Consider the following 123,771-nt stretch of genomic DNA (forward strand, 5'->3'; position numbering starts at 1 on the left):
CAGTATCTACCAAACACATAAATCTTATAGCGATCAAATCAAGCGGAACCATTTGAATGGCAAATTGTCTTGCTATTTTAGCATAAAATGAAACCAGAAATTATATAAATATTTTTATGATCTGTCATCGTTATTGACAATTTTAAAGTGAATTTATTTCTAGAAGTTACAAATTCAAGATTTTCAACACTTTAGAGGATCAAAAATGTATCTTTGGTAGATGCATTTTAAGTTTTAATATCTTATTATTTTGCCATGAAAGATTGTTTGCCTATGTTTTTATTTTCAATACAGCTACTGTACGATGAATAAAGTTACCCTAAGTCTGTATTTATTTTCTTTTTTATGTTAGTCCACCAATCAGCATCTCAATTTTGTCTGAAAATACGAGCTCATGTATTATACGTATGAAACGCCATATGTGCCAAAATATTTATCATTTTTTAATCTTATCGACGTTAAGATTGAGTACTGTACAGGTTGTCTCCTATTCAAATTGTGTTTAAATTTAGTTTTAAAAAATTGGTTTTTCAAACATTTCTAGGTAAATCTCAAAAACGGTAAATAATACAAAATAAAAGAATTACAATTCACTCATCTTCTTTATTTTTTCTCAGGAAAATCAACTGTACAAAATATATTACAAGAATCAATAATACAGTACATACAAAGTCTTCAGCATCCTCTCACTACAATTCTCTTCAGTTACAAATAAAATTTATACTTTAATATCTTTTAAATATTTCTCTTGCAAAGCTGAAAACGTTTGCAAATATCATTTTAAATCGGTTTCATTAAAAATAAATTATTTCTGAGCATGTTATGTAACAAGGGTGGTATAAACAAGACAATGTTTAAATATACTGGATTATTAAAATTTAACAAGAGTTTTCCCCACAAATGAAAAAAAGATTAATATATTCGTGAAATATCAGTGGCTTTACTACAGCAAATACAGAAGGAAATGAATTCAAAAGAAGAGGCTAATTATGCAAATATGCATACATGTGACCCAGTTATGCATGTTGACCTTTGACCCACCTCATTCCAAGTTGAAGACAGTGAGTTAAAAATCGTAAGTACATGTGTTTGGAGTACACATAATTTCAGTATCAAATGTCAAATTGTTCTCATATAAAACGTTGTATAAATGGAATCCCTTATTATAAAACCCCCTAGCTATTTGCATACTGCTTACATTCTCTATAATGAGTTGTTTATCTTTTAATTTCACAATCAGTCCAACGAGAAACTCAATTCTTTTGCTCGAGAGAAAGATATCAAGTAAACCTACAAAATAAAATCATGGGCCAATTACATTGTATGGTGGGATGATCTGTTAAAAACCGATTAAATTCAAATTAATTTATTAAAAAATCTACTTTTAAACTTCATAAAATTTAACAAAATATCATCTTTAAGATGCAAAATTACATAACAATTCAACAAAGAGTATCAGTCCTATTCATTACAAAATCAGCACCAATTATATATATATTATATATATATATTAAATATTAGAATATTTTTGTATCTGAGGGAAAATAAAACAGGTCTCACGACGACAGGTACGGGGGGAAATCGAATTCAGATGGCGATGAACACTCTGTGCTACTTGGCGTGGTGGGGCAATTATCCGTAAAATGCATTTCTTCTGTGTACTGATTCAAGATTTTCGGGCTGTAGCATTTGCGTCCTTCCGCAGCACAATGACACGTTCCTTTTCGACACGGACTGTTTATTAATCGTCGTTCAAAGTCTAATAATTGTCCCATAAAGTTGAAGTTTGGCGAGATGTTCGACTTCTTAAGCTTCACATAATCGTAGGCTTCGTTTAACGATAACGACATTTTGTGCATCAAATACGCTACGGTCACCGTTACAGATCTGCTGATGCCGGCTAAACAATGTACTAATACTCCGCACTTGGCTTCCCTGGCTTCCTCTGTAAAAACAAACAATAATGAAATGTTACGCATGAATGACTTTATGACCTATTAAGGTCATAGATGAAATTAGTAAATGAGATAGATTTTTCCAGTCAACGATCGAGGCATTGTCTGAGTGCATATGCATAATACATTTTCGTTGAATTCAATAAGGTTGAATATATGAATATTTATAAGCCAAATTGTTCCAAAATAAATGTTAATTTGGGGCAAAATTTAATTTACAGGTGAAGAAATCTGGATTAAAATTATCCATATCCTGTGAATTCATTGTCATTTCCTATGTCATTATAAAACCAAAACAAATAGTGAACTTCCGGAAGAACACAAGCTTAACTTATTTAATTTAATGAGATTTCCTTGTTAACTGTTCAGTTATTTCCGTGATTAACAGATTTGGCAACACGCCAACTTTTCAATATAAATAAACCAATATTATTGCGAAATTGAAATTTAAACATTCTGTCAAAATTTAATTTTAGATGAAAATATTGTAGTTTTTTTTTATTTATCTGTAAATTTAACGATTTCTTATTTTGTGATTTTTAAAAATACTTACCAATAAATGATATTGCTTCTGGAAAAAATGCAGCTAGGTTTTGGCTCCAATGATCAGATATTGGAATTTGTTTGTACTTTATAAGTCCATTTTTCTCAAAGCTATTGGGAATATTTGGCGTAACGTTCAAAATATATTTAATATTGAGTTCTTGGAGCATAGACAGATTTTCAGAGTCTTTCTTAGATCCCAGGAATAATGCTGGTAAAATTTCAACCGGTAAAAGATTGTCTAATGGTGGTTCTTGCTCAGACTCGCTGCCACTGCCGCCACAATTTATTCGTAATCGACCGATTCCTTCAACCATCGGCTCGTCATCCGACTCACTTTCTCCTTGTCTGTCCAACAAATTCGGGAATTGTGAAGCAAAGGAAGCAAATCCTCCTAAAAAAAAATAAAAATTATTTTAATTTATCATACAACTTTAAAAAAAAAACACTTCAAAACAAGTAGATTAAAATTAAAATAAATATAGACAGATCAGTTGGTCCTTAATTAGAGGTTACACATAATTCATTGTATTATTCAATACTTTTTAAATTGATCATATTTCATTGACAAAATAAATAGGCAAGCTGTAATAACGAACAGTTCAAATGTGAAACTTCCGAAATAGTTTCGACTACCCCCTGCTGAGAAAGGATTGTCGTGGTTTGGTGTTTGGTTACACCATTAAAACGGAAGTAAATTTTTTCGAGTAAATCAAAATACCATCTGTTAAGACGCTTTAAAGTGGCCGTCCAAGAAAATTTGGTTACAGAAATTCAATTGCTTTTCTATTCAATTAACCCCTACGATCAATAGTTTAAAAAGGCGCGAGAAAATCGAAACTGCACTCGCCCAATTGAAACAAATTCTAAACATTTGTTAACGACTGTGGTTTTTAAGCATTACACTGTTTTAAACACAATCGATTCTCGTATAACAATTTGAACGTGTAATTATGCCTAGCTACAAATAAGCCGCTCGGATAAACTTCACACTTAACTGATAACAGTCTAAAACAATGAACAAAAGATACACATAGCATAAATTAGCATTTGTAAATAGCCGTTAAACTATGATGATGAGATCACTTACCTTCGAGATAGTAAGATCGGAAGCCATCTTTGGCTAACTTCTTTAACAGCAGCAAGAATGTTGAGTCCGTGTTTGCGTTGAAATCTGTGGTATTCGTATCGTACAATATAATAGGAACATTCTTTGATCTTTTTGCAAATGTTTCTTTGCCTTCATCGCCAGCTATAAAGCATTTGAAAGACACTGTACCCTTCTGAAGTCGCCGTAATAGAATACCCCCGCTACCGGGCAAAGATAGATGGATCGCTCCATCGATGTGCGATTGACCAAATTCATCTGCAGACCGGAGGTCTAAAACAAGCAAGTCGTTGGCAGCCAAATGCTCCCTAACCCACTTTGGCGACCGACCCTGCGCCAAAAAATCCTGTTGATCTAGGCTGCTTTGAGTTGGCATTTTCATCTTACAAGTGTTGTAAAAAATATGAGTTCAACTTGAATAGATTCCCGGTAAAATTCCAAACAAAATTCGAAAACTGAAATATAAAAAGTTCGACAAAACCACACTCAGCTTGCAGAAATCATAGGTATGTCCGTGCAATGCAAACACAAGCTAAGAGCATATAAATCCTAAATGCTGTAATTTAAGTACTTTGAGTGGAAAAACTCAAAATAACTTCCTTTTATTGCTGCAAACAGCCATGAAATCTAGCAGTAAATACTGAATGCATGGCCTCGCTTTGCTTTTATTCTTACAACATGATTGACAAACAGCGGAAGTCACCTAAGTCACTGCCAATAGCCAATCAGCATAGCGTATTATGAAACGTCACAGACTTATTCTTTCAATCGTTATGGAAACCTTCCATTCAATAGATAAGGAATAGGAAGGAATTACTTGTTTACCAAATCATATACATAACTCCGCCTACTTTAAAAAAAAATCTGAATGGGAAATAAAGAGTGAACTTCCGTTCTGCTTCCACATAGGTGGCGCTATACCGAAGTTTGTGAACGAGATTTAGTTAAACCCCTATATTAAACACTAGTTTTTTTCTTAATTTTTAAAATATCGAATTAATTTATCAGATATTTATTAGTCATAATTACTTGTAGGCCTAGGTCTCTCCGTTCATAACTATTCCTGATTGAAATATGCATATTTAGGCCTACTATCGGTCGGTACTCATTGTAGGCTAATAACGTGACTATAATGTGTTACGTAATAGTTTCCGTTTTGTTGTTGACTGTTTTTATGGCGCCCTACCAAGAATAACAATGCTTGAACCATGGAGGAAGTATTTAATTCTTCCATGCCCAAACTAATGTTAATTAATGAGATGCTGGCCTTCGGTGGTATATTAAATTAAAACATTATATTATATAAAATTATTATATACAATTCGCATCACTTGCTATTTATCATTTATAATAAATAGTTCATATACTCTACTTTAAATTTTCAATTATTTGTTCCGTCTCTTATAATTGGCCGTTATTCTTGTTTGTATTGACGAAATGTAAAAGCAGCACATGAGTTTGAATATAATAATAACCGGAATTATACTAACAAATGAGTCACATATTTACTCATCCTCACTTTTCTCCGGAATAGGCCTAATATAAATGGGCAGAAACAATGATGTAATCAGGTTTACACAATGTTCTACACGTAATGTCAGCAATCATCAATGATTTCAAATTGCTAACATAATCACTGTATCTATCATTTACACCTTACTTTAAAGTGACATTTTGTTAATCACTTTAATTGTTGTGTCTTCACGTGACTGTCATGTCGGCGCCTTTGATGCTATAGCCGTGAAAACTGTATTGTTTTGTAAGAATAGATTAGACAATTACAATCATCAGTGTTAATAAAGGTATACAGTCTAGTAACCCGGACAAATAGACGTTACCCGGTCCCATAAAACCAAACATAGAAAATAGACACATTCCGGTCCGACCAAATCAAACATGGACAAATAGACATTCATCGGTACGGTCCCATAAAACTAAACACAATCCAATGTGTTCATCCAATAATACTAATAGAAAGACGGAAACCGAGATGTCGACTAATTACCTTTATATTCTATAACCCCTGTCTATCTATCCATAGATATATAATAATATCTCTATGGTCTCTCGTACGTTGTATAGTATAGTAGTATTGGAGTATTGTAATCCATGGCTATTGTTATTATAGGCGGAAATAGTAAACATGGCGCGCGCGTCTAAATTGTTACAATTCATTTCCTATCGGAAATGCATTTTTACGCGCGAATATTACAACAAATTAATCAAAACACTTACCTTACAAATAAGACTGATTTACCGACCTTGGCATTACAACTTCCATTCCATGGTGTTTATACTTACTTCTCTAGCGTTGTTGTCCATAAATTATATTCAAAATGCGAGCCTATTCCTGTTTGCAGCACATGCCGATTGTTTTATAATTAAACGACAATACATGTTTTTTACAAGTTCGAGGCAGCACCTGTTTTTGCATGCTAAGTATTTAGAGCACTGGCGTCAACGATGAAAAACAATTGTGCGAAAAAAACAATGGTAAAAATAACAATGCTATGGAATAATTGTATGCTATCCCAGATTATGAACAAATTAACAGACAGAAGAAAGTACGATATAATATAATAACCGCTATATCTATTATATTTACAGTTCATAAATAGGACCATGGGCTTAATCGCAGTTGGTCTGTTTCACAATAATTATAATGATAGGGTATGGCGCGTATATACCAATACTTATGATATTAACATAAATTATTATCATTAATAGAGTTATTTGATAATGGAAATAATACGTAATGATAATGATCGATATATATATGTTGCATGAGCTGCCAGTAATCTATGGTTGGGATAAGAGAAACCGCATCGAAACACAACGTTGCGAAACGGGAGCCTACAATCGATAAATCGATTTTAATTTATATTAAGAGTATGGAGCTATAAAATTAATTTTATAGCTCCATGTTAAGAGCTTGTAAAGTTACTTCCTGTACTTAAAACCATTAAATGTATTCGATTATCCTCTTTTATCCGTCTGTAGTCCTCTGTAACATGTATTACTATTATCACTATTTGTCAAAACCATTGTGGTCTCAATGTAATGAAGCCTTGAAGATCCTTTTACAATATACGCAGCACACATTTTGAATTAAAAGTAACATTAAAAAATGCCTATTGTAGGCGTATACTTTTAGTGACTTCCTCTTTTATCATTAATATTATGTAATTTAATTTAAACAATATATATTTAAGGATATAGTTAAGGCCTATAGTATCGTATACAGTTAAAACTAAGATGAGTAAAAATATCATAAAAATTAGGCCCGAATGGGGTTTGAACCCATGATCTTCTGTTTACGAGACAGACGCCTTACCACTTGGCCACCGAGCCAACTGAGGTTATGTAACTATAGATGTAGGATGTAGGATCAAGCCTCATATGAAGCATATCAACCATGAATAACCACGAAATTTGTATGCGTGCGTCAATGAACAATATGTCATGAATAACCATGAGCGTCAATATACGCGCGCGTGCATTTGAGTGCGCGTACATTGACGAGCGCGTGCGAATCTCGTTGTCAAATGTACGCGTACTCCAATGTACGCGCACGACAATTTCTTGATGGTTTTAGCCGAAAGTTTCTTATCCATGGAGTTTGTCTAGAGATTCACTGATTAAATATTCTGTACTGTAAATATTCAATATTTCGATACTTCTGGCATCGCTAGGAATAGTCAGTCATTTGGATTAATTACATCGATATTTAGGCCCATAAACCTATACACATATATTGGATACAGTTTTGTACTATTTTTAGCACAAAATGAAATGCAACACAAATGCGCGTGCTTATTTATCAATATCATAACAATAGATTTGAAATCTAAAGTGACGTCACGGTTACTTTTGCATTAGACCTAAACTCGAGACATACAATTGTATTTACAGCATATATTTAATGAAAGATTGTATTATTATGGTTCTAAAAAAATAAGTTGACACAAGCGCGTAAAAAAGGCAATGAACATCAAAATGTGTACGCGCTTTAAGTTTGTGTTTTTTTTATTGTTTGTTTCTCTGTAACTATCCGCCGTCAATGGTTCAATTGATTTAGCATCATGATTTTTTTTGTCAAATCCATTAATAATGTCGAATCAATCAACTTGACTAATAATAGTACAACCATTCATATTTGTACAATTATTTCTAAACATTTTAAACATGGTACATTGACAGACATCGAACTTATGACATTCCCTTTCTAGTTGCTATGGTGATGAAACGCTATAATGAATTAACCGAACAAACTTCCTGGTTATATTAAAGAGAACAATAGCAACAACAATCAAACGCATCGACCGGATTGTTTGGATCGAATGTTTTAAAAAAGGAACAATTGATTCTTTAGTGTCTACTACAAGGTCGATACTATAGCTTTAAGATATTATATCCGTTAACAGTCATTCATCCAAACTAAATCCACCTTCAAGATAAACATAGGCCTTTTTATGTGTCACATTTGTTAAAATGAATGTTGATATTAGGCTACCGTACAGCTAGGTACTTGAGTTATTTTTAGCATAGAGCATGAAACAATACTACGCGTACACAAGTTGACGCGCGCGTCGTGATTATCAGTATCACTACGCGCGCGTCGTGATTATCAGTATCAGTACACGCGCGTCGTGATTATCAATAGCAGTACGCGCGCGTCGTTATATACGGTAGTCCTCACCTCTTGCCGAAGAATTGGATTACAAAAAAAAATGACATTAAAATGATGTTATAAAAACATGACAATACAATGTATTAAACGGTATGCATTAACCAAGGGTATCGTCACGTATCTGACACGCCTCCCCCTCCCCCTGTACGATGAGTATAGTCCTATAGGGCCGTTTTAAAATTACTAGATTTATGTAGGCCTACTCCACACTAAAGCGACCTATATTGTGAAGTGCCACATAAAGTACAGTATATCATGATTTTCACTAGAGACTTATTTACAATGTTTTCACAACGAAACGACCTATGTACAGTCCTTGTTAGTTATCCGCTTGGTATACCAAGCGGATAACTCCTTGTAATTGTATGAGATCAATATTTTTTTTCTGTATTATTAGTTATCCGCTTAGTAGCGGATAACTCCTTGTAATCGTCCTGTTACTTTTTTTTTTTCTTATTTCTTTCTCCCTCATTTTTGTGTCTCACGTATCTCAAAAACTTGTAAACATAACATTTCATAACTTTGTCAACATATGGGCATTTACGTGAAGTTGTGCACCTCCTATTTTTGAATGACGTCAGAGTTGCGCAACGTGACTTACGCGCGATTTTATGATTTTTAATGATTGATCATAGCTTAAAAACCAAGCGTAATTTTTTTTTTACCCTTTATGAAAATTTAAGTCATATTAAGGGCAAACTTTTAGTTAACTAAAAATGGCGTGTTTTACAAGAAGTTACGCGCGCACGCGCATTTACAATTTTAAAATGCGCAAAATTAATTTCTAATCAACTTTTTATGCCATTCATGACATTTTGCGCATGTCAAAATTTCCCGCGCGCGCGAACAATTTTACGCGTGCAGTGCGCACGCAGCATGAAAATCATGTTTTTTTCTATTAAATTGTGATTTTCCAGCCTTTCCTAGTCATTTTTAAAAAGATTGACATCATTTCAAATTAAAATGACGTCATACGTACACGTTGATTTAGATCATTTGCATGCGTTTTAGTTGCAAAAGTTACAAAATATTGTCAAAATTATGCCTATTTTGAATCTATTATAGCTCCTCAGGATCAACCGTTACCCCCGAATTTTTTAACTTAATATGTAAGCAGATAAGTTGTAGATATGAATTCATGCAGAATTTTTTCCTTACGGATGTTGTGACGTCATCGTATCGCTACACAAATGTAAAAAATAGGATTTTTGTCTCTTTCGTTATTGCTCATCACATTCAATGGAGCGCATCAAACTTATCCGTCTTCCATTTTCTATGAGATTTTAATATTATCTAGGTCAATCAACTATCTTTCGCATGAGTTAAAAATATTTTAATTTTTATAACGACATCATGCCTAAAATTTTAAATTACGTGGGTCATTAATTTTATCTTTACAGTAAATTTTAATCTGTTATAGTTCGTAAGAATAAAATGTGATAATCACGATTAAAACGTTTTCTGGAAGCTATTGGATTGTAGATACGAATTCATGTGAACATTTTGCCAATCAGATGTAGTGACGTCATCATATGGCCAGTTGAATAAAAAAAGTCGTATTTTCATATTTTGCATCATAGTTCATCACATTTAAAAGAGCGCGCATCTATATTTTACGTATCCAAATTTCTTCTACACGCTAATATGTTGTTGCTGAGATAATATCCTTCCGAAATTGTTATTTTAGTGTTTCATTTTGATACCGTCGTCATGTTAAAAAATGGAATAAATGGCGGGTCCCGTGATTTCACCTATTTTACACTGTATGTAGTATGTATACAGTATATAGTATACTGTATATAATTACACATATACAACACAATATTCTATTCTTTGGGTCATAATGGCGTAGTCTTTTTCTGATGCGCTTTTTTTTAACGTATGTTGTGCATTTGGCGTTTGTTGTGCGGAGAGGCAATGCTATATACGGTGTATATGTGATATCAACATTTGTAATGCATTTTGATATAATAGAGGGCGGCAAAGAATAATTTGTCCCTATCAGAGCCATTTCACCTCTGTTACATTTAAAATAGCGTGCATCAATATTTCACGTATTCAAATATCTTCTAAACGTTAATATGTTGTTGCTGAGATAATTTCCTTCCGAAATTACTACCTTCGCATTTCACTTTGAAACCGTCAACATGTTAAAAATTGGAATAAAATACGGATCCCGTAATTTCACCTATTTTACACTGTATGCAGTATGTATACTGTATATACTTTATATATACTTGGACACAAAACACACTGGTGTTATTGCATATATGACACAAAACAGAGAGCACACCAACACATATTCTATTCTTTAGGTCACAATGGCGTAGTCTTTTTCTGTGCGCTATTTCTAACGTATGTCGTGCACAAGGCGTTTGTTGATCCAATGCTATATACTATGTATTAAAATAAACACAATTCATCGCCAGTGCATGGAGCTATGTAGTATGATGATAATTTTCTTGCATCAGAGCCTATGCTATATAGTGTGTATATTATAATATACAAAATATACATAGCTCATCACTAGCGCATGGAGCTACGCAGTATAGTAGTTGAATTACACTCGGATTAAACCTACATAAATGAAAGGTCGATGACTCTCTAGATTAATTACATTATAATTTTATTTACTAGTTTCCACAAAAAAGGATTGTATATTTTTGGCCATTATGTATTATACATTGTCAAATAAATAAAATAAATACAAACAGTATTTTAACATTGCCTTTTGCAATTTGATGCATTTTGTTGTTATTGTTTTTATTGTCTTAATAATGTCAATTAAGCACCGCCGATACCAACACGATTAAACAAAGCATTTCTTTGTGAAGTATATTATCGTCACCATTTCTCTTGCTGTATCAGTGTCATGCCTTTAATTCCTGTACCTGTAAGTGTACCGAATTTTATTTTACCCGGAACACGTGTCTGAACGTCTCAACTTGTGTTGAATTTTTTGAAATGTCATCTGAATAATATAAAGAAAAAAAAAAAACTGAAAATGTCCAAAAGCATGCAGTGGCGGATCCAAGATTTTGAAATAGGGGACACAGGGCATAACATGGCAAATTTTAGGTGTCAAACTGAAATTACTGTCCTACCTTTAGCATTACAATTTACAAAATATAATGGGTGGGCTGAAACCTTTTCAAAACAAGGCAGTGTGATTTTGAAACACGGGACCACCAGGGCCTGAAAATGGCAAATTTTAGATGTCCTATCTTTTGCATTACAATTACACCCCCCCCCCCCCCAACCCCCACCGCTATGCCTATGACAGGTGGAGTAAATATTAATTCTAATAATCCCTCACCTGAGGATTTACTCACCTGATGATAATAATTTTGTCTTCGATACAGAGGAGGAGGACAAAGTTTTAAAGTTAGTTTTTCCTATGAAATAAGATTTTTAGTTTGTTTTATTAATAGGCCTAGTTGCTTTTGTAAAAAATCACTCAACCTTTTTTCTTTTACCTAATAATCTGATTATCTAAAGATAATAATCAAAGGTTTTTTAAATGGCCAAATGGTAACTATAATTACCTCACTTGCATAAAATCGAACCTTGCTATACATAGGTCAATAAATATATTATTTTTGTTATACAACTTGTAAGATTTTCTGGATCTGGCATTATATTACAGCGTATTTCAATTACTTATTTAACTCCTGCTTTAAAAATCACCTCATTTTACTTTTACTGATTATGTATTTCTACAAATAATTCTTTTGTAAGTTTATTTTTATCTAGTTCTAATATTTTTATTTCTTTTATTTTTTTTTGTTGTCAATTTAAAAAAATAAAAACATGAACACTGTCCTCGAATTATGGAATAACTTTTAAATTATGACATTGTTTGTTATATCAGTTTTATTTTCTAAATTGTATTCTCATTCACTTGACCAATAATAAATTAGATGTTTTTAAAATATTATATTTAATTCTAATTGATTCTTAAACGAATTGTTTGTATAATGTCCCTTAAATGTATCACCTTATATCTATCAAATAATCAACAATTACATTATACTAAAAAATTACAGAATGAATATAAAAATTAGAATCAAAATGTAATTTTAATGGCCTCATGGTAACTATAATAAATTGGAATCACTTCTGCCTGAATTGAATCTAGACCTTTGCTATAAACATGATCAATCAATGTATTACTTTCAGTAGTAGCACTTGTAACATGTTGTTGATAACCACTCTCTGTCATTAAATTATTCACTCTGGAAGGTTGTTTGAAAAGATTTTCATTAAAGTCACCCATTATGATACATTTTGTACTTACTTTATTTAACTGTTCTACCAATTTCCTTAAATTGTAACAAAATTGATCAATATCATAGCTCGGAGGTCTATATATTACTGACACAGCAACTGAAATTGGACATGTTATTAAAAATGAAATTAACTCTATATCGTTAATACCAATATCTAACCTGCTTGAAAATTTGTTCTTGGTATAGACTCCAACACCACCATGAGACATATTTTTTAATTTCAATGTCAAATCATTTCTATTAGAATATGAGTTATACCTTTCTTGGTGATACAATTTATACGGCTCTATACTTAAGTCAAAAAAATCATCATCCTTATTCAGCCATGTTTCAGTTAGACATATGATACTAGAATTCATAAACAAATCATTACATTGAAGATCAGCAAAATGATGTTTAAGTCCTTGAATGTTATGTAACATTATAGAAAATTTAGATTCCGACTCATTAACTGCTTTTTCACATTGTATGTATGAATTCATCTGGTTTAAATATTCCTTTATATTTGGATCACAATAAATCAACTTAGGATTAACATGTTCAATGGTAAGTCCAGATATTGAAGTAACACGACTGAGAGCTACATAGGCTTGTCCAGGCGCAAAAGTATCTTTAAGGCAAACTACTGCTTTATCCATTGTCATCCCTTGCACTTTATGAACTGTGCATGCATATGCTAATTTGATTGGGAATTGCTTTCGACTGTATTTTTTTGAAATAGATTCTTGAAACATTTCAATTGCCTGAATACCAATGTCATTGTTATCAAATTTCACTTTAATTGATATTGGTTTAGCGTTTTGACTGGGCTTAATTATTTCTGTAACATGCCCCATACATCCATTTGTTAAGCCTTTTTTAACATCTACATTTTTAATTAACATTACTCTGGCATTAACTGCAATCCACAAATAATTTAATAAACTAGTTTGACATGATTTCCGCGGTTTATCACAATGTTTTTCTTGTTTCTTGCTGTTTACTATAGTATCTTCTGCTTTAATGCATATAATATCTGTACAGATTTTATGCAACATTTTTTTATTCCATTCATTAACCTGCTTATTACATGGGTATATATGCACAGCATCTTCACATTGTTCACCTGTTTCACGTGATTTTAAAACTGATAAATCTTTGTCAGACAAGCAATCATTTTTTTCTTTTGTACGCAATTTGTTTAACAATAGAGCAAATTCTTTATCTTCCTTTTGCCGCATGATTTCATCTAACTGCACTTTTTTAAAGTTATCTACCCACAATGCGTTTTCCACTTTGTCTTTATATAATGAAGTACCCCTCACAGGCGGTAACTGATAAAAATCACCAACTGCAATTATTGAAATATTACCAAATGCACTATCATTACGTACTTGCTTTATTTGGCGTAGTCGTCCGTGAATATACCAAAGTAACTTTTGATTAACCATTGATATTTCATCTATAATAACAATTTGCAATTGACCCAACTGATTGCGAAGTGCACTTATTTTTTCTTCTCCAAGTGGTTGATATGGAAGTGAAATATGAATAGGAATAGACAACGCGCTATGAATTGTATGACCTTTAATATTATATGCTGCGATTCCTGTAGGAGCTAGTTTCAATATTGACATATCATCTGGATTTTCCATAATTTTCCCGAGAATACGTGTTGATTCATTATAAATACAATTAACCAAATGACTTTTCCCAGTGCCAGCGCCTCCAGTTATAAAAGTGTGAAACGGTTCAGGTTCTTTTCCGTTAACTTTATCTAAGCACCATTGCCTTGTTTTATAAAATATTTGTTTTTGTTTTTCATTTAAAGACCGAATCATTTTATTTAATTCTGGTCTTGAAATATTAAATGAGTTACACTCTATTGTAGATGTTTCGTTTTTTTTAAGCCCAAAATCTGGAACGAAAAATTCACTTTCTTTATCATCAACGTCTACAATTGGCGTTGGATTCTCTAACCTTTCAATTTCACTTTCTGGACATAAGAGGCCCCATGCATCTTCTTGTGGTCCAAATTTTGCTAAAACACTTTCTGCATGTTCAATGTCATCAGCACTTTTGTCATACTTTTCCATGTTTTTATCAACTATAACATTTACTTTTTGTAATTTACTGTCACATATTTTGACAGATCCTAGCTCATAAAATTCTTGATACGATTGAAATTTCGGTGGTTTTAACTGTTTATCTGTTCGGAATGGCAGAAATAACTGCAATATACTCATAAAATATTTTTCAGATGCTGTATTCATTGGAAACCGAGGGTACCTTATTATAGCATTGTCCGTCCGTGTTCTTTTTTGAATAAATCCTAATTGTTTTTTTAACTGGAATACGTTTTTTCTTTGCACGTTTTCTTTCATTGCTGATGTACTTAATATTCTATAATTAGAACAGAATGTTGCGAGACACATTGTGTTAAATTCAAAATTGTCTGGTCGAGCTTTATATTTGTCGAGCTTATTTGGCAACCATGCACTTTGATGATCATCAAATTTGTTTTTAATTACACTTAGTGGTAAGCTCATTCTAACAGGATTAGGTCCTACTGGAATAAATTCTACTTTCCTTGAACATTCTTTCAATTTCAATCCACAGACACGATAAACACTTTCTTGCGCAGATACTTCTCGATTGTTCATATAAACATGACCAAGTTTACTTAAGCTTTGTCTAGCATTTTCATTTCCTTCTTTCACTTCTGATGCTGCATGAGATAAAAGTAAGCCCATTTCCCGTTCAGATTTTGACATATATCCTATAACATACGTAACGCATGCATATACACTTGTAATATACTGAATATCCATATTAGCATTCCATGCTCTAAGTAAGGAAGGATTGTATTGGTTTACCCACACATCTTTAGGGTTTCTCTTTAAAACAATCTTTTCTTCAGTAGTTATACAATTATTTGCATCCTCATATGCACTCTGAGTAATATTTAAACTTTGAAAAAGTTCCTTGGCACTTTCATACGTTTCTTCAGTAGCCAAAGCATTTTTTACTGAGGTTAATAATTCTTGCGCTTGTTTATTGGCATCACCATCATCATTATCATCACTATTTTTATCCACAATTGTAGGTCTCATAACAAATGTTTTTTCAGAAGGCTGTCTGGGGAAGTTAAATCTGCAATTTGTTCCTTTTTTCTTACACGATTTTGAATGTCTTTTACTGTGAATCTGCACACTGGTAACAATTTCATTCATTTCAGGATCTACAATTTGACATGGCACAGCACAAGAAATATACTTGTCAATAAAATCAATAACATTTTTATCTTCATCTTCATCAAACACAGGAGCATTTTCAACCCATACTAACATATGAACATGTGGACTTCCTCTCATTTGAAATTCGATTCTGTAAAAATAATCTGTGACTTTACCAATAGGGTTTGCTTTAGACAAAATAACATTTTTCAAAAAAGTATGAAAGCGTTTGTCAAACATTCTGGCAACAGTCACTGGATTTGATTTTAGCAAATTACATTTTTCTGCCCATTCCAAATCATCAATGTTTCTTTTATCACCTGTTTGACTTAACAATGTCGTCATTATTTCTTTCCAACGTAAGTCAGCACTTGAGAATGAAAGAAAGAATGTTGGTTTTCCAATCTGTCTAACCATTGCTAATACATCTTTTTGTGTTGTTTGCCAGTAAGGTGGAGTTCCACGTATATGTTTCAAAAATTTGAAACCTTTATCAGATTTTAAAATCTCCTCAATTTTGTTCATGTTTTTCAAATCAGATACAGTTACTTTACTAAAATCATCCTTTTTACTTGACCCTTTTCGCAATGCAATGGAAATACTTGATAATATTTGTTGAAGTTCATATATAGATTGAGCATAAAATATGAATTCTGTATTTTTTGCAAACCTGTTATCTACATGCATTAATCTATTGTGTAAATATCGTCCAAGTGTTATTTTAACATCTCTCGTATCATGGAATGTTGGCTGACCTGTTGGAAATAGTACCGGAAATGATTTTGCTTCATTACTTGTATTACTCAACAATGCAATAGGACTATTATTTTCACATGGCGCACAACAAATTATATCACGGAAATATTCATCAACTAAATTTTGTCGCCTGTCAACAGGTTGTAGACTTGTGTCAAATGCAACACCACACAATCGATCTTCTATTTCTTCTTCATTGTTTTCTGCACACGTTTGTTGATCATCTACATTAGTAGTTGCGCTTTCAATGTTTTCTTTAGATAAATAATTGTGCCACTTTTCATCAATTGCTACATCAAAATACCATTTGTTATGATCTTGTAAATATTCAAGAGCTTGAATAACATTGGCTGTGTTAACAAATTTATATTTATAATAACCTTTGTACGACAATTTTCGTTTCAATTTTACGGATATTAACTGATCATCAGCCTCTGGTCTAGGCAGAAGTTTTACAGTTTCAATAGTATTTGATGGTACGCATACAACTGGTCCATGTATTCCATGCTGCCCACCTTTGGGTAAATTCATCAATTTCATAAAAGGGATATTTAATCCAATCAAGTGCTGTTCTAAATTATTTAAACACTTTAGCTCAGGAGGAATATCATGTAGTTCTAAATTGTTTGAATTGGCTTCTGCAGGGACTTTTCCATTTAATAATTTCTTGTGACACGTAAAACAAATCCATAAACGGCATCTTGGTGATTTTGAAAATTGACAAGGTTTATTACATTTATTGTTGCAAATATGCAAATATTTTTCATCTATACATGACCTGTTCTCGTACTTAGCTTTCGTGCATTTTACAACTTGATTTCTGAATAACATTTTAAAACATACACAACAAACATATTCGGGACCACAAGAAATTGTTTCCCTGAAGTTTTGTAAAACAAATTCAAAATTACGTTTCTCTGCTTTCCTTATTTTACGATGTTTTGTAGTCTTTTTCGAAACCTTTTTCCGGAACAGTGAATCGTCATGATACCTCTCTATAAATCTTTGCTTACAACTTTCACGAAATTCTGAATTATTGCGATACTTTGCTGCTAATTTTGTACACAGGTTTTGTCTGAATGTTGAATTATTGCGATATTTTGTTGCCAATTTTGTACACAGGTTTTGTCTGAATGTTGAATTATTGCGATACTTTTGCAGACTTTTTGCTTTTTTGGTTGTTTGGTAATCCAAATTGTTGTGATAATTTTGTCTCAACTTACGTCGTACTTTCAGATTATACATTGGTTCGCATCTATACGCTTTCTGTTGTCTTTTTCTGTTCTCCTTTCTTTTTCGAAATTTATAATCGTTATCATCAGCATATCTCATCTTGTGTGCCTCTTTAGCTATCCGTTTCTTTTCTTCTCTGTATACATAGTCATTTTGATATTTGTATTTCTTTCGTTGGGCATCTGCTTTCACTTGTCTATTTTCTACCTTCTCTTTAGTTTCATTTGAACGTTCCATCCTCATTCGATTTCTTTTATTTTGTCTTTTATTTCTTTCAGATGTTTTTTTATTGTTTCGTAATTTCTTTACTTCGTTATTAGAACAAAGTCTTCCAACATTTCTACTTCGTTTTTGTTTGGGTCCTACAGCATCTCCAAATACTTCCTTATTTATTTCGTTTCTTTTTCTTTTATTGTTATGTTTTGTCAAATTATCGTTCATAACAATATTATCTACATTCATTTCTGATGAGATAACCACATCATCACTATCCTGAATTATTATTGCTTCCTGAATATGGCTTAAATTGACATCAACAGATTCCACTACATTAAAATGTACATTGCTGGTGTACAAAATATATATACCGTTGTCAGTTGTAACGTAATTTATTATTCCGGGTTTTTTTGCAGAAAACAATTGCCATGTCAAAAGTTGATCATTGAAAGAATAAATATCTGTGTAAAGCAAGTTTGCCATTGCACTTATTTCAGTATTAGAGGCCCACGTTCCATTATCCATTACTCTCTTTTTAATCACATATTCCTTAACTGTTTTATATTCATCACTTAATGTATTACTAAACAAGTCATTTGTTTCCAATAAATGGTTACCAATTGCTTTTCTTAAAATTAAATGATTATCTTCAGTTCCAGAAATAATGTATGAAATTGCTCGATAAAAACAATTACCATCACCTGTAATATTCCTAATTTGACAAGGATGTCCAATATGTCTTGCTCGATTAATACCACAATTTATACCGGTATGTTCACAATTAATGCCAACTTTATGACACATACTTTTTCTTTGTGCTTTTAAAAGTGGAACAAATTTAAAATTCTTGTCAGGTCTTTCTCTATACTGAACATTAACAATTTCAATTTCATCATCACTTTGACATTCATTACTTGTTAAAACATCCTCTTTTTCATTCCTATACTTGTGGTCTTTCATTGTAGAATCAAAATTGTTGTCAAATACTGTTTTGCTACATTTAAACTGGGAAGATGTACCTGGTGCATCAACATCGTAATTGTCAGAGTTGTTTTGTTCACAATTATCATCTAACGTAACCGAAGACGAACATAAAACCATAGACTTGTTTTGCACATTTACACCAGTCAATTCAAATTCTGTTACATGTAAATTACAATTCATTGATCTTGCTAGTCTTAAACAATGACTGTACACACCTTGCCAAGATGTACTGAAAATTAGAATGCTCTTTCCATGTTCACTAACACAACCTACACGATCTCTTGCATGTGGATCAAATATAAGAAAACCATTTACACGTTTAATAACAGCAAATGTACTTCTGTTAAAATTTATAAAACAAGCATCATGATGGTGTAATTCTTGTTCAACAGCTTGTTTTAATGACAACCCTCCATATTCAGCCATAAATTCAAGATTACCATCTATTAAGCCAAACACTGATTCTTTGGGAGATATTACAAATATGCTATCCAAAATATCCAACTCTTTCGGCAATTCAGATATCATTAAAAGATCCTCATCCATAGTGGAATCCTTCTGAATATAGTAGTACAACTCATTCCCAAGTGTCAATATTGTGTCAAGATCTTTTCTGTTAAATTCATTTCCATTTACCTTTGTTGTATAAAGAATAGCTACAAGACTATTAGCAACACATTGTTTACCACGTGCATAGCCAAATCTAAAATCTCCTTGATTAAAACTACCCTGTGCTATAGTTACATTGTTATCACTACTATTATACCCTATAAGTACATTTCTCGGTTGAATTTTCTTCCTTGTACTGGATGATCCCTCATCGATTATCAATACCTCTGAAAATGTATCATTTTGTGTTGAAATATCCACATCAATATTATATTGGTCAAATTTAGTTTCAGTTATAGTGTTGGACCACATTTTCTCAGTGGATGCTTGATTTGGTTCGTCATCAATTAGCATTACTTCTTCAAATACTTCATATTCCTTACAATCACAACCTGCTGCACATTCTTCATTTTCATGATCTGTAACATTACATCGAGTATCAAATATACTACTAGTGTCATTCATTTTGCTAGTATTTGGTATTTTACTCACATCGTCGGCTGTTGTGTTACCGTTGTCTTTACATGTCTTAAAATTATCATTTATTGTCATGTCCTTTGAAATAATATTTTCACCAATTCTCTCTGTTTTATAGTATTCATTCTTGTGGCGTTTCAAATTCAAATCCGCATTATCTTGTGATTTTTGGATATCTGGCTTCTTACCTTTAACAAAACGACCCTTGCTGTTTCGTGACTGTTTCGAATTAGAACCACCGCCTGAAAGGTGTTGTATTTTCACTTCTTTATTTTTCAAAATATCACATTTCATACATACATCTGCACTTCCGTCGAAAATTGTTTGTAAACTGCGCACTACATTCGTTTCAACACATTCATTGTATTCTCTGTAACCATTTGCATTTGCTTTATTATTTCGTCTTTCATAGAAATCCTTTACACCTTTACCAATATATTTTACACCTGGTTCTATACCTATACCATTTATAACACAGTTTCTCCTTTTCTTATTTCCTCTAATTCCATTTGTTCTCTTTTTGCGATTAACAGTCTTTTTGCGATTAACAGTCTTTTTCCTTGATTTTACTCTTACCCATTCATTATCAAACAAATCTTCATTTTCTGTTTGTTGATATTTTAATTTGACATTATCCTTTGGCTTACATTGATTTTCATTTTTTGATAATTCTTGGAAATCAGTGGAACACTCATCATGTTCTAAAATCATATACCTATTGGAATGACAACAAATACCTATCTCACCCAACATATTATCAGCATAATTACTTTTTCCACACATTGAACAAATCCAAATGAATCTAGAATCACATTTGTTTTCAAAAATATCTCTTAAACATGTCGCATGAAAATGTTTACTACAACAGTCACATATTACGTAATTGTCATCTCTTTTCACTTTAATATCACATACATCACATTTATCAAACTCTAAAACGAACGCTGTGCCATCAGATATTTTCAGATTATCATTAACTATTGCTTTAAATTCAGTTGTATCACAATCATCTGCATCACTACCACCTTCATTTTTATTAGTGCTTATATTGTTGGCATTCTCAGATGAACAACATTGATCAAGTAGTTCCAAAATGTCGTCAATTACAGCTTTAAATTCACTTGTATCTATAATTTCACAATCAACATTATCAGTGGCGTCAACAAAATTGCACTCTATACTTTTAATTTCTTTATTCACATCTTGACATAAATAACTTATTAAAATTATTAAAAACAAGATACCATTAACGATTGCTACTAATTGGGCATCCATTATACACAATGTGTATAACATATTCTACAATTGAATTGTCTTCTGCAATTTTAATAAATGAAATAGTTATGTTCTACTTGATATTTGATTTGGCAAATTGTTTTAATCAATTAAAAATTTTATAAAATTTAATCAATATTACAATTAGGTTCTATTTAATATTGCAAATTATCAATCAAAACAAAATTTTAAGTATAAATTGTTTTCTGATTTTACAAATTTCGCCTTAATTTGTATATTAAGATATCTACATACAATTATTTTTTCATCAAATTATTCTCTTTGGTTTACACTTCTATTTGCTTCTTAACAACACTATTGCTTTATTTGTTACACCTATTGGATTCTAAAAAATATTTGACTGCTTGTTTATACAAAATATTTAGATTTCTTTGAAACTTTGTCTTTTACAATATCTTTCAAAACACCTATATAAAAATATCTGTCAATTATATTTTGTATTTGATGTTATAAATCGTTTGTTATGATCAACTTCTGTTGATATTTGTTTATACAAATCGTTTCTGTTGTTTTCAGCTTCTGCTGATATTTGTTTATACAAATTGTTTCTGCTGTTTTCAGCTTCTGCTGATATTTGTTTGTACAAATAATAAATTTTATTTTAAACTTCTGTTTAAAATGTTGCTTATGCAAAGTTTTCAATAGAACACCTATAAAAAATTTACGTATACACTTATATGATTATTACTTTACGGCTAACCCTCGTTGGCACTCTCTTATGAGAGCAGGACCTCTTATGAGAATCCAGATCTTTCTAAGACCTAGCGGGTTAAATAATACAATACTGTCAGGTACCTGCAACGAAAGATAAAGAAAAATTAATCATTAATGTTATTCAAACTGAAGACATAGATACACTGAAAAATTGTAATTGACAAAATTAATGCATTTACAAGTACTTCAATGTACTTCAAACACATAATTTTCTTGTGGAACTAGTCTACCAACCTAATTAAAACCACCACCAAATTCAGGATGATAGGACCATACATCTGACAAACATCATGGAAAAGTCAGTGGTTTGAGGTTCAAGACCTATTTTAGACTGAGCTAACTAAAAATGTAAGGAAGCTAGACAGATAAATTGTACCTATTTAAATGTAACGATTGCTTTTTTTAACACATTGGATTATTTAATATTGCAACTATTATGGTTAATTTTAATGTGTAAACTGTGTAATTTAGAAATCATAGCAACTGCTTTGAATATTAATTAGTGTTTTTCAACATACATGTTTTTTACAATATACAAATTTATCTAACATAAATATATAATTTCAACTTCTTTCAGCCCTAATCATACATAATCAAACTAAACAAAATTATAAAGCAAAATTATTTTCCTACAATAATATATACAATACTAACACTTACATAAATAATATTGCTGACAAGTTACGGAATTACTTCCCTTCCACACTTTATCTTCAATAACAAAACAACAATCTATAAAATACAAACATACACAAACTTTAAATCAATACAAATCCTGCACAACTTAAAAACACATTAATTGGAATAACAATACAGTTAAAAAATGTTTATTATCCAACCAAAATGACTACTGTACTAGATAATCCTCCAATAATATTTAAAGAAGTTTAAAATGAATTTCCTAAAAATGACAGACAAAATTAAAAAACTATCAACTAATTAGGGCCTACATTTTCCCCATGTTTTAATTATGTCTAAACAAAACAATATAACAATCTCTTTCTCAAGTGAATGTAATAGAACTGATTAATGAACTTGTAAATTGTATGACCCAAGGAGAGGTGCGTCACTTGACCGATTACCCACTCGTGCAAAAAAAATATGACTTACCTTTAGTTAACCATGACGCACCTATTTTGAAGCACTAAGATCATCTTGTTTATAATATAATGGGTGGTAAAATTACAGAAATTTACACACATTATTCATTTGATCTAGGTTTTTTGAAACACCACTGCTTCAAAAATTATTTATAAATGACACACACATAATGGCAATGCACCTCTCCTAGGGGCCATATAGTGCATAACATAGAAGACACCACTTCACACTTCCTTTTTACTTACAGTATTTCAAAAGTTATTGCATTAAAAATTAATCCTTGTCTGCTATTACTAACACAAATTAACAGGCAACAACTGATGTCAAGCACTAACAAATACTTCAATTGAACAACCTCAAAGAAAAAAAAAGAAAAATGTTATACATTAGATAACTGATTGGTAATAACAATTGGTATCAAATCACAAACAAAATTTAGAAACTTGAATATTTAGAGTAAATAATTACCGACATAAGAGCAGATTTAAAGAACCATAATGGTAGCTGCAGTCATTTGTACCTTACACATTTTAATTTTCATATTTCAGACAGGTGCTAAAAAACAACAAAGGCTAGCAAATACATATACATCATTAACACACTAAACATATTGTAATACACAAGACATTTGACGTCAACAACAACGGCATAGATGACAAAAATCATGTTCAATAATATTCAATATAACACAATTTCCGAAAATTCAAAAACATAGATATATACTATAGGCTATTATTATATGCTACTAAAAAGTATAGGCCTATTGATTGTTGTTTACCCTTCGACACGAACGAATATTACTACTACTAAGCCTGAGTCTAGGCTAAGCGTATAAAAGAGTGTCACATCAACTTTTTTCCAGGGCCTAAATCAGTCCGGGCTGACCAGTTTTTGCTCTAAATTTGTGGCCAAAGGCATTCCACCACTTCCAAAATTTGTTGATTTTAATTGAATTACTAGGCCTACAATAAGTTTTTTTATGGCTACAAAAACATCCCATGATATATATAAATAAGAATAAATAAAAACTATAACTTCAGTCAGAAATTGGCCTGCCACACACTCACATGATACTCGTATGAGATGCTAATATTGCCAGCTAAATTTTATTTTATGATTGAGGTCTTTTTTTTTTCCTCGGCCTAATAATAACTAGTAAAAAATATTGATGAGTGGCTACTAAATAATAATAAAAACAGTTAATAAAAAACAGATTTAATTAATAATATTAAAATAACAAATAAAACCTATAATTGCCAATATATTGCATAATCATGGCCGTTTTTTACTACTTTGGCGTATAATATATTTGTAAGATCGAACCATGTTTGGCGGCCAAAAACAGTCCTACTGCCCGGACTAATTTTATCCAGGCCGGACCAACATTGGCAGAAAAATTGGTCCAGCCGAACAGGTTTTGGCAGCCATAAATTGTCCGCCCAACCAATTAAGGCCCAAACTGATATTGGTATAACGGAGCTACCCTAGTAAGTAGCTCGACTATATCATTCCCTGCTCAGTACGGCTATCCTAAACCGATACCATACAGCCAAGTTACTACTATTACTACTAGCCTAATTGCCTAGCCTATAACTGTACGACTAACCTAGCTAGCTACAATAGCAGGACCAAAATTCTTATTAGCCTACCTACACCTAGCCTAACTACACTACTACTAGCTAGGCTAGAGTAGAGAGTACCTGACAAGTTCCAGTACCCACACACCTGATACTGTTTACTTATGAAAATGTATAAAATATTCACCAATCAAATAATTTTTACCTATAGTATAGGCTAGGCCCCTAGCTAGCTAGGCCTACTACCAAATGTCACATCACTACTGGGTGGGGGAAAAAATACAATTTTCCATGAACATCGCTTCTAAAAAGTAAAACCAGTAAAATGTGAGGTCAAGTTCAAAGTATAAAAAATCTACACTAAAATGAATCAAAATATGTAAAAGTAACCCAAAATTTGACTTTAATAGTTAGTTCTTAACTCTTACTTCGTTGTTTAAAAAAATGGCCGCTGCACATGGATATATGGCTAACTGCTGATATGATATGATAAAAGGACTACAAATACCAAAGAACCAAAATGGTACCCTGTTTTAGAAGTCAGACAATAGGTGGCGCAGTATATAAAAACATATTATTAATCATTGCAAATTAGTTAATTAATCGCATTTTTTCAAGTAATGCAATATCTCTTCAAAAATCAGATGTTATAAATAATTGTTTGTAGACATAAAGAAGAAAATGAATATATTAATATATTTAAAAAAAATTTGTTTTTTAATTGACAAAATTAGTACCGCACACCGCGCCCTACTTCTTCTACTAAACTAGCCTAGATGGCCTAGGCCTAGCTAGGGCCTAACCAATTAATACTAAACAGTATAATTATTGACTTAAATACACAACAATTCACATTAAATCTTTGCCTCTTACCTATTTCAATTCTTATCGGCCAATTATAGTTCAAGCAATTTAATTCCAATTTCTGGACACATTGAATTGATAACTTTGTTACCAAACATAAACAAAACGTGTACAAACAACTACGGCACGCTAACATTCTCCTGTTCCTCAATTTGCATTTAAAACACTGTATCGGAAGTACAGGGTTAAAAATAAAACTTGGCGAAGCTATATAATTTCACAGCAGAGCCATATAATGGCTCTATTTCACAGCATGGGACAGAGCCCTCTTCAAACAGCCCTATTCTACACTGTATGTAATATGTATACAGATTATACTGTTTGCATCGTATATACTATATGACACAAATTGACAGAATTCAGCACTAACAGCATATCATATTCTTCAGTTCTTGTCATAATGCCATAATCTTTATCTGTGTGCAATATTCCAACGTATGACGTGCACGTGGCGTTTGTCGTTGTGCGGATAACTAACTCGTCAAAGTGACGAGTTTCATGTCTAGTTCTTCTTTCCTTCCTTCCTTTTTGTGAGTCGTGTTCCTCTAAAATGTGTAAACATAACATTTCATAACTTTGACAACATATGGGCATTTACGTGAAGTTGTGCACCTCCTATTTTTGAATGACGTCATAGTTGCGCAACGTGACTTATGCGCAATTTTATGAATTTCAATGATTGATCATAGATTAAAAACCAAAAGTCATTTAGTATTGACACTTTGACAAAATTTAAGTCATATCAGGGGCAAACTTTCTACGGATTAAAAATGGCATGTTTGACAAGAAGTTACGCGCGCACGCGCATTTAAAATTTCAAAATGCGCAAAATTAATTTCTGATCAACTTTTTACGCGTTTCTTGTCATTTTGAGCATGCCAAAAATTCCCACGGGCGCGCAATTTTTTATGCGCGCGGTGCGCACATAGCGTTAAAAACATATTTTTTTCTCTTGAATTATATTTTTCAAGCCTTTCCCAGTGATTTTGAAAACAATTTAGACCTTTTCCAGTTTAAATAACGCCATACGAACACGTTGAATTAGACAATTCGTGCGCGTTTTTTATGAAAAAGCTTAAAAAATCGTCAAAATTATGTCTTTTTTTAAACAGTCATAGTTTCTAAAGTAAACCGTTAACCGTTTATTTTTATTACAAAATCTAGAAGTTGATGAGTTGTAGATATCGGATCATGCATCAATAAGGCTAAAAAAACATTGTGACGTCATCGTATGGCCACACGAATGTAAAATATAGGATTTTTGTCTCTTTCGTTATTGCTCATCACATTCAATGGAGCGCATCGCGCTTATCTGTATTCCTTTTTCTCCTACATTTATATATTGTGTAGGTCAATCAACTTTCTTTAGCATGAGATAAAAATATTTTAATTTTTATGACGTCATCATGCCTAAAAATTTTAATTACGTGGGTCATTAATTTCATCTTTACAGTAAATTTTAATCTGTAATACCTCGTAAGAATAAAATGTGATAATCACGATTAAAACGTTTTCTGGAAGCTATTGGATTGTAGATACGAATTCATGTAAACATTTTGCCAATCGGATGTTGTGACGTCATCATATGGCCAGTTGAATAAAAAAAGTTGTATTTTCATATTTTGCGTAATAGTTCATCACATTTAAAAGGGTGCGCATCTATATTTTACGTATTCAAATTTCTTCTACACGTTAATATGTTGTTCCTGAGATAATTTCCTTCTGAAATTGCTATCTAAGTGTTTCATTTTGATACCGTCGCCATGTTAAAAATTGGAATAAATGGCGGGTCCCGTAATTTCACCTATTCTACACTGTATGTAATATGTATCTTATACTGTTTGCATGTATATACTATATGACACAAAATTCAGCACTAACAGCATGTCATATTCTTCAGTTCTTGTCATAATGCCATAATCTTTATCTGTGTGCAATATTCCAACATATGACGTGCACGTGGCGTTTGTCGTGGTGCGGATAACTAACTCGTCAAAGTGACGAGTTTCATGTCTAGTTTACCGTTGGTTTTAATTTGTTGAGTCTGTGAGTTGAGTCAATATTTGTCAGGAAGTAGATTTGATGAACGTAGTCTGATATAAAGATGATTTCGATCAATTGTTGGTTTATTGTTTGCTGGTATTAAACGAACGACAATGGTTGAGATTGTGACAAAAGAGCCAAGCTACAATACTTAAGTTTGGTAACAATGTGCTCGATCACCGTGACAGTTTGTTCAACTGTCATTCAAATTTCGATATTGGCCATCAATAATGTTATGTACTAAAAATACACTACAGTGTACTATATATACTATATAAATATGTATAGGGTTATGTTTCATAACTATAATATTGTACTATACAATGTGCGGCTTTTATTTTAAAATAAGTACTTATATAACTGTTACTCTCTGACTTATTAAAGTTGAAGTATTACGCTATATCATAAGACCAGTCCTTACCGCAGTAAAACATTATTTTACCGCGGTATGCAATCGGTATTCTGTACATATACGCGGTATATAAGGTAATTAACTGCAGAATATTAGTTGTGTCTACCTCCACAAAAATTACCTTAAATAGGGGTGTTCCCTATAAGGGTTGGTCGTAGCGTTAAAAGAGTACTCTGCTGTCCCTCCATTTACGGGAATTAAGTGTCTCCTTGAATCCACTGTAGTGTTAAGCGAGTTTTTGCTCGCGTTAACAAATATTTCCCTTCATTCATTGTGCACTTAATATGGGTGTCTCCTCAATAGAGGCTCTATTGAGTTTGTATAACAAGTGATGACTCTTTCCTCCCTGTACAAAGTTCCTAAAAATGAATAGCAACGCATTGCGTGCAAAATAACGTACTAACTTAATTCTTCATTAGTTTCGGTTTCATTAATTATGGATGTAAAATACATTTAAAAACTCTTTGGTACATAATTCATGTATATATAAATCAATAACATGGTTCTTAGGCTAGCAATTAATATACCGGACCAGCCTTTAAAAAAACCAACTCAGCACGGTTGAGATGCTGAATAGGCCTGGCGGTGCACGGTAAGTAGTAGGCCTACAGTACAGTACACACCATCCTAACTCATACCCCCGGATGAGCAACTATGCCGCCGCCGAAGATGATTCATAGATATGATGAAATGCATGAGTATATTGATCCCTTCAATTTAACCAACTGTATCATTTCCATAAAGGAACTATTGACTACGAAGAAGTCAAAGACCGATTTAGAATCATTTCCATCCTGGGTGGTGTCATTCGACTTCCATTAAAAAAAATAATTTCCCAAAACGAATTTAATTCTCTCAATTCAACTCTCAATGATTAGTGTTGGTATGTATTTAGACGTCATATTTCGTCACCCCACACACATGCTCACAATAAATTTCTTCATTTGTCTGTATGCTATAAATGTTTACATTTTTGTAAAAAGATTATTTCGATGCATCATTGATCAGTTACAACCGGAACAACTGAGGAGTCACACCTGAGTTAATATTTATCAAATTTAGTTTAAGTAATTCTAAAATAAGTAATTGTCCATGGTCTCTAGTCAATTACAGATTAATATATCATCAATGACGGTTAATCAACTTCCGGTCTAAATTAATAAGGTTGTTTTGGCTGATTATACTGGTCATTCCGATGACCAATGTACCGCAACGAAATATTGATATTTGGTTTTTTGACGTTTGGATTCGGAAGTAAAGTAAATCGATCGGTATTGATGGACTACTGTGATAATTGTGTTAGCTTATACCACGGGAAGCCCTTCATTTATCTGAGACATATAATTCACGCGCGCGTCCAAACGTTTCTTGTACGCGCGCGTTCAAACGTTTATGGTACACGCGCGTTCAAACGTTTCTTGTACGCGCGCGTGAAAATGTTAACGACGAAGCCTTGTTATTTGTGGCTTTATTGTTTTTAATATTGGGCTTTGAACATCAACAAAATAAATAAATAAACAAATAAACCGGAAGATCTTGTCTTTCGCTCAACATAGCGAAAGGAACAAAAAACACAGATTATTCTTAATCTCTAAAATAAATTAATTTCATCCTTTAAATAGAAAATTGGCCAATTCGTGTGTCGGATTAATGTTAAATGATGAATTTAATGAAAACACTACAAAACATCCGTTGAATCATACAATTTCAGTCACATGACTTCCGTTTTAGCATAATCTAAAATTAAAAATGATGATCAATTGTTGAGACAACGATCAAGAATGCATATAGTTTAGACAGATAGGCCTAAAAAACAAGAGTTATATTATACCGTCAATTTAAAATTATTGATGATGATGAGAGAGAGCAATGACGCAATCACACAATTTAATCTTTTTCTAAAAGAATATGTGAAATATTGGCAAAATATATTTTAAATTTAACTTGCTTATGGCAGATAGACCTAAGAGGTATACACAAAATACTAAATTTAAAATTGATGAGAGAACATGACAAAATCACGCTATTTTATTTATGTATATTTTTTTGCAAAAACAATATCTGAACATTGGCAATAGATTGATTCAATTCCATTGAATGGTTTATATTGTTTTAATAATTAATACTTGTTTAAAAGGCATCTGAAATCATATTTATTCCAACAAATTTACGAGTGCTAGCGGTTCTGGCATTGCTTGCGCCTTAGAACTTATCTTTTTGGAAATAATTCGGCGCATTATAAATACGAATTGATTGATTGATTGATATAATCAAACAATATATAAAAGAACTAGACATGAAACTCGTCACTTTGACGAGTTAGTTATCCGCACAACGACAAACGCCACGTGCACGTCATACGTTGGAATATTGCACACAGATAAAGATTATGGCATTATGACAAGAACTGAAGAATATGATATGCTGTTAGTGCTGAATTCTGTCAATTTGTGTCATATAGTATATACATGCAAAGAGTATAATCTGTATACATATTACATACAGTGTAGAATAGGTGAAATTACGGGACCCGCCATTTATTCCAATTTTTAACATGGCGACGGTATCAAAATGAAACACTTAAATAGCAATTTCTGGAGGAGGAGGAACAACATATTAACGTGTAGAAGAAATTTGAATACGTAAAATATAGATGCGCACCCTTTTAAATGTGATGAACTATTACGCAAAATATGAAAATACAACTTTTTTTATTCAACTGGCCATATGATGACGTCACAACATCCGATTGGCAAAATGTTTACATGAATTCGTATCTACAATCCAATAGCTTCCAGAAAACGTTTTAATCGTGATTATCACATTTTATTCTTACGAGCTATTACAGATTAAAATTTACTGTAAAGATGAAATTAATGACCCACGTAATTAAAATTTTTAGGCATGATGACGTCATAAAAATTAAAATATTTTTATCTCATGCTAAAGAAAGTTGATTGACCTACACAATATATAAATTTAGGAGAAAAAGGAATACAGATAAGCGTGATGCGCTCCATTGAATGTGATGAGCAATAACGAAAGAGACAAAAATCCTAATTTTTACATTCGTGTGGCCATACGATGACGTCACAATGTTTTTTTAGCCTTATCGATGCATGATCCGATATCTACAACTCATCAACTTCTAGATTTTGTAATAAAAATAAACGGTTCACGGTTTACTTTAGAAACTATGACTGTTTAAAAAAAGACATAATTTTGACGATTTTTTAAGCTTTTTCATAAAAAACGCGCACGAATTGTCTAATTCAACGTGTTCGTATGGCGTTATTTAAACTGGAAAAGGTCTAAATTGTTTTCAAAATTACTAGGAAAGACTTGAAAAATATAATTCAAGAGAAAAAAATATGTTTTTAACGCTACGTGCGCACCGCGTGCGTAAAAAATTGCGCGCCCGTGGGAATTTTTGACATGCTCAAAATGACAAGAAACGCATAAAAAGTTGATTAGAAATTAATTTTGCGCATTTTGAAATTTTAAATGCGCGTGCGCGCGTAACTTCTTGTGAAACATGCCATTTTTAATCCGTAGAAAGTTTGCCCCTGATATGACTTAAATTTTGTCAAAGTGTCAATACTAAATGACTTTTGGTTTTTAATCTATAATCAATCATTGAAATTCATAAAATTGCGCGTAAGTCACGTTGCGCAACTATGACGTCATTCAAAAATAGGAGGTGCACAACTTCACGTAAATGCCCATATGTTGTCAAAGTTATGAAATGTTATGTTTACACATTTTAGAGAAACGCGACTCACAAAAAGGAAGGAAGGATCCAAGAATAATACAGAAACTAGACATGAAACTCGTCACTTTGACGAGTTAGTTATCCGCACCACGACAAACGCCACATGCACGTCATACGTTGGAATATTGCACACAGATAAAGATTATGGCATTATGACAAGAACTGAAGAATATGATATGCTGTTAGTGCTGAATTCTGTCAATTTTGTGTCATATAGTATATACATGCAAACAGTATAAGCTGTATACATATTACATACAGTGTAGAATAGGTGAAATTACGGGACCCGCCATTTATTCCAATTTTTAACATGGCGACGGTATCAAAATGAAACACTTAGATAGCAATTTCAGAAGGAAATTATCTCAGGAACAACATATTAACGTGTAGAAGAAATTTGAATACGTAAAATATAGATGCGCACCCTTTTAAATGTGATGAACTATTACGCAAAATATGAAAATACGACTTTTTTTATTCAACTGGCCATATGATGACGTCACAACATCCGATTGGCAAAATGTTTACATGAATTCGTATCTACAATCCAATAGCTTCCAGAAAACGTTTTAATCGTGATTATCACATTTTATTCTTACGAGCTATTACAGATTAAAATTTACTGTAAAGATGAAATTAATGACCCACGTAATTAAAATTTTTAGGCATGATGACGTCATAAAAATTAAAATATTTTTATCTCATGCAAAAGAAAGTTGATTGACCTACACAATATATAAATGTAGGTGAAAAAGGAATACAGATAAGCGTGATGCGCTCCATTGAATGTGATGAGCAATAACGAAAGAGACAAAAATCCTATATTTTACATTCGTGTGGCCATACGATGACGTCACAAGGTTTTTTTAGCCTTATTGATGCATGATCCGATATCTACAACTCATCAACTTCTAGATTTTGTAATAAAAATAAACGGTTAACGGTTTACTTTAGAAACTATGACTGTTTAAAAAAAGACATAATTTTGACGATTTTTTAAGCTTTTTCATAAAAAACGCGCACGAATTGTCTAATTCAACGTGTTCGTATGGCATTATTTAAACTGGAAAAGGTCTAAATTGTTTTCAAAATTACTAGGAAAGGCTTGAAAAATATAATTCAAGAGAAAAAAATATGTTTTTAACGCTACGTGCGCACCGCGCGGGTAAAAAATTGCGCGCCCGTGGGAATTTTTGACATGCTCAAAATGACAAGAAACGCGTAAAAAGTTGATCAGAAATTAATTTTGCGCATTTTGAAATTTTAAATGCGCGTGCGCGCGTAACTTCTTGTGAAACATGCCATTTTTAATCCGTAGAAAGTTTGCCCCTGATATGACTTAAATTTTGTCAAAGTGTCAATACTAAATGACTTTTGGTTTTTAATCTATGATCAATCATTGAAATTCATAAAATTGCGCGTAAGTCACGTTGCGCAACTATGACGTCATTCAAAAATAGGAGGTGCACAACTTCACGTAAATGCCCATATGTTGTCAAAGATATGAAATGTTATGTTTACACATTTTAGAGGAACACGACTCACAAAAAGGAAGGAAGGAAAGAAGAATAATACAGAAAAAAAATATTGATCTCATACAATAACAAGGAGTTATCCGCTTGGTATACCAAGCGGATAACTAAAAAACTATTGATCCCATACAATAACAAGGAGTTATCCGCTTGGTATACCAAGCGGATAACTAATAAAGAGCACATATCACACATAAAAGTGCTCAAATACACATGTGTAATAATCAAGGAAGTGTGAAATCACAATGTATTGTCACTCTTCCTTGTAATAATAATATTTAGTTGGAACTTAAGTAATCAATGCCAATTATTGTAAATTAATCACAAAGAATAACTGAGACAATTTTTTTTCTTTCGCGCCTTTTTAGCCGTGCATTCCCGCCTTTTTTATTATAAACAAATTTCCTGTGGAAATTGAAGGATATAAACCATCGCGGGATATGGCTTCCAAAGTATGGCTTCTTGATTTCAAACAATCTAAATTATTAAAAGGCCATTTCCGGAAACGTGCTGATTAAAAAAATATTCCGAAGAATTAATTTGTTTTTGTCATTAGGTCTAGCATTGTTATCGGTAAGGCGATGACGAATCAGAAGACCATTTTTAATTACAATTACTTATTCCGTGCAGGAGGTATTACATTTGTTACCCCCTGTTCGGATAAACTTCTATTAAATGGGATCACGAGATCTTTTATTAGTTATTATAATAACTTCGTGTGAATAGGAGTTTAATTGTTTTGCTATCATATTCATTTTAGTAATTATTGTTCATAGAAACTAAACTAAATTCAATAGAATATAAAGAAATGACGTCATTTATTTTGTTTCATTCTCGAAATCGGATAAAGTTCGATTGAAATGAAATGTATGGTTTCGACTCATTTCATCATTTCTTTGTATGATCAAAACTTCAAAATTAGGCCTATGGACTTTCTATTTCTATGTCGTCTGTTACGTTTTATAAAGAGACCCTACTATTATACATATTGATAAATCATAGGGCTTTTTATGGCCTAAACTTTTGTGTCACTTTTTACTAATTTAACCCGGCCAACTAGTTAAAGTACCGTATATCTTACAGTATCACAGTCATTATAATGAAAATAGCAGTCTACAGGTTCATAGAAATATAACATTCATATAAACATAATAACATTATCAGATAAAATAAAATATAAAAAATAAATACATTTATCTGCTAACTTTTCTGGCTGTTTTACTTTATCGTTTTGATTTAGCTTTTCGCTTTTTTTTTTGTATCTCCATTGAGATCCAGCCACTGATACCCACAGCATTGTCATTTTTTCAGTAATTTGCCTTGGATTTATCGAATATTTAAAATATAATACAGTTGAAAAAGTTTAAAATCCAATTCGAAAAGTCGATACAATGTTTATATTTAAACTATAACTTATTTATTTTAATTAAGCTCTTTGAACGATGAAGAGTACATTATGTGGTCATTCTCACGATGTTAAAGGATTATGCTGCTGTACTATTCAAAACCATAGGCCTATTATTATACGATATTGGTTGGTTTTCAGTGAGGCTATACGTGCCTTATACAGCGTTAGCACATGTATGGTAGAACAACCGGAAATATGGTATATAATTCAAGATCGGATGTGCGGATGTAATTATTTCCTTTTAAACAGAGATGCTTATATAACATGTGTTTAATTAGTAATAGGAATAAACTATTAATTTGAAGTTGTAAAAAACAGTCGTCGGGTTACAATCTTTCTGACAATTTAAGGCTGATGATTTAATGTGTAACTTACATAGTGATTCACTGTAGGCCTACTGCACATTATACATTTAATATTGACAAATTAAAAAAATTGGTTAATAGTTATTGAACGCACACATAAGTTTATTTTATTGTTTATATTGATGTATTCGGGCCTATGTATAATAAATGGCTCCTAGGAAAGAAAGTATTGCTATTAAGCTATACTACAGAGGAACCCCTATTATAAAGGGGAACCACTTAATAGGGGTGTCATCTGAGGATTGGATGCCGTGCTATACTAAAAGAAGAACACCCATTATAAAGGGACACCATTTAAGAGTGACAGGATTAATTATTTACTCCATGAGGGGCCGTCCTCTCAATAGAGAGGTTGTGTGTTTGACCCTCGTTCGTTTTGAAAGGAAAGTGACCCAAAGGAGGGGTTCCACTAATAAAATAAGGGCCAAGGCAGACCTCCCAACTTTCCCGATATTGGCGGGAGACCCCGATATTTCAATTCATCAGTTGGTATGTCTGCTAAGGAAGCCATACAGTGAGTTTTCACGCATCAAATATTTTCTCTGTGAGGCTCAGTCTCAGAAATTTCTAAATTATGAAAAACCATTTTACTAGACGCCATATCATGGACTTAAGACACACCGTGCCCTAATATACACTTAACAATAGTGCAGCGCTAGCTCAGCGATATCGACACAATTGGCATTTATCTACAGCAAACATTATTAATCAAGCTTTTAGATATTGACTTATTAAATGTACAAGTCACGGCTTGCAGTCTGCTTGCTGAACACTAAGGGTTATCTTGTTTTTCTACTGCTACTTGATGATCGCAAATATTTGATTATGAGCAATGATGTTTACAGTTAATTTTAGTGGACTTTGCTCAATATTGCGAAAGTTGATGGAGTGAGTAATTGAGGTTGTGATTGGCACAATACAATAGACTGATAAATATTGTACTTACGTTATAAATAAATAAATATCGCTATTTTTGTCATTTTTAACAGATAATAATCAATTGGACATCTCGACGTAACATATTTTACGTGCGTGTTATCGGTGCTTCCACGCGCGCGCACAAAACCGTCCAATGTAACTAGTTTTTTGTGGGCCTCCTATCACAAGTCCCTTCCTTTTATGTTCTTTACATTTGTTTTACTTCTTTTTGTTATGTGTATTGTTTTTGATGAGATGAATAAAGAGATTGATTTGCTGTAAATAAAAGTTAAATTTGTCGGGTATCCTCAGTGTAGGATTTGACGTGCGAATACCGCCAGCACATACTATCAGTGTTTCCACGCGCGCGCACAAAATCGTACTTTTAAAGGGCGAATCGAAATGATGCGAGTCTCTCCACGGAAGGACTAATAATCCTCCATGAAGTTAGTTGCCAATTAATAAATGCAGTTGGCATTTATTATAAGGAAATTATTACTTCTTGGCATAAATTAGTGTAAACCACAGACACTAACAGACCACAGAAAATAAACATTAATTTTGGCAATTACAATATACATATTGGTTTTGGTTTGGCAGAGTGACAGAACAACAGCCTCTCATTAGTCACACGATTATGAAATAAATTATTAATATGATTAATCTTAATATATAATAATGGCATTGCCGCTTGGTAGGAAGCAACTGGTACTGGTGACTGAACATTTTTTTTTAATTTTTTTTATTTCAGTCGAGTAGAGAATAACACGATTATGAAATAAATTATTAATATGAATAATCTTAATATATAATATTGGCATTGCCGCTTGATAGGAAGCAACTGGTACTGGTGACTGCATGAAAACCGTTTTTTTATTTTTTTATTTTAGTAACATGATTTATTTTAGAATGGTCAGGCCTACTATTTTTCAGAATACAGATTAAAACCCGAACGTTATATTACTAGTATCCCCTAAAGCTTTTTTCCCACTAGGACGTAACGCAAGGACGTAAATGCAGCGCGAACGTGTTGACCAATGACAAGCTACAGTTCAACGCTTGTGATAACGTACGTTGCGTTACGTCCTTGTGTTGCGTCTCTAGTAAACAAGCTTTAATAGGGTTCCTCTGAAAGGTGGGTGGGGATAGTGTTCACTGAATAGGCGTTCTGTGGCCCCAAGGGTTTAAATGTATTGTGTAGCCAAAGACACGTTACGTAACCTTAACATGTAACAAATGTTCAATCTATAAAAAAAAAATGAAGAGAGTGGAGTTATGATGTGACAAAAATATAATTTAAAATCATGCTAAATCGATGACAAATGAAAAATCGAATCTGGGATAAATGTTAATATTAAAATATTAAGAACAATTATTACTACTACATTTCATTCATTTGTTTAACATATGAAAAACAGATCAAATAACTCGTAAATATTAATGTATTTCCGGAGTTGCTTCTTACTCGAAATCTGAAATAAAAGCTGATAAAACAATTTGAAATATTACACAATTCAACAAAGAAAATAATATTCTCGAAATTCTGCGATATTAATTTGCTCGATCGTTATTACTCAAACCCTATACGTAGTATATCCTGGTTGTTTATTCCTACTATATCCGTAAGCCTCAAAAGAGGCCATGCAATACCAACTCCCACACAAACACTTGCCGACATCCGAAATAATATTAATCAAGGAACACAGGTAGTGAAGACCATTTCCGATAATTAGATCAATGGTACCAATTCCGAGTCTTACGGTATGCCAACCCACGCGTAACAAGGTAATACGGGAACGTGTTTAGCGATGATACGATATTTAGGTTTACGTAACCTATTTTATTGAAAACCTTTCCACCAAAGTGCGTAAGAAAATATTGGTATAACCATAGAGATATTATAGTACACTATACTATCTCTATGGTATAACGTACAGTAGTAGAACCATAGAGATATTATAGAACCATGGACATAGATTAGTAATAATTTATAGGTCCACGGTAGAACAATAGTGAGTGACCAAGTAAAAAGTTATCTTTTCGACAGAATCGAAGATAGTGTGATGTGGTGGGGATTCAGGTGTTACTATTAATTATGACGAAAGAGACATGATTACAAAAAGTATTATTTTAATATTTGAGCGACAAACCGACAAACCCGAAGGTATTTTTCGACAAAATCGAAGATATTTTTCGACAATATGTAATTAAAGTGATGGGGTAGAGTTGAAGGCTTACTATTGTGGCTACGGCGGCCCTAGAAATAGACTCTTAAACAAGTTCATTTTAATTATGAATAAGCACCTTTCCAAAAAACGATTAAAAAGATTTATCTAACAAAAAAGGGACTTAAAAAACTCAACGAATTTGAACTCGAGGTTCTGTCTGAGTGCATAAAAATATTGCATTAAAAAACACTCTTCTGTCTGACCACAAATAGGTTCAGTGATTTCACGTTAATAATAAAAAGAAAAGATTAATAAGAAAAGATTAATAAGAAAAGATTAATAAGAAAAGATTATTTAAGAAAGGATTAATAAGAAAAGATTAATATATTATTACTGGAATTTTCATTTGTTTATGACATGGTGTTTCCTTGATCCTCATGAATGAGTTCCGAATATTATTTTCAATTCCCCCCAAAAAAAATGTAAACATTTTTTTTTAAATAAATACATAAAGATATTATATTTCTCTTTTTCCAAACAGGAAGGTAGGGCATCATAAGGTGTTGGGTTGCTTTTCGATATCATTCATGGATACATTTCTCTACCAATTTGTCAGGTTGTACTTCATCTCCAAATCAAAACAAGAACAGCTAGTACAATGTATCACTAGCCTGTATTCATTTCTTTTCTCATAATCGTTTTTTCAGTTCATTATATAAGACATTGAATGTAACTTCTTTTTAAGTTTCCTCATTAAATAAGATGTAGGCCAATTACATGTAACTTGTTTAATTAAATTTTCGTACAATTTGTTCTAGTCTTATTTTGATTTTGTTTTAAATGGTTGGTCACTTGGTCGCATATAGCTATGTATACACTATCAAACTTTATGTGACAACAAAACGTGATGTGCCCATATATGGACATGATGATGTCATATCACTACCATATTTGGGCACATCATACTTTTTTGTCAAACTAGTTTGATAGTGTAGACAGAGCTTTAAGTTTATCAAAGATTTCGTTCAAAATAAATAATTAATACGAAACTAAAAACAACGAATAGAAATTCTATCACAATTATTAACCAGTAGACTCTGTTTATACAAACAATTTGTTGACGTCTTGTTTGTGTGACCTGACCTGAGGTCAGACAATTGTGGTCTACTTGTGGTCGAATGTAAACATGTTAACGACACATATTGTAAACAAAGCAATCCGCAATATTCTGCTTAAAACTTTATACAAAACAACCAGGAAGATTACGGAATTTTTTTCTTGGTAAATTAAAAGAAAATTAAATTAAATATTGCGTATTTGTTTACAGCCATTATAAATACATTATGATTATCAACCAACAACTAATACTGATTTTCAACTACATCCAACAATAGCGACTTTTGTTAACGGGAGTGGTACTTGTCGTACATGGTATTTGTCATAAGCGGGTAATAATCCACAGGTTCAGATGGATACGTTTCAATAATGAAACTAGTGGAAGAGTTATTATAAACTAGTCTATATTGTGATAACAAGGATAAAATCATGATACGGTAATAGTTAAGACGAATTAAACAAAAATATTGTAAAATAGTATTGTAATTTATCAAGATGACAAAAGTATAGGCCAAATACGTGAAATTTGGATGACGAAAAATGAAGTAAAGACGAAATCTTTATGCCTATCGAATCCAAACAAAATAATTTGGGATCGACCGCCCGTACGTGCAAGGACGCGGCTAGTACGCACGACCATGAAAATGACCACCAATCAGTGACCAATAGCTGCTTGTCCATAAGGACAGAACGCGCGACCATGAAACGACCACAACCCCATCACATCATCCATAAAACTTTGAACTTATTAAGAAGATGGAAAATCAATAATAATACGAACAGATACAAAAACAAAAGGCTAAAAAAACATATGAAACATGGGAAAAATATTCTTAATATATATGTATTTTACTTCACTTTTGTACCATGCACGGTTTCAAATGATTTATTGGTTTATTTATTGGATGTTCTTCCTGATCGTAGTATAGTATGTTATTTGTAATCATGTCTTGTTTTCCGTAATGGTACCCTACTTAAAATAAATATACAGAGTTTCAATTGATTTCGAACGACTCTCGAATAGAACCGACTTTAAACTTGTGTAATGAAGAAAAACTCAAGTTCAATTAATAATTATATTGCTCTCCTTAAATCAAAGAATCTCCGAAATCTGCGATGCCACGGATGTGTAATCGTTAATTAGAATAATTAATTAAAGAAAATGTGACTAAAAACCACTTAACCAACGCACCGGAAGTGGTCTTTGGATGGAGGTTGACCCGGTCCGGTAGTATAATACCGTACTAACCAATTCCAAGGATTGATGTATCCAACAAGGACAGAGCAATGACCGACTCGTTTATCGGTAACAATTCTAGTATTATGAAGATCGCAAATCTTTGTTTAGTGATGCGGAACTAAACGAAACATGACGCGCGCGTACATATTTTGATGTCTTTTGTACGCCGCGAGTTTATTTTATACTCTTGGACAAAAGATGGCGCTGTTTACATAAATATTTCAGAACGTTTAATACACTGTACAGTATATACAGTATGAAACAGGAAAATTAGAATACAGTACACGGATATTACCGATAATAAATCAATATTTTTGATTAACTATTCTTTTAAAAAGCAATTATTTTTTCTTAACAAAAGTCTGTTCACACATTGGGAAAAACCTCAGTAAATAAAATGTCATTATAATTATATAGGCCTATAGACTATAAAGCTTGGTTCCCACTAGGACGTAACGTAAGCGTAACGCAAACGAGTTGACCAATGACAAGCGACAGTTCGAATAATCCATCGTTTGTGATTGGTCAAATTACTTGCGCTGTGCGCTTACGTCCTAGTGAAGCTTAAATACAGCCCAATTCACAGGCCTAGTTTTAAAATACGTTTGATAGGCATATATAGGCCCTTATTTAATATCACAGTTTGTTAATTTTGTGATATAATATAATAATTTCAAAATTTATTCTCAATTTAAGATTTTGTTCTTAAAGTTTGTGATTTGTTTACAAAATCATAATAGAGTCAATCTGATGAACTCGGACAAAAAGTACAACTTAACACTTGAGCGAATAACGCGAGTGATATATTGTGACCTTGTCTCTCACCGCAAATAGTATTCTGGCGCCAAAAAGATCATTAACAATTAATATCCGCCTAATTAATTCATTCATATTTTTCAATCTATCATCTTGTCGAGAAGAATTTAATCCGCCATGCGGCTGTGATTCAATATCTTAACTCAAAGGGTCTTTTCTGGGTTCTAAAACAATATGCGTACATTTTGTATATACAGCATTGTGGTGGTACTTTGTAGAAATAATTAATTAATTGTTAGGCCTATATATGACAGAATAATATATCGTGCCGCGCCACCGTTGGGACTCTCCCCACTCCAGGACAATTTCCTCATGTGACTCAACAATAAGGTCTTTCCTGGGTTGTAAAACAATGCGTACATTTTGCATTTATTATGGTGGTACTTGGTAGAAATTATTAATTGTTGTATGACAGAATAATCTATCAATGCCGCGCCGCCGATGGGACTTTCTCCACTCCATCATTTTAGGCCTTATTAAAAAAGCCAGTTTATGTGATTTGTATATCAAATATGACGTCATTTTTCGGTACGGAAACAAAGTTTTTTAAACATTCTGGATAAATAAACAACATAATTGTATCATGTTATCATTGTAAATATCTTTATAATTATAAACTTTCACACGAATTAATAGTTTAATAGATTATTAGCTGTAATCCGGTTCAACAACCTCTATAATTTGCGAAGGGTTTTTGAGAAAGCGAAATCGAAACACTTCCGGTTCCTTCAAAATATTCTAAATTAATTTAGACTCGGTGTGACGGTTATTGGACCTCTCTGAGAAATCATGAATAATTCATGATTAAACAAAATATAACAAACTTCGAAAAGAAGCCCATGGGTTAAATACGATGGCTCTCTATAGGAATTTGTTTTATGGACATAGGTCCAATTGTTTTACATTTAAGTATAGAAATTCGCAAAAAAGCGTCTTCATAAAATAAAGTTCTGTGGGGCACCGTACTAAATGGGTTTATTTCATGATTATGTATTTTCTAAACAAATAAGATTTCTTTAATGTACCTAATTTAAGTTATAATAAATATATAATAATTCTATATTATTGTTATTATTTTGTTGTTAAATTTTTACGCATGTTTTGTGGCGTTCTCTTCTTGTTTTGTAAATTTGTTTTATATTGTTATACATTTATATATATTTATAAAAAGAGCAATGAATTTCCGAAAGGATTAATAAAAGAGAATTTGAAGTTTTGAATTTTAGTTCATATATGAGAAACAGATACCGACAATGTAGGGTTTTTCTTCACAATATATCGAGAATTAGGACTGTTTAATCACAATTTAATTGACATAATTCAATTATGCTTTATTTGTCGTGAAAGCGCCAGCCACCACTTATGTCTGGTATAAGTTTTGTATAAGTATCGTGGCTTAATTTCTGGTATCACGAAAAAATACTTGACGATCTGTCAAGTTTTGTAACAATTCTGATAGAATAAAAGAAATGAATTTTTGCGGGGAAAAATGACACTTTGAATAAAGTAATAATATAGTGCGTTTGGAATTAGGGAAATTAGGGTAAGTGGTCTTTTGATAATAATTAGACGCTTCAGATAATGTAATTGTTATGAACAAACGTGTGTTGAATAAAGCTCTGTCTACACTATCAAACAATTTGACAAAAAAAAGTGTGATATACCCAAATATGTTAGTGATACACCCAAATATGGTAGTGATATGACATCATCATGTTCATATATGGGCACATCACATAGGCCTAAAGTTTGATAGTGTATTTATTTATTTATTTTCAATCTTTCTACATAACAAAAAAAAACAAACATATAAGTATAACAGGGGAGTAGCGAAAAAGCAAAAGTAATAAAACTGTCATCTTGTGATGTGTAGACAGAGCTTTACACATGATATGCCTCTACCGTTCGAATTGACATACAGTAGCCTATACTAATAGGAACAGAACACAAAATATCAGTAATACCAATAAAATAACTTATAATTTACATTATAGAATAGTTATAATACAAACAAAATAATGGTTAACATGAATTTGTACTAAGAATCAAGATTAAAATCAAATACGTGTTACAATTGAAAAATCGTCCAATAAAGTAAATAAACAGAAGATTAGGAAAACCTACAACATTTTAAATGTGGGTAAATGACGTCATACACAGGAAGCGAAAGCATTAAATGTTCACTACGTCACAACCACAAATAAACAAATGTATTTAATTTCGGTTTGTTTACGTTGATAAAGTATTTGTAAAATCCGTAAAATCTGGTTGAAATCCATGGGGGTTTTACAATTGTGTAAATAGAGCCTACACCATTCCTTATTCATTATAATTTAATAAAGGCCTTACTTTAAAATAAAGCCGCTTGTATAGAGGTGTAAGGCGGCGATAGGACTGTTAGTATTAAGGTAGATTAATTATTTGTTTTAATAAGAACCATTGGGCCTACATTTCTTTCTATCTCAGGGAGTCAAACTTAAACTTATTTGAACAACGCTTTTGGATCAGCGGCACACGTTCATAAAACGGTTCTAGGACACCTACCCCCTAGACAGTTACCCCCCGGATGTTTACCACCCGGACAACTACCCCCTTAGGACAACTACCCCCCGGACAACTACCCCCTTAGGATAACTACCCCCCGGACAACTACCCCCCGGACAACTACCCCCTTAGGACAACTACCCCCTTAGGATAACTACCCCCTTAGGATAACTACCCCCCGGTCAACTACCTATTATACACTGTTGCAGAGTCAGGTTGTTCCTAAGGGGTAATTGTCCGGGGGGTAGTTGTCCAGAGGGGGTTGTTGTCCTAAGAGGGTAGTTGTCCGGGGGGTATTTGTCCGGGGGGGCAGTTGTCCTAAAGGAGTAGTTGTCCTAAGGGGGTAGTTGTCCAGGTGGTGGTTGTCCGGGGGGTAGTTTTCCGGGGGGTAAATGTCCAGGGGGTGAATATCCGGATACGCATACAACGGTGCGTTCTAACAATAACAATACAAAAAGAAGTTACACAAAACAAAATTGAACTAAATAAAAACGGTAGATTTAAATAAGAATTAGGCTACAGCCAATACTTTTTTTATAATTTTTCTAGACTATCGGGTATTAAAAATATTTGAAAAAAACTACTATATACAAAGTAGATACTAAAACAAAAAAAGTAAAAGAAAATAAATAAACAAATAATTTAGTTATTAATTTACGTGGTGGGCAGTCAAATTAACAATGTTCTTGCGATTTCAGCTTGGAATTCAATTACCATAACTTTTGAGGTGGATATACTACAAAACGGTATGCTTTATGAAATTAAATAACATATCAATATGATAAACAGACATAAAAGGCAATGCATTATTTTCAGCAAGATATTGTTTTGATTTATGCAACTATTGCTTGACATTTTATCGTAGCCCACGTTTAATTTGCTTGCGGTTAAAGAACATGTACGTAGCCCAAATATCGCAATGTTTTTACCACAATCCGAACTAATTAACAAAACTTGGCAGGCCTATATCAATGCTGACGTAAGGTGACGGGATCTGCCTACGTATTCGGTTAAAATACATGTAAAATAGTAGTAGGCCGGCGGTGCGCACTTCTTTTTTGATAGGCCTACGATACGAAGCATAAACAAAATGTTAGGCCTATACATTTTTTGGAAATTTGGCTCTTGGCAGCTCGTATGATGGTAAATACCGCATGCTTACGTAGAATATTATGTTTAAAATGCGCATTTCCTTTATAGCAAAATAAGAAGGAAAAAACTGCTGGCACGGCAATTTTCTTTTCAAAATGAAACACGTGACAAGAAAAAAACACGAAGACCATTGAGAATCCATTTCTTTATTTCTTTCTTTGGATACGAATCGCAAATCGAGTTTGTAAATTTCGTTGAAAGTACAGACATACACATGCGTAGGCCTACACATGAAAAAAATATTTAGGTCTACTTCTCCAGGAGGCTTAGGGTAGGCCTACACAAATAGAAACGTAAAAACAAAGACCAGTGTTCGGTCTTTGATAACATGTAATTAAGCAACAGCTACTGTGCGCATTTCCCCTACGATTATTGGCAAGTAGACTGTTCTAGTTCTATAAACATTTCTGAGAAACTTTGCATTGTGGTGGCGGGTTATCCACGCAGGTGTTACGTAGGCCAAATTAACAATGTGTACGTCATACACAACACGCAAAAAAGACTCCGTTTTTCAAAGGTTCCTGCGCGCACGACCGATTACCACAGTCACAAATCAAAATCGATTCCGGAATTAAATAGTGATTTAATCGGTATAAATTGTTCTGCGTTCAAACGTGTATGGTATAGTCCTAACGTACCACATCGGATATACCTCGGAATTAACTCGGAAGTATCGCAAGTTTTATCCGAGGTAACGACAAGAGTAGCTACCAAAAAAATTGATTCCGGAATTAAATACGGTAGTGCTTCAATCGGTATAAATTGTTCTGCATTCTAACATGTGGTATAACGTACCACATCAGATATATCTCTTATATCGGAGTTAAATCGAAAGTATCGGAGTTAAATCGGAAGTATCGGAGTTAAATCGGAAGTATCGGAGTTAAATCGAAAGTATCGGAGTTAAATCGGAAGTATCGGAGTTAAATCGGAAGTATCGGAGTTAACAACACGAGGTATAAAAAGACCGCTAACCGATCACACGAGCACATACGTTGGATCTAACTCTGATATGATTCGGATCAGCTAAAATCAGTTTATGCATGCTTAACTTGAGTGTGTTTGAACACAGCTAAAAACATCACCACCACTTATTTCACAAGAAACTGTTTAAAATCTCTCTCTTGTAAAACCAGGCGATAAAAAGAAAGAAAAACGCTCAAACATCAAAGGAAAAAATTACGTCTTAATGAATGAGTTTATTAGAAAAGACAAGATATATATTCAGCCGATTTATGACGAAACGAAATACGTGACGTAGGCGGAAGAAAACTGTTCATACACAGTACATTTAATGTTTACAAACCTAAGACTAGACCACCGCTGAAGAATCCGGGTAATATTAAGGTGAATTCCGATAGAAGAAGGATGTCTAAATTATACCCCAAATTCGTATTTATTTATCTAAAATACAGTTTCGATAAATAATCCTCTATGATGTTAAAATACAATGCCAGAGAAAGAATGTGTGCACACAGAGAAACGAATATCCTCTCTTCACAGTTTACAATCACAACCCGGCTTCCGTGCAATGTCGTTGAAAGAGGGCGGGGGAGGAGGAAAGAGAACAAAAATTACTCTTTCCTGTTTTGAGGACATTTTCATCCATTTAAAAGCAGAAATGTTTCGAGTATACGACACAGATTTTAAATAAAACACATTCATTAATATCTTACAACAAATTCTGTTACGAATAGTATCAAAATACAAAGCCACGATTATTTAATAGACGCAGAAAAATGTTTTGTAACTATGACAATGCTAAATCATAAATGTCAGGGAACTCTACAATTATGTTGTAACCTTTGTAACGAAAAAAGAATAAAGAAATATGTAAAAATCGAAGCCCCATCCCCTTGTTTTTGTATTTTGTAAATAGGAACAAAGCCATATCATATACATGGCTGCAGTCGTGTGCTCAAGTCAATGTTTACCGACCGACATAGTGAGCACGCGACTACTTGTCAGTAATTATGGTAAAATAATAATTTTTTTTACTTCGGAGAAAATGTGTTTCAACGTCACAAACGTTATAGCCTGGGAACTTCCGTTACGAACGAAATTGACTCTTTCAAAATCAGAATTCAATTTCAGAAAATAATTAAAAGATAGAAACGGAAGGTTACTTTAGACAGAGAGACAAAACAAAATGTAAATAGCAGTGTTGTGTTGTTTGAGGACACTTCCATTACGTTCAGTTACCAGGAAAACAACGATACAAAACCACAAATGCAAAAACCACAATTGTTAGCAATAACAATGGTTTTAAGTAAATCTTGTTAGAATTTATGAATCTGTAACTTATAAGCCCTACACGCTGTGTAGTGTAAGAATTCATAAAATGAAAATTGGAATTTACTTGAAAATAGAATCAAACTGACGATAATTTGGTTCGCAATCTTCCACCAAAAATTCAAACTTTTCCGGAACTTTTTTATTTGTCTACAGCACCCGAATATTGAATAATGTTATCGAATAAAAAGAAAATAATAAATATTTTAAAGAAAATAATATTTAATAATAAAAAAAGAAACATTATCTTAACAACAAATTTAAATTTAATCATAGAGGTAGAAAACAAATGTAATTCTTTGTTCTCTTTGTAAATGTACAGTTAGTGCAATGTGCATACAATACTCCAGCACAGGTATATCAAATCTATAGAAGAGTCATTCTCAAATATTTATATATTTTATTTAAATAGTTTACCATAAACATTTGCATAGTGTTTCCATTTTGTCGCACCTTTTCATACTAAATCAAATATATATGTACAATTTGTATTCAAAATACAGTATAGAAAAAAAAACATTTATCAAAGTTATTATATTTACAATATTAACATTATATTTACAAAAATCTACGTAAAGAATGTGCAAAATAATGATTTGAAAAAAAAAATACTAAAGTACTAATTGTACTATAGAAGAACCTCTATTAAGGGGACATCTTTATGACCCCACAAAAGGTCACCTAATAGTGTCCATTGAATAGGTGTAGTGTCATATGGCCTCTTGTTTCATGGGACAGTGTCTTTTTAATAAGGGTTGTCCCAAAAGAGGGGGTGGGGGAAGGAAGAGAAAAGGAGCCTCAGATAGATAAATGGGAAAATGAATATGTTACTGTTACTATGATAGAAGATAGTTAATAAATAATAAAACAGCTATACACTGTCTAGATATTATGTGGGTGTTATTATTAATATAGAAATGTTTCCCTAAAGACGACAACTTAATTGTTGATGCTATGAATTTTTTTACAGATTTATAATTAAAGGATTGTTAATAAAGGTCAGGTCGCATTTAGTGGCACTGTAGTTTGGTGGTTTACACGATTGCTTACTAATCGCAAAGGTGTTGGTTCAATTCCTATCTCTGTCACTCCAGGATTTTTCTGATGGCCAAAAAAGGTGTTCAAAACTAAACTCACAACAAAATTTAAAAGGGTCAGTATAATTTGTCATTCCTAAATTGTAATTTTATCAAATTTATGAAATGTAAATATGGAATGTTTTATATTGTTTTTAACACTACTATTTGCTAGCTCTGTATTTTTCCCCTTTTGGAAAGATTTAAAACAAAGTGGGTATTTTTTTTATTTTAGATCTTCATCTGAAATTCAAAGCTAATGTTAGAAATGCTAAAGTGCACACAAATAATGTTTGCAATACATGAATGTTGAACAGTGAAGATAACAAATAATAATATCTCAATTTGAAATAAATGACCGCTGGGCTTGTCATACATGTCTGGCGATGTGGGCAGAGCATGTGTGAAATGTTAAAGGTGTCGATTACACATGTTAAATGTCCAAAGTATGGTACGCCAATAAATCAAGTCTGCAGTAAATAACGCTCACTGTTACTGAACGCAGTAGATTAATGGAATATGTAGGTGTTATGTACGTGGGAGTCACTTTATGTTTTACATATTTGCTTGAAGCAAGCTTCAACGAGAATGTCATTTACATATAAACAAAATGTTTGATCATCAACGATATAGCCGATGTATCTATAATTTGCCCAGTATCATAGGCAACTCCTATAATACAGTGTCACATATCTATAACTTGTACAGTATCATAGGAAGGTCCTGTAATACAGTGTTTCTGACATCGTTACAACTGTACTCGAAAGAGATCCCACACTTGGAAATAATGACTATATCAATTATCTGAAACTCTTATTGTGGGTGTTCTACTAAGCTTGAATTGTTTCCACTTTGTGTATTGTTTTCCTTTTGTACTTTGTAAGTACTGTATCTCTACATTTCTGGAGGCTTTTTTGAATAAATTGAATAATTTAATACAAGTATAAGGAAAATTTTGTAATATAGTGTCACATATGTATCATAGGCCATAAACCTAACCTAGCATAATACAGTCGCCACATGTGATAAATGTGACACCGTATTACAGAATTTTCCTATAATACTTAACAGATATTGATAGTGCATAGCAGAGAATTGTGCTAAACAATAAACAAATTACAATAACAGGTGAAATAATAATTGAAGAGTCTTACAAACTTTTAGCAAAACCGCTCCAATAAAATCTCTTCATTTTGATGGTAACAGTGATAATGCAAAGATAAGTTGGTCTTTGGAACTCCAGCATATTTTGATGGCAGCGGTGAAATAAGAAGACGTATCTCATTCTGTAGGCCGTACTTGTAGAGTGATCTTCTGTTGGTTGTCCAGTACTTCACGCAATTTGTCTTCGGTCATGGTCAGCCGTTGCTCAAGAATGTTAACAGTCTGTAAAAAAAAAAACATATAAATACATAATGATATGAGTTTAGTCCACTATCTTAATACCAGACACTCTGTAGTTGGCAGCACCGACATGACGGGACCCTGAGAAGAATGTTTTTGAAAAGTGTACACCTAATTCCACAGCGCATTGAGACGACATTGTTTGTGAAATGTTATATTAACTCTTGAAATGCGCTGTATAAATAACATTACCTCTTGCACTGACCTAATATGTTTGATGGTAAAAAGAATTTGGGACATTTTGTACCTCAAGGAAAGTTTGGTTTTGGGAGAGTAGACTGTATACACACATTCTTGATTTGTTTTAATTACTTTTCCCATAAAAACATATTTATCCCAACAATCCAAAAATTGTATATGAGGTAATTCTATTACTATCTGTATGTTAGGTCAAATTGGATATATTTTATCAAACCTGGGTCAGAACGTCCAATTGGCCAACAATAGTCTCCAGAGTTTTTGAAAGTCCTGGTGGCATCTCTTTTACTTCCAGAGGTGCCGTGGCAGATCCTTGAATCATTGATGCATCAGGATGACCTCTTCCTTCTAATCCTCTGCTCTCTTGGTCAGCAGATGTAATGCCAAACATTGAAAGTGATGGCTTGTCCGTCTGGAATGATAGAATGGAAAGTTAAATAGAACGATAGAATGGAACGTTAAATGGAACATTCGGTTTTTGAGGCTTATTTATCCAGTACAGGTAAGTTGGTTTTACATTTATCGCTAACTTTAGTTGGTAGGAACAAGGCAATCTAACAACAGCATGCTGAGCCGTGAAAATCAAAGAGTTTATCTGTGGCTGCGACACGATCAGTTCCACACTACTTAATAGACACCGCGCGCCATGGAGAATATGTACATAGTGCATTACTGTTGGTATTTGTCGCAGCCAGACATAAGATCAACGGACTGTTACGAGTTCCTATCTTGGAGCGGCGGGCTCAGTGTTCTATAGATCTAGATCTATAGATATTGCCTTGGTAGGAACCAGAAAAGGGTGAAATTGTACTCTTCCCTGGAACCAACTTACACAGGTAAAAAACTAAGTATGAACGGATCCAATGTTAAAATGTTAGTTCACAGATGTAAAAAATGGAATTTAAAATTCCTTAAAAAATAATGCAGTTGGCAAGTTTTTAAAATTAGAAGACTTGACATACGATATCTTTTTTTCCCATGATGTATACGTAGCCGCAATGTCGCATACATTAGCCAAACAACATCGCTATCTAAGTATACTATAGAGCACACTTTAATACCTATATTTAACTTTCTTTGAAACGTTATGTTGTCGCCATGCTTTAGGCGATCTGACAAGACTTGAAGACGATGTCTGTCTGCGGTGCTTGTAAATTAATTCAGTTAGGTCAATTAACTTATGAGTCATTTGTACAGGATACAAACAAATAATTACGGAAATAAATAAATTACAAACATTTAAATAATTTTAATGTCGACCTGATAGAGAAAATATAATAAATTCTTTGAGAGAATTTCTAATGCTCTGTCTACACTATTAAACTAGTTTGACAAAAAAAGTGTGATGTGCCCAAATATGGTAGTCATATGCCCAAATATGGTAGTAATATGACATCATCATGGCTATAAATGGGCACATCACATAAAGTTTGATAGTGTAGACAGAGCTTTAAATATAGTAGTTTTATATAAATTTGTTTACATAAAGTTTGGTAGTGTAGACAGAGCTTTATAGTAGTTTTATATAAATATATTTGTAATAGTAATTACCGTTATGGTTAAATAAAGAACAATTATATAAATATTGCATTTTCTGATGAAATTACTAATATTATATTTTTGTACTTTTCATTAGAAAGTGGAATTTTGTATAAATCTAAAAATAATATATATTCTGGTGGTTTCCTTCTTAACATTACATTTTAATTGTAATGAATAATTAACAATTTCAAAAATAGAATTTGTAAAAGCCAATGTCCTAAATGACAATAACAAATGGCAAAACCGTGGTTGAAGCCATTAATAAGATTAATTAAAGAAATGTTAAAACAACATTCGTCAGAATTAGCTAAATTAATGTTTATATACGATCATGCAAGCACGTGGTTGATTAGTCCTTTATTTAGGCACGTAAATACCGGATACGTGATTGAAATCACAAATAAACTTGATATAATGAGCAACGCTATTTTAACAATAGACAATGCGTGGTACGAACTCAATAATTGACAAATGTTAATATAATTATTAGGTGGCTTGTAAGACGTGGGCAAATGTCTCATCAAAAGCAGTTTGTTAATTTAATAGTCTTTTAGATGTACAGATGTGTGGTCAGGCTAATAGAATAAATTAGTTTTTAAACATTTACAAATATGTTTAACCACATGATCTAACTATCTTAATATAACAGAAATAACCTGTGATGAATAGATGTCCGTGACCAATTTAAAGGTCATTGGTTATGAATTTATAAGTTTTTAATTTATTAGTTGAAGTTGTTTTAAAGATATGCTTGTCCTGTCCTCTTGGAAGAGCAGTGTTATCTTTGCAACTAACTCAAAGAAATAAATACAAAGCCCAAAAACTCGTTGAAAACAAGTGAATAATGTGAGACAGCAGCAGAACGCAAACTGAAGTATGAGGAGACGCCCTCATCGCTAACAAGGGTTTAAACTTCGGTAAATAACCAGTTGAGTTTCGGCCATATCAGGACTAGTGCGCCTATCGCAGTAAAAACTATAGAAACTTGCAAGAATGAACAGGAAAACCAACAACTAAACTAAACTGATATGGTCACGAATTAGAATAAAAAAGGACTTAAAAGTACGACCTGGTTAAAGTATTACAATACAGACACAAGCGTCAAAATAAAACAGATAGTATGGGTAGGCTTATAAGGAAACTTGATTACAGAATATACTTAAAACATGAGTTGCGAATGTGGATTTGGGCAAAACAGATTATGAACATTTTCCCCAAGTACTTAGTAGTAGCCACAAGGTCTTCAACACATAGTCGTCTAGTATATTTAAGTTTACCTTGCGGGATTTCTCGTAGACCAATCAATAACGATTATAATCATTACGGCCTAGTTATGCTAATGTGTTGTAATATCACCCCTTTGGCTGGGATTACTGCTACTATGCTAAGAGTATATTTATCATTGGATGCACATTTAACATCCATGTCTCATTGTTCCCTCTTCAATCAATAATTACTTTGGTATTTCATTCTCAACAGTATTAGAGATGATTTAAAGTCAGAGAGGTTATATAATAAACTAGAGAGTGAACTCACAATGAAAACAAAACTCAAAATCACAGCACTTGAAAAAAATAAATCAACTAAAATATAAAAATAATTTGTTAAAATTTTTTGTTTCAACAAAATTAGTAGTTTGAACAGTTTCTACTTTTTGCGAACCGTAAAATTGCGCAACTAAGCACTCACGCAAATAGAACAGCGCAGCAGACAATGTGACAAAAATAAAATTCATATTTATATACTCTTGTAGGGGAAAATAATAGGATAGCACAATTTGTGAGAATACATATAAAATACATTCACCTAGTAAAAAATAGGCTTAATAGAATAATGGAGTCGGCCTACATACCTGTGGTTGAGAAAACAGTGCTGGTCCTATGTTAGTAACATTAGGAGTTCCTACAGTCATATTCTTAGGCCCTCTGCTTGCATTCACATCCGTTGGATTTTGCGTGGTTGTAGAGCGGTACAGTGGTGACCGTGGGTGGATGTCGTGTATATGTGGTGGTGCTGTCTGTCCCTGAGTGCGTGCTTTGTGCGATTCTAAGACCTCATTGTAGTCAATCTGGTCAAAGTTTGTTTTCCAAACCATTACCTTAAAATAAATACAAGAGATTTGCAATACTATATACTTTAAAACGTGCACATTTCATATTATTTATAAGACTAATCACAATAATATTATTGTTATATTAGTCATGTATAAATTTGTTAGTAATTTGACATAAACTGTTTGGATGGTTTAATTTCTTTGGGAAATGCATATTATTATACTATAGGAAATATAAAAAACGATGAATTTATCAACGTATTCTTCTTGGCCTCTATCATTTTTTTCATTATACTTATTCTATTATACTTATGCTTGTATTTTGATATTTATTCCTTATTTAGGCGCATCGCTAGAATTGCCAATTACAAATTCTTAAAAATCATACTATATTGATTAGTTAATTCAGAGGTCAGGCATATGCAAGTTACTAAGTTGTAGGAAGTTAATTAATGAGTTATTAAAAAAATGTACAAATATAGATATTGTTGGCAGGCGTGTCTGTACACGTACATCAATGCAAGATGTGTGTGTGTGGGTTTCACTTTTGTTTTCTGCCTTGTACTGTATAACAGTTATAAAAATAGTAATAGCAAAACATTGCAGGAAATTAATCCATTTAATCTAAATAGTATTTAAATATAAATGTTATAAATAAATAAAATGTAACAATAAACAGGTGAGCATTAACTGAGCATTACTGTTGTAGAGTTGATTCCCTAATAAGGGGCCTACAGCTTAGGTACTCAACAAAGTGTCCATTTAATAAGGATTGGTCATAGTGTTGGACATGACATGTCCCTTATTCACTTCAATTGTCCCTTTAATAATGATTGGCCATAGTGTTGGAACAGACATGTCCCTCATTCACTTCAAAGTGTCCCTTTAATAGGGGTGTCCAAAATGAGAGGTTCTCTTGTATAATACCGATTTATATTACGATGAGTCAGTAGTTGTGAATTGACACAGTCCAGTAACAAATCGTATACCTACTTGTTCATCAGCTCCTCCTGATGCGAAGTAATCTCCAGTTCTTGAGAATGCCGCTGCAGTAGCTGCTCCCTGTAATATTAAGCACAACAATAGCACTGGTAGTATCATCCTTAAGCTCTGTCTACACTATCAAACTTTATGTGACAACAAAATGTGATGTACCCATATATGGACATGATAATGGAATATCAGTACCGCTATGAAACCATCCTTTAAAATCTTATGAAAATCGCGCAATAACTTTTTGAGTAATCCTGCTAATTAACAAATAAAGAAACAAACAAACACAAACAGATGCGATTGACCTCTTAACGCTCGTCATTCTGGCGGAGGTAAAAATTACGAGTACTGTTACGGGTGATATGAGCTATACTCCTCTTACCTGGTGTCCATGTAAAGTATAGAACAGACGTCCTTCCAACAAATCCAGTACTTTGAGCGTCGAGTCATTTGAAGCAGAGAGAAGATAGTTACCAGTGGGATGAAACGATACACTATTTATAGCTCCACTGTGAACTAAAAATAAGATTGAGAGATTTAATTTTACAACCATCGAAAGAGATGACAGAAAATAGAAAAGGTCAAAATAAAAACAAACATAGCATTCATTCAACATGACTTGTAAGAGTCTAAATTGTGACCACACATAATACATATGTCATTAAATTAGGTCATGCGTATTAAAAAACAGACAAATAATAACACCATTTTATAAATAACGATAATCTCTAAAACCAAGAATTAAATATGTCAATGGTAATGATAATGGTACACATGATAAAATTGGAAAGATAAACAGATACAAAGATTAGCAAGATGACACACAAAATGACTTTAACAAAACAATAAAATTCATATGTATCTTTATATATTTTGTATTGTAATACATTGTTGTATAGTTTACTGTTTGTTTAATGTTTATGAGTACAGAATCAGTTTGGGCTTTTTTTCTTCAATTTCTTCTACAATAAAACAAACAAAAATAATACATTGTTACAGTAGTTACTGCAGTAACTGCAGTAGAATAATGTTGACATGTTTCAATACCTTGATAATGTTGTAGTAACTTGTTCATACGGATATCCCAAACTTTAACCGTGTTGTCAGTGCCTCCGGCCGCTATACATGTACCACTAGGATGAAATGCCACGCAGTTCACAAACCTGAAAAAAATGTAAATATTTTAGATAACATGTATTTATGACAATGTATACGATATAATTTTTCCATTTTTAAAAATATTTGATTAATAATTTAATCATTTTTTGTCATTAACTTGTTAAAAAAAGGTTATCATCTTTTAAATGCTAATTATACAGTAAATTATACAACAATATTATTTTTTCTGGTGACATAATGTTATTTCTGAGAATATGCTTCCTCATAAAGATTTAAAGCTATTTTAATTCGTTAATTAAATAACGTCAGTAACAATCATCATTCTGTCTATTTGTTTAGGCCTACTGGTAAACTATTTTTTCGCAGGTGTTAATATAATGAGGCAATAAACACTAATCCATTCAGGCTTTGACGTAATTTTCTCAGAAAAAGTATAAAAACAACCTGTGACCAACATGAAAACTGACAGACATGGCAGAATGGATTGTTGCTTAATTTAGCTTATCTAAATTACTGTAAAACTAACAATAACATACAGTAGAGTGATGTTATGTTGAGGCATTACAGCAAAATAGCATTTTTGTCAATTCACAGGATTATAGTTAGATGTGAATGTAGTAGTGTAGCTTTAATAATTAGACTAGAATGAGTACATATAAGATGGCATGGATTTTCGCAAATCTTCTAAACAGTGGCACTGTGGATTGGTGCTTGAAATGCTTGCTTATAAAAGCCAGGTTCCTTTGTTCAAATCCTGTCAGAGTCCCAGAATTTTTTCTGACAGCCAATACAGTGCCAACATAACCCCATATGAGACTTGGTTTAGAAAGCAATTGGTTCCCATTCTGTAATTGGTCAGTTGTGTTCTTTCTGTTGGATGATGTGAAAATAAAATAATATCAATCAAAGCTTACCCTCCATGTTCAAAGAATGTATGGATACACTCCTTCGAGGTCTTATCCCAGATTTTGACGGTTTTATCATCACTTCCTGAAACGATCAATCGGCCGTCAGGAGACCACTTCGCGCAGCGAACCCAATTCATATGTTGGCTTAACGAAAACTGAAACTTCTGTCTGTGAACTGTCCATATCTAAAATTATTGTAAAAACAGTTTGTTTTAGTTATTTTTTGCTAAAAAAATTAAGGGCATGCAAAATCTTAATTATATTAGGATTAGAAAAATTAGATAATAAAGTAGAACCCCTATTAAGGGGACACCTTTGGGACCAAACAAAGTTTCCATATGATAGGCGTGTCCTATTAACATACAGAAACATTTAACACGGTTAATAGGTGTCCCAAAGGAGGGGTTCTAGTCTATTTTCATGTGTGTATACTTATCTATTCTGTCTTTGTACTGAATGACACTTTCAGTGCTAAAGCATTGATTTCCAAAGTGGTTCAGTAGAAAAACATTAACAATATAATAAAAATAATTCAAAGACATAGTGTATGTAGAGAATGAATTAAAAAGGGAAGCTGATGTGACTGTAGGCAATGTAGTTTCCATACCGTATGTGTACCATTACATAATAGCAAATTAATCAATAAAGCAATCGATCGATCAATATATAAAAAATTACCCATTTACATGACTCGTTAATTCACTTAATTAATTCAATATGATGAGTAATTATTAATTAAGCTAATAATTAAAAGCTTGTTCCGTTTCCACAGGAATAAGAATTAGACGAAATCTGGCCCAATAGTCAGCCAACTCACTGTGAGATGTCAAAATATTTGATATAGCTAAAAATATGATATCCCAATGTATAAATGCTTATAAATTATAATTTCAATAATTATATTTCTAAAAGAATTTAACAATGGCAGCAACTAAAGGATGATCTATTTTTCAGGCAACTTTTTGCTCGGACTGTTTGGTTTCAATCCTAACTCTTTTCTAGATTCTGAACAACTTTGGTCTTCCCTCAGATCGAAAGCTCTGTCTACACTATCAAAACTAGTGTGATGTGCCCAAATATGGTAGGGATATGCCCAGATATGGTCTACATATGGGCATAAAGTTTGATAGTGTAGACAGAGCTTAAGAAACCTTGCTCTTCTTGACAATTTCAAAAGTGTTCTTATAAATACTGTTACCTCTACACATTGGGTGGGTTTATGAAAAAGAAAGAAAGGAATTTTACAAATGATTAATCAATGGTGAATCACATTGCTTAACCTTGAGAATAAGGAAGGAACCAAAAGTGACAAATCAAAACTAGGGGGATGTCACATTTTGCGGATGTGTTCAAATCAGAGAAAGGGGACAGGTTAATTATAACCAACTACATGTTAACCACATCTTATTACACACACCTTCACAGTCTTGTCATCGGAAGCACTGACCAAGTACTGGCCGCAGTTTGAGAACTCGACACTACGTACGGTTGCGGTGTGGGCCTTGAACACAGTTGATTCACCCTTACTAAAAAAACAAATCATAGTATTAAAAGTCCTGTTTTTAATATTTTGTGCCATACTTTTATTTAAAGCTTTGTCTACACTATCAAACTTTATGTGGCAAAAAAAATGTGATGTATAAGGACATGATGATGTCATATCACTACCATATTTGGGTATCACTAACAAATTTGTTTTTTTTTTAATTTTGTCAAACTAGTTTGATAGTGTAGACAGAGCTTACGTTTTCTTTAATTTTTTGTTTAATCTTGTACATTTTTTTTCTTTTTTTCTTTGGATACAATTTTTTGGTAAAATCATGCACGAAACATACCACTGTTTTGATGGTATTTACTTATTTATTAATAAATGCAAACAAAAACATAACATTTTTTTTCTATGGGTGAATGATACAATATCTAATGCTTTAAATCTTAAAAAGAAATGTTTACAATAAATGTTATTTTAAAAATCCCAAGATGGGATTAAAGGAATTAATAATGTTCAAGTAGGATTAAGCAAGGATCAATGATCTTATAAATTGGATCATTCGTGTGTCATTGTTAATCTAAAATTCCACTGCAAGTTGATGTGAACATTCACTCAAACATTGAACCATGTCACATGACATTGTTAAGCGACTACGTCAATGTGGTTGTCGAACAATAGTTTAGTTTGTACAACTCACTTTTACTTTAATAGTTTACTAGTCGTGGGATGCCACGAAGTGACAGTAACCGCGTAGTGGTTTGATTGTTTAAAAACAGTGCAGTTGTAAAGAGAGCTTCACAAAACACATTTTTATTTAGTTTCAATTACTTACACACTGGGAATCCACAATCTAACAGTCTTATCCCTGGAAGCAGAAGCAACCAGATGACCAGAGGGAGAGAAGTTCACTGATAGAACAGCATCCTACAAAAATAAAATAAAAATAAAATAATCTAAAAAAATATACAAATAAAATAATATATATATTTTAAAAGTACTGTACATGGAATCAAATGAAATATGATTATTCAGTTATGTATGGCTTGATATCTCACAATAGGACAGCTTACAATCGATTGTAAAGTTTACATTTTTGCTACAGAAAACATTTATTATATACTTTATACTTTATTAACAGAACACTATTAAAGAGAGTGATATGGTGTATCAAGTATCAATTTATTCACTACCATTTCAAATTCATAATAAAGATTTATAACAAATGCTGGTGTGGATGACCATAAGAGCAAAGCTTGTTTACCGGTCAATCATAGTGCAGTATTATTACAAACAACATGAATACAGGACAAAGGTGCAAACATAACGAGACAGTGGTATGAATGGTATAGGAATTGGACTAGCATGTGAGACAGAGGCATAGGTTTTTACTATGTTTTTTAACAGGGGTTTCTTTCTAGTTGTATAAACTATGCTTCTGAGATTTCCTATTTCCATTCTTTGTTTTTTCTCTTTGTATCATGCTTATTTATGTATGTTTATGATTGTGTATGAATGATGAATAGAAATCAAGAAAGAAGAATCCTTACAGTTAAATTCTTATAGCCTCGTCCTTTGGATGGGACATAAAGATGTTGCAATATACAGAAACACTACTTTTCAACAATTGTCTTGATTAATGATAGCCTTGTAGCTGCTCATTACGCAAGCCCAGTAGCCAAGTATTAGACAATGACACATTAACACTTTGAATGCCAAAGCACTGTCATATGAATAGTGAGTCTAAATTCTATCCAAAATCCAACAACCTGTCAAAGCAATTAGCCTACACAACACGAATACTAAAAATACACATCATTTTCAAATTGAAAGAGTGTAAGTATATTTGGTCGTTTTTCGACAGTAGTAAGTAACCGCTAGAAATATTAAAGCTCTGACTACACTATCAAACTTCATGTGACAAAAAAATGTGATGTGCTCATATATAATATATATAATATTGTAATTGCTTTTTGTCATAAAGTTCTAAGTACTAATGTATTTAAATGCATTTTCAAAATAAAATCAGACTAAAGCTCTGTCTACACTATCATTATCAAACTTTATGTGACAACAAAATGTGATGTGCTCATATACTGTATGGACACTATGATGTCTGATATCACTACCATATTTGGACATATCACTACCATATTTGAGCATATCACTACCATATTTGAGCATATCACTACCATATTTGAGCATATCACATTTTTTTTGTCAAACTAGTTTGATAGTGTAAACAGAGCTTAACATAGCTATAAGCAAGGATACAGAACTTGTCTACAGGAGCTACTAACAGTCGCCAATCTAATTAACCAACGTGGAAGTGATTAATTTATTACGCGTTTTTTGTACAAATCATTTTACGGAAATGTCTGAGTAATTCGAGTTCAGTACTCAGCAGTACCGAGTTCCTACGAGGTAGGTAACCGATATTTTGAGATCGCGAACGGAAACGTATCAAAATAGATTACTTCCAGCGTACATTTTAACAAATTAAAATCATTCTACGCTGCGTTGAAAAAGTATTTTTATCAAAGAAAGTAATGGTTTGAATTAATCATTAATTAAAGTCATTCTTGACTTCAAATTAAAATAGTGCCGAAATTAGACATTTTTTAAGAAAAGTGAAACTTTCTGCCACTTTTATAATTAATGGCATTCTTCGTTAATTAAAAATTAATTAATTATAATTACTTGTAATCTAAGACATTCTTTTTAGGGTAGGATGTTTAAAATCTAAAATTGAACGGAAAATGCTTTCACTTCCATAGTCTATAAATGGACAACTAAACTGTAAAATTAAATTGAATATGAAAATATAATTATTTTTATGACATTAATTTTTAGGATAGGATGTTCATAATCAAAAACTGTGTTTAAAATTATTCATTTTAAAATAGAAATTGCATGTTTGAACTTTGACATTTTCAAAATCTAAAAATTTATTTTGAAAGTACTTTCCTTAATTACATGCTGTGTGTACTACATTGATTCCAACCAAAATAGAAATTGAATGTTTACAATCTATAAATAATGTACTCATATACCTAATCTATTCATAACACACATTTAAAAACTGTGCAGTGTAAAATGTGTATATTAAAATGGTTATGAATATATAAAATGCAAAAAGTCTTAAAACTTAAAGGATAGGCAGTCAAACTGCTGTGAACTGGGGCAAACTGGACCTATTCTCATTTATCCTAAAGGTTGGTTCACACTAGAGACACAACGGGATGTGGGCAACACAAGGTTTACTCTATTCTACTAGCTACATAAAGTATCCCTATCCATTTATATTTTACATTTACAGTATATAGAAATTTAATGTATGCAACCTTATCAATGAAAGATAATTAATAACCAAGGATGGCGATAAAAATGTCTCGAAATAGAGTCTGAATATGATTTCAATTTTTCATCCTTTTCAAATATGTTTTCCGGGATGTGACAAGTGTATCGGGCCGGCACCAGTCAGCCTACGACCATGATCTACATCGAAAACCGTGCTAATTACGGAGTCGAACTGTAATGAGGAGAGTATAAATTAGCAGCAAGTTTGTAAACATGAATCATGGATTTTAGTGTTGGAAACACGACATTGAACTTTTTAGAGGATACAGGACCTAAATGAATGATCTGTCTTAGGCGTTGGCGCCACTATGCAGCTAGATAATATTAACATTGGTTCCATACTTATGGCACTAGTTTCCGATAGACCTTTAAAATCTAGATTTAGCATGTGAAGGTTTGATAATTTACATACACAACATCCAGTGTATTGTGAAGGACTACAGTATACTATACTATACTAGGCACAACATACAGTAGGATTTGCCTACTGTGGAATTCTAACAGAAAACATTTTATATAGAGAAGTAAGCACAAATGTATAATGGCAGGATATACTGTGGACATTTTTTCTTCTTAAATGGACAATATTAATTATACACTGTATGTTTAAATTGTAATAAATTGTAGCAATAGATACCCACCCCAGGGCGGTTTTTTAATGTAGCCTAAAACTTTCTCAGTCCAATTCTAGTAAATTTGAGTATGGATGCTTGCAATAGTTAAAATAAACAAAAATACAAACTATCTTTCTTTTAAACAGTAAAATGCAACAATAGAGGGGGTACTCATGATTCTATATACACTTTGTAGTGCAATAATCAATTAAATCATTTTGTGAGAATAAGAGACTTCATAGCACATACATTATTAACTGTATTATTAATAATATGTAATGTTGTTCGATTTATATAGCGCTTATACAATCAAAAGATTGTCCCAAAGCGCTGAGAGAAAAAACAGACAGAAATTACAAAGAAAAAAGATGGGTTTTTAAGAGTGTTTTGAAAACTACGATAGAGGATGCATTTTTAATAGGATCAGGAAGATTGTTCCACAGTTTAGGAGCTGCAACTGCAAAAGCTCGATCACCATAGGTCTTAAGGCGGCTGGGTGGAACAAAAAGTGCAGACGGATTAGTGGTCAACCTAAGAGATCTTTTGCAAACTGAAGATCTACGTATAATTAAATTAGAAATATTATAAATTAAGTACTGTAGATATAAATGAATGTATTACCTTGTGACCAACAAATCTGTAAGCTCTCATTTGTTGCTTAAAGTTCCAGACCATAAGACACGAATCCATTGAACCAGAGGCTATGGATATGTACAAAATAAAATTGTTTAAAAATGTATTGGTATTTAGCTGGATAGGAATGGGGTATGAATGGGTATGGGTTGTGTGTTTATTTTTTGTATACTTATTCTGGCATCATTAAAACATGGGAGCAGCTGGGATATTTTATCCAAGGACTTGGCAGAATATGGCATAAAACTACAAAGTATATCTACGCTTACGCTAAGGTCAAATTTTCTTTCGCAAAATTTGCGAAAGGTCGCCGATTTTTTCCTGCAAAATTGAAAATTCTTTATCAAATTTTAAAAACCATGAAAATGGCTAAATTTGTTGGTAGATACATCAAATAAATATATAGGTTGTTGTCTTGTATTGTTTTTATCTTTATTCATTCAAAATTTGTGATTAAAAAAATACAAATAAAACATGACCGCATTAAAATATGTATATATATACCAGTCGCTACGGCCATAGCCTATAGGAGGCCTATTCAATGGTTGACTATGCCACAGCCGAGTCATGTATGATGTATGAAGGCCTCTATCAATTATCAGCATATGCAGCCTGCCTGGATAAAGTTTTTTTATCACAAACAATATAAAATAATTAATAGTTTTCGTTTGTGTTTTATATGCTTCTTATTCACTCGCGAAACACACACCACAAATGAACTACGACGTCGGAATGTCCATGCAGCATGTTTGTTATTGCGCGATATTTTCATCTATACACATGCGCAGTTTGTTTGTTCGTAATTACAATTACTGCGCATGTCGATTCATAAAATAATTTCTTCTTAGCCGGGCGCATGTACATTTACAGATAACACGATTTACAACTACTCGCCTGTACAATTAATAAGCCTCCTAACGGAAAACTTGTTTTAATTTATTTGAGTGACGCGAAAAAAACGTTGTTGATAGCAAGTAAGCTACATCGCTGTCACTTATTATAGGCTGGCGACAGCGGCGAAGTCGTTGTAGTTTACATAAAACTTTAATATTTGAAGCCTAAGCAGACGAAGTTTTCCCAAGTTTTGCGAATGATTTTTTTTTTTTTTTCGCAAATTGACAACTCCAATCGTAATTTGCAAAAACGTGAATGGTTAGCGTGAGCATAGTATACCTTACTTTATTATTACTTACCTAATTGTTTCATATTTGGATTAAAGTCCACACTTGTGATGGTGTCACGATGACCTTTAAAATGCCTTTCCATTGTTGGATCCTCCTAAAAAATATATATTGAGGATTTAATTGAGAACTAATGTACAAGCACTAAGTTTATTAAAGATGTATTGTCCCCCAAAAAAAAAAAAATGAAGATTAATTAAATCAGACTTTAAAAAGATTATTTTGTAGTTTTAATAAAGTGAATCACTTTCGTAGACAAAAAAACGGAAAAAAATCACTTTTCACTTATAAAATTACATGATAAATGGTTAAATTCAACCAAAAATTCATTGGCTGGCAGCCAATTTGACCATTTTTTGCTTTAAATTCCAGTTTTTTCAGGTAAATAATTTTTTTTTTCGATCCAATTTTTGGTCGAAGTCAATAACTATTATGTGACATTAAAATGGCATATTCAACAAAAAAAGTTGTAAAAAATTATTTTTCAGGGGGACAATACATCTTTAAATCTAAAAATAATAGATGAAATAGCACAAATGACAATGCATGGATGGAATGGATTTATAAGAAAGGTGTAAACAAAAAATATCGTAAAACGTGCAGCTGCCTAGGTCAGGCGTAACTAAAATTATTACGCAGTGGATGCATCTACGCCTAGGCGTAGATCCAAGCTAGATTCTATATCTACGCCTATTGACCCGTTCAGGCCAAGGCCCTCGTAACCTGAAAAAAAAACATCCCTCTAGGAAAATGATGACGACGATGGTCAATAAAGAAGATGGTGAGTAAAACAAAAATGTAAAAAAAAATACCAGAAACGAGTTTCGAACCCTAGCCTAACGCTACAGCATTACATTGCGAGACCCAGATACTACCCATCCAGCTGGCTTACAATCCACCGATATCATAACATATTAGTTAGTATTTTATCAAAAACTATAGGGGTGCAATATTGGCGTAAATATAGAATCTGGATTGGATTTACGACTAGCTAGGCGTAGAGGCAGCCAGTTCGAAATTATAAATTTGGGGTAAAAAAGTCAGAAAATGTATTATTAATATTATATGTTTCACTCAGTCAACACTATAATTTAATCTGAAAAAAACAATCATTAAGGGTCTGGATGTAGGCTAGGCCTATACTTACACTTAATGTTTGATGGAAATAATAATAATAATAATATTTGTTGGTACTATGATTAGCTCGCATGTCCAGTACCTCTAGGCCCTCCTACAATTACTACGCTACGCACGTAACTACTACTAGTAACTAGGGCCTAGGCTACATGCTTCTCTTTCTGGTCTGCTGCTGGTTTAGCCTCTCTCTAGAGTAGGCTAGCCTACACTAGATTAGAATAGTCTGGCCTAATAGCCTAGTTAGGCCTAAACTTAGCCTAGTTAGGCCTAAACTTTAAAAATTCATGCTAAACAAAGGCACGACAGCGTGCATGTTTGCTACAATGAATTCTCTAAACTTTACTTACTAAAACACTAGCCATTTTTGTAATTATATTCTTATAATATTAGCAAATACATCAAGAAATAAAACAACTTTTAAAAACGTTGTTTGGATTTTCAAACTTGGCGGTTACGCATGCGTGATAATTTCCAGGAAATCATGTTGTGTTCAACCGCCCAACTTTATATTATTAGCCGATTATAATTATTTCAAACGCATTTTGTTCGATACTGTAAAAATATTAGTTTATATTATTGATTGTACATCATATACCACATATTAACTAATTATTGGTAAACTGTTAGGCTAGAAGGCTGCCCGGCACAATCCCTAGGCTAGATGTAGTTCGGGCAATCTTTTAAACTACACGTACCCTCTTCTCCAAGAGGTATATTCAGAGCGTCATTCTGGCGACTGGAGCATGCTCTACTTTTCTACGGAGCGCCATTTATGCCTTCATTAACTTCAATAATAGAAATAGTACTACGGTAACTGCTCAAGTGGACCAATTTGGCGCCAATGGAGCACAGTGATAAAAATAGAAATAAAATCACTTAATTTCAATATCTTTTCGTATGTTAATACACTATGCTCAAGTGGACCTAATTTGAAGTCACTTAAGTTTAAATGTCTTTTCGTATGTTAATAGGTCTACATGCTCAAGTGGACACGATTTGGCACCAACAAATAAGTTACTGAATGTTAATATCTTTTCGTATGTTAATACACTGTGCTCCAGTGGATCCAATTTGGCGCCAGTGGTGGAGCACAAATAGTCAAATACAAAAACATCGAGAAAAAATACTTCAAAAATATTTCAAACTTCCAGGTATATAGGCTATGTTAAATATCGGTTACTCCATAACAATTAGTTTCAAGCCATATCGGATTTTAATAACTTGCGTTTGTCTAAGATAAATACTTATTTAGTGTCACCGGAGAGTACACCTATTCATTAAAATATGAAATTAAATATTAAGTTGGGGCAGAGCTAATAATGAAAATAGAGCCCCGAATTGCACTTATACTTATTACTATACCTATGGTAATTATGATAATGTTAAAATTTCAACTATCCAGATGCGACTTCAACATTTTAGGTGGGGTTTTCTACCTTAAAACTCGACTTCGTATAAGGCCTACCCAGCGGCGGAATTAATCTAAGCTTCGAAATTGATCTAGAAATCGGCATCTTTACAAATGTTCTAAATTTGATCTTATTTCACTCTCCATTAACCCCATACAAAAATCATCGGAGACAAACTATCTGTTCAAAAACATGTTTATTCTGAGGACGGTGCGGCCGCTACCCACCAACTACCATAAACGTTTATTCATAACATATTACAATACAATATCTTGCATGAATCGGACATTTCGCTACCAATGTAGCAACATTGATTAACAAAATCAAAATTTAACAGTGTGGCGTGTTGACCGCGAATGACTAACAATACCATCTTTCCCACTACACCTGCACAACCATTGCATAACAACGCACGGCATACCAAACCGTTTCGTACACCTGCGATGAAAATATAAATTCAATTTATTTTAAAATTGAGGGCGGCAAACATAAAATTTACGAGATCGAATACGGGTTGAAAAAAAAAAAAAAAAAAAAAGATGTTAAATGTGCTCTCCCTGCCTCAGCACTAAGGCCCTGCCACAGCCTTTTGGGGTCGTTTCCAGCACATCACCAGATGCATTGATGTTGTCGCCTCATGATGTGTGGTGGAAAGGGGGACGTATAATTCTGTGAACCCCAAACACAGTGGCCGCATGCCTTTAACTCTATTCCACCGACCAGCGTGGGAATCGAACCCACGACATACGTGTTGTTAACACGACGCTCAGACGACTGAGCTAACTGATCATTTTGGTTTTAAGCAAGGTTAATAGAATATTTATGACGTAATGATCAATTACGTAATGCACGTATAAATAGACTATTATCAGCTGTTTAGTCATGTTTCAGTTTGTGGTGCAACGGGTACTTCTCAGTTTTGAGTGCTATCAGCTGGGGTTCGAACCTCTACGGATATTTTTTTTATGAATTGTTTTTTTTTTTGAAAGAGAGATATTTGGAGGATTGAAAATGTCAGGCCTAGGCAGGACCTTAAATCATAAACAAAAGTGTATGGCATTCATTTTTGGTTTTAACAAGGTTAATGTGATATTTATGATGAAATGATGAATTACGTAATACACGTATAAATAGACTATTATCAGCTGTTCAGTCATGTACTACTTTGTGGCCTAACGGGTAATGCTCAGCTTTGGGTGCTCTCACCTCTAGTAGATTGGGTTCGAACCTCTACGGATATTTTTTTTTTAATAAAAAAAAAAAATAATAAAATAATGGATATTGTTTTTCTTTTATTTTGAAAGAGAGATATTTTGAGGATTGTAAATATATATCAGACCTAAACAAGTGTACCTTTTTAAAATCAGAAGCAAAATTGCATAGCATTATTTTCCAATGAATAGACTGCCATAAAACCTCGAAAAGAAGCCCATGTGCTCCTTCATTTTTAGTACTCTTGGGTGGGATTCTTTTCCACACGGAGTTCTTTCGATATTACTTTTGCAAACTAAAAGATAGGTTCCCGGCTGGAAAATGTTTTTATTACATGATTTGAACAATCTTCTAATGTAAAAATTATCATCAACATTTTAACTTTTTTACTCTGCTAAAGGGAACACAAAGGGTATTAGTCCGGAGGACGATCAAAGCATATTGATCGAAACGTCGAGAAACTCAACAGTTCTTTTCTGAACTAATATACGTGGTGTACCGCAAACTTTATATCAACAAAGGATTTTTTTTCTTAAATTTATTAAAACTTAGTGAATTTTCTATATACCACACTGTGCTCCCCTGGCAAATTGGGTTCAATTGAGCACAGTGTATTAACATACAAAATATATTACAATTCAGTGACTGGACAAGTTACCGTAGTACTATTTCTATTTCTGAAGTAAATAAAGGCATAAATGGCGCTCGGTAGGGAAGTAGAGAATGCTCCATCGTCAGAATGACGCTCTGAATATACCTCTCTCCGATCCCCAGTCTGTGCCGGTTGTGAAACAAACATTGTTGTAAGGCCTACCTAGCCTAGGCACGATGCATATGGGCTAGGCTTCTAAAACTAAGTGATTTATTGTGTAAAGAAATGTATGTATGTCTGTCTAATGTAATAAATAATATGTGCAATTATTAATAATGAGTTTTGATCTAGGCTAGGCCTACGCATTTTTTATTTTGTGTATTTTTACAGGCCGCGATTGACTTTTTTATGATATCGCGACAATCAGAGTCGTTTCGTCCCGATACTTTTTTTTCTCTCTAAAATATTGTACAGTATACAGTATTTTAAATAGGTATATTGATTATAAATGTTCTGTAAAATGTAAAATGGAATTTTATTTCAAACACTTCATTTTTAAAACAAAAAAATACAAACAAATGACAAATTTATTTTTTTAATTATTTTTATTTTCACTCCATGAAACAGAAATCATTGTAATGGAAGAGTTCAAAAAAGAAATCCAGCGGCTCACAGCTTCTTTGGGTGCGAACATTCAAAAGCCCAGCTCATCAAAAATACATTTTAAAGTAGTCCACTTTCTGATGGAGGCTTCAGTGAAGCTGAGTCTAGAGTCTGTCACAACTGCATCTGCATGCATCTTCTATCACCGCTTCTTCCGTCAACGAAAATTAAGCAACTATGATCCTCACCTAATCGCAGCCACGTGTATATACTTAGCTACGAAAGTTGAAGAACAGCCGGTTAGAATGAGGGATATTATTAATGTTTGTCACAGGTGTGTTCCAGTATACAATATCCATGACTATGGGGCGGAACCAGGATTTTTTAAACGGCAGCATTAAGATATAATAACATATTTATAATTTATTCATAACTTTTTTATTTTGTGGTAATTTACATTGTTTTTATACATTTCAGGATGTTGCACAAAAACTCGCCAAAACTAGAAATCGGACCAGAGTATTGGGAACTGCGCGACAGCATCGTCAACTGCGAACTCTTACTTGTCCGAGTCCTTCAGTTTAAACTAAATTCCGAGTTGCCACATAAGTACATGTTGCACTATTTAAAGTCATTGCGTGATTGGATGGACACGGATGTGTGGCTCACCACTCCGATTGCCAAGACTTCGATGTCTATTTTATGTGACAGTTTTCACACTGATTTATGCTTGCGTGTGAAGCCCCAACACCTGGCAGTGGCAGCCGTGTACTTTGCTCTTCAGTGTTATGGTGTGGAAGTGCCTTGTAATTTACAAGCTGAAAAACAGTGGTGGCAGGTAAGGGTCAGGGGTGTGGCAGTTAAGGGACCGGGGTGTGTCAGTTTAGGATCGGGGGTGTGGCAGGTAAGGGTCAGGGGTGTGTCAGATAAGGGTCAGGGGTGTGGCATCTAATGGTCAGGGATTTGGCAGTTAATGGTCAGGGATGTGGCTGGTAAGGGTCGGGGGTGTGGCAGTTAATGGTCAGGGATGTGGCAGTTAATGGTCAGGGATGTGGCTGGTAATGGTCAGGGATGTGGCTGGTAAGGGTCAGGGGTGTGTCGGGTTAGGATCGGGGGTGTGTCAGGTAAGGGTCAGTGGTGTGGCAGGTAATTGTCAGTGGTGACTTGATAGTAAGGAGAGTAAAATTTAAGACCATTGCTCATAATACCATACGCTCACTAATTAAAGTCCAAATTTGATATTGAAATGTTATTTTTCACTGCAGGTTTTCTGTGAGGACATTAGTGAAAACTCAATCCAGAAAATGATATTAGAGCTGATTGATGTATACCAACAAGAGGTTCAAGTATGATGACAAGAAGTGCTTTAGAAGGCAGCATGATAAAGAGGATGTTCCAGATGGCATCGTTTGGAATGATGTCAAGTAAAGACACAATGTCTTTGATGTCACATCCAGATCATTTCAAGGAGAGAATGCCGACCGATTATAAATGCATTGACGACATCATGGTTTTGTCGAATGTGACGCCATCAAATTGATCTTACGATTTCAACGTTAAGTAGACGTTTTAAACATGGAACAATTTTCTTTGATGCCGAGAAGAAGCCATTCCAATTACCTATCAACTTCTTATACGGCACAGCTTGCTTCCTCCAGGCATTTAACATCATAATGACTTGCTTACTCCAGGCATCATAATGGCGGCGGTATCACAAACTCTCTGCTATTCCCAGCGAGTGCCAACAAGTGTGGTGTAACCTGAATAAAGAATTAATCTTCATTTTAAAATGCTAATTATAGAAATAATTATGATGGCAGTTAATAATAAAATATATTTTACATAAATAGTAATGTTTTTTTTTTTTTGTGGTGAAATTAAACGAGCATGCTGAACATACCTGTAGAACATGACATACACATGCTTTTCCTTCGTGCTGGTTGAGCAAAGTAAGAGAGCTCCACACTTGAACAAATCCACTGTTATAAAATAATGAAAAAATAATGAAAAGTGATTCGATTATACAGTACTGTACTTATACATTAGTCATACTGTATATGATACTAAACAGAACTACATTATTAATTAATACATGTTCCTGTAAGTATTACATTAAAATAATACATAAAATATTCAATACATCTGAAATTATTTAATGCATTATACATAAGACTGTGTTCACACTGAGAAAATTCAATTGTTATCACAGTATGACAGAAACTGTGTTCACACTGAGACAATTCAATTATTATCAGTTTGACAGAAAGCTGTGTTCACACTGAGACAATTCAATTGTTATCACAGTATGACAGAAACGTGTTCACACTGAGACAATTCAATTGTTATCACAGTATGACAGAAACTGTGTTCACACTGAGACAATTCAATTGTTATCACAGTGTATGATTAGAACAATCAGAGCTTTTATAAGTGTAAACATGGATTTAAACAATGAAATACAGTAGGATTTTTTATAATACAATTTGTAAAAAATCATCAACTAAAATACGAACCATGAAGGCACCCTTAGAATTCCTTCCATGTGTTTCTTATCGAATCTCATAAGGTCAAGGGTCAAAGCGCTAACAGAATGTCCATGTAGTTGTACAATAGCATTATTTATTATACTTTTGATAGCTAAGATGTCAATATCCGATGGTTTTCCTTCATATTTTCTGCAAAGCATAACAGAACAACTGTATATAATAATAAATATATGGTAATACCAGGGAGGTATAAAATATTGAGATATAGACATCATCATGTTGAACAAATATCTGTATGTAAATACTGGTAATTGCATTCCTTTTCCGATATTTAAATATAATAATAAACATTTTATTAATTCATTTTCGGATATGATTTAAGTATAAGTATAGTCATATTTAATTTCAATTTGACAACTGAACACACACCTTTTAAATAAATAATATTTTGCTCTTTAATGTCAATGAATAAAAAAAATATAGGCCTTAGTTTAGGCCTATAGGAAATTGTCTTCTTTTTACGATACACAGTTAGTTAGTAGGCAACAAGTATGTATGGCAATTGAAAGCCCATATCTACCTACTCATAACCACTTTAATAGCCTGCCTGCTAATATTCATTTATAATGGAGAGCCTAGATATAGTACAGTAATTAGTACATTTAGCATAGATAGTCAAGAGGCCTACTCACAGTTTGAATTTGATGTAGAAGTTCTCAGCATTTTTCTTAACAACACGCTTATAATAACACGAGTTTGTTGGTTCACTTATTTCTACTGACATATTTCTTACTAAAAAAATCTTATTCAGGTCATAAACTGTGAAAATAAACGTACAAATAAACAACACTTTTTTGCATTGACAATATCAATGTTTACAATGTGTATGAATAGCGCCCTCTATATAAAAACCACGTGCTAGGGGTTTTCCCTTTCAAAATGAGTTACGTAATCCATGCGTAACCTCACTTGTACGGGTGATGAACACAGCCTGTGCATGGATGTATAAAAATAGACCTCCATGGCCTGTGTAGATCAACATTAAACAGGCCGGTAATAATTATTTACCAACATTTTGGAGAATTCGCCTTTCTAAAGGAGTTACATAGCTGCATTAAATGGGACACAGCCGCTCCTGTATAGTAGGCCTATGTAGGCTATAATTATATATAGATGTACACAGGCATATAAAGTACAGTATATATAAACAAATCAGGCAAAGAACAGTAATTCTAAACCGCCCGGTGATATACTGAAATTTAATATCTAACAAATCAGCCAAGATATACTTAATATCACAAAACATTGTATAATTCATTTATTAAACAAATATTTTGATAGAAAATAAGATAGAAAACTTGTAAGATTACATTTGTCATTAATTGATAACTAGCAATTCTAATATTTATATTTAAAATAATTAATAATTAATAAAGTTTTCTTAAAAATAGATTTCATTGCAAATAAATGTCAAAATCAAGGTATAATCGGTGGATTACCAGTATTTACAAAATATTTAACAGCATAAACATTTAATTTAGTTAAAATATGAATAAATGGAGTTAAAATAAGCAGAAACCTAAATTATCATATTAAAGTAAACAGCAAAAAAGGATGTGCCAAGCCTTTTCTTGCAGGGCTGAATTCTCTTTATATTAAGTTATTTAAAATATACCTCCTAACTGAAAGACCCTACTAAAGTGGAATGTTAATAAAAAAAATCTAATTCTACTATAAATCTATAAATATTCAAGGTAAAATAAAAATGTAATTACACTTTTTTTGTGTAAAAAGAAAAATAGAATAAAAAAAAAGATTTTAAAAAAGTGCAATAGTTTAACTTTAGCTGTATCAATACAATGAGTACTCAGAAATATGTCCAATATGCATCCACGGCACAATGGCAATAGACTTCTCAAAAACACTTGTCTGAAATCAATAAATGTATACTAAATGGAAGTAATACTACTTGAATGTGTCTCAAACTGTTTTACAGCAAAACTCATTTCATAATTGGGACTATGTCACATTGGCCGAAACATTTGTACATTTTCCCTGTCTCCTTGAATCTTCCCCTCTAGACATAACACCTCCACTTCCAAAGATTTACTATTAGACTTTGTTTCGGACAGCCTCTTGTGTATAAATGTTCGTTCAATCTACCTACACTAGGAAATACACTTTTAAATATATTTAAACATTTAATGCTACTAAGTAGATTCAAACAATCACCACATATATATACTGTTTTTATAAATACAAAAATAATTTAAATAAAAATTACTCTGGTACATTCGTAAAAAAACAGTGAATGTACAAGAATAGGAATGTATGAGTAGTATTGTTTATAATAAGTAACGATGCAGTATGACACGCCTTTAATAACGCAGAGTATTCATTTTATTTTGTATTTTGCTTTGAAAAGGAGATTTCTGTATATTTCGGATAATACTTGCATATTTCAGGAGATTTCTGCGTATTCATAAAGATTCCTGCACGCTTCCAAAGATTCCTGCACGCTTCAAAAGATTCCTGCACGCTTCTAAAGATTCCTGCACGCTTCCAAAGATTCATGAACGCTTCCAAAGATTCCTGCACGCTTCCAAAGATTCATGCACGCTTCTAAAGATTCCTGCACGCTTCCAAAGATTCCTGCACGCTTCTAAAGATTCCTGCACGCTTCTAAAGATTCCTGCACGCTTCCAAAGATTCCTGCACGCTTCTAAAGATTCCTGCACGCTTCTAAAGATTCCTGCACGCTTCTAAAGACTCCTGCACGCTTCCAAAGATTCCTGCACGCTTCTAAAGATTCCTGCACGCTTCTAAAGATTCCTGCACGCTTCTAAAGATTCCTGCACGCTTCCAAAGATCCCTGCACGCTTCTAAAGATTCCTGCATGCTTCTAAAGATTCCTGCACGCTTCCAAAGATTCATACAAGCTTCCAAAGACTCCTGCACGCTTCTAAAGATTCCTGCATGCTTCCAAAGATTCATACAAGCTTCTAAAGATTCATGCACACTTCTAAAGATTCCTGCACGCTTCTAAAGATTCCTGCACGCTTCCAAAGATTCCTGCACGCTTCTAAATACTCTTGCACATTCCATGCGATCTCTGGGTGTTCCTGCATGTTACTTAAAACTCATTGGCACCTTCTTACTCTTTTATTCCTTCTGCCACACAGAGATGATGTCATAGTCTTTGTCTAGGGATTTTTCTTATCATGACCTTGCTTTAACTGCAACAACATTATTTGGTTTGAGTTCATAGTATTCAGTCTTGGAACCAATTAAGAAGTATATATCCATATCCATGGTAAAGCTGAAATGAAACAAAAGCATATTAAAACAGACATACACCTGCTGTTAGACACCTTTAGATATAATATTACAGTTGGTTAGCTGATGAAATGTTGACGTACCGTACTAGTCCATTATGAATATTCCTGACTGTGTTACCCTTATGAACATACAGATTAAAACACTTGCATAACTGTAGTAGAGTACTATCTTTAGAATCATATTCATAGAATACTGAATATACATTTCTGAAAAATGAAAGATGAAGAAGTTGTTAATTTTAGGTGACCAACACCACAACTATCGATATCAGCACCAGTACAAGTAGTATCACCAATAAACACCACAAAACCCTTCATCAGCACCACTACAATTGCCACAATAACCAATACCTCAACAACCTGTATCAACAATTTGTGTACCATCGCAGAGACCCATGCCATTACAATCAGTAAGCCAGTGAAATGTACCATTGGAACCAGCATTTCAGGGACCTGTACCATTGCAACCAGCACCCAGGGACCTGTACCATTGCAACCAGCACCCAGGAACCTGAACCATTGCAACCAGCACCCCCAGGGACCTGTACCATTGCAACCAGCATCCAGGGACCTATGCCATTGCAACCAGCACCCAGGAACCTGAACCATTGCAACCAGCACCCCAGGGACCTGAACCATTGCAACCAATAACCTGTACCATTGCAACCAGCACCAATAACTTACTTTGACTCATCATCCTTTTCTAAGAGAATTGCTCCAGTTTTCATACACCCTTCTAAATCATCTTCATCAACTGGCAAGCTCATTTTAATTGAATCTTTCAATTCCTCTTCGTAGGCTGCTTTCACCATTTTCAATGCAAATTTTGGTTCATGTTCACAGTCTCTGAAATAGAGTACATCAAGGTATAAAATAACATACAGATAATGGTGTTCAATAGAGTATATCAAGGTATACAATAACATACAGATAATGGAGTTCATTAAAGCCTTGCATGAAAAGTGTTTACAAAAATTTTAATGTGGAATTTACCTACCAATCTGCATGGCACATGATACGTAATCAACCAATTAAATCAAGGATAAAATTTAGTGTATTAATTTAAAATTATAAATGATCATATAGAATAAAAGAGAAACCAGTCACTTACGTAGTTTCAAGTCTATCGTGATGATATGCCTCAATAGCTTTCTTGTCAACATAGTAACCATCTTGCAACCTCTTCGAAGCGCGTGATACATCAGGTGCAACCACCTCACGCCCCTTCATAAGGTTATCCAGAAACCAGCCTTGCCAGGTAGGACGATTGCAACAGGGTCCCTCTTTGTCTCGGATCTCCTTATCCCAGATAGATCTTTGCAATACCCATCTACCATAAATAAATTAAATAATTATCTTATACTACAATGCACCGTCTCAATACATTTATGCCATAAAGCTGTACACCATGGATTGAAACTACAATGAAAGAATGGCACTTACACATATCCTATGAACAGCTCTGTTCTGTATAAAAGACTAGGGTCGCTGGATGTGCTAGAAATTCCTGAAAAGAAATTCAAAGAAAAAATGTTTGAAATCCAACACACAACATTGTTATCAGTTATCAGTTATTTGTATGAAAAAAAAAAGAATTATGTGCAAATTAAGTGCAAAATGTTCCAAAAGCTGCTACTATTTCAAATGCATTGTAATTTCCTGAATTCTGAACCAACTGAATGTTGTCTGGTTGTATTATAAAGAAAAAAAACTTCAAAATCTTACCAAATTCATTCCATGCAGATACAGTGAATAGAGACGAATCTTCTTGAAGCAGATGAAGCGTCTGAGAGTAATATCGCAGCAGATCAGGACTGACATCGATACGATCCTCTATCATGATGAAATTTGTCTTGTCTTTGAAGTAAGTCAGTGCCATTGTAAGGCGCATTGTTTTATGCATCATTCCTTCAATAAAAAGAGATCACATGTTATGAAGAATAAATCACATGTTATGAAGAATAAATCACATGTTATGAAGAAGGAATCACATGTTATGAAGAAGGAATCACATGTTATGAAGAAGAAATCACATGTTATAAAGAAGAAATCACATGTTATGAAGAAGAAATCACATGTTATGAAGAAGAAATCGCATGTTATGAAGAAGAAATCATATGTTATTATTAGAAGAAATCACATGTTATGAAGAAGAAATCACATGTTATGAAGAAGAAATCACATGTTATGAAGAAGAAATCACATGTTATAAAGAAGAAATTACATGTTATGAAGAAGAAATCGCATGTTATGAGGAAGAAATCACATGTTATGAAGAAGAAATCACATGTTATTAAGAAGAAATGACATGTTATGATAGAATAAGTCGCATGTTATGAAGAATAAATCACATTAGATTAAACATCGTCTTTAGAAAAAAAAATTACCTGCAAAAGTTGTTGCAGTTTTAACATGTTCAAGCCGGAAATTATAAAGCTGAACTAGCAACGTAGATTCTTCAAAAGTTTCTTCTACAACAACCTATTGCACAATAAATATTTATGAAAAATGACTAACAAAAATTAATTTTTTTTTTAAATCGGTCACAGGTTTATAATAATATACTTACAACAACCATTTTATTATTTAAGCCAGGAATCTGAAGAACCGAATCCATCGTCTTCTGTAGTTCTGGCAGATCAGGACCTTTAAGCAAAAAAATAAATATTTTAAGCTCTGTGTACCCTATCAAACTTTATGTGACAAAAAAATGTGATGTGCCCATATATGGGTATGATGATATCACTACCATATTTAAGCATATCAATACCATATTTGAGCACATCACACTTTTTGATAGTGTAGACAGAGCTTGATTCACCAAAAGATCTGCATACAGGTAATTACAATCGATTGAGTGGATTCTATGCCTTTAGTACACAAAACTTCTAATTACTGAAAAACTAATTACTGTATATAAAATACACACCTGATACTATGATGATTGGAGTGCTGTACGCTGGATTCGACTTCAATGATGCGTCGTCAAGGGCAACAGGCAACAATGGAACATCCATTTTTTCTGAAATATTAAAGCATATTACTATTAATAACAAGTTTAATCTAATTACTGGATAAAAAGTAATCATTTTTAACATACGATCTACTCCAGTATTATATTATATGCAACAATGCTCTTACCATTACAGAATTCTCCATAGCTATCATATTTTTTGCAAAAATTTATTTTTTTCTTGCTTGTTTGACTAGTGTCAGTATTTGTATCACTTGCCTCTTTCTTTACTAGAATGAAAAAAAATAGAAATAAATAATTTTCAGTTTACAAAATAGTAACAATCATTAAACCAATTATTTTTTGTCATATTGTGAAATTCTTTTATACTAATGTATTTAAATGTATTCTCAAAATAAAATCATACTTAAGCTCTGTCTACACTATCAAACAAAAAAATACAGTATATAGACACAATGACATCATATCACTACCATATTTAGGCATATCATCACCATATTTGGGTACATTACACTTTTTTTTGTCAAACGAGTTTGATAGTGTAGGCAGAGCTTAAAGGTGCATGGTTTTTGGAATTATGTTGATACTTACAAAAGGTTAAATGTTTATCCAAAATGTATTACTTATAATTCATAATCTACTTACTGACTGTAGGAACACATTCCTCGATTTCCACTTTAGTTCCCCAGCCATCGTCATCTACCTCCCCAACAAGCTCATAGGGTGAGTTACCATTTATGTTGCCCTGTCCAATGAACGCCCACGATGAACGAAAGCCTAGGCTGTTTATATGCTGGCTACCAAGATTTCTTAGCTCTCCCATTGTTTCAAAACCTAGCCTAAAGTATTAATTTTATCAGACTGTTATAATAGTTAGTGTTAGTGTTAGTTACTGTTAGTGTTAGTTAGTGTCATGCTACCATAAAATAGTATTACAAGACAACAAAGAACATAATGTAATGTACTGACATATGTTTTAGGACATAATTAATTTACAGTATCTCTTAATCTTTAATAGTAAAAATTAGCACAAAATTGTTAATACAAAATTGTTAATACAAATAAATGTTTGTATATAACAGTATTAATTACTATTATTGAATTCAGATGAACTAAAAACAACAACGTAATGATAAACATACTTGCGTGTGACTTCATCATGGGTTGTTACAATTACGAAATGTTCCTTTTTAATACTGTGAAACAATGACGCTGCTATACGATCATCCGTGTCTAAAAATAGAATAAAAGGAATGTGTGATTATTGTCAAGCATCCCAAAATAGGTGTAGGGTAAAAAAATGATATTTACATAACTAGGATAGAAAGAAAAATTCAAATTTCAAATTATGAAAATGGAGGTGATTTTAAGAGAAAAGTGTAAAGCTCTGTCTACACTATAGAACTTTATGTGATGTGCCCATATATGGACATGATGATGTCATATCACTACCATATCTGGGCATATCACTACCATATTTTAGCACATCACACTTATTTTGTCAAACTAGTTTGATAGTGTAGACAGAGCTTAATAGGCTGACAAGACATAACCTACCAGAATCATATGTATCATAATACACAGTCTTAACAGGCTTCTTCTCCTTAGGATCAAACACAACTACATTTAGACCACGGCCAGCTGTTCCTGTGCCACCGTCCTTGTATATTAATCTATAACGAAAGAATTGATTTAGGTAATCTAAAAAAACACATTTTGGTATATTTTTATGAGAGGGGTTGTCTATAGGAAGTAGTATGGCGTAATGGTTGGGGATATTGGAACACAGTAGCACGAGAGGCATGGGTTCGAATCCTGTCTATACCATATTGTATGTAATCTTAGGCACTAAACTGCACTTTACTTTTCATTGCTTCATCCTTTGAATGGGACATAAAGCTGTTGGTTTTGTGTACATATTTGGACAGTCTTGTATTGAAGAGGATACCCAGTAAAATAAATGAATAATTCTTGATATATTAAGGGCTTCAACGTACCATGAGGTGGGATTTCTATCAGTGGCATCCCTATAGCTCCACAAGTACTCTATAAATAGCTATCCTAGATTGCAATCAAATACATTAAATATAGAATATATCTTACGGTTGTCCATTCACGCATATCATGGGGAAGATTTTCGTCTTTCCTTTAACATAGCTAGAGCGTACATGCACTGCTATAGTTCCAGACTCGCATTTTAATTTTCCACACATGTTAACCTCTTCTTCTGGTTCTTTTTTAACTACAATTACTTCTCCTTTTTCTTGTTCTTCCAATTCCGTGGCTTCTGATACTACATTTAAAATGAGATATACTTTTAAAAAGTCTGACTTAATACAGTAGTTGTTTAAAATATCTATTCATTTCTATAATAAACTAGTTTTAAAACTAAATTGCACAATGGAAGATAGGAATCTAGTCATATAAGTTCTGGTATGTCTCGAACTAAGTACGTAAAACTAATTTTATTTACTTACATGGCAATTTGACGCATCCTCTAATAATGGAAGGTTCTGCCCAATATTGTTTATCTATGCGTGGGTTGATCTGTAATGAAAATAATGCAAAATCATGTTCCCTAAGTTACTATAAAAAGTATGAATTTACCACCACAACAAACACTTATTTCATCAAATGCTATACAAATAATACAGAGCATAAAAATGAGGACCAACCTAGAAGTAAACTTGTCTCAGTTGGCCCTTTAATTTTAGTGTTGATAAAACCAATGTTCCAACTCTTTATATTGGACAACTAAGTATACTCTCGTCAATCAAGTGATTCCATAAATGTTAAACACATGAAAATTCCATTTTGATTGATTACTAACCTTTTCATAATATCCCTCATGTTCCACATTTTTCTGTCCAATAAATGCCCATGTTCCTCTGTAGTTTAATAATTCAATATGTCTACTACCAAACCCGTCACGCAATATTTCACGAGCATGCTCAGATAATTGTTTTGACGCTTCATCGACTGTTGCCACGACAATCACCTGACCAGTGGCCAGACCATCAAGGAACTGGATAAAATTATTACTGTCTGCACAAGACAGTAATAGATATAAAGTATAAAATATAAAGATGTTTAGTCTTTAAACATTGCAAAATTGTTGACTGTGATGTTAAGATTAGGATTATTTTTTGTTTAACATACATGTATCATACAAGCGAGAGTCCTAGTTAAATTATAATAATAAATTACTTACCTTGTCCCCACAAATCAAAAACATCCTCAGAAATTATATTTCCGTTTAATTCTGTAATATGCAAAAAAATCAATATAAAGGACACTACATATCTTTAAAGCTCTGTCTACACTATCAAACTTTATGTGACAAAAAAATGCGATGTGCCCATGTATGGACATGATGATGGTCATATCAATACCATATTTGGGTATATCACTACCATATTTGGGCACATCACACTTTTTTTTGTCAAACTAGTTTGATAGTGTTAAGAGCTTCAGAGTGAAAACATCAATGTTCTTCATATCCCATAAAGTTTTTCAAACAATAATTTCTTAGAGGATTTTAGAATGGATGCTGTGTTAAAATATGGCTGTGAAGGATCTACTTGGCAGAAGAACATTATGTTGGGTAACCTAATTACTCATCTCTACAAAGCATGCCTTTGGCATATTATTCCGCTTACCATCAATTACCAAAACATTCATTCCTCTGCTAATATCATGTGATGCTCTGAAAAGAAAATATATTTTCTTTTTGTAAATGATTATTTAAACCTAAACTAAAGATGTAGGTAGACAATATACTCTCCAATACTATACACACTTAGTCTGGCCTAAAATGCCTATTTTTGTCAACATTCTGGTGCGGTCAACTTTCTCAATTCCAGACAGTCTTTGACTGGACTAATATGTCTGATCTTAAAATGCAAAAAGAATTTGAGATATTTTATATACTTATTCACATTACTGTTACTTACAAAACACCGTTAAAACACATCGGTGAGGCACTGCTCTTCCCAGATCCACTTGTAATGCTGACCGCATAATGACCTTTGACACAAGGTTTTGCATTTCCACATTTTGCTTCATTTTCATATTCTATTTTTTCTTCTTTTTTCAATAAAGACAACAAAATTATAAAAATTAAAAAAGGAACCAAATAAATTAATCAAAGAAACTAAAAGATAAAAAGTAAACAACAATAATGTTTATTTGATTCTAAAACAGATAAAATAAGGAGAATTTATTTGCATCATATGAAAATAAGAAATGTAGGGGTGGGACTAAGGTACATACATGTTTGTATGGTAGCTCAAGCACTTACAGTGAGGGAGACACATTTGGGATTTAACAAGGTGTCCCCTTAATAGGGCGTCCTCTGAATAGAGGTTGACTTTGTTGTTAAAACATATATTTGGGAAATTTTCCTCTCAAGGGTGTGTCCTTTGAATAGGGTGTGTCCTCTGAATAAGGTGTGTCTTCTGAATAGATGGGTTCTACTGTACTTACCTATTGGTAAATTATTTTTGGAAAGTTCAGCTGAAGACAGCTTGTTGTCTGTGGACTCATCAAAGATGTGTTTGTAGAAATAATAAACAGAGCACAGGAAGATGACCACCAGGATTATATTTTGCGTTCCTGAGAAAAAAAAAAAAAAACACCACATTCATTTCTCTAGAACCGGTTTGAATAGTTATACTCTATGATTGAGTTTTAATTTGAAATGGTTTATTTTATGACTATTTCAAATTCTATAAACAGAACTTGTATTAAAATTAAAATTCTACTTAAATATAACAATTATCATATTAAAGGATGATAATTTACAACTTAATGAAGAGAAAATAAACATCTGTGGTATTCACCACAGTGCAGTGCCCTCATTACTGTCACTTAAAGCAATATACTCACGGTTTTTTAAGCGAATAACCTTCATTGTTGATATCATGTGATCATGAAGACTACAGTAAAACCTCACGTTTTGAACATTGCCTGTAAAAATAGTTTTAAAACAATCAATGTCTAAAATAATACAAATTTATATAGCGCACATACCCACTAAAAGGTACTTTTCATGTAATAAAATTGATAAAATATGCATTTTGTAATTTTGACTGACCACCACATACCCTAAAAAACCAGTTATAACCTGAAGATCTGCCCATCATTCCTAATCTTAATTATCCCTTGTATATAATACTTTATATTTAAAAACCAATTAAATTTTATAGCTATCTCTCCAGAATAATGACAAGATGGAATATTATTCAAATAAATATTAATGAGGTCACTGATAATATTCATATTTAATTGTCATTTCCATAGTTTACTGTATAGTGGTTATTATTATATATTCAATTTATACTAATATGTATTGATCTAAGTATCATAAAATCAAACTTAACAAAAAATGTATTTGTTTCTTACTTTTCAATTGGATTTATTTCGATATTAGATTTTATTGTTATACGTAACAATTATTTTGTTAAAATAAACATTTATTTATCAAAATAAGCTTTTGAACAATGATGGTAATGGTAGGGGTTCTCTTAACTCAAGAGTGATCCATGACGTATCAATCAACAAGGTGTGGTGACAGAAATACGCCCTTTTGTGACCCATAATGAAACCCGACAATTGAAATGAAAATGCATTGTATTTTCTTTTGATTAGATTTCAACAAAGAAATAATATCAATCTAGCTAGGCTATTATAATAGTAGATATTTAATTAATTTAAATTTAAGGCCTAAAACTACAATAATAAAGAATATTATTTTTTTTAAATACAGCCTAGGCAAGGCTAGGATAGGAGCCTAAAGGATTTTTTGTTCATGTTTATATGCATTAATCCATATCAGAAGATAAGTAGGCCTCTCCTACCCTATGCCTATATCATGAGCACAGGTAGCCAGCCTACTTAGTATGGTACTACTCTAGATGCAGCCCTTCCTCCTCCTACTCATCATCAGTGAGCCCACCGCCGGTGTGTGGTGGCTGTGCAGCAGACAGACAGTTAGAGGAGTGCTGCTGTCTGGAAAAGGCAGCTGCAAACACAACATCAAATACGTTTTTCTTCAATACGAATCAAGAACTTTTATAGTGCAACATTTATGCAATACATTTCTAAAAGAAAAAGTATAATTGCATTTTCAAAACAAAAGTTAAATGAGGAAAAGTTAGGCCTACCTGTTTCAGAACGTTCTCATCACCACGTACCTGACGAGAATCAGTCAACCGTAAATAAAAACAAAACGCCACCATTCTGTTATACAATAGCCTTTCATTTCCATAAAACTAATTGTCAACAACCTCTGAACGACTGTACGTGAAGGTTAGTGCGCGTGAAACGTTTCCGTGACGTCGGGTCATGACAACATACACACGACGTTCGATAAACGAACATTTCGCAACAAGATCGATCATTACGAGAGCAGCGAGCAAAGAGAGCAGGCGTGTCAAGTTTAGCACTTAGCCAGAAGTAAGTTTGAGTTAGATTATAAAATAACTCAATTAATATTCCAGTATTGAAGATAATAGATCTGTATTTCTAACCAAGAAGAACTTTTTATTTTGAAAATCACAAATATTTTGTTGATTTACCAATTATTTGTAAAGTTAGTATCAACTTTAGTACTCAAAGTTTAAACATATTGCTTGCTAAGCCTAATCTATCTGGTTTAATTAAAACCATATTTTGTTGATATCTTTGCTAAATGATTTATTTTCTAAATTTCAATATGGAAAGTGAATCGGCAACTATTGTGGACATTCAATTTGAGGAGAAAACTCCAAGATGCGGGAAGCGTAAGAAAACGAGAAGAGGGCGCAAACGAAAACTCATTTCAATATCACAACCCGAGGAAGCTGTATCAACTGTTCTACCAACTCCAACAAAAAACAGAAGACGTGGTCTAGCATGGAAACCGAATCTCCGGCCGCTGACCATTCCAGCTCCACGGCCAGATGATTTTGACCCAGTGGAAGAATGGTATCGTGTACCGAATACACCAACTCCTGCTGTACCTGAACCAACTACCAGCGACGAACTAATTTCACCATCTGAATATTATCTTCAAATGTATGGTACAGATGAAAATGAATCGCCATCAAAAGTTCATTTTTCGTTGCCGCTTAGTCCGGTATTTAGCGATTGCCATACGTTGCATTCATGTAGGAACTTAACATCAGACGGGGAATCGTGTGGACACTCATCATCAACATCAAAAAGCGATTGTGAATCGCCGATAGAAGAGAGTTCAAGACACCTCGCGATTGATAAAACTTCAGCGTCAAATTTTGATTTGGAAAACGAACAAGCACTATTGGACGATCTGCATTCAATGACAAGATTACAGTTAATACAGAAATATTTTGATTTGAAAACGAGGTTACGATCATTGGAAAGTGAAGAAAATGCAACAATCTAAGACTTAACAGTTCCCGACAGGTTTTATATGAGCTAACCTGAAACTGTACCTCTTTGAAAAAAGAAAACTATTTGATTAATATGGTACGGTAAATTTCATACTATTGTAAAAGTTTAAATGTCATATTATTTGTGTTGCATTGATTAATATTAAATTTTATTTATAGCAATTTATAATAGTTTTAATTGATTAATTTAAAATAAAATCTTGAAATGTGTTTTTATAATTAGTAATTTAACTTGCCAAGTAAAATGAGTTGTTAATTGCACATAATTTCATAAAATTTAGCTTAATTTACATTTTTTTAAATTGTTTTTAAAACAATAACTTATCAGAGCCAAGCTTGCTATGATTAAATTTGTTATAATATGTATAAAGATAAACAGATTATGAGTAATTAAAAATTCATTTTATTTTGCATAATATTATACATAATTAAACTTGCTTACGTCGTCACTGTCGGAAGTGGAAAGACTAAATTAATAGTGAAACAGCTGTTCAGCTTGAACGGAAGTGCAAACAATTTAGAACAAAACAAGAATTAAAAATGCTATTGTAAATACGAAACGGTTGTAACATCTGATGAAACAAACCGCCCACACTAAATCTAAATTATTGACACTTTGCGATATTGATCCAAAACTATCGTAATATTAAATGCTGTTATGGTTGAACAGATCTATTTCATATGTGGGTTACTAATAATATATTATTGATGTATACTGTAAAAGCATATGGGGGAATTGATCAGAAAATGTATATTTAGCAAAATTATAAGTTAGTTAGTTAGTTAGGAAAAATTTTTGCCTAATATAGTCTTGCAAGGACTCAAGAACACACAAACTAAAATTGTGGTTTTTTTTTTCAAGCATGGTGATTATAATTTTTTTATAGTTACTCAATTTACAGACCTTGTATTACTAATATTCTCACTTCCTTCCTCAGATAACATTCTAGCCGGGATAGTGCGACACTTGCGGATGTCAAGGGTCACGGAGGATGTCATGGTCTGACACCCAACCTTACACCAAGGCTCTATGGTGTGAGGTAATGAATGTTTTAGTCATCATTGCATATACACATTTTTAAACTTGTACATTTTTTTTTTATAAGAGGAAATAACATTTTAAATATTAATTCACACTCAATGTTTATGAAAATCAATGAATAAATTAATTATTAAATCTGATCTAATTGTCAACCAATGCTACTAATTTATTAATTTTGTTCATCACAATGAACTAAATCGTTTTAAATACTTACAATTATTCTTTCTGTGTATGGGCCTGTTTCTGCTGAGCAGAAATAATCGATTATTAACCGTTTATTTGAAACGGCGCAAAATGAAATAACCGATTAAAAATAACCGATTCATGTCGCTGATAAACTTGTTATTTGAAATGATAGGATCAAACAAAAAACAACCCTGGAACATGTACTTTAACCTACTGTACTAAGGCCATAGCTGCTGGTTTAATTATTAATATATTATTGGCTGTTAATCTTATGAAACCATGAAGAAATAGAAAAAGCAAATTTATTTCCTCATTGAATAAAACGAATAACTGTATCAACTTTAAAAAAAATCAAAACTATTAATTTAGAAATGAAATAAACACTGTTGAGTACTGTATAGCTAAGTAAGTTGTTTGTATAAAATGGGTGTACCTGTTACACCTTATAACCAAAACTGATCCAGCACAAGTACACATAACATATCTAGGTTAAACCATTGTTTACTTTTCATATGAGCATAATACAATGACAAAGGTCCTTTTATTTTCATAGTGGAATCAGCAAGGCGTAACAACAACGGAACTCAATTGGGGCACAACTAAAAGGCGGAATGGCATTCTATAGAACCAAGCCTTACTACACTGCTTTGTCAATAATGTGGGTGGAGTAAATAATTAACAAGCATCACATACTGCTGTCATTTGTACAACCTTTAAAATATTTGCTGATTTTTTTTTCTCTGTATTTTAGAAATATATCAATATTTTGTATTATGCTGTCTATAACCAATTCATGCAAGAAATGTATACTACTGTTATTTTTGTTTAAAGTAGGAAATTCTATCATTAAAGTGGTATTAATATTTATAAGCAAAAAAGGACAAAGTACTGTCACTGTCAATAAAATAAATGTTACTGTTTAAATCATACCATGTCGTTTTACATTTTATGTGCATCAATAGGTATAAATTGGGAGTACATGGTATAATCAGGAAAGACTGAAATTACAATTTAATTTCGCTCTTCTGGTATAATCTAATTTGTACTACTGTACAGTATCTACAGAACAGTAATAATAACTCCTATTGAGAGCATGCTGTTAATTTGATAGCGGAATCACTCCTGGCGCAAAAGATGTGGAGTGTCTGAGAGAATACCTAATTAAGACATATACAGCTAAAACCAAAGTAGAATAGTGATTGCGCAATATAAGGATATTATTGCGCAATATGAGGATATTATTGCACAATATAAGGATATTATTGCGCAATATAAGGATGATAAGCAATATAAATAGACTCTACTGTATATCAGAATTGGAATGCTGAAATAATAAGACCGCCAGGAAACCACACAAATACTTGACGAGTGTCACGCCTTAAAAGATCACATGACATCACAATACCGCATGACTCCTTTACGGGTCAACACCAATCACAAAAATAGTTGTTCCACATGAGTGATCGCAGATTATTTTGATAAGAACTTGTACAATAATTTTAATATGAATTGTAAAAACTAAACTATTGCAAATTTATGCTAGGCCTACAATATAATCATGGATAAATAGGTCCATGGTATAATAATAAATTATTTTCAGTAATAATAAAATTCAATTGAAAATGCACATCTATTATCAATGGCTTGAGAAGATTAAAGTTCAGAGATATAAAACATGAGTAGGGTATCTTTATCTTTTGATGATTGCACATTTAAGCCAGGCCTACAGTATAATAATTATTTACAGTAATAATAGAATGCTATTGAACGTGCAGAAGTACACGGACGACAAATATATCTATTATCAAACAATGGCCTTAAGGATTTAAAGTCCAATGCTGTATTAATAAAAGAAATACCAAATATGGTAGTGCTATGCCCAAATATGGTAGTGATATGACATCATCATACCATATATAGGATGTATATAAAACGTTACAAATAGGGTGTGTTGATAAGATAGCAATCACTGGTTATGGTTGTCAATTATAAACTATTGGAATTTCTCAAAAATGTAACAAACACATTAATCATTGGTCTACTACTATATGGAGCTATTTACAGTACTGTACGTAAACAGACTATTTTATTTATAAATCTCATGTTCTGTATATAAACAATAGCAATGTTGTGTTAAACTGAAAGGAACTTATTATGATTATAAAAGAAGAATTTATGCATATTTAATCAAATATCCTGGTAGGGTTTTTAGAATTCTTATTATGATTGTTAAGAAGAATCCAACTCATGCGTGACACCATATTATATTATATGTACATTATTTACACAGAGAGAATAGATATTATTATACTTTATGGACATCTATTTTTAGTACCTTAGGCTGTTTAAAACTCCTCAAGCTTCTAAAAAAAATGTATTAGTTAAGTAGACCATCATGGGTCAACCCAGTGTTCTGCTTGAACGACTGCATATTACTGTAGCATACCTGCATCAAGGTTCGGGAAATGAACTATAATTTCAGAAATACTATATCAATGATTAATGAACAACAATACGACTGGGTACCTGCGTATAAACAGTTTTATTAAAATTTAAAATGGAATAGTAATGAATATTTCTTTTTAATAATTCAACATTAAAATAACAATTTAAAGTGACTTATTATTATTCTATAATATCTTTGTTTTATATCAAATTTTCTTAAAACTGAAAATAATAATAAATTATATATACACTGTAGAATAAATATTAAATTATACATATTTTTATACATTATACAAGTAATAATATAACAATAATACATAAATATACAAACAAAATACATATCAATACAGTACTATTATATAATACAGTAATAGTTATGTAATCAAATAAATTAAACATTTTATATGGAAAAAAACAAACAAAACAGTAACAAATTTCATTTCTTGTAAGTAAATATGAATCATAACATTAATATATAAAACATTAATTATTTTTTAAAACCTTCCTATAATTTAATATTTCAACAGGAAATCAGGTATTCAATAATAAAACTTCTTCAAATATCAAACTCATCTTTGGTAATTTTTCATTTATGGATTTAAAAAACTACATACTAAGAATTATGGCATTTGTAAATGTATCAAATAAATTATAAGTTATTAAAGTTTACTAAGCTATGAAAAAAAATGTGTTGCACTACAACGTACCGAAAAATGGTAAAAACTTCTCAAAAAATTTAATCAACTCTGTAATGAACTAACATGTAGTATTTTACTTACGCAAAATTGTGCATTTAAATTTTATGATAAAATAATTTAAAACAAAATTTGATAGTGATTTTAAATACAGAATTATTTATTTTCCCAAAAATAAAATATTATATTTTTATTTTTATAAAAGAGAGGAAGGGATTAAAATAAAGTTGTAATAATTGTACATGATTTTGTAAAATTTACAAGTGGAACATTGATATATAAAAACGTGATTTCCAAATGGAATTGTAAAGTTAAACGACGAAAACTTGAAATTTATTTCAAACGATTCTTTCAAATGCAATAAAAACTATTTCTTATGAAACAGAAAAAGATTAATAAAATTGGAATACATACATTTTGTTCATGATTTTGACGAAAAATCATAAAAAATCAAAATGCTTCGATTATGATTAAAATGATGATACTTGCAAGAAATGTGGTTTAGATGACGGAGGCATTAAGGATGGCGCTTTGCGTCCAATTGCCTTGGTGCCGAATCGACGAATCCTCCATTATATCTATGCACTCTCGGAAACTTTCCACAACTACTTGGCTTGCAAGAGCTGAAAAAAATAATGTAATCTTTTAGTGCTTTTTCTGTTTACATGACTGTTGAATGTAAAACACAATATTTGTATAGTGTCCAATACCATACTGACGCGGGTATAAGCCCACTCCCCTTGAACATGAAATCACATCATGTTTAGGGGGTGGGCTTATACCCGAGGATCCAAAAATGCAGATCGTCAAAAACAACACATGTACTGTGTATTCAATCATGGACATCATACCTCCTCTGAAACCACCACACGATGTGTTCGTTGCCTATACACGAGGTGTAGAGTATCGGAAAATTAAACTTACAGTTCGTGTCATTTATCGTAGCCAGATCTTATTTTAAACGTCAATTGAACAAGAATATATCAAGCAGAAAAGCAAGTATACAATGTTCGTTATATAGAAATGTACCAAAGAAATTTAATAAGCCTGTTTATGGCAGCCGATACCAAATAGGGGTTTTCCGTTTTGGCGACTTGTGATTTGAGCGTAGTCACTAGTCACTCCGACTTTTTAAAATGTAATTCACATTATTTACCAAATTCATCCATTGATGGTGTAATATCTTGCATTGCAGTAGCATGACTCGTTGAAAGGCTTCTTAAGTTTGTAAATGAACTTCGAACTGTGGCTAATCCTTGCAAAATCTATAAAAAAAAAGTGTGATATACCCAAATATGGTAGTGATATGCCCAAATATGGTAGTGATATGACATCATCGTGTCCATTTATGGGCACATCACATTTTTTGGTAACATAAAGTTTGATCGTGTGGACAGAGCTTAAGACTAAATATCTATATTTATTTTTTGTACAATCGTTTTTTTATGTGTATAGTACTTACTACACAATATATGTAAAGGAAGTCAGTTGGTATTTAGTTTTTACGGACTGGTTCCTTTTTTTTAATGAAAAAATGCAATATTTGTTCAATAAAAAAAGAATATAATTTATTTATTTAATTATTTATAACCAACAGCGAAACATCACCACTAACAGGCTGGTTAAAATCTTAATAAAAACTATATTAGATAGACAGAAACATATAACAAATTTAAATGTTACAACTTACCACTGAAAACTGCTGAAGTGACGAATGCACATCTTTGAATGTCGGCCCGAGCTGCGTGAGTTTCGGTGGCGCCTTATTGCACCACTGTCTCATCTCGTTCTCAAACGAGTACGAGAAGCTCGTGATTAACTGCGCCAGCTCAGACAGGATCAGCTTCATCGTTTCACTGACTGTGCTTACAACCTGATCGTCATGTTTCTGGTAATTGTACTACAGAACAAAAATTAGATTGTTTGAGATCTGTTTCAATAATTTGTAAATTCAGTAATTGCTTGGGGTTAAAGGTTATTTGTATAATTGATGCCTACAAAGGTTAAAGCTCTGTCTACAGATCAAAGTTTGTGTGACAAAAAAATGTGATGTGCACCATATTTGGGCATGTCGCTACCATATTTGAGTACAACACACTTTTTTGTCAAACTAGTTTGATAGTGTAGACATACCTTAATATACTTGGGTGAGTGGAGCAGTTTGTGGGAGAGGTACGAAGATATTTAAAAGTATTTAAAATAATAAAATTACTCACATTTTGCGTCAAGTGAAGTAGTTGCGTGTTGGCTGCAGACAGATCCATAGCTAGTTGGGCTGCAACAGCTTGCAGCTTCTTTAGGTCTGGTGGAAGAGGCCTACATAAAATAAGACAAAAATGTCACCAACAGATAGGCTTTGTTCAGATCAGTATTTCTACGAATGGATGATGGGGAGATGGAGTTTTGCTAAACTATTCATTTCTCATGTGGTTTCTCATACTCATTCAGGAAAATATATCTTTAATCCTAACACTAAATGTTCAACCAACAAACCTTTCACCATCTGCAAACCCATCTGCTTTGGCCGTGTTGTTAATCATACGCATGAGGTCAGGGGGCAGGATATTCATCTTAGTCTCAAACATGGCTGACAGACTGTCCATCTTTGCTATGGAGTGCATCAAGTCGCTATCATGGTGTAGTTGTTCCTGCAAAGGCATTGTCTCACTGTAAATAAAAACAAAGTATATATGTAAAGCGCTGTCTATATGGACATATTTAAGCACATCACTAACATATTTGGGCACATCACATTGTTTTGTCAAAGTGTAGACAGAGATTTAGTGTAGTCTTCAAGACCTTTTGGCTGGAATAGGATGTTTGAATTTTAAAAAAAATTGTGCCCATGATGTTTGGTTGCATCAACTATATACCGCATTGTTGAGTATTAATACCATACTTTAACTTGGTACAACTGAAAACACAGTTATGTTATGGCAACCAGATGAATTGAAAAGCTGTATACAAATTCAACAAAATACATACTGTAGAACAAAATTAATGTCCTCTTTATAGCAGTGTTCCATTAATAGGAGTATCATCAGGAGTTGCAGTGTCATAACATAATCGCCCCTTTGATCTTTTCATGTGAAGGTATCCCCTTATTCGGGGTCTACTGAATGGTGAATTGTTTTCCTACCTAATCATACCAGGGCTAGCAAGCTGATGTTTTCTGTGGTCTTCTGAGGTGTCGTTGATACAAACAATATCCAATAACTGATCCCAGAATGCATTCTGTCTCGATGATGATGCAGCTCCCTTCAAATAATTAAAGATACATTGTATATTATCATTTTTTTAATTAAGTTGTCAATGCATTTTATTGAGCCAAACATGCATAAGCATGTTCTGTGACTTTTTTTATTTTAACACACATTTTGAGTCTGTATTATTGATGCATGAACAAGCTCATCTACACTATCAAACTTTATGTGACAAAAAAATGTGATGTGCCCATATATGGACATGATGATGATGTCATATCACCACCACATTTGGGCACATCATACTTGTTTGATAGTAGGCAGAGCTTTAGAAATGTAACATATTAATATGGGGATGATTGGATTCTTTTATGTACACACAGCGAAAAATGTACACAATAGGAGCCAACAAATATCTTATCTAGTTTTACTGAGCCACCCTCCTTAACACTTAACTAATTAAGAATAAAATAACTACTTACTCTTATTAGGTCAATGTCATCCATCTTACAAAGACCCAAGGATGAGGCTATAACTAACAATCCTAACAAGAGAATAACAAAAGATTTAAAGTTCAACACAATATAACAATAGGCCAAAAGAACCTTGAACTTGTGTTTTGCATTATATAGTATGCCATTGACATTTTGCAGTCTTAAGCGCTGTCTACACTATCAAATTTTATGTGACAAAAAAATGTGATGTGCCCATGGACATGATGATGTGTCATATCACTACCATATTTAGCCATACCACTACCATTTTAAGGCACATCACACTTTTTTCATTTTCACTTTTAATGGTTACAGCAAGGCAATCTGCAACAGGACACTGAGCTCGTCTAGCCAAGATATGAACTCGTAACAGTCCTTTGATCATCTTATGTCTGGCTGCGACAAATACCAACAGTCTCTGTGGCGCAATGTGACTTTAAGGGACGTGGAACTGATGTCGCAGCCACAGATAAACCCTTTGATCTCTGGAGCTCGGCCTCCTGTTGTTAGATTGCCTTGGTTAATGTATTGATATGGCTTACTCTGAAGCCTGGAATCCATCCTAGTGTCTGATGCAGCATATGGATTCTCCATCATCTCTTGAAGCTTAGGGTCAAGTCTGTTGAAAGAAAAAATTACAAGAATCATAACCAAATATGGACAACAATGAAGACGAACATTTAAGGTTGAGGACAACATTCAAAACTTGTGTGGCAATGAGAAGAACATATACCTTGCAAAGACCCATTGCAAGAGTCTTATTCTTGATTCTCCAGGCTGAAATAATAATTCAGTAACCCATGAATCATCCACATCTTCAATGTATGGGCAGTCTAAACTCTGTTTAAAAAAAACCCAAAAAACGTCACTTTTTAAATTTTTATGAAAAAAAAAATTATGACAATGAATGTATGGCATTTTTTTTACCCTACGCCTAAAATTTAGTATTAACATACAAATTAATATAGTAAGTCATAGACATATTATAAATCTAGGCTAGCCTAATAATAAAAGTAGTTGCATTTACTAGGCCCAAATATGCAGTGTGGAACAGGCCGAGTGTGAGGGGGTTGGAATGCCCTCTCTCTCTCCTACCACATCACACACCTTTATTTCCTACTAACTAGGCCTAGCTATTATAACATTATTATCATCTTTCTAGTTAGCCTGTTCTACAAGTAAGTTACATCTGCTAGGGCCCAAATATTCTAAATATTTCTGAAATTATTTATTTTGCAAAAAGCAACAATTTAAGACCTCTAAACGTGTACGAAAAGAATGAAAACTTTTTAAATTTGCCGCCATCTTCTCGAAACTCGAACGTAAAACGATGGCCGAAAAACTCGAGCGAAAAGTTCTTTAATCGTCTGAGGGCGCTATACTAATAAATACAAGATGGCTGTTGCAAAGTTCAGTTATGCGGCCTGGGCTCGCCGCTTTTTTGAAATAATAAAGTTTAATGGTGGAGCTATAAACTCTTTTGTTAAACTCGTGAGGTACCTGAACATTTTATTTTTCATGTAAATGTGTTTTATGGCCAGTTAATTGTAATTTGAAGCTCGTAAAATACTTTTAAACTCACTGATACTTAGGCCTATGGAAACCACACAGGTTAGCTGATTTGTACAAGGATGAAATGGGTTCGATCCCTTCAGAGTAGACACCGAAGGTTGCATTGCCATGCGGCCTAGGATTATTTGGTACAATATTGGCGGTATTTGGTAAAGTTTACTATATGCTACTACTAACTTAATACTTCGTGTACAATCCTTGTAAATTAATCATGACTACACAATTGATTTTTTTTTTCTTTAAAACATTTTTTTCTGTTTATTTTACCAGAGGCGAAGATCTTCGAATTGGTACATTAGTTGGTGAAGACCAGTTTGGCAATAAATATTATGAAAGTGACCGGTATTTTGTAGGTAAATAGAAAATGATGTCATAATAATACAGCTAATACTATTGCCTTATACACATTGTACTAGGCCCTAGGCCTATACATTATTACAGTATTTACATGATATTTATGAATTTAATTAAACAAAACTTTTTTTTAACTAGGTCGTCATCGATGGGTATCGTACACAAGGAACCGCTTCTGGGATTATGATAGCACACAAATACCTCCAGAATGGTAAGCAACACCTCTGGTTATTTCATGGTTTTTAAAAATGTTTATGAATAATTAATATTTTTGAATAATTAACATTTTTAAATAATTAACATTTTTAAATAATTAATATTTTTGATTATCTTCACAGGCACAGGTGGATTCATTGCATGACTGATCAGCCACCTTCGTCGAATCCTCTTGAAAAGGCAAAATTCTACATGGAGCACACCGAAAACTTCTCCGGATCCAATAGACGCTACGTACCGTACTCGACGACACCTAAGAAGATTCATGAATGGGTTCCCCCTAAAAAATCATAATCATAAGCAAACTGTACATAGTATACAAATAGATATGAATTTGTGTGATTTTACAGATACATTGTTAGGAGAGATTTCATTTGACTGTTCACACTGCTTTGCAATGATGTGTCTGTGTTAAAAGAAATGAAGATTACCAATGCAATGTACTGACTATCATTAATAGGCATTAACATAGAGAAAGAAGTGGAAAGATTAATAAAAAGTGTTAAGTTATCAGATAACTGAGTTTTTGATTTTTGTTTACACAAGCAAAACACATAGTAAATTACTGTAATAAAATGTATAAATACACAGTAGAACTAGGGATTGGCTGTAGTGTTTAAAAAAAATATTACCTTTCCATTCATTTCTCAAGAAAGCTTCCCAGCGGCTTCTTCTGCATGTGTTACGGATGCAGTATTCTGTCAGTACTGCAGTAACAACAACATGAATATAGTATAATGCAACATAATTAACACAGCAGTGTCAACCTAGCTTACCTTAAATCAGACAAAACAACTTGTATACAAGAGCTGTACTGTATGTTATATTTGTCAACATGTTCAGCTACCAGTAATATAGTTTCAATGCTTCACCAATGAATAAGGAATACAAAAAATAGTTTTATCTTTTCTTTACAAAAATATGTTACATAAACATTTAAAATGTAGTTATTAACATGCTTATTGTCAAAGAAATTAAGTTTGAGTTTAGGAATACATTCCATAAATGAATTTAAATAATATTCTCTTAACATACACATTTATCTAATATTAAGATACTTATATTGTAGCTACAATAGGCTACATAAATTGAACTGTACTGCATTTGTTCTTCATTTCTGCATTGAACAATAATATAATAAGTTTTAACTGATAGTGCTGAATTTTTCTTGTAAATAGGTATATACCAACAAACCAAGTAAATCAATATATTGAAGAAATCTCAAAAACTTATTACTTATCTGTATCTCCAATATTGGGCAAATTATTAATTAGCGCGCCCCCTCTCTCTGCTTCTTCTAGGTATTTCACTCACTTTACGAGTGCTTAATTTACCGTTTTATTCACAACCTCTCATCAACCAATTCCTATACTATCGTCTAGTCGATCAAATAAGTAACAAATGTGAGTTAAGGTCTAACCACTTAATATCTCAAATTTCTTAAATTATTTATATTGTACCTTTGAGGTATCTACAAAAGTAACTAGGAACAATTTTAAAAGCAAAAATATAAATATCAATAAATATGCTTTATATTTGAATAAATATAAAGTAGAGAAAGAAAAAAAAAATCATTGGTCGCGGTCCATTGCATTGATGTTTGTGAAAACTACGCAAAAATATTGAATGTCATTAAAAGTATCAAAATATATTGATTTTCCATAATATAATATTTTGTCATTATTAATATTAATTAAATTATGTTTGAACATTTAAACAAACATCTAACTTTTCTTATAGTTTTTCTAAAAATCTTTTTTTTTCTTAAGTTTTAAACAGATTTCTTTGTTTTTTCTTACAATTAATAATTACAATAGCATATATTATTTTTATATACAAATGCCTTTCTTTCTTGAATACATTGCACATTCCTATTCTACCGCACAGGGTTCTGTGACCATTTTACTTGTTTGTCTGTCTGTCCTTCAGCCCAGTACCACCAGAGTAGAAATGGACTAAACACAATCATTTTACTGTATCATGTCCCTCAAAGTACTGTACTACCACCCAGGAGTATAAATGAGTAACAATTTTCTAATATTGAATTTAGTGACATATATAGAAAATAACAAAAAAAAAAAAAAGGTTTTTACAGAAAAATATTTAACAAAGTTTGCATGAATTATAGGAAGAAAAAAGTACAGTGCTGAATAAGAATATAGAATGGAAGGACAACTTGTAATTTTTCTTGTAAACCTTCTCGGACGTACGCGTTTAAAATTGTGCCTTTAAAAAATTGTGTTTTTGTTTGGTCATTATCATATTATCAGAGTTGCATCTATTTAAAGTTACAGAATAACTTTAGAAGTTATTGTAGTTACTAGGTAACCGAGATTGCTTGTTTTTTTGCCGAGATTGTTCCCAAAATTTGCATCATATTAAGCACCGAATGTAAGAACGGACTGATTTGTTAGTTTTATAAATCGAGTCATTTGCAATAATGCATAAATAAAAAATAAATTGTACTAACAAATAACAGTTTTAAAAACTAATTACACAACATATAATATCAACAAATTATTTGCTTAGTTTTGTCAATTGTTAACACCATGTGAATCAGTCAATTTGACCCCTGACCTGTCACTGGCTTAACATATGTTTCAATTACATTGTATCATTTCTTTTAGTAGTTGTATTTTCAATTTCAACGGCGTGATTATGAATCACTATTAACCTGTCTTGCACCTCGCCCAATAGAGGACGCTTGTCCTTTTCTCCGGCCCAACACGATGACATTAAAGACCAAGATTTGTCACCAAACACAGGTAGTTTCTCTGGACGAACTCCTAGAAAAAGATAAAGTTAGAGATAAAATATGTTATTGTACAATATATATATATTATATATCCAATCTGCAGACAGTACTGTTTCGATCTTATTAGATCTCGTCAGTGCAGCTCAGCTATATATTATATATATATATTACGTAGTAATAATTGATGTGAAGATGAAGTGTTGGGGTGGGTAGTTTGTTTATTTAAGATGTTACTAACTAACCTTTTTTAACCGAACTCCATAAATGATCTTTATTATGGCATTGCTCAAATGCAATAGGCAACTTCACATGTCCCGCACACACGTACCACAGTAGAATACCAAAAGCGTATACGTCCACGCTGTTATCGTACTTTCCAGAGAAAAGCTCCGGTGCCATGTGGATCGGCGTGCCGACTATACTTCCGCTCATCATGGCTTCTGGTTTGCAAAATCCGAGATCTGTGATCTTTCCGCGATTCTTTCTATCAAGCTAAACATTTATTGGAAAAAATGGGAAGAAAAAGTAATAATTATATGATAGATTAGAATGGACATTTTTAATGCACTACACAGTTCTACTACTTACAGAGGGTGTAAGAATATATAAAGTAATTGCCATCGCAATTTGGTATAGTTACTACTATCACAACATTGATTGGTTATTAAGCATAAATAGATGCGTGTTACGCTTCAACGCTTTGTAGTCTGTGATGCATAAACAATAAATAAACTTACTAGAACATTTTTCAGCTTAACATCCCTATGTACTAAGCCTAGACTGTGTAGATATCGTAAGCCTTCCACCACATCACAAGCCACTTGCAGCCTGCTGGGGAAGTCTAGCCCCCCTTTGATGGCAGCATGTAGATCACGTTGCATACGGTCCATTAGGAGAAGTACTGCTGGGGAGTATCCGCCACCGTAGTTGTGATCCACGACTGAACCTCTCAGAGCCACGACACGGTCATGCTCTGGTATAGACCTATAATGGTAATTGAATGAATTTATTCGTTGGTTTAATATAATAATAAAGCAAAAAAACATTACCTTACTTAGATGCCCAACACAACAAGATTTATTAAGAAACTCAACAGTTCTTTTCTATATATATGTTGTACTGCAAACTTTATATCAACATATTGGTTTCGCCATGCAAACCTTCAAACAATACATTTATCATGGAAAATATAACCAATAGGCTACCTTGTATAATGAAACTCCAGAGCCAGATCATTCCAATGCTTGTCATCAGGAGGTACAACGGACTTGACAGCACACGGTGAGTAGCCACCCCACGATTCACACGAATACACCACACCGTACTGACCCCGTCCAATTTCACGACCGAGTTGTGGGACACCTGCCAACAATACGGTAAAATTAATTAAAAGGCTGAATGAATTTCATGAATATATAATATTATATTTGAGTTCTATCTGCAAGGACAATCTGTGAAACATCTGTATAATGTAAAAATTATAAATAATAGTTATAGAAACACATAAATTATGCATAATTATCAATATTGTTCATATCATTTTTGTTTGAAATACAGAACAAATAATATTAAAGGCCAATTTACACAGACGAGGGGTAACAGTAATAAAAATATAGAAGAAGGTTATTCCTTATGACCATTTACACACAAGGCGGAGCGGACGGGCGGTTTCTGCTCAGGATAGATACAGATTCTACGTGGGACAAACTAGGCAGTTTTCCGCTTACAGTTACCGCCCGTCGATGTAAATTAGCCTTAAAGGGAAGCCTTGAGCGAAGTGTATTGAATATCAGTTGGCCCAACATACATACGCCTATAGTATAATAACACTTGTTCATTTTAATACATAAAACATAAACTTAACTACCTTGATTTAGACGAAAAATTATATTTACCAAACAGCACAGTGTCACGCAATGATGTACTGTCCAGGGCAAGTCGGGCAAGTTTAGGGGCGTGTACTTTGCGTACTTTCATCCGCTGTTCCTCCTTCTTTTCCAGTCGTCCGGAATGTCTTAATTCCAGCTGCTTCAGCGATGCCGAGAACGCATCGTGCGAATGTTGTAAACGATTTCTAAACTATAGAGTGTAAAAATGACATCAAGTGAAAATGGTATACCGCCCTCTATGAGGTCAATGTCTTGTGAATAATAAGTTGGTAAAAGCATGATGCAATATTTTGGTTTCATATCATTTTAAAATTACAATCAAACACTCCAGTTTATTTTTAAATTAACTTACTTGTGATGTCATGCTTTTGGCAAGTTTTGATTCGCTGAGGCTGCTTATCATCTCCAAGGCAACCTTCTTTCGCCAATCCGCGTCAACCTTTGGTGGGTTTTTCCATGGCATCGTTTTAACAATCTAAAATTTAAGTAAAATAAGTATAAACAAACATTTACTGCAGGAATGTGTAGAAATGCATGTGTAACATAATTTAGACTTTGTTTGTAAAACTTGTCAAGTACCTCTTTCATGCGTTCCCAGATGACCCTTATGAACGAGGAACTTGTCCTGGCGGTCACTTCTACTTGATATGCAGCATTTAGAATCTACCGAAACAAATTACATTAGATATTAAATGACACATATTTAAAACTTAAATTCTGGAATTCCAACAAAGAGATGTCGGTGGCCTTAGCCTCCAATCAAATCACAAGTTTTTCAGTAGGCAGAAATGTATCTACTTTCCGGAAGAAATAAAACAAGGTTAAATAATCTTAATCAAGATACAGAACACACGTTTAGAATTCAATGTTTTTTTCAATAATTTAAAAAAATCTTAAATTATTTGGAGTTAGTAGCCATGTCTTGTTTTTATCTGTTTCATTATAATAAACATCCCACCTCCCTAAGACCACAGCATGATAAGTGTGAACAGTTTCATTAGAATTTAACCCCACTGTTTATTTGTGCTACCAATATTATAATGTAATCCCAAGTCTACCCAATTTCCTGCTTTCATTGAATATTCTATTTTACAAGATTTCCTTTTGCTAAACCACAAAATGCTACCAAAGATTTCTGAATGGGAAGAACTATTATTTACTGTTGTGCTGAACAAAACATTGCAAAATATGGCATTGTAATTAAGACTAATGATCTGGAGGTCGTGGGTTCAAGTCACGATTGCTCTCATTCTCAAATGTACAGAGTAAAAGTAAAATTTATGTTTACAGAGTTTGATAAAACAACCGACAAATTAATTTAGTACCTGTATTTCACATCAAAAAACAACAAGAAATACGCAACAGGTTTGATAACAACAGTAAATAAGGCAGCCATCTTTAATACGGTTTAAGTAGGGTCATACTAGGAAGTGATTAGGTTTCCTGTGGTAAGCAATACAAAGCCTTTATTTCATTGTTATTATTATTTATACTATGACAATAGATTATCATCACTCATATCATAATAATATATTTCTCTTTCTTAATATCAGGCAATATTGACTCAATAGTTATAATAACTTTTGATAGCAACCTTCTTTCGTTATTGTGCTATAGTCTGGTATCTAGGATAATATAATTATAAAGAAAGTTGCCATCCAAACAGCACCTGATCCTGAAGAGGGGTTCTTGATGCTTGACAAATATTTACCAATTTGTCTACATATAGTACTAGCATTTCTTAACTATTTAAACAGTAGTCTTTTCTCTAATATAATATGTATATAACGTCAGGAGGGAGTGTCAGCAACGATTAAAACTTGAGGGGTATACTATTATAATTGAAAAGGAATGGGGGAAGTCTTTCGTCAAAAAAACAAACACACAAACCTGTCTTAACGCCATACTTGCAGAGGACTCACGTTCGCTGTCCGCTTGCTCCAGGTTCTCCAGACATCTGGTGAGCGTTCCTACGAAGCTTTCTCGTAGGTAGTCAACAGAACCAATGAGTTTCTCAACAACCGCGGCATTGACGCGATTCAACACCAACTCCTGGATCTGTTGTTGACAACGCTTTATTTCTTTGGGATTTCGCACCTCGCCTTTCTTCGGAATTTGTATGCCTTTAAAAATAAATTTTAAATATTGATATTGTTTGACAAATATGTGCTACAATCATCATGACATACATATTACTGTTAAGTGAGCAAGATAAAACAAGTACAACAGCTAATAATAATGCAATAAAAAACTATAAAATATATAGTGTAAAATAATATCAAGAATCGTAAATCTTTCTTATTAACAATACATAAATAATACAAATACATTGCATTTCTACTATTGTAGTATTGAAAATGAAATTATTATTATATTATATTACATCATCATGTCCAAATATGGGCACATCACATTTTTGTTGTCACAAGTTTGTTAGTGTAGACAGAGCTTTACATAAACTAAACTATAATACTGAAACCAGAGAGTTGTTAAATTAACTCACATTACTGAAACGAAATGTCTGAACTAACACAATAAAAGTGTTTTAAATTGGTATATTTGCAGTTGGTTATAAAGCTCAACTTTTCTGTTACAAGTTGAGTATGTCAGTGTGGTGAGTCAAGTTGAGTAAGACACAGGAAGTAGTGTAATAAACCAAAAGGAATAAAGACTACACACATAGTAGACAGCCTACTGATATTCATAGTCTACTAATAAGATATGACAAATCATTCATAATACTGTATAACACACCCTTCGTGACCAGACCCCCTGAAGAATTTGGAGCTGTACAGTAGCTTGGTGGTTAATGTGCTTGACTACCAATCGCAAGGTCCAGGGTTCAATCCTGACCTAGTGCCAGGGTTGTAACTCGCGACTCTATCAACTCCACTGCCTAAGCCTCAAATGAGACTTAGTTTATAAGCATGATAAATTATTAAATATTTTATCCATCCTGTAATAATTGGTAAATTACTCGCTGTTGGATGCGTATGAAATAACAAAAAATTAATAAATAACGGGGTAGCCCAATAATAACAGGGGTCCAGTTTCTGTCAAAATTCTACAATCTGGCCTCACTACTCCTACAACTGCAGTAATTCCTCCTCCTGTGGTTAAACAAGAACCTGCAACAGCATACTATAACCTTGATCTGATTTCAGTGTATTAAAACCAAAGCTTAGGATGTTTACAAATTGTGATTTCCTAATGTATATTGTTCATTGTAGCACAGCTACTGTACTGTAAATATTTGCCTAGAGAAAGATGTCCTTAAATATTCAACATTTTTAAATTAGAAAAAGATTCATGCCTATTGGGACAAAAATAAAAAATTATTCTACTGCAATTACTGCAGTACATTTTGTTTAACCTGTCAAATTATTTATTAAGTAATCATACACATTTAAATACAGTGAAATTAAATTGAAATTCACTAAGATCATAATTATTAAAGTGAATTGTTACTGCAGTAACTGCAGTACTAGCATACTTGTGATATGGTCCCTACATTTACTGAACAATGTTATTGGTTTGAAAATTACTGTTCTTTTTATGATGAGTATTAAAACGTTTGCTATCAGAGGCTTTAAATAGAACATATTTCTAGGAATACTGTATCCACTGTACCCCTTGTTTACATAGTTATAGAAAGTACATGTGTGAATATTTCAATGTACTTTGTACCTGTATAGTTATAGATCAATACATTGTTATACCATAATATTTCAGTTAAAGTTTTTCATATAATTTCATTTATAATGCACAGTAAAGAGAGTGAGTGTGGCCGAGCGGTTAAGACAGTGGAACCGATGAGTAGGGGGTTGGATGTCACATTGGGACTCTTAGTGGAGCAGTAGCCTTCAACTATGAAGTTTGCTCCTTAAAATAAAAGAAGAAGAAGAGCATTTTATGAATACAAAATTTTATGGTATACAGTACCCGTACCTATGATATAGTGATATAGTAACATAATATCATAATAATTATTAACAAAAAATATTAGGAATTAGCTACTGGTGGTATCATTGGTGGTGTAGATTGTAATTTAAACCAAAGTGACTGGTATACAAAGATTTGTAAACCATTTTTATGCAAATTAATGAAAATAATGATTTTAAATAAGTTTTAAAATCAACCCTACCATCACTTTAAAATGGTATGATTCAATGACAAGCCCTAAAATAGGACTTCACTACAGGAAATCAAAAAGTGGGGTTCCAGATGACTAAATTGAATTACAGTACTTTGTTAATGTTGCTAGCATAATTATAGCACAAACGTGACTATCAAAAAAAGTGAGATGTGCCCAAATACATACTGTATGGTAGTGATGACATCTTTGTGTCCATACTGTACAGTATACAGGGCACATCACATTTTTTTGTCATATAAAGTTTGATAGTGTAGACAGAGCTTTAGTCGTATGTTAGCATAATTATAGCAAAAATGTGATGTTGTTTACACTATCAAACTAGTTTGAGTTTGACAAAAAAAGTGAAATGTGCCCAAATATGGTAGTGAAAAATAGATCTTACCTACAAATTGGTAACACTCGGCCTCAACTAATAAACTTTCCTTCATTTTTGAAATTGTCTCTGATATTAAATGTTTAATTTCTTCTTGTTTCTGGCTCGCAATCTCTAACAATTTTTTATACAACTCTTCCTCTTGCTGGCGGGCATAATCAATCCGCTTTGGCGTGATTTGAATTTCCCGCGCCATATCAAACGCTGTCGTAATAAACATGTTCATTGACTGCATATGCATGTTCTGCATAGCCGTCGTAGATTTTATAAGATACAACTGAAGCGTATTTTTCACAAACATAATTATACCACCGGTGTTTTTCAAATCATCCAGTAATCTACTGGTTGCGGAATTATTAATATTAGTCCGCAGCCGACTTTGGAGCGTTGAAGTCGTTCTTAAGAAACCAATGTTATGAAGTTGTTGCGAAAGGCCGAGTCCATTTTGAGACGTTGTGTAAATGCGAGGAGTTGTTTGCGATTTTTTTTCTTTCGGTTTAAAAAAAGGTGATCTGACTCTTCCGGTTCGATTCGTAGGACGAGGAGAAGTATCTACCGGCGTAGTGGGAGCCGATTGCGATCCGAGATAACGGTTAGAGTTTGTGACGCCGGGATTTATGTTTACTACGCCGTTTGTTGTGACGTTGTGTTTCTTAGTTTTAATAAACAATACAGGAATATCTAGCAGGCAAGCTCTGAGGTCAAGGAGGTCACTTAGATCTGCATGCGGTAATAATTCATCATTTATTCCATAAAAAACAATGGGTAAAATTCCCTCTTGGCATTTATCATAAACTTGTGTTATGTCCAGATTAGGAACAGAGTGTGGTGCGACAATCACTTGATTTCCTCCAATCAGAAGAGAACTGTTCAACGTTATATCAACTATTGCACTGGCCACGTACGGGTCATGCCGAAGCGCCCCCTTTAGTTCGACCTCTTCTTTCGGTATAACCGTCCACTCTGTGTCAAACGCTTCGTTTTCATTCAACACTTCAAAACTGTTCGGTAGCGTCAGACTTAGAGAGGTTTGTTTACCGTATTTGAAGCGTATCATACGCCAACTGTAGTCTGGTTGTTCTTCGACTAGCGGTAGAATTTTCTTTTCAAAAAGAGTGTTTACGATGGCGGCCTTTGTGGCACATGTCTGACCGAAGACAACGATACATGGATGTTTATCAATTATGTCATGGACGGCTTGTTCATCTTCCGTAGACAAACGAAGCGCCGACAACTGATCTGTAAAACATAACATCAATGTAAAAATATGGTAATCAAAAAACTATTTACGGGGACACCTTCAGGACCAACAAAGAGTCCCTTAAATAGAGGTTGGCCATAGTGGTAAAAACATAATCACGCTTCGTTTGTTTCACAGGAAATGTCCACTTAATAAATAGGGGTGTCCTAACAACTCTACTTATTAACAATACTTATATTTTAAATTCTGCATAATAATCTTAATAATAATATTTACATAATTTAACAGAATATACATTTTAATTGTAAACAAGCACAATAAAGTGAAGGTCCCTTGCCGCGTTAATTAAATAAAAGAATGGCAAGATTACAGTGTACACACACAATAGGCATCGTTCAAGGGAAAGGTCATATCAGGTCAATTCATACAATAATAGAAATGATAATGCAGTTGACTTTCTCAATAAATTAAGAAAATTATTAATACAGGCACATTTACTGGATGGCATGCTGTGTATTTTATGTCAGATTTGTGTGTTTCATGTAGCTCCTGTTTTTGTACAGTAGTTCAGATGAGATTTAACATAAATTACTTTTAATAGCAACCAAGAAATACATAAATAAATTGGTTACAAAAAAGGTTAACCTCTGACCTGCATATTATCTGCTACAATTTGACTATTTTAACAAATAATAAGAATATAAGAAAAATAATTTGTATAATGTCCTATTACAGTATTAATTTATTTTAGTATTAAAGAAACAAATGTTAAATACTACTGCATAAAATAGTACTAAAGATATAATGAAATATAATATCAAATTGCTATTAGGGATAAAAATAAGACCGTAAAACAATACAGTAGTTACATTTCCCTGTTTATATTACAATACAAGGTTGATATAAATTAGTTATGAAAGTCACAGATAATATAAGACATTTGATTCCATTGCTACATACTTTCGGTTTACTTATGATAAAACAATACTTTTGGTATTGTTTTACTGTTTAGTGTTATACAACTTTTTTTTCAGCATACAGTTTATAAAACAATGAATGTTTGTCTAATTTTAAAATCTAACTGTAATATATTGTTATATTTCAGTTTTTATGTTTTAGTTAATCTTTCAATGTTTTTCCGCGTAGTAAAAAATATAATAGAGATTTTCTGTTCATAAAATAATTCAGTAATTTGTTTGATCCTCTAAAAATCGTCTTTAAAAATATAAGAACTAAGTTAATGGTATTAAGGAACAAAAATTAGGCTAAAAATAGAAAATGATGATATAAAATCCTTATTATTAATTATTGATTATATATGCAGCATTAGGCCTAGTCTATTATGAGGATTATTTTTACCGATATCGATGAATTACATCATTGCTATTATTATTAATATCAAATAATGGTCTAAACCAGCTAGGATTTAACCATGGAGGTTATAAAATCTAATTGTTTTTATACCTCCTCCATGATTTAATAGTATAATCATTTATAAAAAACATTTCATTTTTATTTAGCTTCATTATTACTGACTGATCTCAAACAAAACAGGGAACAGTCAACAGGAGACACAATGTCCTAAGAAGTATCATATATAAATTAGTATATAACTGGGCAAGAATAATGTTTACATTATATTAAAGTGAACCTGAATTTATTGAAGGATTCATTGGTTCCTAGGCCAGCCCACAAAGTTCAAGCGCACTGTGTGATGACTCAAACATCAGGGTCAGTTATTGTTGAGTGCGTGTTGACAACATTACTGTCTTCTGCCTAGAACGACAAGAAAATAATAACGCTTTAAAACATACCTTCAGTAAAATGATCACTGCTTTGAAGTTCAGCTAAAGAAAGTTTGGAATTACATAAAATTTGATGTAATTGTTCTGTTAACTTGGCAAACTTTCTAAATTCTGACGGCAAGTTTACCGCCATCTTGTAATGTTTACCTCTCTATTCACAACTACCACATAACGACTGAATCAGAAGCCTAAGGAACATATTTTTTTATAGAGGGGGTACTTATGGTTTTTTTAAACATCAGAGATAATCGTATCGAAATTGCATAGGAAAGAAATATAATTAAAAGAAAAACACAATGATAATTCTAAGCAAACTGAATTCCTTTTTCCTAAGCATGGATGTTAGTAGTAAGCATGATGGTTTAAACAAATGAATGAAACGTATAAAAAATATATAAAACATATTAATTCACGGGAATGTTATATTCCCTCCCTGAGGTGGTGGTGGTGGGTGTTAGAAAAACGCAAACGTAAAGGAATTCTGATGGATCTGTAACTCATTTCTTGCAATGTTAAATCTTATAATATATAATTTGTCTCTGAAGACTCGTGATAAGCGTCCAAAATGACGTCATCATCATAATGCCTGCATATGACGTCATATTTTGTAACGTTATCATGTTGTTGACATTTTATTTTGAAACTAATTAAAATTTCACTTTTTATTAATACTTACAGAATACTTTATAACTGCACTTTGCCATGGTTTATTTATTTAGATTTTTTTTTTCATTTTGTTAAAATCTTCGAAGTATTTTGAAAATGTTTTATTTTTACCTATAAAATTCGATTTGTAAATTACCGTACACTTTTATAAAGTGCATGAAATATTAGAAATGACGGTTGCACCTGAAAATAAATACCTTTCAAATGTCAAATATTATTAATACTAAAACAATTTTAAAATAATGTTATTAGGTTGCAAACATACTTGAAAACAACCTACACATGAAGGAATTTGTACAAATGAAAGCGGTGATATAAACTACGAAGAAACTTGAAGTGCGGGAATAAGCACCAGGTGAAGTCGAATAAACACATCAGTCGAATAAGCATTAGAGTTAAATAAGTACGGAGTTGAATAAGCACCAGGTGAAGTCGAATAAACACATCAGTCGAATAAGCATCAGAGTTAAATAAGTACGGAGTTATATAAGCACCAGGTGAAGCCGAATAAACACATCAGTCGAATAAGCATTAGAGTTAAATAAATACGGAGTTGAATAAGCACCAGGTGAAGTCGAATAAACACATCAGTCGAATAAGCATCACAGTTAACTAAATACGGAGTCGACTAATCGCCATCGAAATCGAATTTGAACATATCAGTCAAATAAGCATCGCAATTAAATAAGTACGGAGTCGACTAAGCACCATCGAAGTAAAAAAAAATGTAGATATAATTATGAACATGTCTCTCACAAATCATGATCAAATCAGAGGTATAAACATTCAAACATCATAAATAACACTGACAATCAAACCAATTGTTACTAGGGTTATAATAATACTAATAATTATTATCAGTTCACGCTTTAAAGTTAAATAATGTTTAATATAATGGAAATTAGCTTGAAATTGAACTAGGCGGCGTAAGATGCAATCCCTAGAGTTTATGTAATTTAAAACAGAAGCCATGACGCATATGAGATAAAGTAGGCCGTTCTATCATCATCATTCCGTCCTAATTCGATTATAGCTAGCTTCGTGTATTTTATATCTTCTTGGAACTTCAGAAATTAATTATAATTGTTATGTTCTCTCAGCTCACATCCAATTACTTCTTGGCAATTCAAGGAAAAGACCCGTAAACAAATTTGGGGGACATATAACTGGTGGCCTAGGCCCAGACCATTTGTCTTTTTGGAGAGTGGTTCTGGGGCTAAATTCTGCAGTAGGCATTGATGAAATTCCTGCACGTTGATCACGTTTAATGTCAAGATTCTCAATCAATATGATACCACAATTAAGGAGGAGAACCCAAGACGGCAACAGTTTAATGGCTATGCATCCAACTGCTGTACTATTTTGACACATGTAGAAAAAATACTTTCATCTGCTTCTCTGTTTATAAATTAAAACAATTTTACCGGGTGATTATAACTATTTTATTAACTTCTACATTTGGTAAAGTTTAGAAAATCTGTGATAAGGTCTCCCAAATTGCCAAGACTCGAATTCAACATTTTACGGGTTTATTGCGATAATAAACATCGCCCTCTATAGTCATAATATCAATCACTACCGTATTATTACGGACTTATGACGTCTCGTAAAGTAACAATATCAAAACTACACATTATTAGTGTAAATCAATGTAGCTACAGATTGATAGACAAATATCCCATAAAAACTGAAACTAGATAATCAGACCACATAAAATATCTATGTCATATCTTTGTAATATTTTTAGTTCATAACATCACACTAAACATATAAAATATGAAATATAATATTATCAATCGTTACACAGCGGGTCTCCTTTTAGAACTGGGGCGCAATAAACTCAATGCTCCTTTGTTGTTGGGAAATACTACTACATGAAAATTATTTCTAACTTTATGATATAACCATGAAAGAATAATCCTCCATGGTATAAGCAATATCAAAGCTATATTTAAAATCAAATGCCGCAACACATGTGACCAAGGCTATTCTTTAGCAAAATAACCTCCATTTTTAAGACCAATTTACACAGACGAGCGGTAAATAAATTGGCCTTTATGATGATATAATTATTATGAGTTGTGTATTATCGTTGCTTTTTTCTTATTCATATACAGTATAAACGGTACTGTTAGAAATAAGAGATTCTCACGTGACTCCTCGAGTGAATTCTATGGGTTTATAATCTTGCCCGAAGTTTCATATAAAACTAGGCCTACAATATTTAACAAAATCAAACAATATAAGACTATCATTCGGCAAATTTTTTTTTTTAAAAGAACCCTTTTGATGATAAGTTTGGAAAGAAAGTGCTTCCTTGATAGGGTGGCCAGTGTTAAAAGGATTCGTGTAAAGGAAAATATTTCCTTAATAGGAGTAGTGTCCCCTGAATAGGAGTGTCCCATGAATTGGGAGTCTCCTGAATAGGAGTGCCCCCTTAATAGGAGTGTCCTCTGAATAAGAGTGTCTCATGAATAAGAGTGTCCCCTTAAAAGGAGTATTTTTTGAATTGGGTTGTCCCCTCAATAGGAGTGTCCCCTTAATAGGAGTGTACGAAAGGTGGGGTTCACTGCATATGGCTTTCTGTGTACTAAACTAAACTATAAGAAATACTATTCCTGCATTTTATAGGGCCACTTTAAATACAGAGAAATTCGTATCAGCGGATTATTCTCTCTGACATAAAATAGCTGAACAGTTGATGCTTAACCAAAGAAGTTTATGCGGTTATTAAAAGCAGAATTCAGAGTATTATCCCGAAGTTGTAAATCAACGAAAGCCCGAGTAATCCCGAACAAATCTTGAAATCTTTACCAAGCAAATAAATATCGTAAATCACATTACGGTCACGTGACGTGTACGTTGAAACAGGGCGAGTTAAATAGAATCGTATTATCCTTTAAGTCGACTTGCTAAAATCTAAATCTAAATCTAAAGTCATTCGTACAAATTCGTCACTTTTTACATGGAAGGAATATTTTTAAGAGAATAATCTATACATAAATTATGCTTAATTCTGACATAGGCAAGCACAATGGAAAAACTCTCCGCCTTGAATACCTACCTCATCTATCTCAGATGTACCGCGAAACGTAGATTTGATAACATTAGTTCTCATTATTACGATATTGTTTCTATCTTAGGAAGATATTATAAAGGGTTTTAAAACAAAATTTATGATTTCATCGGTAGATTTTCAACCATACGCGGTAACACTCGCGTACCTTAGTACTCTTAATTCATTGTTCGGGAGGTAAGATAGGATTCTATGCAATAAAAAGCTGATTTTTAGAACAAATGCTAGGATTTGATGATGATATGACGGTCTGACATATTAAAGATAGACACTCAGGTTTGAAGGGAGTAGAAGTGTTAAAACATTAATTGTGACGATTTTACTTTAGTAGTATACTTGAGACAAAGCGTAGGCCTAAGAATTTCAATAATTGCTCACGTAAGATGATTGAATGCGATCCATTGCTTTGCTATCCTGTACTCAATTGCCCACGTAAGATGATTGAATGCGATCCATTGCTTTGCTATCCTGTACTCAATTTAAATCAACATTTATAAATCACTAAAAAACGGAAAAAACCTCAGGAAGTTGTTTCCATCATAATGCTTTTAGTGAATAAACACACACGACAAAAAAATGTGATGTGCCCATGTGTACATGATGATGTCATATCACTACCATATGTGGGCACATCACACTTCGTTTTTGTCAAACTAGTTTGATACTGTAGCCAGATCTTAAGTCGTTGTCAATTGTTCGGCGGCCTCGTTTTTTGAACAATTGGAACAATGCATTCGCCGTGAATGTCACATTCCAGGAAGTTCCGTAATTGTTTCTTAATAAATCTTTTCCACCATTTTATTGCCTTCTTCTTTATTTAGCAACTGTCAAACAAATTTACAAAGTGTATTATGGTATTCAAGATGGCATGGTTCAGTAGTAGGCCTAGTTAGGGAAAATGATTTTACTGCGGTTACTGCAGCATGGAGAAAATCATAATTGCTTTTAAACCGTTTTATGCAATTATTTAGCAAGTATTTTGCGGTTAATCATAAACACGGTTACTGCAGTAACCGGCTTCAACTAACATTAAGGCCCATTATACGTTATTACAGTGAGGGTACGTACCGCAGTAACTGCACTAGAATAATTTCGACAATGATCCGGAAGCCGTTCAGATATTACATTATACGGTCTCATTTTAAATATGTTAGCACCGTTATTATTCATAACGGCCAGCGCTATATCGTAAACTAGATAAAACCGAGCAATTTTATTTATTCGTGGGTAATTAAGTACTAACCGCAGTAGGATTAAGTTTTCGAACACTGTAATCATGCGCTAACCAACGCTAAGACACAATTAATTGCTTCAGATACCCGTTCAGATTAAGAGGCTTAAGACCGTCAACAATCCAATCGAATTTGGCCGCAATCAATTCCCAATAAGCATCGCTTTAAATATTGATATTCGACCAATAACGTCATGGCATCATCTTTATTGTCTTACGCTCTGTCTACACTATCAAACTAGTTGTGATGTGCCCAAATATGGTAGTGACACGCTCAAATATGGTAGTGATATGACATCATCATGTCCATATATGGGCACATCATAATTTGTTGTCATATACATTTTGATAGTGTAGACAGAGCTTTACGCTTGGTCCCGTTTATTTTGAGACGTACGCGCATACCATTGAATTTGTGTTACCGTAACGAAACAGTCATCCTCCTTCAATTACGTAATTAAGTAATAACTATAGTATGAAGTCAAACAACAATAATAATTATAGACGATAATAATAACAATTGTTTTATATCAACAAATAAATATCATGTTTAATGATTTAGTAGGGATTGTCTTTCAACGAATAACAGGAACATAAACGTAGTTAAACCAGGGAGGTATACAAATTATAAAATTATTTTTATACCTCCCTGGTTAAACATGGAGGTAATAATAAGTCATCAGCGTGGTTTAAAACCGCCTTAACAAAAATTTTGAAAAAAGAGCCCATCATTTTTTCCCTCGAATTAATAACTTATCGGGTGTATTCCTCTACAAGCGTGTAATAGTAGAAACACATATTAAAATAACAATTAATATTAATTAATTGCTTAATTAATAACATATAAAACAGTGAAATTAATAGTTTTCTAAATTGACTTTTACAGAAATCAAATCCGACTTCAGGAAAAAATTACAACACTGTTATTAAAACGAAAATAAATTAATGAAAAAGCGAAAATATGATATTGCAATTGATATAAAAACACGACACACGATAACCAACTATCATTATCTATGTAAATTGCATTCCAATTTCCGTTTTTTAATGAAATTTCGTTTAAACTATTATAATGTTTAGATTAAAAACTAAATAAAAGAAAAATATATTACTGTATTATATTTTTCTATTTTTCCAAATTCGATCATTAATGTCTCCCGATAGAACTAAGTATGATGTCGTGGTCCGGGATTAATACAATTTATAAAGGAACTACATGCATATATACAGACTTTCCCCTTTTAACGAGTCATAATTTCTTGTAAAGCCGTACATGTATTTAACATAACGTACCAAATATTTCTTCTTCTGAAAAAACAAGGTCATACACATGGCTGCAGTCGCGTGCTCAAGTTAGTGTTTACCGACCAACCGACCGACACAGTGAGCTGTAGAATCGCGTTGCACGCGACTAAAAGAGAGAGGCGGTGTACTATATTGAACCTGAACTTTAACAGAAATCATGTGCGTACATTTTATGTTGAATTATCACCACCAGAGATGGTTCTGACGTCATAAGAAAAGTAGTTCCTTATCCTAAATTAAAGTAGGTGGCTGCTGTCGCGTAGAAAAGTAGAAATAATAAAAAGTCAAAGCAGCCTATTAACAATTTTCAACAATCGTACGGTAATTTGGGGGAAAAGTTGACGTACATTATTTACTTTCAATTCGCAAGCTCTGGGATATGATAAGATTTATGTTTAGATGGTAAAGCGTCTTAAATAGAGTAATCGCTGACCGTGGTTTGAAATCGTCCTGTACTGACGTCATCAACAGAATAAGTCGTCAGCAACACAATGAAGAAACTTTGATTGCGCGGCGTTCAAGGGATTTGTTATAAAACCTTTATTACGCGCGCGTCGAACTTAGGGTGATGACGTCACAGTTTGAAAGTGTCTGTTATTTTAAAAGTGGATGTTGCGTAAAGTGCGCCTTTAAAGAGTCTCGTTAGAAAGCATTGCTAAGTTAAAAGGACATTTTCTAGCTAAATTCGATAGAGGAATGATAATGATTATTAAAATCCCATCCATCCTTTCAAAGGTGATGCGAGGATTTCTCCACACGGCTGAAATCTTCTTAACTTAAGCCGGTAATGAGAACATTACATAGTTAAAGCCAACACTTAAATCCGAAATTGTTAGAATTGTTTCAAATAATAAATTTAGATTAAGAACTTTGTAGAATTGGTAAAATTAGTAAGTAAAACCACAAGAACATACAGATAAGAATCTGGATAAAATCTAAGTAGAATCACATTTATCAATTGTGTTTTTTTGAAAACTCTGCCTTTAATATGATTGTTCAACAACCCTTAATAAAAACCTAATCCTGGAACAAAATAAGTTCGTGACGATGTCCGTGTATGCCTACTTAAATTGTTTTATTATCAATCGTAAAACGTTGAGCAGTTACAAACAAACAAATATAGTAAATAATATTTGAAACGAGAATTTTATGTAAACTTTTCATTGCCATATTTGGTAATATTTTTCGCGCACGAGAATGTAAGGCGATATGCCTATTTGTTGTATTCAGTAAGAACGAAATCTGAATGACGTACTGTAATAGGTTTTCAACAATTCTACAATAAAAGTATTTTTGTTTTATATAAAAAAAAATGATTATATGAAATAATAATTGCTTGTCTTCAAAAAGTGACACACATCTATAAAATTAAATTTAGCTCTGACGTTTTTATATTTTGTTCTTTTAACGTTTTTGTTTTTAATGTCTCTTTAAAATTAGTGTTTTTAGATTATTATGAATAATTTTTTAAATATTCATTATTATTTTTAGAAATTAATGAATTTGTATTTTTAAATTATATGAAGTACATAACTACATGATTACGTCAGATGTTTACGTAATTGACTTTTATATCATAAAAGTAGGTCTTTTAAAAAGAATGTATAGGCCTATAATTAATCTTTGTTAAAGAAATAGGCCTGTATTACGTCAGACTCAGCGAAAAATATACTACGATTTTTGTATTTTCAATTCAATTCAAATACACATTTATTGAGCAAAATACAGTTACATTGTTACATACAATATTGCAGGGATCTTACAGAGAACAATTTTCTTAAGACTCATTGAAAAAAAAAAATGTTTTCAATCATCAGAGGACAAAAAACCAAAAAAAAAAACATTTACTCTTTGCGACCGGTTCATTTGGAGAATATTCTTGTAAAAAGTTTATTTTTTAGAGGTAATAGTAGTAGAAATATTTGATTGTGAAAATGTCGCACTTCGAAGGTAACCTCTTGAGCCCGAGCTCACTGCGTATCGTCTGACCGCGTCACGCGCAGTCATCGCTACTCCTCGAATAACCCCAACGGATCCTGATTTAATTTATTTAGTAACTCACACAATATTTGAGTAACCTGATCTTCGGAATCACTGCTAATGACAGAATTACGAATTAAAGAAATGTAAATTAGGATTGTACCAACAGATAGTGCCGTGACACATGGAATAAATCATATCGTCTGCTTGAAGATTCGCGCGCAAATATAGCGAGCAAGATTTCCCAAGATAACTATCAAAGGATACAATCTAGCGTCTGTCAGAGGGATCAGCGCGTATAAAGTTACAACATCAATTCAAATCAGATTTTAACGAAATACAATAATTACACTGATGATATTTTAGATGGCATACAATGATAAAACTATAGGCTGTGAAAGCTCATGTTTTATCTATCTTGGATCATCGCATGTTCACAAAATGCAAAACAATACCATCGTGTAATTACAGTACATCGCTATTCTAATATTTTATATCTCCAACGCTTGTATCAACTTTTTACTTATACATTCAATTCTTGAGTCAACTTTAGATCACATTTGTCGATGTTGCATCAGCATGATATACTTTGTTACATCTGTCAAATTGCGTTCGTTTCGCATTGAAGAAATTCGATGTTTTAGGTTAAATAAGATCAAATATGTTGTATTGAATCATGGCTATATAATTACCTTGTCATGTGTCATCAGCAATTTAACATTAGCGGTCAAATGAGATCAAACAATTTGATAACTAAACATCTTGAGATAAAAACATTTCATTTGAATATAATTTGTAGGAAAGAAGGGCATATAGACGTTTCATAACACTAACTGCTTTATAAATCCATGATATACTATTATATAGGTAATTACGAAAATGCTATATGTATAACCTATTCTGAAGTTAACAAAGGTAAAACATAGAAAGATAAAAACACAGATAATACAAAAGCAACTCATTTTATTGTGGTCTGTCGTTTTGAAAGAAGGATGGGAAAGGTGGAGTTGAGTTAGAGCAGACAAGATAAGAGAAGCTGGAATATGGAGAGAAAGAAAAGGGCGGGAATTTATCAATATTTCTATTTAGTCAAGAAGTGCATAAGAAGTGAAAGTTCTTTTTATCTTAAAAACTGAAGTTCTTTTTATCTTAAAAAATGAACTTCGTCGTCCAAGATTTAGAAACATTTACTTCAGTTATTTTGAAAACTGTCTTAAGCAACATGATTGATTTAGAAGTTAATGAATGTTATACTAAGGTACGTTTGATAAATCTGACCCCAGACAATGTTGCAGAGAAACAAGAGAGATGGACAGAGAATAATTCGCTACTGTTAATGCTCCTATAAAAATGGAAAGAATCTAAAGAAGAAGGGTTTAGAAATAAAGAAAATCTATCAATGCATTAATAATACTTATTATGGAGAAAATTAAAATCGAATTCATCTTTCAAGAACTTACAATACGTCCTTTTGTTTCAGTTATTATTGACTTTAGTTCCAGTAATTACCAAATTAATGTTTACTTCGAAAGTTAAAGAAAACTTAGTTACGTTTTTTAAAAGCTGTATTGGAGACATTGGTGTTTCTTCCTATAAGTGTATATTATTGATGTATTCTCTAAGATTCGTTGAGTCAATCATATTCATACTGACAGTTTGAAAACAATACGCATAAACCGCTTGCCTCGTCAATTATCATATAAATCATAAAAGTGTTAAGTATGATAATATGTCAAGATTAAGTTTTCTAGCATTTCCAGCGAATCTACTGTAATCCACTCGGAAGTACACAGACCGCTTATTCCAAAATGGTTCATGATAATCTAACATTTCACTAAAAATCCTATTCATTCAAATCTTCTCAAGATGAACCCATTGAAGATAATACTAATGTTAACAGTGAACTTTACAATAGGTAGGACAAATGAAACATGAACGCATTATCTTTCAATATGGGAAAAATTTTGCCCGAAACAACAAGATTTGGAAAGACTTCTTCTGACTCTTTTAGAGTGTGATGAATGTATTTGCCAAATGATGTCTTGCTGATGATTTTATGTTATGCTGGAATCAATTACTGAAATATTACTTTATAGAAAACAGATTTATAAATTCATTAGCTTTGTATATCAAAATGTGTTTATACCTTGGGTCGTTGGTTATTTATTTGGAAATAATCAAATGTGTTTATATATACCTTAAGTCGTTGGTCATTTGGAAATAAATGTCTTGCCCCTGAGACAAGGGAAAGGAGGAAGAAAGTAAAGCTACAGTAAGCCTATACATTGTATTATATATGTTTTTATTTCTTTAAGCTTGTTTCCCAATAGCGACGCAACGCAAGGACGTATCGCAATGTAAGTGATTTGACCAATCACAAGCGATGGATTATTCGAACAGTGGCTTGTCATTGGTCAACTCGCTTGCGTATGTCCTTGCGTTGCGTCGCGTCGCTAGTGGCAACCAAGCTTTATACTCTGTCGACGAACGGATACCAAAGAAATACCGCCTGACAAAATGTTGTTGGGACGATGAATTATGGGTAGGCTATGTGTAGAGATTCAGTAGGATATTGCTAATTATAGGACTATAGTTGTCATTTCATAATTTATATTTTATTGATCTTCCTCTCAACGAACTACAACCATAATACCAAAGCATCCACTGATTAAATACAAATATTGACATGTGGATGGTTCGCTCTCTCTATTAATCTAATAACAATTATTAAGTGTAATCTCGATGCATCAGCTAATGAGTTTATATTGCTGATGATACATCCAAGTAGTGAAAAAAGAAGCGTCCGCCACTCAACAACGTATGAAACGCGTTAAGGGTCTTAATTTACCGGTGTACAAACGGTACAGCAAGTAAATCCAGGGGTAATCGGTTCGGTACCTTAGTCATTCAGAAAAGTATGGGCCTTGATTGGATGGAAACACACATTCCAAAATTACAATTAAATTAAATATTGTTTTAATTAACATGATTTTGCAGATAATGACACTAGTGGCGTTTCATAGGGAGAGTAATGAACCAAATTATTTACACTTAAGAACTATTAAGTACCAATCTCAATACTTGAGATTATTTAAAAATGGAATAATCTCGTTTAAAGAAATTCTGTATGGAAATACCTATAGTAGGGAGCACATGCCCTTAATTTACTTTAGTACACACGCCTGAAAACGTTAAATATGTTATAAAAGTTACTTATGGATATTTAGTATCTCTGGTTTAGATTATTAAGGAAAAACAATTACGTCACATGAAAAGGCAGTGTTACTTTAACATACCTTGTTGTATAAGATCTCGAATGCAATTAACAACAAGTGGTAACAGATGCGAGTTCACAAGTATTTATGGTGTGGACATTATATCACTCTAATATGTTTTTTAGTATGTATAATTAGATTTCTCATGACGTAAGCAGGGCTCACGTTTTATACGTCTTATCCTCGTTTACAATTAGGGTGTGGTGTTATACATTGATTCGTTTTAACGCTGAGCAGTAATATTCTTTATACACATACATCCCCCCCATTATGTATGATAAATTGTGTTTATACCAACATCATTTAAAGGTTTCATCTCCACAAACATATCGGTATATCTTTGGAAATCAGTTATACGCCCCATTTTATTGAATGCCACACCGCACGCAATACTTCAAACATTTCATGAATGCCGAGATGTAGCACCGGTGGATGTAGGCCTATACTTAACTTTTATGACTCTTTGTTTTTTGGCGGGAAGTGCATGCCGATTTATGCATTTCTTGTTGTTGGCCTAAAGCTCGGTTTCCAGTTTACACAAAGTACTTGTGTAGTTGCGTCCTGTACTAGTAGTAGAACCGAGGAATCAAGAGGTTTTTTTTCTCTAAATGCTGGATTCAATCTATTGAAAAACATCTCGGTAGATTTGTTTTCCTCCTATCTATGTAGAACAAGTCGTCCGGTAATGTAAAAAATGCAAAGCACTTTAAAAAGGTCACATTTTAGGCGCCATCGTTTCTTTTTCAATACTTCTATTTCAATGACCCTTTCCACAATCTTTAAATCACGACAACATCTTTCTACGTGATTTACCAAGCTTCTAAAACAAAATCAGCAGACTCGCTATTTTATCTGATTCTTAATTGTTTAACCTCAGCAAGTTAAAAGCACTCAATTCACCAGCCTCAATAATATAATAATGCTTGAAACAATGTGTAAATTTCTAAGCTTCAGTGATTTTTACGTTCTAAATATAATTTCTTCTCTCAAGTAATACGATACATGTACTAAAAATTTTACTGCTAACAAGTTGTACGCAACTTTTCATAACAACCTTGGCAAAAGCATCTCCAGGGGTTTCTCCTACAAAAGCATAAGAATTTATGATTGTTCCACAGAATATTTTTTGTTTATTTAAGTAATTCTGACTAGCTAGAACGTACCGACGTACTCCGTATTATCATAGATGGTACGCGCGCGTACAAAAGCCATATCGTTTTACTAAATTATCATTTAAACTCGCGCGCATATAAGCCGTTCATTGTTTCAGCATTTGAACGCGCGCGTCAAAAGTCACTTATTTACATACTTGAACGCGCGCGTACACAAGCCGTTTCATTATTATCAACATTTGAACGCGCCCGACGAAATGTGTTTTTATGGTGGCAACGAAGAATACTCAATCCAAAAATACCGCATCATAGCAAATAGTATTTTATGGTAAATCAGAGACTAATAACAATGAAGTTTGCTAAATATAAACTTGAAAGTAACAAAAAAACAGAATTTCGTAACATCTTGCAGTCTTATTTATTATATGTTATTAACTCAGAGGTTATAACATAAACAACATGCACATTGTATCAACAACAACACGCATATCCTTTATTTCTACTAGATTTCTAAGATCAAGAAACTTTTTAAACCGATAACCAACAACATTCTGTTGCAAATCTCATCAATTTCCCAATGTAAAAATACAAAGTTAATTGATAAAAAGAAGATAGGGAAAATCATAGGTATAACCGTGAACTTTAGGATCATCACAACATACAGTATCTCAAAAAGTCTAATTACAAAAACAATATGTATGTATGTTTGAATAAAGACTTTGCAAAATAATGTTTTTCTAATAAATCGTAAGTTTAATTATTATTTTACTTAAGTATAAGCATTGTATTTGTTTATAAGATTTATTTAATTGATGTTATTATAATTATGCCTGTGTATAAATGTATTAAATGTATATTTTAATTATAATTACAGTTTTCTATGATCTCTCTTTGTTGTTAATTATAATTTATATACAAAATAGAAGGGTGCTCGAGTCTGGGAAAACACTGGGGAATTATTTCAATTTATTAACATACTTTACAAAAAAAATCACATTAATTCAGTGTATTCAATCATAATTTCAATGATCGAAATATAGAAATCACAATTACTTTCTTTGTCACCATATTCATCATAACTATGTAAAATTTAAATGTTACATACTGATATAGCACTACGAATAACTGAATAACTTCTAACAAGATTACTAGAAAGAAAGATAAGAACATCATTAATGTATATATCTCGCATCTTGTTACATAGTTCATCTTTAATTAATGATGTGATGACGAAATTAAGAGATGAATATAGTAACATTACAATCTCCAATAAACTCATATTTGTCATAAAAAACAAACCACAGTTTACGCGCGCGTTCAAATTCTTATACAATATTTTTACGCGCGCGTTCAAATTCTGATACGACATTTGTACGCGCGTGTTCAACAGCTTGCGTTTACGTCCTGCGTTAATAATTTACACAGACGAGCGGTAAGGTAAGCGGAAAACTGCGTAGCTTGTCCCACGTAGAATCTGTATCTATCATGAGTGTTTTAAAGGTTCATAAGGAATAGCATAGATTCTATATTTTTATTACCGATACCGCTCGTCTGTGTAAATTGACCTTTACGCATCCTTGATGGTTTGTGTACGCTTAGTGTACGTCATTTAACATGTTTTAAATTTGTATCGGCTAACATTGTTTTGAACAATTATTACATATAGTAATAGTTTAACACATTTACGTAACAATACAGAGTTTAAAGAGTAAGGTGGTGCAGTTAAAACTTAGGATTAATTTTTCGATTTTATTATCTTAAGCTATAGTGAGTGGGCTCATATTCATCACAGTAATTTTTCTAATTTGCAAGTGTTGATGACGTAACAGTCACTAACACAAATTATAGACTGCTTGAAACAATTATTCGGCACCCTTATAAATCAATAAATAATTGTAGACTTCCCGTGAAACACCCACCCTATGAATTTTAAACATATTAAGGTTGTTGCACATCCGGGATAAATATTAAACATATCGCAATGAAAAATAACTTTATAAAAGTAAATTAAAAAATTCTGTTAAAAAATCAAATGAAAAGCCGATACTAATGACGTCACATGTTGTCAATGACATCATAAAGACTTCTAAGTTAACGCGGCGTACAAAGGAGGTTAGCGTCTTGCTAGATAGTGGTGCAAATCAATGTGTTGTAAAGCTGTGTCTACACTATCCAACTTTATGTGACAAAAAAATGTGATGTGTGACATGGACACGATGACGTCATATCACTACCATATTTGGGCACATCACACTTTTTTGTCACATAAAGTTAGTGTATAGTGTAGACAGAGATTTAAATGACAAAATTTAGCTTGACTGCAAGATTGTAAACAAAAAATGAAGGTCTTTCTATAGAAATTCGGCAGCGCCCACGTTTTCAAATTGGATACGCGACCGTTTGCGTGGGGTGGTGGCGGGGTGTGTGCACTGACTTCACGTAGGTGTGAACACAAACAGTTTTAGGTATACAATAATTAAACATGCACTTTACTTAACCTTCGTTGCGGTCCGACACGATCCATTGTGAGAATTTCCCGAGGGCCACTGCTAATCAAACCAGTTAATCAAAATTTCACAGTCATTACCAATAACTGTTTTAAGTATACAAACAAATTAATCTTTGTATTATTATTACATTTGACGAGGATTCTAAAACTATTTTCATTCTGTGAGAAAATATACATACGTTGTTTTTCTGTTCATTTATACGACGTCATTTCAGGGAATAGGAAAGAAAATTAGTTCATGTTCATCTATCTTAAAAATTGACCTCGAGGTCAAATTGACGATCGTCGCAGTAGATTACATTTGCATAATAACGTTCTTTTTCTACTCGTAATCTGTCTCTGACCATTGTATCATTTTTTTTTGAGTTCTCTAAATTTGTGAACACATTTTCTAGTTCTAATATGTATTTTAATAACATTAATTTTCAATAGGATGATTTGCCATCTTTCAAATCTGACTCAAATCAAATCAAATCAAATCAGTATTTATTTTCTTCCAATAAAACAAAATAATAACTGAAAAAAAGAAATGTTAGTCTGAACAAATGTAAGAAATCTGAGGTTCTTTAATTTGGAAATAGAGAAATATTTCTATCTCCAGAGAACCACAATTATTATGTGGTGGACATATTAATAATTATAATTTTTATTTCTTCTTTGTTGTTATGTAGGTCTGATATGAACAACAATTTTTCAAGTGGATAAGAGTTCCTCCTTTATCAAATATTTTTTCTTTAAAAAAAAAGAAATTCAGCGAATCGCAAAGTTGAGCAACATCATGTTCTACACCCTACTTTACGTGTTTACATTTAGTGGGAGAGAGTATACAATTGTTTATTACGAACAAACAAAAATCTCGTTTGTAATCTTGCAAATTAAATTAGATTCAATAACAAACTTGCCAAATTGAGCCAAGATCAACAAAAAAACATCAATTTAATAATGTTAACACATAGTTTGCAGCTATGCTACGTCTAACTGTTGTTTGTTCAAAATGAACAATAACAGATCACTCGCAGTGTTGTGTTGTGGACATCAAGGCCGCCAAAATGATGTCATACAAACGTAGTTATTAAGTCTGCTTTCCCCCTGG

General features: G+C 32.8%; 9 protein-coding genes, 2 long non-coding RNA genes and 1 other non-coding gene across 13 annotated transcripts; 3 read left to right on the forward strand and 9 right to left on the reverse strand.

Moving 5' to 3' along the window:
* Positions 1 to 583: 583 nt before the first annotated feature.
* LOC144855261 (dual specificity protein phosphatase 6-like) lies at positions 584 to 4,235 on the reverse strand. Its single transcript, XM_078713065.1, has 3 exons — positions 3,589 to 4,235; positions 2,509 to 2,892; positions 584 to 1,945 (listed from the first exon to the last, which is right to left on the reverse strand). Exons 1-3 carry the CDS (start codon positions 3,986 to 3,988, stop codon positions 1,557 to 1,559), a joined length of 1,173 nt encoding a protein of 390 aa, XP_078569191.1. The 5' UTR covers positions 3,989 to 4,235; the 3' UTR covers positions 584 to 1,556.
* Positions 4,236 to 6,885: 2,650 nt separating this feature from the next.
* Positions 6,886 to 6,957, reverse strand: Trnat-cgu (transfer RNA threonine (anticodon CGU)). The gene has a single exon. It is a non-coding gene; the product is annotated as a tRNA-Thr (tRNA).
* A 5,285-nt stretch (positions 6,958 to 12,242) lies between these two features.
* LOC144856187 (uncharacterized) lies at positions 12,243 to 20,786 on the reverse strand. The gene is made up of 3 exons (XM_078714142.1): positions 20,264 to 20,786; positions 12,745 to 20,116; positions 12,243 to 12,300 (listed from the first exon to the last, which is right to left on the reverse strand). Exons 1-3 carry the CDS (start codon positions 20,784 to 20,786, stop codon positions 12,243 to 12,245), a joined length of 7,953 nt encoding a protein of 2,650 aa, XP_078570268.1.
* A 457-nt stretch (positions 20,787 to 21,243) lies between these two features.
* Positions 21,244 to 25,271, reverse strand: LOC144856043 (uncharacterized). The gene is made up of 4 exons (XR_013614900.1): positions 25,192 to 25,271; positions 23,432 to 23,541; positions 22,746 to 22,817; positions 21,244 to 22,166 (listed from the first exon to the last, which is right to left on the reverse strand). It is a non-coding gene; the product is annotated as an uncharacterized LOC144856043 (long non-coding RNA).
* Positions 25,272 to 47,689: 22,418 nt separating this feature from the next.
* Positions 47,690 to 65,838, reverse strand: LOC144855813 (uncharacterized). 2 transcript variants are annotated; one of them, XM_078713755.1, is made up of 12 exons: positions 65,808 to 65,838; positions 63,988 to 64,072; positions 62,783 to 62,862; positions 59,023 to 59,114; positions 58,116 to 58,224; positions 56,705 to 56,883; positions 55,719 to 55,834; positions 55,054 to 55,187; positions 54,672 to 54,740; positions 53,478 to 53,723; positions 50,301 to 50,495; positions 47,690 to 49,867 (listed from the first exon to the last, which is right to left on the reverse strand). In XM_078713755.1, the coding sequence occupies exons 2-12, from the start codon at positions 64,058 to 64,060 to the stop codon at positions 49,763 to 49,765; spliced, it is 1,398 nt and encodes a 465-aa protein (XP_078569881.1). In that variant the 5' UTR covers positions 64,061 to 64,072; positions 65,808 to 65,838; the 3' UTR covers positions 47,690 to 49,762. The 2 variants fall into 2 exon arrangements, with proteins under 2 accessions (XP_078569881.1, XP_078569880.1); XM_078713754.1 differs by lacking the exon at positions 65,808 to 65,838 and adding an exon at positions 65,460 to 65,560.
* A 3,125-nt stretch (positions 65,839 to 68,963) lies between these two features.
* Positions 68,964 to 70,775, forward strand: LOC144855837 (cyclin-Q-like). The gene is made up of 3 exons (XM_078713782.1): positions 68,964 to 69,262; positions 69,406 to 69,766; positions 70,194 to 70,775. The coding sequence occupies exons 1-3, from the start codon at positions 68,964 to 68,966 to the stop codon at positions 70,278 to 70,280; spliced, it is 747 nt and encodes a 248-aa protein (XP_078569908.1). The 3' UTR covers positions 70,281 to 70,775.
* LOC144855844 (ribonuclease P protein subunit p14-like) lies at positions 70,562 to 72,617 on the reverse strand. The gene is made up of 4 exons (XM_078713789.1): positions 72,107 to 72,617; positions 71,442 to 71,603; positions 70,829 to 70,907; positions 70,562 to 70,688 (listed from the first exon to the last, which is right to left on the reverse strand). Exons 1-4 carry the CDS (start codon positions 72,196 to 72,198, stop codon positions 70,623 to 70,625), a joined length of 399 nt encoding a protein of 132 aa, XP_078569915.1. The 5' UTR covers positions 72,199 to 72,617; the 3' UTR covers positions 70,562 to 70,622.
* A 177-nt stretch (positions 72,618 to 72,794) lies between these two features.
* Positions 72,795 to 83,988, reverse strand: LOC144855804 (protein O-linked-mannose beta-1,2-N-acetylglucosaminyltransferase 1-like). Its single transcript, XM_078713743.1, has 22 exons — positions 83,891 to 83,988; positions 82,614 to 82,694; positions 82,212 to 82,340; positions 81,680 to 81,812; positions 81,386 to 81,432; positions 80,938 to 80,988; positions 80,557 to 80,771; positions 80,204 to 80,273; positions 79,830 to 80,019; positions 79,284 to 79,399; positions 78,869 to 78,959; positions 78,372 to 78,565; positions 77,894 to 77,995; positions 77,682 to 77,774; positions 77,322 to 77,398; positions 77,140 to 77,233; positions 76,478 to 76,660; positions 76,196 to 76,259; positions 75,864 to 76,082; positions 75,437 to 75,598; positions 74,834 to 74,959; positions 72,795 to 74,733 (listed from the first exon to the last, which is right to left on the reverse strand). The coding sequence occupies exons 2-22, from the start codon at positions 82,648 to 82,650 to the stop codon at positions 74,634 to 74,636; spliced, it is 2,493 nt and encodes an 830-aa protein (XP_078569869.1). The 5' UTR covers positions 82,651 to 82,694; positions 83,891 to 83,988; the 3' UTR covers positions 72,795 to 74,633.
* Positions 83,989 to 84,096: 108 nt separating this feature from the next.
* On the forward strand, positions 84,097 to 87,293 carry LOC144855847 (uncharacterized). Its single transcript, XR_013614869.1, has 3 exons — positions 84,097 to 84,182; positions 86,077 to 86,178; positions 86,920 to 87,293. It is a non-coding gene; the product is annotated as an uncharacterized LOC144855847 (long non-coding RNA).
* Positions 87,294 to 89,323: 2,030 nt separating this feature from the next.
* On the reverse strand, positions 89,324 to 94,525 carry LOC144855691 (HAUS augmin-like complex subunit 7). Its single transcript, XM_078713608.1, has 10 exons — positions 94,461 to 94,525; positions 93,937 to 94,043; positions 93,746 to 93,822; positions 93,192 to 93,253; positions 92,646 to 92,764; positions 92,000 to 92,173; positions 91,723 to 91,822; positions 91,197 to 91,406; positions 90,663 to 90,771; positions 89,324 to 90,129 (listed from the first exon to the last, which is right to left on the reverse strand). Exons 1-10 carry the CDS (start codon positions 94,506 to 94,508, stop codon positions 90,008 to 90,010), a joined length of 1,128 nt encoding a protein of 375 aa, XP_078569734.1. The 5' UTR covers positions 94,509 to 94,525; the 3' UTR covers positions 89,324 to 90,007.
* A 69-nt stretch (positions 94,526 to 94,594) lies between these two features.
* On the forward strand, positions 94,595 to 95,863 carry LOC144855307 (NADH dehydrogenase [ubiquinone] 1 alpha subcomplex subunit 12-like). Its single transcript, XM_078713124.1, has 4 exons — positions 94,595 to 94,699; positions 95,046 to 95,128; positions 95,268 to 95,340; positions 95,468 to 95,863. Exons 1-4 carry the CDS (start codon positions 94,599 to 94,601, stop codon positions 95,637 to 95,639), a joined length of 429 nt encoding a protein of 142 aa, XP_078569250.1. The 5' UTR covers positions 94,595 to 94,598; the 3' UTR covers positions 95,640 to 95,863.
* On the reverse strand, positions 95,745 to 107,723 carry LOC144855306 (dual serine/threonine and tyrosine protein kinase-like). Its single transcript, XM_078713123.1, has 10 exons — positions 107,534 to 107,723; positions 104,528 to 105,757; positions 101,880 to 102,112; positions 100,569 to 100,652; positions 100,342 to 100,464; positions 99,996 to 100,179; positions 99,306 to 99,462; positions 98,838 to 99,084; positions 98,343 to 98,592; positions 95,745 to 98,131 (listed from the first exon to the last, which is right to left on the reverse strand). Exons 1-10 carry the CDS (start codon positions 107,655 to 107,657, stop codon positions 97,950 to 97,952), a joined length of 2,814 nt encoding a protein of 937 aa, XP_078569249.1. The 5' UTR covers positions 107,658 to 107,723; the 3' UTR covers positions 95,745 to 97,949.
* Between the last annotated feature and the right edge of the window lie 16,048 nt (positions 107,724 to 123,771).

The sequence above is a fragment of the Antedon bifida genome, chromosome 11 (genome assembly GCF_963402885.1).
Source record: "Antedon bifida chromosome 11, ecAntBifi1.1, whole genome shotgun sequence".
NCBI lineage: Eukaryota > Metazoa > Echinodermata > Crinoidea > Comatulida > Antedonidae > Antedon > Antedon bifida.

What these genes read in the sequence shown, in the direction of transcription:
- LOC144855261 (XM_078713065.1), bottom strand. Translation starts at nt 3,988, where the DNA reads ATGAAAATGCCAACTCAAAGCAGCCTAGATCAACAGGATTTTTTGGCG. An exon ending in CCGATCTTACTATCTCGAAG is followed by an intron (nt 2,893 to 3,588) that starts GTAAGTGATCTC and finishes ATTTTTTTTTAG; the next exon opens with GAGGATTTGCTTCCTTTGCT. An exon ending in AGAAGCAATATCATTTATTG is followed by an intron (nt 1,946 to 2,508) that starts GTAAGTATTTTT and finishes TTGTTTTTACAG; the next exon opens with AGGAAGCCAGGGAAGCCAAG.
- LOC144856187 (XM_078714142.1), bottom strand. Translation starts at nt 20,786, where the DNA reads ATGATTTTAGAACATGATGAGTGTTCCACTGATTTCCAAGAATTATCA. An exon ending in CAAGGGTCGTTTTGTTAAAG is followed by an intron (nt 20,117 to 20,263) that starts GTAAGAAGCCAG and finishes AGACATGTAAAG; the next exon opens with ACAACGGTAACACAACAGCC. An exon ending in AAGAACAAATTTTCAAGCAG is followed by an intron (nt 12,301 to 12,744) that starts GTTAGATATTGG and finishes ATTATTTGATAG; the next exon opens with ATATAAGGTGATACATTTAA.
- LOC144855813 (XM_078713754.1), bottom strand. An exon ending in ATACTTTACATGGACACCAG is followed by an intron (nt 54,741 to 55,053) that starts GTAAGAGGAGTA and finishes TTAATATTACAG; the next exon opens with GGAGCAGCTACTGCAGCGGC. An exon ending in CAGGAGGAGCTGATGAACAA is followed by an intron (nt 53,724 to 54,671) that starts GTAGGTATACGA and finishes ATTTATTTTAAG; the next exon opens with GTAATGGTTTGGAAAACAAA.
- LOC144855837 (XM_078713782.1), top strand. Translation starts at nt 68,964, where the DNA reads ATGGAAGAGTTCAAAAAAGAAATCCAGCGGCTCACAGCTTCTTTGGGT. An exon ending in ATTATTAATGTTTGTCACAG is followed by an intron (nt 69,263 to 69,405) that starts GTGTGTTCCAGT and finishes TATACATTTCAG; the next exon opens with GATGTTGCACAAAAACTCGC. An exon ending in CTGAAAAACAGTGGTGGCAG is followed by an intron (nt 69,767 to 70,193) that starts GTAAGGGTCAGG and finishes TTTTCACTGCAG; the next exon opens with GTTTTCTGTGAGGACATTAG.
- LOC144855844 (XM_078713789.1), bottom strand. Translation starts at nt 72,198, where the DNA reads ATGTCAGTAGAAATAAGTGAACCAACAAACTCGTGTTATTATAAGCGT. An exon ending in ATTCTAAGGGTGCCTTCATG is followed by an intron (nt 70,908 to 71,441) that starts GTTCGTATTTTA and finishes ATTTTATAACAG; the next exon opens with TGGATTTGTTCAAGTGTGGA. An exon ending in GTGTATGTCATGTTCTACAG is followed by an intron (nt 70,689 to 70,828) that starts GTATGTTCAGCA and finishes TTCTTTATTCAG; the next exon opens with GTTACACCACACTTGTTGGC.
- LOC144855804 (XM_078713743.1), bottom strand. Translation starts at nt 82,650, where the DNA reads ATGATATCAACAATGAAGGTTATTCGCTTAAAAAACC. An exon ending in GGTTATTCGCTTAAAAAACC is followed by an intron (nt 82,341 to 82,613) that starts GTGAGTATATTG and finishes TTTTTTTCTCAG; the next exon opens with GAACGCAAAATATAATCCTG. An exon ending in ATATGCGTGAATGGACAACC is followed by an intron (nt 79,400 to 79,829) that starts GTAAGATATATT and finishes CTTTCGTTATAG; the next exon opens with ATTAATATACAAGGACGGTG.
- LOC144855691 (XM_078713608.1), bottom strand. Translation starts at nt 94,508, where the DNA reads ATGGCGGCAAATTTAAAAAGTTTTCATTCTTTTCGTACACGTTTAGAG. An exon ending in TACTTCACTTGACGCAAAAT is followed by an intron (nt 91,407 to 91,722) that starts GTGAGTAATTTT and finishes TTTGTTCTGTAG; the next exon opens with TACAATTACCAGAAACATGA. An exon ending in CACTTCAGCAGTTTTCAGTG is followed by an intron (nt 90,772 to 91,196) that starts GTAAGTTGTAAC and finishes TTTTTTTTATAG; the next exon opens with ATTTTGCAAGGATTAGCCAC.
- LOC144855307 (XM_078713124.1), top strand. Translation starts at nt 94,599, where the DNA reads ATGGCTGTTGCAAAGTTCAGTTATGCGGCCTGGGCTCGCCGCTTTTTT. An exon ending in AAGTGACCGGTATTTTGTAG is followed by an intron (nt 95,129 to 95,267) that starts GTAAATAGAAAA and finishes TTTTTTAACTAG; the next exon opens with GTCGTCATCGATGGGTATCG. An exon ending in ACACAAATACCTCCAGAATG is followed by an intron (nt 95,341 to 95,467) that starts GTAAGCAACACC and finishes TTATCTTCACAG; the next exon opens with GCACAGGTGGATTCATTGCA.
- LOC144855306 (XM_078713123.1), bottom strand. Translation starts at nt 107,657, where the DNA reads ATGGCGGTAAACTTGCCGTCAGAATTTAGAAAGTTTGCCAAGTTAACA. An exon ending in CAGTGATCATTTTACTGAAG is followed by an intron (nt 105,758 to 107,533) that starts GTATGTTTTAAA and finishes TATGTTTTACAG; the next exon opens with ATCAGTTGTCGGCGCTTCGT. An exon ending in CGAGTGTTACCAATTTGTAG is followed by an intron (nt 102,113 to 104,527) that starts GTAAGATCTATT and finishes TTATTTTTAAAG; the next exon opens with GCATACAAATTCCGAAGAAA.